Consider the following 144,179-nt stretch of genomic DNA (forward strand, 5'->3'; position numbering starts at 1 on the left):
TATTTTCTCTTTTTATCATAATATTTCTTGTTAGAACTATTGTGAGGATATGTATTTTCTTCTTTAAAATCATTTTATTGGGGGCTCATACAACTCTTATCACAATCCATACATCCACCCATTGTATGTCAAGCACATTTGTACATTTGTTGACCTCGTCATTCTCAATACATTTGCCATTTTCCCCTCCCTCCCTGATCCCAGTCTCCTTCATTAACCTTGGATAATTTATAAATTATTATTATTTTGTCATATCTTAAACTTTATGATGTCTCCCTTCACCCACTTCCATGTTGTTTGTTATATGTAATATATAAATGCATATAAGGAGCTGATGATATTTTCTTTAAATGTAATTTTGTGCAAGCAAGATTTTGTCATCTATATATCACAGGTATTTACTTAAACTTTATGCAGTCTGGATACTGCATTCTTATTTGAACAGTTCATTGCTATTTAGATGGTGCTGACTCATAATGACCCTTGCCACATAAATATAAATGGGTGAACTTTGCAAAGGGTAAATTCCCAAATGGTGTACATTTAAAGAACTGTGTGCAAGCATGTAAACCAGAAAATAATCTATTTTGCCTAGATCTTTGTCTTTTACATCAATAATTGGACAAAATCCCTCTAGCTTGTGAAATGTATAATATAATTTGGCTCAAAATTCTAACTGCATCTCATTCCTAAGTGGGTGTGTTAGACTGGGTTCTCCCAAGAAACAAACCAGTGACATTTACATGTGTATATCAAAAGAGCAGCCCACGGCCCACAGGGCATGGAAGCCCACCCTGAGTCAAGATTGTGAGTCAGAGGCTAAGCTGCGGACCTTTCTTAACTCACCCAGCTACTGAGGCTAGGGAATAAAGAAGCAAGAGACAAAATACTATAGCAGGCTGTTGGCTCAAGACAGAAAATCTTAATAGATGTGGCAGAGGCAGAAAACACATCAACAAGCAGGGAGAGGGGCAAACTTTCCACAGCAGCAGCAGACGGCACCCTGTCTAAGAGTTGTCTAGCTACACACAAGACTATTCGCATTATGTTAAACATAAGCAACTGAGGATCCTGGCCCAACCAAGTTGACACAAAATCCTAACCATCACAGTAGAGGACATGGCTCCTTTGGTTGTTACAATTGTTAAAATGTTAAAAAAAAAAAGATTTATTCAATATTGCTGATGACTTTACATTTAAAACTGGGAAACATATTTCATTTCACTCACAATCACGCTCATGGAGTCGAATACAGCTCATAGAAACCCTGTAGGTAAGAGTAGAGTTGCCCCTGTGGGTTTCTGAGACCGTAACTCTTTTGGGAGTAGAAAGGTTTGTCTTTCTCCCATGGAGCACAGAGTGATTTCAAACTGCTGAACTTGTGGTTAGCTTAGCACCCCAAATGTCTTTCACTGTTATAAAATATACATGTATAAGATATTAAATTGTAAATATAACCTACATAGTGTGTTCTTTTTTTTCATACTGTATTCTCAAATTGGGAAAATATTTGTCAGATTCAGAATTAAGGGATTTCATTTTATTGAAGACATTCTAATGCCTGTTTGGATAAAATCAATTTAAATGTAATTGCTTTGAATGCTTTTCCTAGTGTATTTCCAGGAGCTTAACCCTCTTACTCATTGGACACATTCCAGATCTTTTTATTGAAGGATGAAATCATAGAGGTGCTCTACACTAGTACTTTTGAATTAGACTTGATTTCCTTCCTCTGAGTTTTGTGATTGTACTCAAGTGGTTTCTCCTCTGAAAGGAAACGTGTCAATGAAAGAATTACCAGAGAACGGGACTCCTGATGACAATGGAAAACCGAGCCACATTCATCACAGAGGAGTCCGTTCTAAACTAGACGGGCTAGCTAATTGGATCGAGTTGAACTGCACTGGAAGGTTCTGAATCTGTGTATCTTTACAGGAGTATAACGCTGCATCTTTCTCCCACAGAGCAAGATTCGTGCTTTCAAAATGCTGACCTAGGGTTTAAAAACCCAATCAGAAGCCCACTAAAACATGAAGGTTCTCCTACATACCCTCCAAATCTAAAATAGCAGTATTATAAAACAGGGATCCAGAATAAGCTTGTTCTAAATAATTAGTACTGCTATAGCTTAACATTAGCTCGTGTAAGGGCATTGATGTGGCCAATGTTTAAATATAACAAACGTTAAACTGTGTTAAAGACTCTACTGACAACTGACTTTCAATGGATTAGTTTATTCACAAATATGCTGTTTCCCCACCCTCTTTCTGTAATATCTGATACATGGTTTTCTGAGCATTATTGCTCCAACATATACATAAAACACTAACGAATTTAAATTCTTTGTGCTAAAGCAAATTCTGACACGCAGTGCTCTTTGTGCTGACCTTACAGGGCAGAGTCGACATACTGCATGTGGTTTACAGGCTGTAGACATTAGGGAGGCAGACGGACACACCTTTCAGCAGCTGCTGGTGAACTCCAATAGTTTATTTTCCAGTTATCACCGTATATTTCACTACTTTCGCACCCGGCTACTCATGTATGCATAGTAACAGAAATGCACATTCTTAAACCTAGATACAAATGTATTTAATCATTACTAACCGTTTAACATTTCTGAGATTAGACTTTTACTTGCAAGCGACATGAAATGAGTTCCCTATTTCATGTAGTTCACAGAGCAGCTCCACACATTGCATGAATACATATTCAGCAGCGGTCGGGCAATAATCCAGGATTTGTGGTGCTGCAAGGTAAAAACACTCAGAGACTAGCCCCGAAGGTCTGCCACTCGAATCCACTAGCTGCTGTCCAGGAGAAACATATGTCAAACTGCTTCTTTGAAGATTACAGCTTTGGAGACTCCATCAGATAGTTCTCTCCGTCCTTTAGGGCTATTATAACCCTAATGAACTCTATGACAACAGCTATGTTTTTTTGGGGGAAGGGTTATAGACCGAAATTATAACATACAATAAATCTATATTTTAAAGCAAAGGTAATGGCTAGCTAAATGGAATGTGGCCTGAACGATTATGTAGACATAGGGACATTCAGAGGCAGAGCAGCATGGGTGGTTGGTTTACCGGGCAAATAAGTGACAAAACAGGACGCTCAGGTAAAAGAAACAGAATCTGTCAGTGTTCAGAGTAAGAAGGTGTATGCTATATTTGAGGGAAAAGAAAAGATCAACTTTCCAAAGGTGACACAGACGTCAAGAAGCAAAAACTCTATATTATTTGAGGTCCCACGTCATGTAAACTCTTCAACATGTGGAGCTGAACAGTATTGAAGGCTTTTACACAGGAGGGAGAAGTGATCATTTCAATTGTTATAACCTGAAGAAGTGATCGATTCATGTTACAACATGACATGGTATGTGTGCATTTGTGGGAGGGCAGGGAATCATTAAGAATAGGAATGGAGTCTTCAAACAGGAAATTACTTGTAGTAAATGATGTAGGGGAGCCATCTTGGATCTGCTCTGGTTTCCCAATGACCACTAGGCAGGGGATAGACATACCTACCTTCCGCCCTTTTTATACCCTATTTTGACACCAACCACTCCTTCCGAGGCATTCTGCTTCTATGCTGCTTCACTAATTCACTGTAATGGTCTAACTCATCGACAATACTCACAAGTATAGGGGTTCATAGGGGGTTAATAAGTTATGACAAGTCAGAATCAGTAAACAAGGATATAGTCATTGGTCCACGGCAACACCTCTCCTCAGCCAGCAACCAAGCCTTTCTCTAGGCCTTAGCTTCTCATGCATGTCATGTGGTGCCTTGGTCTTCCCATCCGGGACCAGGAAGCCCGCCTAGCCTCTGTCTCACAGGCCCACGCGCTCAGCGCTGTTCTGTCCTCTGTTCTCACTTACGCTTTCCCGGCATCAGCCTTTGACCTTCGACCAGCACCTTTGCTCTGAACACACTGAAATAAAGCATGGCACGTTTCTGGAACTGCAGTGAATTAGGTGAACAGAATGTATCTGATTTGTTCGATTTTAAACTGATAATCATCTCTGTAAACTTTCACTCAATTTCATGAAAATTACCTCAGAACAATAATTATTGATATATATTATAAGACTTAAAACATAAGGTATAACTAAAATAGTGGGCAACAATAACATGTCGGTTGAGAGAGTATCTTATGTCAAATATTTTAGGGATGGTATTTCTTGGTGTAAAAGAAGACACATATTGATTTATGTTAGATTATTAGGGGACTAGGTAATCATTACATATTTAATTGAAGTTTTTAAAGAATATCAGTAGTAAATGGGAAACAATAACTTACTTTTAGAAGATAATTAAATAAACTGGTAATTTAATTGAAATATATTTATATTTTTTAAAAAATGAGTAAGTTACATTTTCCACTTCAAGTAGATTGTCTAAAGTTGGAGTAACATAAAATAAAGAATATGCTACTTAGACATATAAGCAGACTGGGTTTAAAAGGCAGAAAATTGAAAAAGATGTAGCACTGAACGGTATGGAAAATACAACATACTAAATCTTGAGGCAGAGACTGAAGCTCTATTTAGAAAGAAATCGATAGTCTAATTATTTTTTTAAGAAATGTAAAGAATGTTAATTGGTGATAAACTTTAATTTTAAGATGTCAGACAAAGAATAGCAAAATAAATAAATAAATAAATACAGAGGAAAAACTCCAGGGAAATAGACAAATAGAAAACAGAATCAAAATGATTTAAAGGAAACGTACCTAAAAATAAAATGACTATATTCATACAAAATTAGATTACCAGAAAGAGCCAGGAGTAGACCCCAGGCCCCTCAGTGAAGCACTTTGATCCCGATGACAGCTATACCATTGGAGAAGCAGTACAGGCCAGGAGCCAGATCAGGGAGCAGAGTGATGGACGTCCCAATCCATGGGGCAAATTAAGATAAGTGCTTTTGTTGAGGAGGATGGCTTGGGGATTGGGGTGACCCTTACTTGAGGAAATGAGACATGGAAGTGGAGCTGAGTATCTTGGGTTGAGGCTTACTGGAGCGGGGTAGCTCTGGGTCCTCCATTCAGGGAGTTAGGTTTTCTGATCATAGAATTTGAGCTGAGTGCCTTGGGATTGAGTCTTATCGCACAGTGGTATGCCCCTTTGGACATTAATTGGCAGATCTGAAACTTGGTAAGATGCCCTAGTAAACAATTACTCTGGGCATTATAACTTGATACCTTCCTTAATAAATCCTTAAATCATGAATTCTGACTGCGAGTTTCGATGTCATCATTGCAATGGGTATTAGAACCCAAAGAGGCAAAGTACAGAACATTAATTAAGGCAGCACAAAGATATAGATGAGAGGAATTGAATAAATTTAACATGTTCCTGAGATACTAGATCAATATATGAAATGTAATATATTAATAATTAGAGGTTAAAAATATAAATCAACTTTAATAAATTACCATATGCCATAGTAATTTATAATTGAAAATAAATCTAATAGAAGATTTATAATATTCCATAATGAAATACATGCATAGCCAGGAGAAATTAAAGAATAAGTAACTTAATGAAGCGCTAAGATATGTTTATAGCTTGAAGACACTTAAGGGGTAAGTTTTTTCATAATGTGAATGTGCTAATATTTAAATCCATGAAGATTTTGTTTTCTGTTAAATTTGACAAGTTGATTTTCTAATTTATACGGAAAGAAGATGGGCTAAAAACAGGCAAGAGAAGCTTAAATAAACTTGAAGCCAGAAAGCATACATGATCTTATTTCAAGATTCTAATAATAATTTCATATTACACTCCTAATTTCAAGAATTAAAGTTAACTCATATATGATGATAATATATGCTCAGTGACTGAGTAAATACAGAGAACATGTATTCTTTAATAACTTATAAGGTCTATGAGGTAAGAGAATTTTACTCTCTTCATTATTAATGAATGTAACAGTAACTAAAATGTAAGCATTTGATTAATGTTACCTGGTGTGATTCCTTCTGATTTAGACCCATAGGATCTTAGAATGCCAAGGTAGTAGAAATGGCCCTTAGAGGATAGACTTTATTTGAAATGAATGCTCACCCACCCAAGAGCCTGAATAATATATATTTTGATCTGATTCAACCCCCCTCCTTCAATAAAACAGGGTTGCAGTGCTCTTAAAAGTGTCACCTGGCAAAAAAAAAACCTCAACAACAATATAATGTAGTGGAATTGTGAGGTTATTAACTCATGAAACAGAAAGCATCAGTTAAAATAATAAGTTATTCAAAATTCAAACCACTACCAGCTGCCACTGGGTTGATTCAACTCATGGCAGTCCTATAGAAATGACTAGAATTTGGGCCTCCCCTTTCCAAGGTTGTTATAGTTGTGGAGGGAAAATACCATGTCCTTCTTCTGCAGAATGGCTGGAGGATTCAAACGACCTGCCTTTAATTCAGCAGCCAAGTGATAAATCTAGTCCATCACTGGGCTTCTTACATAAACCTCGCTTACCAGCAGAATAATAGCTTGATGCTTGAATTTTCTTTGTCACATTTGAAATAAACTAACAATATCCACGTCATGGATTTGTCTTAAGGTTGTAGGAAATAATATATGAGGCATGAAATCCTCCTCTATAATAAACAGTACACACATTTTTCTTTCCTGAGTATGGAAAATAAGTATAATTTCCCTTTAAATAAAACCAGAGGGCGATTCTTCTAAAACATTTTTAAAGTTTAAAGAATCAAGGGGTGACTTTTAACTATGGTTTTGGAAAAATATGGTGTGGCCAAGTGATGAAAGCAGACATTTAGAGAGAATGTGGAGAGTAATACCTGATATTCTTATTGTAATTAACTTGATATACTATTTTAACTATGAAATATATTGGACACACTAAAGACACTCACTGTGGAGGAGGCCCAGTCATGATGACATATCTCTACTTATATCTGTGTTTTATACACTCAGTTCTAATATCAACAGAGTACAATTTATTTTAAGTAATTTCTTGAAATGGCAGAGAACTTTAGCAAAAAATACGGGCTTCATTTGGACAATTGAAATTTAGCTAATATAGACCATTGTCTGACACATGATGGATTATTAAGATACTTGCCTGTTATGTTTGTTTTTCTATTAGAAAATACTACCTTTGCCTATGAACTAATATAGTCTCTCCTAATATTTTTTATTGAACTTCATATGACTCAAGTGAATATAATCTTGTCATCATTTATATTTTAATATGTTTGCTCAATTATTATCAAAGATATGATTAGTTGTCTTATATTTATGACTTTGCTCATGAAAAGAAAATAAAAATTACTGGAAACGATCATTGGTTGCTTTGGAATGGGCTCTGGGTCTGTTCCCCGTAGGTCTGACAGAACCGCACATGGCCCAGTCTTTGCCACCCTTACCAATTTAGTTTTGAACCTATTGTTGCAGCTGTTATTTCAGTTAATCACATGAAGGGTTGTCCTTGTTTTCCATGACCTTCTACTTCACCAAGCGTGATGTCATCTTATAATGATTCCTCTTACCTGATGGCATATCCAAAATAAGCAAGGCAAAGTCATCATTTTTTGTCTAAGGAGTATTCTGCATGTACACTAGGGAATGCACAGTGGTACCTACATAAAATTTTATTTTTCTATGTATAATAATTGAAAAATATGCAAATATATAGTCACTGGATTCATTGCAACTCATAATAATCACAGCGGACTTAGAAGAATTGTTCCATAAGGTTTCCAAGTCATAAAGCTATGCAGAAAGACACTACTTCAGCTTTCTCCTTTGAATTGCTGGGTTTTTATTAGCAGCCTACCACTTAACACACTTGAGGACTGAAAGATCTTTTGTTAGATCGAATTGATGAAGGCTATTTGGTTAAAATTTGATTCATGCTACAAATTGGTTTTTACTGTGAATTTCAGAAGTTTAAATTTTATTCTTGTGCAACACCACTTTTCATAGGCAAGTGAAAAGGAAACTGATGTAGTTGGTTTATTGTGCCAACCTGGCCGATAAACACATGTGGGGTTAATTGAAGGGCAGAGGCAAAAATGACTCAGGGAGCCTCGCCTTTCTAGTTCTCAGGTCTTTTGCTTTCTGATGGTCGAACCAGGGTGCAGCTGCCCTATCCAGTTCCCTGCTTCAGCTTGCAAGGCTCACTTCCTGCAAGACACCCTTGAGGAGAAGCCACATGGAACTACCCCGATGCAGCCCTGGGTGCTGGAGCACCTGTGTGGAGACCCCTGCCAGCGCTGAGATGTTTACACCTTCACTTTCCTCCTTCAGTCGGCCTCATTGTGTCTGTTTTGTGAGATGGAGGAGGACTTTGTTGATTGTTGTTGAACATATGGGTTAATGGGCTAATGTTGGACTTGTGGGCTTGGGCAGCACTGGGTTGGGATGTTTTCTTGATACACACTTAACCTTTATACAAAACTCTCTCCTATACACGAGTTTCTGTGGATTTGTTTCTTTAAAGTACCTAGACTATTATAGAAACAGTGTATTTTTAATATATTAGTACTGAAATTCTACTTAATATTTTATCTAGGAAACCAGGAAAAATAATGTCATCCACTTGATCTAAATATTAATGACAGTATGCTGAAATTCTCCACTGCTTGGTAGAGTTGTGATTTTTTAATATAAACTCCAATCACTGGGGGTGCAGAGAACCATGGAAGTTTTCCAATCAACACCTTACCGTGTGTTGCGTTTTATGTAACAATTCAGCAAAGATGAGGTTTCTCATCACTCGTTTCTCTCTATTTGGTTTGGTTCTTGTATTAAATATTCCCCTTTTTTAACTATTATGACTCTCTTCAGATATTCCAACACCTTTTACTTCTTTTAGTTTGATGTTTAAATTTTGCCATCACTGGAGCGATCCTGCAATTAGCACCTCTCCAGGGAAGCATTTTTCTCTGTGTGTATTTATTTGCTGACCTTGTTCTTTGTTAAAAACAGAATTAATTAATGGCCTCTGAGATATCTCATATGGACAATTATTTTTATCTCAGTTCATATATATCTGACATGTGATGATGTCAATCAGGAAATTATGTGAGTGCTAAACTAAGATGAATTTAAAAGACTGTCAAAAATCAATAACTTCAGATGAAAGATTAATGTTTTAATGCACATGTCAAATCTTCATTAACAGTACTCTCCTATTTTAGCAAACATTTTAATAGGGCAGAAGGAATAATAAAGTTAGAACAACAAATGTCATTTTTGATTAAATTGATGAAGGCTATTAAAAAATTGTATGAGAAATATAAACGGGTTTAAAGAGTAGTTGAACAAAAATAAATTTTATTAAAATGGTTTTGGAGGGTCTCTGGGTGAGCTTATATGGTTAATTACTGGATGAATAGTCAAAATGTTGATGAATTGAATCCACATAAACGTGTCTCAGAAGATAAGCCTGGTGTTCTGATTTCCATAAAGTTACTGCCTTGAAAACCCTGTGTAATAATTGCACTCAATAAAATATGGGGTCAGGGTATGTACGGATGTGCTTTATACAATTGATGTATGTATATGTATGGATTGTGATAAGAGGTGTATGAGTCCCTAATAAAATGTAAAAAAAGAAAAGGGAAAAAAAAGAAAGAAAGAAAAGAAAATGATTAGGGCAAAGAATGTACAGATGTGCTTTATACAATTGATGTATTATATGTATGAACTGTGATAAGAGTTGTATGAGCCCCTAATAAAATGTTTTAAAAAAAAAGAAAAGAAAGCACTCCTAAAGGTCAACAAACAGACCTTTAACTATTTACAGGCTTTTCTTTTATGTTGGTTTTGTTGTTCTTTTGTTGCTTTGTTTTGCTCTGTTTTGTTTTTGTGCATATTGTTATCTCTGCAGGTCTACCTAGATAAGATTGGTTGAATAAACAATCTGGAGGAGAAAACAAAAAAAATATATGGGGCAGTCATGGGTCAGAATTGACTCTGCTGGTTACCCGCACTACCAACCTGTTGATTTTAGAGATGTTTCTTCATATTCCTCATTGCAATGTTACTAATCAAGTTGGTAAAGGATATTTAAATTACTAAGGTCTTCTAAGGATGATGAAACATCGTTTCACTTTCTCTAGGTATGTTACTAGGAGGGATCATTTCCTGGAAACATACATTATGCTTGGTAAAATAGAGGGTCATAGTATAAGAGAAAGGCCTTTAATGAGATGGGCTGACATATGTTGCAATAACGTAACCTCTCCAACTCAGAAATCTCATAACCCATCAGATTCCTCCATCTCAAAGAGACCTTATAGGACAGGAGAGCCCTGTGCCACAGTGTTTTTGAGACTTTAAGTCTTCATGGATGCAGACATCAGGATCTATCTACTGCTGAGTGCCAGATGAGTTTTAACTGACTATATGATGGCTAACCTATAGTTAGCCATGACACAAGGTCTTATTCATGGCCACACCAATGAGCTTGACTATAGCAACAATTGTGAGATGGTGAGTGTGTTAAAATGGGAATACTAGAGAAAAAAATCCAGTGACACTCATGTGTGAAAGATAGAGCTTTATATCAAGAAGTAATTATATATTTAAAAGGAATCTCATCCGGTCCAACTCAAGTCCATAAGTCCCTCTTCAGGCTCATGCAGCCACCTACAATGATGCAGAATGCAGGAAGATCACAGGTTGGGGTGGGCAGAGTCCTGTCGATCCAAATGGTGGATGCATCACAGGGCTCTGGCAGAAATCAAGGTCAGCCAGCAGGACGCTGAAAGAAAGCAGATAGAGGAAAGGGGAGGTTCCCAGGTCTCTTCTTACTTTTTTTGGCAACGAACACAAGGAGGCACCATCAGTCTGTGACCTGATTCACAGGATGAATACCATGCCTACTTTTTATATACCTCAAGTTCACATGAAATTATGTTAATTACAACACAGAGAGAATATTTTGTGATTGTGTTTTGTCCCGCTGTGTAAAGGGTCGCTATGAGTTGTAACTGACTCAAGGGCATCTAACAACAACAACAACATCAAAAACAATCAAGTTTATATTATTACTGTAATGTACATAAATAGATACATCCAGTTATATGTCACTGATAGATCTAGTTATTTTTTGAATAACATGTCAATACAAATATAAACTGTGTAATCATTGATCATATTAAAAATCTTAATATTTAATATACCTCATTTAGGTTAATAAATCGCTTTAAAATTTATTGAAAATTAAATTTCCCTTTTTGAGAGACAAAATCATTATTATTAAATCCATTATTTAACTTTATGAATGGATACACACTGTCATAGCTGTATAATGCTAATGAATGAATACATCAGGATTTGACTGACAATCTGTGCCGATCAGATCATATATAAAAAGAAGAGAAAGTGCTTTCTTTTAACTGTAAAAAGTACTTGCCGTTTAAGTGATTTCATCTGAGAAGATGAAAGAATTATTTGTCGAGAAAATTAATCATTGCCGAAAAAAGTAAAGAAATAACTTGAATGGCTTTTATGATGAAAGACAAGACACTCGTGTACTATCTTCATTAGAGTTATTTACTTAAGGAGTTATTAAATTATTCAAAAAGTTCTAACTGAGATGTATATAAAGTATATACTGTAGGCATTTGGGGGAGAATGGAGATTGATGAAATGACACTGGGTCGGACAAGGAGTGTGGCAGGGCAGTCATATTGGGTGATTGAACTTTTTAGATTCTGCCAGGCCACTGCCATTATAACTTTAGAAACAATGACACAAATATTTTAATTTGGAATTATATCCTGCTTAATAATGCATTCTTTTAGTGATCGTCAATAATAATCTCTTATATGCCATAATTGTCAGTAAAACATTAGTCAATAAAGGAAGCAAAAAGGTGAACCAAGGGTTTTATTGATGTTCAGCAACAATATGAGAAAACAGCCTAATATTAATACCAGGTTTATGCTTGAATAATGGCAGCTATTGGAAAATATGTATATGCCTCACCTGTCCCAAAATCAATGAATCTTTTAGGTCAAAAACATATAGGAAAAAATGACAAGTAAAAAAAATGCTAACGTAGCTGCAATTTGGATTATAAATGCTAATCCTTCTTGATTACTTACTATTATTACTTCAGAAAACCAACTTTTCCTGTTTTGGGATTTTCTAATCAGAGAATATTTAGAGGATAGGTCTGCTGAGATTGAAATTGATATGATAGATGATGATGATGATGATAGATAGATAGAAAGAGATAGATAGATAGATAGATAGATAGTTGATTTATTGATACATGTTTCAAATAAAATATACTTCCTACACATTGGGCTTTGAATTATCAATGCATTTGAATTATAGCTCTGGCAAAGATCTTAAAAATACCATGGACTACTAAAAGAACCAATTAATCTGTCTTGAAAGAAATACAACCAGAAGTCTCCGCAGAGACCAGTATGACAAGACTTCATCTCATGTACTCGAGACATGCTTTCAGGAAAGACATCATGCTTGGTAACCTAAAGGGGCACTGTGAAAAAGGAAGGCCATTGATGAGAAGGAAGAATGCAGTGACCGCAATAATGGCCTCAAATACAAGAACAATTGTGAAGATAGCACAGAACCAAGCGGGTTTCTTTCCTGTGTGCATGGGGTCGCTATGCCTCAGAGCCAACTCAATGGCACCTAACAATAGCACCACACAGTGGGTTGTTAACCACAGGACAGCAATTCAAAACCACCAATTAGTCCAGCAAAGAAAGACCCAGCTCTCTATTATAAAGAGTTCCAGCCTTGAAAACCCTTAGGCGCAGGTGTAGCCTACACTATGGGGTTACATGTTGTAATTGATAGAATTGATAGCTGCAAGTGAGATGATGCATGGGAAAAAAGGTAGTGAAATTATATATAAGCATATTACAAGACAAAAAAACACAAAATGAATAATTGAGTTAATTCTGATTTATAGTGAAACTACAGAAGAGAGTAAAATTGTCCCTTTCAATTTCTCGTTGCTGTAAATCTTTACAGGAGCATAAAGCTTCATTATTTTCCCAACAAGTGCTGGTGGGTTTGACATTGAGGTCTGTAGCCACAATTTGTAAGCCATTATAACACCGGGGTTCCTTACTTATACATATAGCTCCTAATGATTTGAAAGAAACATAGCCATAATTTTGAATAGACAATGGATACAATCATGAAACTCTAGTTTCAAAACTCTAGGTCAGTTATTGTCTGAAACCATGTCATACACTTTCAATTTAAGTTTCAGAAAATTAATCATTTTTAAAAGATTTATGTGCAAAAATAATATTTTATAGCTAATTTTTGGGGATCACATAGCAAAGTTGTTTCAGCAATTTCAGGACTTTTAAATGCTGTACCACTTTATATAGCTGCTCTGACTAGAAAGCACTGACGGAATCCATCTTGTCAGCATAAGTTTTCATTACATAAAGCCTACAGAATCTAAGAAAGCTTTGCCCAAAATATAAAGTTTTAATAGTTAAAAATGTATTTATCTGTGACTAAAATAAGCATAATCAAAAAACCAAGATTTTGAATGTCCAGATTTTAAAGTTGTTTTTGTTGTTGCTGGATGCTATCACGTGGATTCAGCCACACAGCGACCTCTGTGTCAGAGTAACACCCTACTTCCCAACACTTGAAAGAGGTCTTGTGCCGCATATGCCCCAATGCAATGTGTCCTTTGCTCTCTTGACTGCTTTTTCCATGAGCATTCGCTGTGGATGCAGGTAAGACAACTCCAGTCTTCTCTCTGTTTATCATGATGCAACCTGTTGGTCCAGATGGGAGGATTTCGGTTTTCTTCACACGGAATCATAATCCATACTGAAGGCTGGCTTCCTCAGCAAGTGCTTCCAGTCCTCATCCTGTTCAGCAAGCAAGGTTGTGTCATCTGAATATGTTGCTGTTGCTAGGTGCCATCCAGTCCATTTGGATCCATAGTCACTCTATGCACAGCAGAAAGAAATGCTGCTCTTCCCCTTGCCATCCTCAGGATTGTTACTATGCCCGAGCCATTGCTGCAGCCACACTGTCAATCCATCTTCATGAGGAGCTTCCTCTGTTTCACTTTCTCTTGCCACTGTACTAAGCATGAGGTCCCTCTCCAGGGACTGATCTCTCTTGACAAGAAGTCCAAAGTAAATAAGATGAATCTTGCCATCCTTGTCTCTGAGAAGTACACTGGCTATACTTCTTTCAAGACTGATTTTCATGTTCTTGGTAGTTCATAGTATTCCAATATTCTTCTCCAATTGCCAACACTGAAATTCATAGCAATGTTTCTTCTGTGGTATTCCCTATGCAGTGTCCAACTCTCACATTTATAGGAGACAATGGAAAACACCATGGCTTCGGTCAAAAGCACCTTAGCCCTCAAAATAACATCTGGGCTTTTCAATACCCCAAAGAGGACTTGGACAGCAGATTTACACAATGCAACTCGTCTTTTGATCTCTTGACCACTACTTCCATGAGCATTGATTGTGATTCAAGCAAGACGCAATCCTTGACAATGTCAGTCTTTTCTCCATTTATCAGATGTTACATATTGATTGGAATAGAGAAGGTTGTTAGTAAGCCTTCCTCCAATACTGATGCCACATTCTTCTTTATATAATCCAACTTCTTTGATTATTTTTCCAGAATATAGTTTGAATTACTATGGTAAGTGAATACAACTCTGACATACACCTTTCCTGATTTTGATTTTAAATTGTGCAGTATTCCCTTGATATGTTTGCATAACTGTTTCTTGATCCATGTGCAACTTCCAAATAATCACAATAAAGTGTTCTATAATTTCCTTTCTTCTCAGAGCTATGCATAATTTGTTATAATCCACAAAGTGGAATAACTTTGCATAGGCAATAATACACAAGCAAACATCTGTGTTAGTCTGGGTCGATGAGAGAAATAAATCCAGAAACATTCTTCTGTGTGTATTGGAAAGCTTTATATCAAAGAGCAATTTTATATTGAGAAAACATCCCAGCCAAATCCAGATCAAGACTACAATTCTGATAGTAGCCCATATGTCCACTACTAGTCCATACATTCCTCTATAGACTCACACAGCACATGCAATGATGTCAAGTGCAGGAAGATCACAGGCTGATGGGTGGATAGTGGATCCAATGATGATGGACTATCTCCAGAGCTCTGACTGCCATCAGCATGGCCCCCCCTTGCCTTATTAACAAGAATGTGAAGGAGAAATGGGGGGGATGGGGGAGAGAGACACAATCCCGCCTCTTCTGATGGCAGAATTAAGAGAGAGGAAGTTCCCAGAGAAGGCCAGGAACACAAGGAGGGTCCATCAGGCTGTAGCCTAATTGGCAGGCTAGACTCCACATCAACCTTCTGTCTTCAAGTTGACATGAAATTATGCAATTACCATATCTTTCTGGTATTCTCTACTTTAAGTCAGGAGCCATCTGCCTTCTGAAATGCTATGCCTTTTCTCTCGAACCTTGTTTGAATCTGGCCTTGACCTCTGTCAGCCCTGTCTCACTGCACAGCTGCAACAGTTGTTGGATGAGTTTCAGCATGTTTTATTTGCATGTGATATTAATGATATTGTTCTATAATTTGAGCATCCTGTTGGTTCACTAATTTTGAAATGAGTACAAATATGGATCTCTTCTCTGATTAGTTGGCCTAGTAACTGTTTCCATATTTCCTCGCATGCACTCAGTGCTTCATTAGCTTGTTGAAACATTTCAATTGGCATTCCATCAATTTGTAGACTCTTGTTTTGGGCTAATGATTTCAATGCAGGTTGAAAAGTCGTCTCTAGTACCATTGGTTCTTGGTCATAGGCTACCTGTTGAAATATTTGAATGCCACCTGGTTCTTTTTGATACAGTAGTTCTGTGTATTCTTTCCATTTAGATTCTTCCTACACCATTCAATATTTGCCCGCAGAATCTTAAAATATTGTAAACTTGAGGTTTTAATTTTTTCTTGAGTTCTTTTAGTTTTCTAACACTATATCTTTGGACATTTCACTATAATATTTTACTGTGTCTTCTCCAATTGACCTTTGAAATTTTATATTCAGCTTTTCACTCCATAATTTCTCCCAATAATCTTAGCTATTCTCCCATTAAGAGCAAGTTTTGGAGTCTCTTGTGATCTCCACTTTAATCTTTCTTTCCTCTTTTGTAGTGACATCTTGGTTTTTTCATATAGGATGACCTTATTGTGATTCCACAGATCACCTCTTATTAACATTCAATGCATCAAAACTGTTCTGGAAATGTTATCTAAATTTAGGAGGAATATACTCAATTTTTTTCCTCTGGTGGACTTGTTTTAATTTTCTTCAGCTTCAGCCTGAACTCACAGAAGAACAATCTGTAGCCTGTTCCACAGTCAGCGCCTGGCCTCATTTTCCCTGTTGGGATTGAGCTTCTCCATGGTCTCTTTCCCACAGCTGTAGTCACATTGATTTCTGTGTGTTCCATATGAAGCACTCCACATGTAGGGCTTGTCCTGCAGTTGTCATATCGTTCCATAGTTCAGTCACATCAGGCAGCATTCCAGGGCACCAGGACTAGGTGCCCAGGATTAGCCCAGAAGCCCGGGTCAATGAAGGGCCTTTTGTGCATACCACCAGGGACACCCCCCCCCCAACTAGGGTCCCCCAAAGCATTTTCAGTCATTCTTCCCTCCACCTGGTGGTCAGTCCTCCTGCTAACAAGATTGAATTAGAGAGATGACTTTAGAAGATCAAAACGAGTAAACTGAATTGAATGGAGAAAACTTTCTCCGTTGACCCGCCTCTGATCCACAGTAGGCTGATTCAGTTTTCAACACTTTCTATAATTTGTTTGCATGTTGTTTGTTTGTATTAGGGTTTATCTCAGGTGTTTTGCAACATGGGGGTCACATCCTTGAATTTTTGTTTTATGTTTTTTTCTGTTTTTCAGTATACTAACCACAAGTTTGGTAAACCTATAAAGATAACAAGTGAAATAAGGATTTCTGGTGAGTACTGTGGTGGTGGTGGTGGTGGTGGTGGTGGTGTGTGTGTGTGTGTGTGTGTGTGTGTGTGTGTGTAGTGGGGAGGGAGTGTAAAAGGGAGCTGATGACAAGGAGTTTAAGAAAGGAAAAAGTGTTCTAAAACTGATTCTGGAAGCAACTGTACAATACTGCTTAATGTGATCGAACTATGGAAATATATGACAATTTCAATAAAATGGCTTTGGGAAAAAATTAAATAGTTTATTAAAGTAATAATAGCTAGAGAGATTAATTCTGAAATAAAATAGCATGATCATGTGTAGAAATCTAGCTTTCCGGACTTCTAGTTTATCAGGATCCTACTATATCATAAAAGAGAGTTGAGAATCCTTCCCTACAGCTATTTATCAATAGTAAATTATATTAAACCAAGAGAGATTTGGTACAGGAGTTGAAGGCACAGTCTCATGGCTAAATTCATGAAGGACAAGAATGCAGTAAGCAAAATCAGGAAAAAGTGGTAAGGTCATCAAAGGTGGCTTTGTGTGCAGCAGAGTGTATAGAAAAGAAATAGGTAAATATGAAAGAGAAGATCAAGGACAAGATGTTTAAAGTGTACTGACAAGAAAACATTAGTGGTTAATGGGTAATAAAATTTTAAGATGGGGTCTCCCAATCATAAGAGCATTGATTTTTGTATTTTTATTACAGGACGAAGATACCAAAGTTATATTACCAGCACTTAAGTCATTTAAATATCCCTGCTTTACTTGAGAAAAATTTTTTTTAAGTTGGACATTGTTCTCCCTGGTGCTTAATTCATTCTTTAATGAAAATATATGTGATTAATACTTTCAGATTATTTTTCTAGCTATGACCTTGATGTATAAATACATTTCGATATTTCTATTTGATATGACTATTCCTTTATTTCTAAGATCTAAATGCATTTTTCTGAAGCCATAAAATGGTGCTTTTATTTTCTTGTTTATTTTGTGTTAAATTTGTTTCCTTGCTTTAGATTTCAACAATTGAATAGTTTTAACTTTTTAATGTTTTTATCAACCCCACTTCTCCCACTACTCAAAATGCAAGCATCACATTATAGTAGTTTATGTAATATAGTTTCATTACAATAAACATAATCATCTTTAGTAATGTTTACTCTTAGACTAATGTCAATTCTGCATATTTTATAATATCACAAATGTGAACACCACAATTGTGAGGCATAGCATTGGATAGTGTTTCTTTATGTTGTGCATAGGGTTACTATTAGTTGAAACTGTTATCAGTACATAAAGAAAACTAGTGTTGTTAACAGGTTGCAAAGTAACGAGGGCACAGTTTGTGGTTTTAATTGTCCGCATTGCTTCTCAGCCATCAGCTAGCTACTTCTTTCTTTGGTCCTCAGCTTCTCAGTCCTCAGTCTTTGCCTTGTGCTGTTGGCCAGCAAGTCAGCCAGCTTCTCAACCTCAAGGTCTTGGAGCTGATCCTCAACTCCACCTTCTGGCTTCAGTTTCCTGGCTTTGTCTAATGATGTCCGTCCCTTGGACGCTGGTGCTTCTGCTGCCTCTACCTCTTCAGAAAGGGTGTCACACACACTCAATGGGGAACTCTTCTTTCTTGTTTGTTCTTAGGTTCCTGCTTCTTAGATGCTCGTCTTACGCACAAAGAAATGATCAAACTAACCACTCCCTGAGTTAGAGTCTCAGACACTCCATATCCCACCCGAGCTTTGGATGGAAGTTGCAGAAACTATGCATGTTAAGGAATTTCACTGAACCACAGGTATCTCTTATGGGATATTTCTAACATGTGTCTGAATTACGGGCTCTCACTGCCATCCAGTTGGTTCCAACTCACAGAAACCCTTTAGAATAGAGTAGAAGTGCTACTTGGAGTTTCTACTAAGTCTGTAAATCTTTATGGCAGCAAACAGCCTCATCTTGTTCCCAAAGACCAACTGGTCACTTCTGTGAATTCACGCTGAGTACAGCTCAATGCATAGCCCACTGTGCCTCCCGGGTTCCATACCCAAGTTACAGCTAGGAGAGAATGTTTCCCTTTCTTTTTGAACACTTCTCTGCAAATTTCCAACTAAAAAATGATCAATTTTCTCAATATCCACTCCTCCTCCTACTGTGGAAACTATGTTTTCCCTTAGTAACTTTGTTTTGCAAGTACAATATAAATATATCTAATTTTCTTTATTTTTCCTTTTTAAAAAAAAAAAGCTGTTGTTATTAGCTGCTACAAAGTCCATGCTGACTCACAGCACCCCTGTGCACAACTGAGAGAATCACTACCAAGTCTTATTCCAGGCTCACGTCTCTTCCTATGTTTGAGCCCATTGTTGTAACCAGTTTGTCAATCCATCTTGCCAAGGGCTGAGGAAGTTAAATAATCTTTGGTCAATTTGAGGCATATGAGTGAAGGGGTGGAGTTAAGCTTGTCAATCAGGTCGGGGCTTGATGGCCTCATGTGGAGACACTGAGGATATGAATAGCTCACTGAAGGCAAGACACATGCTGTGAGACATTATTGATAGCAGGCCTGACAGAGCTAGGCCAATGTAGCCGGAGCTTTGGAGCGAAGGAACCACATGGAGACCCCTGTCGGTGCTAAGAGGCTTCCACGGCCACGGGATCCATAAGATTTTCCACCCACTGGCCTGTGATCTTCCTGCGGTCAACTTCATTACATGTGTTACATGTGCCTGAAGAGGAATTTCTAGATTGGTGTTGAGCTAACATTGGAGTTAGGGACTTGATCTGGGCTGGGCTGTGATGTTTACTCAATATTCAATTGCTCTTGTAGATAAGGCTACTTATTTTTTTAATCGTTTTATTAGGGCCTCATACAACTCTTATCATAATCCATACATATATCAACTATATAAAGCACATTTATACATTCATTGCCCATAAAGTTCTTTCTTCTACACATATGAGTGTCTATGAATTTGTTTCTCTAGTCTACCGGGACTAACACAAGGGTCTTCCTCTTTTGCATTACTCTACTTTGCCAAGCATTATGTCCTTATCCATGAACTGGTCTCTCCTGATAATACGCCCACAGCATGTCTCACTGTCGTTGCTTTTAAGGAGCATTCTGGTTGTACTTCTTCTGAGACAGTTGTTCTGATTCAATAGGGCTCATCCTAGTCCATTTCCGCTTACTAACACCTTGACTATTGAACTTTATGCACCCCATTTCATTTATGAGGACTTCCTATTTACTCGATTTGTATTTAATACATTCCAGGTTCCAGTTACTAGTAGATGTTTGCAGCAGTTTCTCCCCAATTCGAGTGGTGGCCCATAAGCAAATGAAGAGTGAGAAGGCTTTGCTCCTGAAGACTTTACTCCATCCTGACCCTGCTGCTCGACTACCTTGAGAAGGCAGCTCTGCCTAAGTTATATTATGACTGCCTTCTGACCTGAGGGGAGGCCTTGAGCCCAATGACTTTCAATATTTTTGAGTTATGATCAATTATTATGGCCCCTCTAGCCATGGTTCCTTATAAGATATATTATGGTTCTTGACTGTATATGCCTGTGATGCTAATGCCATTTTGAAAGGAATTTTCTACTATGTGATGGACAGGAGTGGGGTGGGATTGAGACCTGATCTTAGTGAAGGGTGACCTCACTTTCGGATTTGGTGGGAGGCAGGCCACACACACTGTTTCCTTTAGATCTAGACTAGTGAGCGCCCTTACACAGTTCATACACGTTGCCTTACCTGGAAAGCCAGAGCTCTGTTTCCTGACTAAGCTTTGGGAGAAGCAAGAAATCTGCAGTGGCTTTTAGACATTTTGATTTCTGACTCTGAACCCTGTATTTGGAAAGCCTTTGCCTAACCCTCACATTTTGAACTGAAAAGCCTCCACCACCACATGAGACATTTCTTCAAAATGTCCGGAGTTTCTTTGGGATGTTTCAGTGAATTACAGAACCAAGGGAGGAGTGAGGAAAACATGGAACAGAGTAATATCTTGAAAGAGTTGTGCATTTGCAACATCTTCAATTTTCAACTCCTTGATATAGTCTGGTATTAACTTTTTCAAAAGAAATTATTATCACAGTTCCACACTATCCACAAGGTTGTCAGTGGCTAATTCCTCTGGAGTAGGCAGTCTATTCCTTTTTCACACTTAGTAATCGAAACCCCAGGCATGTAGTTTCCTGCATCTAAGCTACCATATCTAATGGGGAAAGTTCCTAGATATGGATTCCTTTATTCACATAGAATCTGAATATTTCCTATTTCAATAATTTCTCATAAAAACAATGTTCCCAGATGTAAGTGAACTTCAAAATATTCATGGAAAATTCTGTTAAATTTTAATTCATATAGCTCCAAGAAATTTTTGAATCCCTTCATATGTATCCTGATTTTCTAATTGTATTAAACAGGTTATAATGTTTGGGCAGTTCCGTGGTGTGAAATTCAGGGTAAAGAAGCAATTATTGAGTTTCTGTCATGAAAACCAGTTACATGGTATTACACATATTGACTTAATGTGAAACTGTAAAAGGGCTGTCCTTCATAACACTTAGAGTGTCAGAGGACACACTATACCCCTTTGTAAATATTCACTTTCCTATCAGTACAGCAACACATAAATGTCAGGGAATTATAAAAATAAAAAATGAATAACAAACATGCCTTTCAATGAATTTCAACGTTATGCATTCCTAGTCTAAAAATTTTTGTTGCATAACATTGTTTTACATTATCATATTTATAAGTGCTGACGGAAATTTAAAAACCTATTTCTTTGTTTCTTTGCATCTGTATATTTAAGAACTCATAAATTATTAATATTTAGGAGATATCAGGGTTTTTTTAAAACATTTTATTAGGGGCTCATACAACTCTTATCACAATCCATACATATACATACATCAATTGTATAATGCACATCCGTGCATTCTTTGCCCCAATCATTTTCAAAGTATTTGCTCTCCACTTAAGCCCTTTGCATCAGGTCCTCTTTTTTTCCCTTCCCTCCCTGGTCCCCCTTCCCTCATGATTCCTTGATAATTTATAGATTATTACTTTGTCATATCTTTCCCTATCAGGCGTCTCCATTCACCCCCTTCTCTGTTGTCCATCCCCCAGGGAGGAGGTCACATGTAGGTCCTTATAATTGGCTCCCCTTTCCAACCCACTCACCCTCTACTCTCCCAGTATCACCCTTCACACTCTTGGTCCTGAAGGTATCATCTACCCTGGATTCCCTGTGCCTCCAGCTCCTATATGCACCAGTGTACAACCTCTGCTCTATCCAGTCTTGCAAGGTAGAATTCGGATCATGGTAGTTGGGGGTGAGGAAGCATCCAGGATCTGGGGGAAGTAAAATTTCTATCTGTGGAGATCATGACTTATTTTATACATTTAAAATCAATTTCTAAAGAGTTAAATTTAGGCTAAATAGAAGAGCATAAAATTAGGAAATGCGCTTTTTAGAACTTAAAGAAATTAATGTTTCATGAGTGATTGTCAGCTAGTTAATGCATTAAAGGATTATCCCTCATGGATAGTTACTTAAACACTTTATTTTAATTTAGTTTCACTCCTGAAGAAGATTATTTCCACATGAGATGTGCATATTTTATCCTCGGCCTGCATGAAATTAGAGCTAACATTAGAGCTGACATGGGTGAACTACTTTCAAGAAAATTAACTTAAAGCTAACCTTTCTTCCACAAGAAGCAAAGAAATCTTAAATATTTTATGAAATAGCAGGAAAATAAATTAATATAGCAATGTTCATTTTTGTAACACACTATACAGATTCAGCCAGAGAAGAAAATTAGGTTTATCTATCGAGGGAAGATACACAACACCCCTTCCATAACTATCTGTGAAGAGAGTTTTGCTTGTCTCCTTGACAGGTAGGAGGAGCAGGAAAGACCTGTCACCTTTTGTTCAAGTATGATTCATGCATGTAAAGAACTGGTAGAAGGGAATTGAAGCCTTGCTAGGAGTGGCAATGAGGCTTCTAAGCAAGAGAAGTCTGGAATTGAAAGCCAGTGTTAGCTTCAGACAGTTAAAGTGTGCGAAGTCAACTCTATGAATGGGTTTACCATATGGGTGTTGCTTGACCAGAAGTACATGAATATCCAAAACAAAGGTTAGTATTGATATGAAAAATGAAATGTGGGGTTTGTGTTGTTGTTTTTTAATATCACAAGCTCTGGGCAAAAATGATCATCTGCCATGAGTCCTTAGGTTGACTCTATCATTTCATCTTGCTGTTAAGTAGAACACTGAACTGCTCTTCACTTATAAGAGCATTGTTACCATGGCATCAGGAACCTCCACCTTGCTGCCTCTTGTCTAATGTGACGTTCAACCCAATTTCAGTGAAGTCAAGGACGCCACAGCTGAGTTAGCAGGCCTGTCTGGAGATTCCATGCATGGTGCATAATATGGAGAATAAAAGGTCAGCAGAAATACAAAATGGAAGTCAAGTGAAGTGGTGTGAAAATGAGTAACATTTAATTTGGGTAGCACCAGTCTGACATGGAAATGGGAAAGTTAGCAAAATTCTGATATAAGCATCATTAATGTGAGAAGCGGCGATAGAAGAATTTGTTCAGTTGTATCAGTATGACCACATTTATATTTGAAGGATCCTAACGCCTCAGCCATTAGAAACCATTTTAATATCTGCTTTTATGCTTATAAATATTTTCACTATCCATATTACAAAATTGAAATTTATAATAAATGCGATAATATGATCTCCTGTGTAATATAGAGACATTCCATCATCTCATTTTTTGTATTATAAACTCATTTTGAAAAATGTAAATGCTAAGTAAAGATGAACATGTTAGTATTTTGCTAAATGAAGAGTAATTCTTTGAAATTTTTACAAATGTATTCACGAAGAACATATTAAATCCTGTAGCCAACAAAATCCCTCGTTTCAACTATTTTATGCTGTTTATGTCTTTCTCACATTAAGTCAAACATTCATGACTGGAATATATCTTTCTACAATCCTCTCTATCACAAAGGAGAAGGACTAAGAAATAATTAAATAGGTACACAGATTTATGAAGGTTCACAGTGAAGTTCGACATACTACATCATTCACATGCTATTAACCAAACCCTCTAAATGTAAAAGAGCTATACATGGAAGTTCTGGCTAAAAGTAAAACAATTCTATATAGTGAGATTGAGAACATAATATGTGCGGATGGATAGGAATTTTTAGAACAATTATAGAGTCTATGACATCACCACATATATTACTTTATTTAATCCTTAGAGTAGCATTGGTACATATATATTTTGAAATTTAACACACATATACCTAGTAATTAGTGGAAATTATTTTAAAATTTAATTATATTAAGCAGCATAGTAGTGTTTTTGTATCACAACTGTGTTAAACCAGATTGACTAGAGAAACAAATTCATTGACACTCACATATGTGTAAGAGAGAGCTTTACATCAGGAAGTAATTATACATCAATAAAACATCCCAGCCCAGTCCAGATCAAGTGCCTAAGTTTGATATTAGCCCATATGTTTGATACCAGTCCAAAGATTTCTCTTCAGACTCACACAGCACGTGCAATGATGCTGAATGCAGAAATATTACAGGCTGGTGGGTGGAAATTCCTGTGGGTCCAGTGGCAGTGAAAGCTCTCCAGGGCTCTGGCTGCCATCAGCATAGCTCCATGTGGTTTGGCAACAGAAATGTGAAGCAGAGAGTGTGTTCAGCCCACAGGGAGGTAAAGAGGAAATTCCCAGAATCCTCAGGAGAAGGCCAAACCCACAAGGAGGCATCAATCAGGCTGTGACCTGATTGGCAGCCTAGACCCGACCCCTTAACCTATTTATCAAGTTGACATGCAATTATGTTACTACAACAACTGTATACATAAATTAATTAATCGATATGAAGGGGAGTTGAGACTCAAAGTCCACTAGTAAAACAATTGGACAGTCCCTTTTAGAAGGGCCTCACGGAACAGAGGAACAGAGGATAAATGCAGATTGAGGTATGGCACTGATGAACCCCTTACCTATCCTCTACTTCTTTAAGAGGTCCTCCCCTTACTATTAAGGCCTTTATGTGATATAACTCACTAATTGTGATAGATTTGCATGTGTTCATTTGTACATTCAATATGACTTGGTACATGGAAGTCGAGATAGATGAACTCTCAGCGAGAATGGCAGGAGTAAGGGTGAGGGTATGGGAAGTGGTGAGTAGGAGGGGGCTGGGAAAGGAGGAGAGAGGAGATTTGTTAGCATTGATGATTTTATAACCCCACCCAATGGGACTGAACAACAGAACTGTATGGGAAGAGAAGGGATATATTAGAATGAGTAAGATATATCAATAAAAATATCATTTAATTCTTTTAAAAAGTAGAGGTGATCTCAATAGCTTGGGAAAATCTAATCTTAGAGCTATAGACATCAGGCCTCTAGGCTGATTCTAGACTCCAAGGTCATTAAACCTAATACTCTCCTGACCTTTGGGTGCATATACTTCCTTGTGTATGTCCAGACAAGACCCAGCTGAGCGGGGAGTGTCATCAGGTTTATGACTGGATCGAGGAAATAGGACCAGTTCTGGGTTTGGTCCATTCATAATCCAGGGATGCAGACAGGCCAATTCCCCACACCTGATGAAAACCCCCTAGAAACTCAGCTACAACACCCTCGGGTCTCCAGATTTTCAAATTAACTTTTCAGTTCATGAGACCAAAAGCCCCTGGACACATCAGAGTGGTTTCAGCAATAACTTGATTTTTTCCCATTGCTTATCTATTCATGACAGAAGCTTCAGTTTATTGCATTCAGCACCCAAATTTCCAGTATTTACTAGTCTGATTTTGAATCAATGCTTCTGGTTTAAAATCTAGATTATACTAAGTGAAACAAGTCAGGCCCAAGAGGAAAAAGATTGTATGACCTCCTTTATATAAAAAGACAATAGTAGGCAAATGTATGGAGACCAAGTGTCTTCATAGTTACCCAGGTTAGGATACAGTGAGGAAAGTAGAATCATTGCTAATGGAACAACATGCTTTTATTTATTATAAAAGGTTTTATGTGTAGTTAAAAGTTAGAATTGTACCACTGATCAATTTAATCAGTGCTTATAAATTGTACATCTATAAATATTTGAATTGGAAAAACTTGTGTGATAGTATGTACAACAATGACAACAAACAAATGCTCTGCCTGCTTACGTACAGAGCAACGCCTCCTGAGACTGAATTCTTTCTTTGTTTTGGAGCGCTAGGGTTCTGGTTTCCTAAGGCATGCCAGGTCATGGGACTAATGGCCTTTTCAGTGCTACCAACATTCTTCATAATCCATTGGCAAACAGAACAGGCAGACTTGTGAAGTTGGAAGCAGCCACTTACATTCCACCAATTGTTCTCTACTCACCTGAGGTACCCAAAGTAGAACTGGAGAAGAAGGGGGAGAATCATGTATGGTTGAGGTGGAGTAAGATGACTTGTCAAGTCCCCTTCACAGTCCTTGAAACTGCAACCAAATGACTTGAACAGATGAAGGCTTCAGATCCAGCAGAAGTGAGCCGGCGCATGCCAAGTGTCCTTAGATAGTAAATCCAGGCCCAGCCCTGAATGCCCTCTCCCTCGATTGTATTGAAGCTACGATCAGATCAAGGAGGTGGCACTCTTCTGCTTCCCACAACTGCTTGGCTGCTTCACAAAAGATCTCATCCTGGAGTTGATCCACTGTTAGATCGGGTCATAGGGAAATCCTCACCCAGGCCGGTTAACACAAAGCCTCACTGTCCGAGGTGCAGAGGTCTCTAGCTCACAGCTTGATCATTGGTGTCATCGCACTGGTTATAAATGATCCGTTGGAAGCAGGAGCAGAGAATCCAGTGATAGGCGAGAAAGAAGATCCAAGAGTGAGGTGTGTTTGATATTCCTTGATGGAGAGGGAGCAGCGGGGCAATTCTGCGATCAGGGTAGGAAGTCGAAAAGCCACACTGAAACTCTGAGGCTGCGTGGCAGGCTTCTCACTGCACAGAAAGGCTGAGTGTTGGGGGCAAGCAGCTGGGTTGTAGAGCAGGTCCCCCTTTGGTTATTTGTCAGCGCTCAAGGCCTTAGCAGCACTTTCTCACAGGGATGGAGGCCACGGGATCGTGTGGCTGAGACGCAGTGGGAGACAGAGATAAGGCTGCCAGCGTAGCTGAAAAGAGGTACATTTAGACGAAATAACTATGTCTTTAACATGTGTTAACCTCTTTGCTTTCTATTGTAACAGCTAAATTGCGACTTAGGAATGACCAAGTGGCACTCTTGGCGAACTTGATAGAGGGGAAATTTATTAGCCAGCGACCCAGAGGAACTCACGTTCTGGAAGATCTGGACTCTGAATATCAGGTAGGCATAGCTTTTATACTTTATCTAAAAAAGTAAGATCACAGGAGCAGGCAAGGTCACCGAAGCGTGATAGGCAGGGATTTCTAGTGCAGAAGTGGTCTATAGTTAAGTTGTTCAGGCATGAGGGCATTCCAAGATGAGAAAGTACATGAGTGCGGCAGTGCGTTGGATTTCTTTTTCCAAAGGTTAAAATCTCCTATTAAGATTTTCCACACTACTAAATCTCATAATCATGAGTGTTATCTGTCAATTGTCTACCAAATCCAGTAGCCGTGTAGAGTACAATGTACAGGGTATAGGGTGTCAGACTAAGGCAAACAAAGTTGACAAGTAGTCATGTCTGACCTCAGCCTCATAGACATCATTCTTGAATTGATAGTTGGATTCTCTTTCTCCCTTCTATAGCCAGAGGAGGCAACATCTAATCTAATGGAATTTCTTCAGTGGCTAATGTGTCCCATGAATATTTTCCTTCTTTGTCACAAGACCAGAAGAAATAGAGGTTCCCTCTATTCTGTAATACTTTATTGAAGAATTCTACAAAAGAATTGTGATCAAATGGTGAAAAATGCAGAACAGAATTTCAGACTTTCTGGGGTCATTTAGATAAATGCTCCAAAATATATACCTGAGAAAATCTTTAAAACTTAAAGAAAAATAACCCTGAGAAATTTACATATATTTATAAATTAAAGAATGTCTACCTTGAATAGTTACTTCTCAAAGATTTATATGTAATTGAGTTGATCAGAGTAACACAAAATATTATTGATGAATTTAGGGGTAAAATGGCTGGTTTTGTTTATATATTTTTACTCTAGTGATTTGTTGAAGGGTGAAGGGGCTAGAACTAAGTAACCCTTCACCAAAATTACCAAGAGAGCATCTAATTCTAGTGTTGGTTGAGGAGATTTCATGCAGTTGTCTAATGTAAAGACAGTACAGCAGGTTGTTTGTTTACACAAAGGCATTTGTTTCTAGGTCAACCCATGCCTAAATGTAACATATAAACCCCTCAAAAAAAAACAGAAAACATCATTCAGTGGGTATCTATGACTCATAGTGATCCTATGGAATAAACTGAAACTGTAATAATGCATAGCTTAAATGTTTATGCAAACTGTATGGTTTACAAGTAGATCTATTGATCTGTTTCAGGCATACCCACAGTCAAAAGTGCCCACTCTCCTGAATTTTATTAAATCATATCATGTGGCTGGTGATGTGAGAAAATAGAAATACAAAACTACTCTGAAAACCACAGAATGCTGTTCATTCACCACCAAAATTGGAGGCTTATTAAAATTAGATCTGAAGCCTAATGACTACTTTCAGCATGAAAGCACTTACCGTATTTTTACAAATAATATGCACCTTCTACTTTTGTTTGCCAACCACTCTCTCCCTGTGGGAGATAATTTTGTAAAGGCTAATATCGCTTTTATTTAGCAAAAAAAAAAGCCCTCTGCCAATACTGTATCTTATTCTCTAGTTGTCCGTGGAAGTCCCTGCTACTGTTATTATAAACACTTCACAGGCACTGTCAATTATCCTTAATCTGTCATCTATTATTAGTCACTGCAAGACTTCCAATCCCAGCGGATTTCTTTCTCATCTCTCCTGTTGCCATGCACTTCAAAAATCTTTCCTTATAAGAAGAACAATTCTTATCATCAAATTCAAGATAAAGGTATGAAAAACATCAAAAAATAGCTATCCCAGATTATAAATTTAAATAAGGATTTAGATTTTTAAAAGAGATCTTTCAGTTACCAAGTATTTAACCAATCATGAGATCACTACTAAGTGATTTCATTAGTGAGAAACTTAGATAAGAATGTGCTTATTCAAGTGAATTGAAGACATGATCATTGGACTATGGTTTAAAACACAAACCAATGGCCCTTGAAGAATTTTGATTCATTGCAAAACAGACAAAGGAGGATTGCCACAATGGGTTTCCAAATCTGTAAATCTTCATGAAAGCCAACTCCACATGTATTTCTCTCAGAGTGACGGGTCATTTATAGATGAGTACTTAACCACTGAGCCATCAGGGTTCATTAGAGTGTAGGTTTAGGCCAAGACTATTCCATCCACGGACTCAGACTCATAGCAACCATGCAGTGTTCTCAAGGCTGTAAGTCTTTATGGGAACACAGAGCCCTAGCTTTCTCCAGCAGAGCCGCTGTTGGGTATGAACCCCAGAATCACTGGCTAATTGTCCAGTGCTTATCTAATAGGACCCTCAGAGTGGGGAATATCAAACTTTAAAAAAAATCACTGCTATTGAATCATTTCTGGACTCATAGCGGCCCTCTAAACAGAGTAGACCTGCCCCTGTGGGTTGTCAAGACTGTAGTTCTTCAAAGGAGGAAAAGCTGCATCTTTCTCATACAGAGAGGCTGTTAGTTTTGAACTGCTGGCCTTGCATTTAGCAGCCTACTCACCACCATTACATCTATCCTTGACCAAACTTCTTGTTGAGATAACTTGGTTACTGGTGACTTTTTGTGTATATCTTTTGTGCTGTGGCCAATTGCATCCTCCCGCAGGCCTTTTATGATACAACACATCCTGAATCAACCAGAAATTTCCACTAATTAACTTTTACCTACAATATAGTGGCACACATTGGTCTGTGATCTGATTGGTCAGCAGCTCCTCAGGAGAAAGACTGTGTTTTCTACTCACATAGTCACAGTCTCAGAAAACCATAGGGGGAAGGGGAGAGGGGGCTGACCTCGAATCAGCATTGGCAGGGGAGCAGTGTGAATTTTGAGAGTATCTACTCGTGGTTTTCTTAGAAGAAACTTAGGACTTGCACATACTCATATTTCACTTACATTATTTCCCCATATCTGCCTCTTCTCTCATTGCAAAACTAAAAAGAGAAACTATTTTTATGTTCCATTATAATTAAACAAATAATGTGATTTTTAATGTAAAGGACACCTGCCCTTTGCTCACAGTTAGCCATTCTTCTATCAGGGTAGCAAAACAGAACCGAACCAAACAGAACAGAACCAGCAGAAGATTCTCTACAATTCACCTTCATAACAATGAAATAAAATACCGTTAGGGACTGTATAATCTTAGAGGCGTAGACTCATGTATTCATGAGTTAAGCAATGGTCTAGGGTGCTTTTAATGATAAACGTTATGGTTTCCATGATTTATATTACAACTGTGTTATCTGTCTGCCCTCTCCCAAATCTACTCTGTAAGAGTCTATGAATTTCAATCACTACTGTTTTGGTAAGTAAAATTGCTTCCATATGGATCTCTTACTTATATTTCTGTAACTCTCACCTAATGTTTGGGTAGGACCGTGCGAACTGTGGGAAACAGTAAGGGTCAGGATGGCTCAATTTTGCTATCCCTTTGTCTATAAGGGAGCCATCTCAAAGGCAGAGACGGAGAATTCTGGGACCAATGGAAAAGAAAAGCAACATTACTGTGCATGTGAGATTCCTGGGTTAAGATGTGAGGCTGTAGAGGCCATGGCACAGAGGCCATGAGACATAGCAGAGCAGCCATGCCAAGACTGCCACCATGAGGGTAAGGCAGTGAAGTAGATTGGCAGGCAGGCTTCCTGGCTCATGGAGGTGGAGGCCAAGGGGCCGTCTCAGAGGTGAAGGCCAGACAGAGACTTGGCTGTTTACAAAGGATACAGATTAGATCAAAGACTTTTTCCTTAATGTTTTATGATCATGACTGGTGTTAAACTGTTAACTTCCCAAACAAACCTCCATCATTGTGATTGTTTGGGGATTCTGTGTGGGTTACAAGGTCTGATCCAACCCAGATAAAGTAGAATTTCATGGAAATATATATTATCCTATGTGGGAAACAGAGCTGGGAAAGGAGTATATGCACTCAAAATCTCAACAGTCACACTTGAAGGGATCCAGGAGGCTGGGGCTCCCATCGAGGGAGACCTTCAGCTTCACAGGTAGAAATGTGTTCCTGTCACATTATCCTAAGTAGGTTATTCTCCATGACCACCATGCCCCACTTTAATAATGCCAATCTTAAGGTGCTTGCACATATATGATTGCTACCATAGAAGATTAAATGTCACCTGCTTGAAGGCTACTTGCCTTAAGGTTGTCTGCCATCAAGAACAATGACCATATTGTCTGTCCCACTCTAAGTAGGACCCACTCCCTTCTTTTAAGGATCATAGATTAGTCCCCTGGAGAAGAGCTCAGAGACACCCAAGGTCAAGCCAGCTCAGAGATGATGAAGGTTATTTCACTATCTTAACTCTAGAGTCCGCCCACCTTGTTGTGTATATACCTTCTGTCACAGGTATGCCTTTACTGGCTCTCCTTCCTATTGAGTGTTACCCATAGCTCACTTCCTTCATGCTACATGCATTCCTCTAATACAACCCTTCTTGTTACACATGCGCCTACTGTGGCTTGCATGCCCAACATTAGACAAGCTCATGAGAAAATCCATTACTGTCACATTCTGGTTCAGGTTGCCATGAAAGAGGTGAACCTTTGCTTGTCTTGCCTGATGTCTTTTTAATTTACCCCTCAATTACACAGTTCTCTCTCTCCGGGCTAAATTCCAACCTCGGTCCTTGGCTCCGCACGAGAAAGATTTCACGCCGAAGCAGGGCTCGTGATTCAAGTGAATTTAATGAGAGTTAAAAGAAGCCTCAGGCTTTACGCGGCACCCATAGGATTCCTTTGACCATGCGGCCCAGCAGAAGACTTCTCAAGGTCACGCAAAGATCTCTCTCCCAAGTTTCCTCCCATGAAGACGACCAGACAAGCCCCTCTCCCTTCCTGTCCCTGCCTTTTCAAGGGTTCCTGAGGGAGGCGTGGTGAATGACCCCAGGTCAATCCCATTGGCTGAATTGCAATCACCTGACCCAAGTGGGCTGCTCTAGTTGTAACACCCATCCGCGCGCACTGGTGGGAAAATTCAGCTTTGTCCTATGTGGGCTCTCCTGGGCATGCATAAATGGACTTCCCAATTCCCTAGGCTAAGCTGCCTAACAGACCCATTTGCTTGTGGGGAGGCTGGTCCCTCATAATCTTCTAGTTGTATAGTTAAGGAATCTGTAATAGACCTCATTAGGCTAAGACCCAGGTGTTAGCAGTACTGTGTTGATTTTTAGAGTTACAAGTGGAGAAATCAGTGTAGTGGTGCTAAATCATATGAGACTAGCACCTTTTGCTGTCTGAAAAGAGTAAGAAGCCAAGAACCAAGGCTTGCAGATAGTCTTCTGAAGTTGATAATAGCAATAGAATTGGGCCCAGTTCTCTTCTCTAGAAAGCCCAATCTGAACCTAGAATAGGTTTTAGAGAAACCTCTGCTTTATGGCAGCGGGCCCTGAGTTAGTGTGCCGTTAGATATTCCTTCACCTTTGGTAGCTAGGGGAGGTCAGATATGGTCTCCACACTTTATTCAGTTTGTGCCTGAATTGAGATCTTTTGTTGTGGCTCTAGCCTCATGGAAGCATGGAGTCTTAGAAGAAACAGTAATTAGGGGAATGGAAAGTGAAATTTTAATTTTTAGATGGTTTCCTTGTTGGTTCCTGTTTGTAATGGTTGAATAGAATAAAAGAGTTGTTAAATCACATTGGTGGGAGAAAAGTAACTTCTGAAGTTATCTGGGATAAAAGTCAAGCTGGTTAAGCAAAATGGTTAATAGAGCTTGGGCCTTCTTTTTCACCCTATGCTTATGACCAAGGCCATAAGCATACAGATTGTGTAGTTTGGGGTAAAGAAGAGAAGGTTAAACTAGAGTGTTTTAAGAGTATTTTGAGTGTAATGTGTTTAGCTGACTGTGTCATAGATTTTGGTTTCTCCTACCTTGAGTTATAAAAGATGTACACAGGTGGAAAAAGTGAATATTGCAAATTATGATTAGAGAGAGTTTGAAAGCCCATGCTGAGCCTATACTTGACTAGAGTTGGTAAAACCATAGTTAGAAATCACCCAGAAGAAACAAGGTTTTGTTTTAAGTTAAGATAGAGTAAGATGGGGAAGGTGAAATGGCTGAGATGAGAAAGATGAGCCCCTCCCAGAACCTGAATGTCAGGATATTTGGAAGTGAAAATACATGCACCCCCACCTAAACTGCTGAGAGAAGGGATTTATTTAGCTTGGGAAGAGGGTGAAATTTGGGGGGGAAATGATTTTGAAGTTTTAAATTTGAGCAAGCAGCTTGCCTCTGGATTCACCAACGTTGGAAAAGTCTGTCCTCACCAGAGAAAACTCATTTCTAGGGCTTAAAGTCAGCTAGAAAGCACCCTGATATATTTACTGAGGTGACCACCTAGCTACAATTGTTGAGTGGAATTGAGAGAATGCAGCAATAAAGAGGTAGCCTGAGTTTGGACAGGCTCCATGGAGACCTGTTGAACTCGTGCCTTGGGATAGGCAAATTAGAGATTAAACATCTAAAAAACACAGAGTGATAAAGGCATGAAGCAACTGGCATTCAAGATTGCAATGGGTATGTTTAGTTTAAAAATAAGTCAGACAAAAGAGAATCTCAACTGAATAGTTTCTGAATTCCCTGGTGAGTCTGGGAATTCTAACTCATAGCGACCTTCTGTACAGCTGATGGAAACAGTAATTGGTCCTAGAGAGGACCATCTTGTTAGGGACCATCAAGTCAGCTATCCTTCATAGCAACCATATGCATAACACTGTCCAGTCCTGTTGCATACCCATACTTTTTCCTCATGAATCCTGCTTAGAGAGAGCTTCCTTTGTCTTCACTGCCCCTCTACTTTACCAAGGATGACCCCCTTCTCTAAGGACCGGTCTCCCCTTGGGACATGTCCAAGGTATATAAGATGGAGCTTCCTCATTGTTGCCTGTATGGTGCTCTATGGGAGTACCTGTTCTGAAACAGATGGGTTTGTCCATTTGTCAGTCCATGGCAATATTCTTTGCCAACATCACCATTCAATTGCATCGGGTTTTCTTTAGTCATCCTTATTCAATGTCCAACTTTTACAGGTATATGAGGTGATTCAAAATGTGATGGCTTTGATCAGTGGCACGTTAGTGCTCAAAACAACACCCTGGCTTTGAAACACATTAGAGAGGCCTTGCGCAACTGATGTACTCAACCCAACACACATTTTCACCTCCGGATTGTGGTTTCTATTAATATTAATTTTGGATCCAAGCAAGAAAAAATCCTTGACAACTTCAATCTTTCTCTCATTTATCATGAGGTTAACAACTGGTCCAGTTGTGAGGATCTTGGTCTTCATTAGTTTAAGTTGTAATTCACACTGAAGGCTGCAGTCTGTGGTCTTCATCATCAAGTGCCTCAATTCCGTCTCTTAGCAAGTGAGGTTGTATTATCTGCAGATCCCTGGTTGTTAGTCTTCCTCCAATCCTGATACTGAACTCTTCTTCATAAAAGCCTGCTTCTCTGATTATCTGTGCACAAAACTCCTGGATCCATGGACAATTTCCACAGGAGCACAATGAAGTGTTCTGAAATTCTCATTCTTCCCAAAGCTATCCACAGTGTGTTATAATTGTGCACAGTTTAATGCTGTTGCACACTCAATGAAACACAAGTAAACATGTTTCTGATAGTCTATCCAGGATTCATCTGACATCAGTAATATCCCTTGTTCCACATTCTTTTGCAATATGACCTGAACCCTGGCAGCTTCCTGTAAATATACTGCTGCGATATTTGTTGGATGACCTTCAACTAAATTTTACTTTCATGTGATAGAAGTGATTTTGATCAATAATTTGAGCATACTGTTGGGTTAGCCTTTTTTGGAATGGATACAAATATGGATCTCTTCCAGTCAGATGGCCAAGTAGCTGCCATCCGAGTTTCCTGTATAGAAAACAACAGGCTTTCAGTGCTACACCACTTGTTGAAACATGGACATTTTTATGGCATCAATTCTTAGAGACTTGTTTTGGGTAATGTTTTTGGTGCCACTAGAACTTCCTTCAGTACCATTGGTTGTTGTTCATCTGCTGTCTCCTGAAAGGACAGAATGTTGACTCGGTTTTATGGTACAATGATATTTTGTGTTCTTTAGGCCTTTTTCAGGCTTCCTGCTTCATTCGATATTTTGCCCAAGGAATATTACATTATAGCAACATAGGTTTTGATTTTTTCTGAAATTCTTTCAGTTTAAGATATATTATGTTCTTCTTTTTCATTTTTTTTCTAATTCCAGGTCTTTGCACATTTCATTATAAAATTTACTTTGCCTTCTGGAGGTTTCTTTTGAATGTTCTTTTCAGCTCTTTTACTTCATTTTTCCTTCCATTTGCCTTAGCTTCTCTATGATTGAGAGTAAAATTTCAGTTTGTTCCACCATACACTTTAATCTTTTTTTCTTTCCTTACTTTTAAAAACAAATTTTAGCAGCTTTATTAACATATAATTCATTCATATTTTAGGCAATTCAATTTTTAAAAACTCATTTTTGGGGGGCTCTCCCAATTCTTATCACAATCTATACATACATCTATTGTGTCAAGCACATTTGAATATTTGTGGTTGTCATCATCTGAAAATATTTGCTTTCTACTTGAGCCCTTGATACAAACTCCTCATTTTTCCCCTTCCTCTCCGCTCCCCCTCCCTCATGAAACATTGGTAATTTATAAATTAGTATTATTTTGCCGTATCTTACACTGTCTGAAATCTCCTTTTACCCACTTTTCTGTGTCCACCCTCCAGGGAGGAGGTTATATGTAGATCCTTGTAATCAGTTCCCCTTTTCTACCTCAACCTCCCTCCACCCTCCCAGTATTGCCACTCTCACCAGTAGTCCTGAAGGGATCATCTATTCTGGATTCCCTGTGTTTCCAGTTGCTATCTGTACCAGTGTACATCCTCCGGTCTAGCCAGATTTGTAAGGTAGAATTGGGATCAGGATAGTGGGGGAGGAAGCATTTAAGAACTAGAGGAAAGTTGTATGTTTCATCTTTGCTACCCTGCACCCTGACTAGCTCTTCTCCTCTCAGTGACCCTGCTGTGATGGGGTGGGTGTCCAATTGCCTAAAGATTAATTTGGGGTCTCCACTCCACACTCACCCTCATTTACAATTATATGATTTTTTTTCTTTGATGGCTGGTACCTGGTCCCTTCTATATCTCTGTGGTCACACAGAGATATCCTCTCTGATAAACTAGATCTCCTGGTTTGGGTGTCAGCATGACAGCCCTGAAATCAGGCACCCCATAAACCCAATATAAAAAAGAGAAAAATATATTTTCTCAATTAAAACTGCAAATCAAGTCCTTAACATACATTAGCATAATAAGGGAGCCTAGGCTAAGGAATGCCTGAAGATAGCTACAGAGTCCAGAGAGTTTTGACATATCAAAGAACCCCCATGGAGCAAGCCTCAGTTGTAGAATAACTTAATTCAATTCCAGCTGCCCTGCGTGAGGAGGGGGGACAAACATACAAACTCTGAGCTATTAGGATATAATCGAGTTTGGGCACAAGCTAGGACAATTACCCAAGCCCAATGGGGGAGCTACTATCTGCCCTCAGTGGTCCTACCAGCAAAGCTAACCAAAGAAAGGAAGGAACAAATTTGAATAGCAAGGATGCAGGCTGAAGCAGGGTGCATGCAATACATTGAACCCTAATGAAATCTAACGGATAATTACACAGTACTATGAAGGCCTGTACTCTAATGAATTCAACAACTTGGAAGACATGGACAAATACTTGGAAAACAATCCCTCTCTAGATTATACCAGATGAATATCAAGAACCTTAACAGACCCATAGCAATAGAAGAAATAGAAAAGATTATCAAGGGATTACCAACAAAAAAGTCACTCATGCCCAAAGGTTTTACAGGAGAATTCGACTGCGCAGTCAGGGAAGAACTGACACCAATCCTACACAAACTCTTCTAGAACATAGAAAAAGACGGAAAACCATCAAACTCTTTCTATGAAGTTAATATAAATCTGATACCGAACGTGGGCAAGGATCACATAAGAATTGAGAAGTATAGACCAATATCCTTAATGAATACCGATGCAAAAATCCTTAACAAAATTCTGGCCAATAGAATACAAAGGCATATACAGCAAATAACTCACCATGACCAGGTGGGATTCATTCCAGGGATGCTTCAACATACAAAAGACAATTAGTATTATTTGCCACATTGGTATAAAAAAATTATAAGAAGCATGTACACATGAAAATATATTTAGATATGAGGATAGGGAAATAGCTCTATGTGCATATATTTATAGGTTTAGTATCAAGGTAGCAGATGGACATTGGGCCCCCACTCAAGTACTTCCTCAATGCAAGAATACTTGCTTCTATTAAATTGGCATTCTATGGCCTTCTCAACACAACCGCTAATGACAAAGTGGATGAATAAGCAAATGTGGTGATAAAGGCTGATGGTGTCCAGCTATCAAAAGATATAGTGTCTGGGGTCTTAAAGGCTTGAAGGTAAACAAGTGGCCATCTAGCCCAGAAGCAACAAAGCCCACATGGAAGAAGCACACCAGCCTGTGTGATCATGAGGTGCTGAAGGGATCGGTTATTAGACATCAAAGAACAAAAAAATCATATCATTGTGTACTCACCGCCATGATATGATTACTGAAGACAAAGTGGATGAATAAGCAAATGTGGTGAAAAAGGCTGATGGTGTCCAGCTATCAAAAGATATAGCATCTGGGGTCTTACAATCTTGAAGGTAAAAAAGTGGCCATCTAGCTCAGAAGTAACAAAGCTCACATGGAAGTAGTACACTAGCTTGGGCAATCACGAGGTGTCGATGGGATGAGGTATCAGGCATCATCAGAACCAAAAATCTAACCATAGTGAATGAGGTGGGGAGTGTGGAGTGGAGACCCAAAGCCCATTTCTAGGCCACTGGACACCCCCTTAGGGGAAGGGTCTGGGGGAGGAGACGAGCCAGTCAGGGTGCAATGCAACAATGATGAAAAATACAACTTTCCTCTACTTCCTGAACACTTCCCCCATCCCCACTAGCATGATCCCAGTTCTACCTTGCAAGTCTGGCTAGACCAGAGGATGTACACTGGTACAGATAGGAATTGGAAACACAGGGAATCCAGGGTGGATGATCCCTTAAGGACCAGTGGTGTGAGTGGTGAGACTGGGAGGGTAGATGGAAGATGAGTTGGAAAGGGGGAACTGATTACAAGGATCTAAGGTGACCTCCTCCCTGGGGGATGGACAAAAGAAAAGGGGTGAAGGGAGATGTCAGACAGAGAAGGATATGACAAAATTATAATTTATAAATTATCAACGATTCATGAGGAAGGAGGGAGGAGGGATGTAGAAAAAAAATGAGGACCTGATGCCAGGGGCTTAAGTGGAGAAAAACTGTTTTGAGAATGATGAGGGCAATGAATGTACAAGTATGCTTTACACAATTGATGTATGTATGGATTGTGAATAAGAGTTGTATGAGCTCCTAATAAAACAATTAAAAATAAAAGAACCACATGGTTTCCTCCAGATTCCTTAGCCCTCAAAGCTACAGAGTGGTCTGAGCAGCTTAAAGACAAAAGGAGGAAAGTGAAAATGAAATGGACTTGGAGTCTTGTGACAAACAAGTTGACTTCAACCAATAACATGCACACACACACACAAAAGAACCACATGATAATATCAATCCCACACCCATTCCTATTTCAGACACTCAAGAGTATAGAAATGGAAGGAAAATTCCTCAATATTATACAAGCTGTACATCAGAAACCAACAGTCAACATGGTAGTCAATAGAGAAAAAACAAAAACAATGTCACTGAAAAAGTGGACCAGATAAGGATGCCCCTTGTCCCCACTCCTATTTAACATCGTACTGTAGGGCCTAGCTAACAACATAAGGCAAAGAAAAGATATCAATGTGTTCACCTGGGGAAGGAAGAGGCAAAACTATCATTGTTCACAGACAAAAAGATTTTATTCATTAAAAATCGCCTAAACTCCACAGTGGAGTATTGGAAGTAATAGCGGAATATGTTAGAGTGGCAGCAAACATGATCATTAAGCAGAAGTCAATCGGCCAGCTATCAGTGGCAGACAATGTCACAGAAGAGGCCATTAAAAAGGTTGTACCCTTTAAAATACACAAGCACAAGGTGAAATATATAGGGATATACCTGACTGATAAAACAAAACATTTGTTTGAGGAAAACTACAGAACACGATTACAAGAAACCAAGAGTGACCTCAACAAATGGAAGAATATCCCATACTCATGGATGGGAAGACTCAATAAAGTAAAGATGTCAGTTGTGCCCAAGGAACTACGTAAGTTTAATGCTATCTTATATGACTATTTGATAATCATTCTTCTTCAAAGAATTGGAAGCATTGTTTACCAACTTCATATGGAAAGGGAAGAAGCTCAGAATTAGCAGAGAACATCTCAAGAAGAAGGACAAAGTGGGAGGGCTTGCTCTCCCTGACTTTAGCACGTATTATATGGACACAGTGGTCAAAACAATGTGGTACTAGTATAACGACAGATATTCAGACCAATCAAAAAGAGCTGAAATAAAAACACCAGCATACAGAAAACTGATTTTTTATAAGGGCCCCAAAAGTATCAAATGGGAAGCCTATGCCCTCTTTAATAAGTGGCACTGGAAAAAATGGATATCTATCTGCAGAAAAATGAAGCAAGCCCATTACCTCACTTCATGCACAAGAATAAACTCAAGGTGGATCACAGACCTTCAGGTAAAACATCAAATTATTAGGGCCATTAGGAGGGAATTGGGACAAACCTGAGGATGTTGGCACAGGGAATCCACAGGCTATTAGAAATAGAGAAAGATACAAATACAGAGTGTTGGATCAGGGAGAGGCTGTCAAGGCCTCAACCCTCTACCTGCACGTACCAGGAAATGAAACTGATGAACAATTCTTGGGAACTGGCTTCAAGAATAACCATCTTTCCTCCCCACCTGCAATGGCTGGACAATTAGACTAAGGAAAAACATGACAGCAGTGGAAAACCCCCAGCAGCTGCAGCCCAACTCCTTCCCAAAGGGACCCGCCTCAGCCCCTCCTATAAAAACCCACCATTCTCCTCACTGGGCGTGACTTCCCTGGACTACTTGCTAGACCATGGAACCTCCTCCAGGAGCTTCTTTTGTAATAAAGAGCTGCTACAGCCTCTAACTTTTTCTCTGTTTGTCTTTGTGGCTCAGTTTACCTCTCCCAGAGGAGCCACAAATTGACAAGTGGGATATACTGAAGATAAATCACCTGTGTACATTGAAAGAATTTACTGAGAGTAATGAGAGAGCCCACAGACTGGTAAAACAATCTTTCACAAGGACACATCAGAACAAAGGCCTTATTACTAAAATCTACAATACTTTGCAATCTTACTATAAGAAAAAAAAACTAATTGCCTATTAAGAAAGTGGGCAAAGAACCTGAACAGAAGTTTCACAGGGGCAGAAATCTGAATGGCCAATAAACATATGAGAAAATGTTCCCAATCATTAGCCATAAGAGAAATGCAAATTAAAACAACAATGAGATATCACCTAACACCCTCAAAGATAGCCCAATTCAAAAAAATCAGAAAATAACAAGTGTTGGAGGGGATGTAGGGAGATAGGAACTCTTGTCCACTGTTGGTGGACCTGTCGGTATGTACAGCCATTATGGAAATTGATCTGGAGATATCTAAAACAGATGGAGCTTGAGCTACCATATGACCCAGCAATCCCCCTACTGGGTATATACCCAGAAGAGGCAAGAAACAAACCACAGCCAGACATCTGTGCTCCAATGTTCATTGCGGCACAGTTTAAAATTGCAAGGAGTTGGAAACAACCCACATTTCCATCAACGGAAGAAGGAAGAAAACTGTGGTACTTACACACGATGGAGTGTTACACAACCTTAAAAAGCAGCGATGAGCTCATGAAGTACATTGCTGCATGGGAAGAACAGTAGGAAATCATGATAAGTGAAGTAAGCCAAGTAAAACATGAGTACAGCCTCAGTACAATCACTGAGAAAAGCTGGGGAAAAAAGGGTCATAGGAGAGAAAGCTACTATATATATTCATAATTTGCATGAGGTCCAACAACTATCTCAGGGGCCAGGCTCAATCCAGGGATACCTACGGTAGCCAACTAAATAAGAGGGGGAAAGAAAGAGAGAGAGGAAAAATACATGAATAGTGGGGGAGTAAGGGACTAACCCACCAAAGAGGAGGGTATTGTTTATATCTCCACAGTAGAGGGAGAGAGAGACCTGGCTTCAACCTGATCCATCAAGAAGTGAATACAACATACTGGCATGCACCAGGGAACCAACAGAGAGGTCTGTGGGCTCCAATCCCAACTATGTGGACACACCGCTCCCTCAGAAGAATGCACTTCAGAGGACAGCACTGGGAATACAGCTTGGGGGGAGGGGCACATCAGAGTAGAGCACACAGGAGAAATGAAAATGGATGGAGATGGAGGAGAGTACATCCTAGACCACCAATCCCTGAGGATGATATTCCTGCTCAGAGCAGACAATGCATGAGGAGGATTGTAGGGCTGGCCTCACCATGGGGCATGGAGTCCCTCACTGAACCATGTCACTATGGGGACATGGCACTGGAAACACAGTGCAGGAAAATTTCACAGTCTGGCCCCATCACCCTAGGGCGAGGCACTGAGGGCATGCAGCAGAGCAGCAGGGGGAGCAGAGTGATGAAACCCCCAGGGAATTAAAAAATAGCCTTTGGAGACAGAGTGTGGTACCCCACCAGACTCAAATGGGAAACACTCATGATGGCCTACAATCAGACCTTGAACTATTTATAGGCTTTTCCATTTTTGTCATTGGCTTTCTTTTTGTTATTTTTATTTCATTTTTGTTTTGTTGGTTTTGAATTCCTTTGCTGTTTTATTTGTATTTTTCTGTTTTTAGGGCTTATTAATGTATCTACATGTCTATCTAGATAATATAGGTGGGATAAATAATTCAGAAATTAAAATAATGGGACCAATGATTCTGAGGGATAAGGGAGAAGGGGAGGTGGGAGAAAGGAAGGGGGGGGGGGCAGGCAACCCAGGGACAACGGAACAACAAGTGAACTAAAGTAAATGGAAGGAAAGTTGTAGGATGACTGGTGGTGCTTAATCAAAGGCAATGTAGCAGTGCGGAATTACTAAACCCAAATGAAGCCCAAACATGATGGTTGGACAAGAGAGAAGTAAATGGAAACAGATGACAGAACAAGAGGCAAAGGAAATTTATAAAGGCCTAAATATAGGCATGTACATGTATATATATGAGAGGAAAATATAACTATGTATTCATATCTATGTGTTAAGCATTAAGGCTTCAGATGTACATTGGGCCTCAACTTAAGTACTCCCTTAACACAAGAGCACTTTATTCTAACAATCCGGAATTCTGCGATGCTCACTTTCCCAAAACAATCACTGAAGACCGAATGGTGCATAAGCAAATGTGGTGAAGAAAGATGATTGTGCCTTTCTATCACAAATTACAGTGTCTGGGTCTTAAAGGCTTAAAGATAAAGAAGCAGTCATCTAGCTAACAAGCAACAAAGCTCACATGGAAGAAGCACACCGGCCTGTGTGATCATATGGTGTCAATGTGATCAGGTATCAGGCATCTAAGACTCAGAACAAAATCATACACAATGTGAAAGGGGGAGCATGGAGTGAAGACCCAATGCTCATCTGTAGACAGTTGGACATCCCCTCACAGAGGGGTCACAGGGAAGAGATGAGCCAGTCTGGGTGCAGTACAGCACTGATGAAACACATCTTTCCCCTAGTTATTTTGGTGCCTCCTTCACCCCACTACCTTCACAATTCTACCTTACAAATCAGATTAGACCAGAGCATGTGCACTGCTATAGTTAAGAGCCTACAACACAGAGAATCCAGGATAGATATACCCCTCAGGGCCAATAATAAAGGTAGAGATACCAGGAGGATTAGGGGAGGATGGAGAATCGATCACAAGGCTCAAACTAGAACCCCCTTCCAGGGGGGGCAAATAATGGAAAAGTGGGTGAGGGGCGATGGAAGATGATGTAAGATGAAAATAATAATCTATAACTTGGGGCTCAAGTAGGAAGAGAATGCTTTGAAAATGATGATGGTGGTATAATGGCAAATGTGCTTGACACACTGGATGAATGTATGGATTGTGATAAGAGATGTAAGTGTCCCCAATAATAGTATTTTTAAAAAAAATAAAACATTTCTGAACAAGTTTGTCTCCATTCTTAAACATTATTCTCCCAACTTGGGATGTTGGGGAGGAAAGAAAAACAAAAACCCAGCGAGCTATTTATCTCCTTAGATCCTTCAAATGAGAACATCAAGCTATGACCTTTTTGACAGGCTAGACACCATCCCTGCACTCTTAATCCTCTCAAATTGACAACAGATTATGTAACTACCACATGGGAGGAAAGTCCTATGGATCCAGTCTCCACAGGAATCCTCTCCAGGGCTCTGGCTGCCATCAACTGTGGCTCCATGTGGCTTTTCTATAGGAATTTGTAGCAGAGAGTGTGGGTCTGGTCCCAGGGAACTGTTTATTTTCCATTGCACCTCCAAATGATGTCATCAGGCTGCAACCTAATTAACTAGCTAAACTCCAACCCTTCACTCTTAATATCTTCCAGTAGACATAATATTATATAACTACCACAGTGGATTTTTGCTCCTGTAGACATGTTTCAATTTTCTTCATTTTCAATATGCACTTATGGTTTGTTCCAGTCAGTTTCTGGCCTGATTAGCTGATATTGAGCTTCTCCATTGTCTCTTCAGATGCATGTGGTCAATTTGATGTCTGTATATTCCATCTTGATAAGTCCATGTAGAATTACCATTTGTGTTATTGGAAAAACATTTTCTATGAAATGTCATTGGTCTTACAAAATTCTATCATGTGATTTCTGGCTCTGTTTCTATCACCACGACCATATTTTCCTTTTCCTCTCCCACTCCCTTCATTGTTTCCAATTTGCCACTCTGATTGCCAATAATTATCAATACATCTTAATTACCTGAATGATATGTCATTCCTCTTGATTTATAATTCAAAATGGCAAATACCTGTCAATCTATGCTCACTAATATGTAGGATATTAATCTTTATGTATTCCATTTTATTGTTGATGACTTCCAATTTTTTCTAGATTCATACTTCATGCATTTCAAGTTCTGATTATTAGTAGATTTTTATAACGGTTTCTTTTCTATTTGAATGTGGCTTATTGTCAAATTAAGGTCTGGAAGACTTTATTCCATAAGCTTTACTCCATTCATGTCATTTTCATGGACTGTACTTTGACAAAGCAGCTCTCTTCAGTCACTTTATGGGATTAGGACACACTTTTCTTGTCTCCCACAGAGGGACTGGTGGTTTTGAATAGTTGACTGTTCAGTTAATAGCCCAACATGTGATCACAGTGCCAAGACACTTACCCCTCATTTATTCAGTATAGTATTGTCCTACATTTTGGCTTTACACCAATATTAAACAATTTATTGCCTATTTTATTCATTAATGACATAGTCAGGTATTAACATATTAGATGAGGCATTAGAGAAAGTTGTGAGATATATATCCCAGGTTAAATCTCATTTTGACTGCATCATGATTCTTAGTGGTTTGGGCAACATATAATTTTATAATCTGGCAGTTATGTGATGTATTAAGGGCAGTAATGTAATGATGTAGTCATTCTCCAATTATGATCTGATCTGCTTATCTTCCATTTTTGTATAGCAACGATTTTGCATGAAGACCTGGCTTATGGAACTAATAATATCATAAATTGAAGAATGGGTGTGTATTAATAGTAACAAGTTTGTGAGTGTGCCCTTTAAACCAATTCAGTTTTATTTCATACATTATTTAGTTATATCGGCAATTTAATTTTAAATAATCCTTTTAAGACTTAAAGGAGCCCTGGTGGAATAATGAGTTTCTTATTGAGTTGTTCACTGAAAGTTCAGTGGTTTTAATGCACCACTTGTTCCTCAATAGAAACATGAGGTTGTCCGCACCTATGAATATTTAAAGTGTCGGAGAAACCCAAAGGGTGGTCCGACTCAGTCCTTTAGGGTGGCCAGGAGTCAGAAGCAAATTAGTTGCAATGGGTGGACATTAAAGATACACTAACATAGTGCAAAATCACACTGAGTTCGTTAGAAGTCCTGGTGGCATAGGGACTATGGTGGGCTGCTAACCACAAAGTCAACAGTTCAAAATCACCAACCCCTCCACAGGAGAAGGATGCGGCTTTCCCGGGATCAGTAAACTCTTGAGACAAAAGAAGCAATCTTGTCCTTTAAAAGATTTTAAAAATTAACTCAAGGGCTGTAAATGTATTTCACCTAATAAATGAAATCACCATTATCAGAAAAATTTCCCTTAAAAAGTCTTAATTTTACTTTAGAGCCACATGTAGGTAGTGAAAGACTTGCATGTGCCTCTTGAGATTTTCTACTCTGATAAAGACCTGCAAGCTCAAGAACTCACAGGGCAGTGCTACCCTGCCCAGTCAGGTCACTATCAGCCAGCTTGACTTGATGGCACTGAGTTTTCAGTTTTTGAAGTAATAGTTCCTGAGTCAGAGTCAACTAACTAGCAGTGAGTTAGAGTTTTGAAGTAAAACTATGTTATTAGTTCTGTTTCTTGTTGCTTTGTTTCTATATTTTACTATACATGATGGTCCTTTCGGTTTTACTTTCTAGCAATCACATTTTAATATGTTTATTGGTAATTCATTATACTTTTTATCTTCAACAATGAATATATTTTCTGTTTTAATAACTTTGTTGAAACACTTAATTTTGATTTGCAATGCTTCGCATTTTGCTAAATAAAAATAAATCATCATAATATTGTATTTAATTATATAATCACCATAATTATTGCATTAAAAAGCATTCTAAAGTGACTAAGAAGATTATTTATAACAACTTCTATCTGTAACAAAGAGGCTTAAATTTAGCTGAAGTCACCGTGCACTGATTTGCCAAAGGAAACTGAAAATGTTACTAAGTCAATCTTCTTATCTTGGAATAAATTTGATCTTGGTTCATTTTATTGAAATTAATATTTTAGTGAGGTTATTAGGGGTAAATATGCTTTAATTAACCAGCACACAGAATTTATACAACCTTTGAATATGTCATTTCTTTTTAGGGTAGTACTGGGAACAGCTTTTATAGGTCAGTCATCTTTTCCAGAACTATTTTTGAAAAATCATGCTACACATTTATTTTAATTTACATTTTATGCAGTTTTTGTCTCCTGGAAATTTTCATAATTTAAGTTTTCATTTTAAGAGCCTGCTCAGGTAAACAGTTAATAAATATGAAATATTAGTTAAATACCAAATCTCTTATATGGTTCATTTCACTTTGGTGTCTGCCTATAAGAAGAGATGCAAGAATGGTGTGAAGGTGATGTATGACCTCTCCTGATTTTACAAGGGGGGAAGAAGAGAATTACCACCCACAGAGTGATTTCTATGCGGCAGGGGTCAGATAGGCCTCCACCCTCCAAGCTTCTTTAACCTATCTTGACACCACCCCTTCCTTCTGAATTACATTCTTTTTCTGTTGGATTAGATAATCCATTGTGATGACTCTATAGAACTCATGAACATAAACCATGATTATGAGTATTAAAAGGAAAGTTAATTGGTTAAAGCAGATATCCATTCAATATAACCTTTTTTCAATTATGCAGTTAGGTAACTCTTTCTGGTCCTACACCCTCAACTACATGGCACCTTGCTAGGGCGAAGATTTCAAGATATTTTATGGTTGACACATACTCAAAGGACACTCCTCTCTGCAAATCAACTTTCTTTTAGAAGGCACTCAACAACTCTTGGTGCCACCTACTCTGCTGCTGCAACATTCCGGCACAAGGATCTTTAGTTCGGAAGGACATTCTCTGTGCACGAGTTTTCTTTTCTGACACTTGTGATAGTCCCCATTCCTGCCTCTGAGGTGGCTAATCCTATACCTCTCAGGATGGCAACACTGACCAATCCTCTCATTTGATCCCATATACCCTAACAGAATGCTTCCGTATGTCAAATGATGGGAGTATTAAGATGATGGATAGAAGAGTTATGCCAAGGGATTCAATGGTACTACAGATGAAATTAACTTATGATGGGTATTATGGAGAATTCTCTTGATGAGCAAAACCAGTGATTCTTCCCTATGTATACAAGGGGGTACCCCCCCCACTAAATCCCAGAATTTTTGTTTTCAAAGATATGTATATATATATATATATATATATATATATATATATATATATATATATATATATATATATATATATATATACATACATATAATTTATTTAGAGTGCACATGATGGGGAGAGGAAATAAAGATGAGCTGACATCCAGGGACTCAATTAGAAAATGTTTTTAAAATGATGATGGCAGCATATGTAAAATTTTCCTGATATAATTGATTCATGGATTGTTATAATATCTTTAAAAACCCCCAATAAAATGAGCAAGGATAAAGAAAAAAGAAAGCTTGGTTAGCACTCTGATCTCATGGAACAAACTCCAAATGCACTATGACTTGACATTTTTGTCCATTCAAGTCGACAGACATCCAAAACAAGGTTTGTCATCGATCATTGTTCAAATCAATGGGTCGGTGTGAAGCTGGATGGAGGCTGATGAACCATGAAGGCCACAGGTTAGTGGAGGCAGAGATGAATTTATCCATGGTCAGGCTTGTGGCTGCAGAGTCAAATGAAAGCAGGGCCCCAGACAATATGGCAATATGCCATGCTCCCCATGGTCTGTAGGCTATATGACCAACCATTGGATCAAGTCCAAAGAACCAGAAGTCAATGTGACAGATGCAGGATACAGGCTAGTAAGGGAGAGAGAATTGCTCCCACATCTTTTTATATAGTAGTAGGCCACACCCCTGAGGAAAATTCCTTTTAATTGTACCAGGGCTATGACCTGCAAAGAGAGGCTGTACTCCACCCTAATCTTTGTGTAACTGCTTTCCAGATCACAGCAGATTCTATCATTAGGTTGTTTAAATTCTATTAAATACCATCAAGGGAGATACTTCAACTGTCAAACTTCTAAGAATCCTGATCCAGCCAAATTGACTCAAAGCCTAATCATCACATAATGTGATTATAATTAAACACAATGTTAATTTATTCTCAGGCTTCAAACCTACCAATTGGTTTTCAAAATTACCATTTCAGAATAAATATCTACATGTAAAGTGTCACATTTGCAGACCATGAACAAACAAACAAACATTGCTGTTGAGTCTGACTCACAATGACTTTATAGAAAAGAACTGTCCTTTAGGGTTTCCATTGATGGCAAACTTTATGGAAACAACTTTCTGTCACGAAAGCAGTTGTGGATTTGAACTACTGTCCTTTCACTTAGCAGCAGAGTATTTAATAACTGCACTATTAAAGTTCATACCACAAGTGTTGATAATTTTCTACTGCTGTAGGTAGGAACTAGTTATTTTTTACTACTTTATTTCAATTTCTATTTTAAATTATGTATCCTTATACAATAATTTTAAAAGATTTTATTGAATTATTGAACAAGTAATTACTAATAAAGACACATGAGTTGTAACTAAGGTAGATGCTTGAAATATCCATTGGAGAAATCTTCATTGCAAGAATATAAATGAGATTGAGAAGAATACTAAAATAGAACTATACCTGAACTCGTAAACACCTTAACAAAATACTTAAGAACAGTGAGTATTATTTTCTTTCATTAAAAACAAATAACCTAGATCCATAAAAGTTCAGAGAAAAATTGGAAGGAAGACAAGAAAAGTCTATCTAATAGGTTTTGTCTTTTAACTTCAATAAAGAAATGTTCTGTGCTCCATTGCCTTAAGAATAACCTTGGGGATAGACAAACAGTGTGAGTCAGTAGATCAGAGACTATGGAGGGTGAATGTGGTCATATGAGATAGCTAGGGCCTCACCTTTTTAGGACCTTGAAGATAAAAGTGAGGAGTTTTAAATTGAATTTAAAATTGTATTGCATTATTTGGTATAGGCATGGGAAACATGAAGTTATTTTTTCCCGTTTTCTTCTTTTCTGCTCTTCTCACCTCAGCACTCTCTGGATGGTCACAGAAATATAAAAATACCAGGAATCATTCATCTGTCTTCATGCTTCTGGGTTACCACATCAAGAAAGAAAAAATCAATAAAGGTGCTGTCCACTTCTTGCAAGAATACTTTGTGCTTTCTTAGTGCTTTTTGTTTTAAGTCACTAGGAAGCTTCTAGAACTTGAAAATAGTTATTGGCCATTTAGTCCAAATTACTTCTAAACTAATCTCTTTTATATTTAACACCTCCTATTTTTGATTTTAGATACTTAAGTATCATCTTTTACAGAAATTTATATGTGATCTTTATAAAAATCATCCACAAAATTTATACTTTCAGAAGTAGAGTTATGGATGCTACATAGCAAATGAGCAAGACAAAAGAAAAGTGCTGAATTTCAAACATTTAACTTATTTGGATTTAGTTACATGCTAAAAATGGCTACTGCATTTTGTTATTCAAAATTAACATGTATACATTACTCCTTTTATTATTTTTATTTATGATTTAAAATATTATTACCACATATTTTGTGATTTTCATGAGTGAAAGAAATATTTTTTTGTTTTCAATTGACATTTAACCAGGACTGGGTCTTCTACAACTATCCAATTAACAATGTGTCAGTTATTCTTTTTTTGTGGTCCTCTCTCACAATTATATTCTATTCCACAGTATCTGTAAGCAATGCAATTTTAATCAATAATTTGTGAAAAAAATTGATGCAATTCTCTTATGAAATTAGAGCATGTTAGATTATATTCACATTTCATTTTCTTATTCTATCAAACTAGAAATCAGAGTGTTTGAATCATCTTCCAGTTGTTGTTATATGCCATTAAATTATTTTTGACTCATAGTGATCCTATGTACAAAAGTAACAAGCTGTTCAGTTCTAAGTGATCCCCAGAGCCATTGCTATCATTGTGCCAATTTTTACAGCAGTTTGCCCATTCATTAAATTGAGAGTCTTCTTGTTTTTTACTTACCTTCTACTTTACCAAGCATGATGTCTTCTTCAGGAACTGATCCATACTACTAGCATGTCCAAAACACATAAGAAGATTAATTGCTACTCTTGCTTCTCAGGAACCTTCTGGCTATACATAATTCAATACAGGTTTGTTTGTTCTAAAAATTCATGGTACTTTCAGTAGTCTTTGCCGACACAACAGTAAAAGTGAAGGAATGATTTTCTGGGCTTCGTTATTCAGATTTCATATGCATATGAGTTGAGTTAAATTATCATGGCTTGGTACAAGAACAAAGAAATTTCTTTGCTCATTAATACTTTTGAGAGGCTTTGTGCTACAGATTTTCCTAATGACATATAGCATTCAAATTATTGACTACTGTTTCCATACACATTGATTATTATATCACATACAAGGCAATTCTTAATTTTATTTGAAAAACAATCACTTTGATTATTAAATTGCTGTTTATTGGTTCACTAGTGAGGATTATTATTTTATTTTGAGTTGTAATCCCGATTGAAGGCAGTTTTGATCTTTATCATCAAGTACCTTAAGCCTCCTCACTAACAGCTGCACCTTGCAGATTGTAATCGAGACTTCCTTCAGTCTTGATGCCATATTCTTCTTCATAGAGTGTAGTTTCCCAGAAGAAATAGGCAAAATAAAAAGATGCAGGCCTAATATAAACCTTTTTTAAATTTTAAACCACAAAGTATTCCATTATATTTTTCTTTGTAAATGTTTCACAAGAGCACAATTACGTGGTCAGGAATTATCATTCTTAATGTTTAGCATAGTTTGCTATGATCTACACAGAACATACTATTTTCTACAAACCACAAATAAGCATTTTCTGGTAACAGTCTTTCATCAGCATTGACACCCCAACTTCCGTGTCCTCTTTTGAATCAGACTTGAGTTTCCAGCAGATCCACATTGATATATCAGTTTTTGAATTATTTTCAGCAAAATTTTAATTCCATGTGATATTGACTATAGGTGGGGATATTTTCTGATTTCTCTTGGGTCAATGCTTCTTTGAAGTGGCCATAAATATGGATCCCTCCCAGTTGATTGGCCAACTAGCTGTCTTCCAAATCACTTGCATAAATAAGCAAGTGATTATAGCACACCATGTTTGTCTGTTTTTTAATTTTACAGGAATTTTGTCAATTCTTAATTCTCACAGATGTCCTTAGTGAAGCTTGGACCGCTTCTTTTAATAGCATCTTTTTTGTGGTCGTGTGCTAAATCTTGAAATGGTTGAGTGTTGACTGATTCTTTTTCATTTGATACTTTTTACATTACTCAATGTTTTCTCAAGGATTCTTCAACATTGCAACCAATCCAAGGTTAAAATTTTTCCTTAATTACTCCATCTTGAAAAATCTGAAGTTCCTCTTTCATTTTGGCCTTTCAACTCCAGGTATTTGTACATTTCATGACAATACTTAAATTTCTCTTTTCCAGTTGTTCTTTGAAATTTTCTGTTTAGCGGTTTAATTTAATTTTTTTCACTAATTTCAGTTACTCTATGATCCAGGTCAAGTTTCAAATTTATTGTGATATCCACTTTGACCTTTTCACTTTCATTTTAATGAACTTTTTCTTTCTTCTTTTTGATATTCTTTATATAATCAGTTTTCAGTGAATCAAATCTACTCTTGAGATGGTCTCTAAAGCCAGGTTGGGTACACATAGATCATGTTCTGGTTCACCTAGACTTATTTTAGCTTCTGACAATCTCAGTCTGGTTTATTACACAATAAGCCTGTGAATTTTTTTTCTCCCCTTCATATTGATCTCCATCATTTCTTTCCACAGAGTAGTAAATATTATTCCTGGGTATTCTATCTGTCAAGGTTCACATACATGATAGTTGTTTTTGTAGGAAATTGATATTTGCTAAGTCATTGGATTTATCAAATTCTATTTTGCCATCTTATGCTTCAGTCCAATCACTAAAGCCATATTCACCAATCATTTATCATTCCTCTTGGTTTAATATTTCTGCAGTCTAATAACCAAGAATTATACACGTTTCTTGATTGAAAGTTGGATTAATTTCATACTGAATACTTTGATAGAATTCTTTTGTTTTCTTTATATTTTCATCATTGGCTATGTTGGTTGCTGCATACATTTAAAAAGTAATTTTATTCATTGGGATTCCTTGTAGGTATATAGCTATTATTTTATCACAGATAGATTAATCTTGAAATAGTCTTTTGACTGATGAATGTAACACAATTTTTCTTGAGTTTGTTATTCCCAACATAGTAAAACGTACTCAAACTGGCCAATGCCAGTTCTCCATTTCAGCTCACTAATGTATAGGATATTGATATTAATGCATCCTATCTCATTCTTCTTGACTCCCCAAACTTCTATAGTCATACTTTTCACATTACATGTTCTAATTTTTTTTGGATGTTTGCAGTTTCTCTTCTCATTTTGACTTGTGGACCATCTGCAAATGAATGTTCCAAAAGTTTTATCCCCAGCCCTACAGTTAACTCTACATTCAAGATCCAGTATTAGAGACAGCCATATTTTATTTACACCCAAGCTGAAGGGCTCCTCTTTTAGCACTGTATCAGATAATGTTTCCCTGCTAATCCTGAGGATTTTAGTTACTAATTCCTCCATGGTGAACTACTTTTCCCACTATCCTTATATTATATTATGATGTTACAACATTTGACTTTAAGATATATCTTGAAATATTCTTTCTTACAACAAAAGCAATATGATTCTTCAATTTGCCATTTCTCACACAGTAGATCATATTTAAATGGTGAATAGCAGTCCATTTCAGTTCATTAATGCTCAGGGGATAGATTGTTATGCGATCCATCTAAGTTTTGAAGACTTCGGTTTCGCAACATTTATTCCTCATACATTCTACATTCCAATTATTAAAAAGATGAAGTTTGCCGTTTCTTCCCATTTTCAGTAATGCCACATCAGCAAGTTTGGATTCTGGTAGATTCTCTCCTTCCACAAGATTAAGGCCCCCTCTGCTTTAGGGAAATAGCACTTCCACATTCATATTTTGAGTACCTTCCAACCTGGGGGGAGGGGGCTCTTCTTCCCATATTGTATTTGAAAGTATTCTATTGTTATTAGTATTATTTTTACTGAATTTTGGGGGCAAGAAGTTGATTGCCATGTCCTTCTTCCTTGACTGTTTTGATCTAGAAGTCCTGTGAATACTGTCTACCCGGGTTGGAATTTCCAATACTGGGTCCATACTTCCAGCACAAGCCATGATGGTACAACCAAGAGATCTTCTTTCTAGACCCTTAGAATGTTAACGTCCTCTAGGCTTTTTTCTAAAACCATCAAAGCTATTTTTTATTATTAATTGAATTTTACTCCTATCAAAAACAGCTTTGTTAAAGTAACTAAAAATGAAAACTGGTTCTGGCTATATGTATTTCCTCATTCTTAACCAGCCAACAGTTATTTCTCAAACATTTCTCGAAATACTATTTCCTTAGTGTATTCTTTGGAGCTCCTATTTGAGTTACTACAATAGCCTCAAGTTCTGCCTTGTACACCACATCTTTTTCAACTTCAATAATCCTATCGCTGAACAACTTGGATTTTGGATTTTTTTCAGAAGATCTTAAATGCGTTATTAAAGTCAGCAGGAAAATCTCAAACCTTTCACTATGGAACTGAAATCCCTTTATAATGTGAGCTAAAAAACTTCCCGCCACTCTGAGACATATGTTTATCACAACTACTTTAAGGGCTCTATCATTCTTACATTGCTATGGTTCTTATTTTGAATTTGAATAAGCAATATTATTCTTTTTAAAATTTCCTTTTATTGATTAATGAGATTGCTTATTTTAAAATGTACATCAAATGTTAATTTGTATCTGAAACCAGTTATCAATCATCCAGGAAGATCTGGTGACTCCTTCAATTACTCTCCATCGTGCTTTAAACAGCTTTCAATTACATTTCCATCACATTCAATCATGATATTTATCTGACTAGTTGTGTCAACTACTAGATTGTGAACTCTTAGATTGTAGAATTTTTCATATACACAATTATAATATTTTGTGATAATAAAGGATGCAAGCAAATGATAAGCAGTAACAGCAGGTTTCATGATCAAATAGAATTATAACTCTGTAATCTGATCAAGAAATGACATTTGCCTACACTAGAACTGATGGGGCCCCATGGTAGTAGAGGGAAGATGTCAGCACTGAATCAACAGAGACAGGGTGGATGTGGTTATTGTAATAGACAGCAAGGTTTCCGTAATAATCAAAGCAATCAGTCTCATGTGGGCTTAAGGCACTGGCTACTAAGCTATGGTGTCCCTAGAACTGAAATTGATGGGAAACCTGCTAAATAGTTACATGATCTATATAGGCAGAAGACTGCCAGATCAGGTGAACAGAAGAATGGAGTCATGACCACTCAATCAATTCCCAGACCTGAGTCAGTCTACAGACCTATAACCTCTTGAATGAGGGGAGGACCAGGTCCCTTTGAAGGAGGACCCCGCTACATCACCGAAGTTTTATACTGTTAGTCTTTCTTCTAGCCTTCCCCAAAGGGACCTGCGGCCTTTCACAAGAGTGACTGTTCATTGGGGGAAAGGAAATAATCAAACTTTTTGGGGATTACTCGACATTGGCTCAGAATTGACACTAGTTCCAGGAGATCCAAAGTGTTTAGACAGCCACCTATCAGAACGGGGGTTTATTGGGATCAAGTTATCAATGGAGTTTTAGCTCAGGTACGCCTCACTGTGGGTCCAGTGGGCTCCCAGACCCATCCTGTGGTTATTTCCCCAGGTCCAGAATGCATCATTGGAATAGACATACTCAGTAACTGACAGAACCCCAATATTGGATCCCTGAAATGTGGAATTAGGGCCATTGTGGCAGGAAAGGCAAAGTAGACACCAGTAGAACTGCCATTGCCTAGGAAAATAGTAAACCAAAAGAAATACCACATTCCTGGAGGGATTGCAGAGATCAGTGCCACCATCAAAGACTTGAAGGATGCAGGGGTGATGATGCCTACCACATACCCATTTAACTCACCTATTTGGCCTTTAAAGAAAACAGATGGATCCTGGAGAATGATAGTGAATTATCATAAACTTAACCAATTGCAGCGGCCAATATGGTGCTTGGTCTCCAACAGCCAGAATTAATAGTTCCAGGAACGACGTGGTGGAAGCTGGAGCGGCACCACTCACTAAAACTCCTAGTGATCCACTTGCAGCATTTTTGCTTCCTGTCCCAGCAACCCTGTGTTCCTCAGGCCTTGAGGTCCTGGTTCCAAAGGAAGGAACTCTCCCACCTGGGAACACAGCATGGATTCCACTGAACTGGCAGCTGAGAATGCCCCCTGGTCACTTTGGGCTTCTCATGCCTTTGGAGCAACAGGTCAGGAAGGGTGTCACTGTACTAAGTGGTGTGATTGATCCTGATTGCCAAGGAGAAATTAGACTGGTGTTACATATTGGAGGTAAAGAAGAATATGTCTGGGATCCAGGAGATCCTATTGGCCGACTCTTTGAGCTACCATGCCCTGTTATTAAAGTAAAAGGTAAATCACAGCAGGAATAGATGCATTTAAATTATGGTCCTAGCAAAGAATATTGGAAGTTAACATGGACAATGAAGTCTTCTTGGAAGTAGTACAGCTTTGAGAGTGCTCCTTAGAGGCACAGATTTTAAGACTTGTCTCATAGGTATTTTGGCCATGTTGTCCAGAGGGACTGGTCCCTGGAAAAGGACATTATTGTTGGCAAAACAGAGGGGCAGCCAAGGAGGTAAAGGCCCTCAGAGATTTATTGACACTATGGCGACAACAAGAGGCTCAAGCATCAATACCGTGTGATGATGACCCAGGACTGGACAGGGTTTGCTTCTGTTGTGCACAGGGTCATATGGGTTGGAACATACTCAATGTCACCTAACAACAACAGCATAATCTGATCCTCAGATTGTATCTTTCACTTAATTTCCAGACATATTTCCCCCTGGATTTTTCTTGAACAATGACTTTACTCAAAGTTCTACCCTTTATTCTTTTCTGGGCCTTGAATATTTATCCTACAGATTCTTAACTGAGTGGCTCATCATTTCCTTAGCATCTTTAATCGACTGCCACCTTCACGGGAGGTTTGAAAAAGTACATCTCCACTGAGCTTATCACAACTTATCCCCATTTCCCTGATGTAGCGGGGTAAGTATAAAATGTTACTAAGTTTATTCCAAAGGAGACATGTTTAAATATGCCTCCATGGTCAGTGCCTGCAGACAAGATCTATCAATAGTACACTTGATGTTCTGACATTAGAAGCTTAAGAAAAGAAAAAAAATTCCAAAAGAGTGGGCCCTAGGAGATTCTGTTCGGCAAGAAAAATCCAAACCAGAGAGTTTAGTTCCTAAGGTTAAGGTGATTGTGTTTTAGAGAATCAAAAGTTAAATTTTCTCTAAGGACATAGAATGGCGATGTGAGTTTATTAAGAAGTTTTATTAAAATTGAAACAGCATTGCTAAGAAAAAGAGCAGAAAATTGGTACATGTAAGCCCCCTCCCCTACTCCCATGACAATTGAAAACAGCATGAGCTGTCCTACTGGAAGAGTTTTGCTGAGAAACTTTATCCCATGCACCACACAGCCCTGATCTTGCCTTTTTCAAATTTCTTTTCTGTTCCCAAATTTTAAAAAACATTTAGGTAACATGATATGTGTCTTTGGAGAATGCCAAAACTGCTATTTTGTGTGCTGTAAAGTGAAGAGTTTAGCATTTTTCAGGAAGTCTCAGAGAGATGGAAATACTTCCTTCTGAAGTTTATAGACCTAGATGGGGGAAGTTTCAAGAAACAACAACTTCCTGCTTTTACATTTTTAAGAAAAGTTTATATGTATACTTATTTAACAATACTCTGGTTTGTCCTATACTTTCTGCAAATAAATTTTATGTACAATCTATTTATTTGTTCATATGTATATTAATCATCTGATTCCATTAAAATGCAAATTTAATGGAGGTTTTGCTTTGTTATTTTCATACCCATTAAATAAAACAATGTCTAGGGCACAATAAAACCTCTCAATAGCAGTTTTACAAATTAATTAATAAATTAATAAACATGAATCATCTCATTATTGTTTTTCCTGTTACTCATTATTAAAATAACATTTATCCCTCATTATCAACAAGCAATAACACATTCTTTTCAATGTCAGGTTCATTTCATAGCTTATTCATATTGTGTTTGACAGCATACTTCCAAGAGATTTGGTCAGAAAACTACCATAATAAATCCCCTGTGGTCTTTCATCAAGCCTTAAAAAATCATTTTAATGCTCTTATTAATCAACAGAAAATAAACGGAAGGAAGATCATTTACATATATTTTTATAAGTTAAAAATAATTCACCAATATATTATCACTTTAAATAACACAATTTTGAGAAGCAGAAGCAATTTTATTATTCAAATTCATAGGTAAGTAAATAGACTCAGTATGAATAAGAAACTTAAATAAAGATATTTATTACCTTAATACTCATAGCTAATAAGTGTTAGAAATGCGATTTACTTTCATTCTTTCTTCAAAGCCCTTTCCATAATTTTGCAACTATCCTTACATGTTTGTTTATATTATTGGGGTGAAGTGAAATTATTTGCTACACCTTGTCTATCCATAGTCTTTTCTACTCCGACGCAGTGACTGGATAGGAGAATACATTTAAGTTATGGAGTATTCTAACTCAGAGATTGTTCAGTTTTCATATTTCCACTGGGTATAAAAATTAGCCATCTCAAAAGCAGGGACAGAAAATCTGCTGACAACCAAGAGAGGAGAACCAACATTAATTTCTTTGCATGAAGTGGCAATGGAAACTCAGGCAAGAGCGAGTACAGCGCCAAGACTATGCATAAGATAGAATGGCGGGCTTCTTAAAAACCACACAACAAATAATGCTGAGTGCCTTGGGCCAGGAGACTGTTTTGCAGAATGGGAGGCTCTTTGGGTTTTTATCAGTACTGAAAGCTCTTTGTAATACTGAGCAGTGTAGAGCAGAGACTTTACCATGGGACCACGTGGCTGAGAGGATGCAGACTTGATAGAGAAATGCCTGCTAAAATGTTCAAGTGGATGTGCTATAACCTACCAAAGAACTGCATCCTTATAATGATTTCTGATCCTGATTCTGTAAACTATTACCATCTCTAGCAAACTCCCATAATCCTAAATTCTACCTGAGTTCTCTGGAGCCATTGTAATTGACTATCTAATTAATAATCAAGTAGAGTGTTGTGGGAGGAATGGTTAGTTTCAGACTAGGATAAAAAGGATGGAGGATATAAGTATGTCTTCTCTGCTTTATAGAAATTATCTTTAGGCTGGTGAGGAATTGGATTATTTTTTTCTTAGTGAAATTGGAGGATGTCAGAAAATCCCTCATGCCATTTCCTCAATTTATTATATATATTTTAAAAATCTAATATATGTGCATAATCATCTTTTTACAATCAATGACCCTTGACTATATTACATTGGTGAATGGTGTTAGCAGCAAAAAGTCATAAAGCAATATGCAATTTAACATTTGTCACCATCTTTTCTTGTTTCTTTTATTTGCTTTGTTTTTCTTGAGTTTAGTGTCATGTGTGAATATCTGTATTAGTGAAATTCTACTGTAGGACAAATCTGGCATAGGTCATTATTTTGTTATCTGTGTATCTTTTAGCATTTAAATAAATACACGATTAAATGAAAATGCATCCAGTAGGACCAAAAAGTTATTCATCAAGACATGTTACAAAGTTCTTTTAGGGATGCTAATAAATGTTATTGCCCTTACATGTTCTGTATAGATCAGCTATATTTCTTGTAAAACACCAAAACCCACTGTGGTTGAGTCAGTTCCAACTCCCAGCTACCCTCCAGGTCAAGGTAGAACTGCAGTATGCTCCATAGGTCCATAGTTCAGTATGCTTTCTTTACGGAAACAGCCTGTCACCTTTTACCTTTCACATGCAGAGAAGTTGACAGGTATAAACTGTGTACTTTTCAGTACAGTTTGCATCCTCACCCCTGCATCTGGACTTCAGTATAATGTATACTTCTTGATTTGATGAGGTAAAAATGATGTTGTGGGAAAAGAGAAAGGGAAAACCAACATATTTTAAATATTTTCTATCATCTTACTTTGAAATCTGTAGCTTCCTTTTGATTGGAGATTTTTCTTCTCTTGAATAATTATATTTCCACTACTAATCCTCTTCGACCATTTAATCATGTGTTATTTATTACTGTTGTTATTGTGAGTTGTCATCAAGCTCCAACCCATGTTGACCTTGCATGTGGCAGAAACAAACCCTGTCCCATCCTGTGGAATCTCTTGATTGCTATTGTGTGCTTATTGATATGCCTACTGTGCCGATTCATCTCCAGGATGATTTCAGATATATATATATATATTTGCTGACTCTCTATGTTACCCAACAAGACATTCTGCTTTACTAGCAATTGATCCCTTCAGATGACCTGACCAAAGATAATTATTTATTTTAAAGTTACTTGGTTTGACTAGGAATGATAAAGATATATATCTTTCTTCTGAATTACCTTGATAAATGCCCTTGAAATATAAATCTGCTGACATCAAATCTATTTTGACTCTTTACTAGTGAACTGGAGAAGAACTACTCATGAGTGTTTCCTTGACCACCGATTGGGAAGAAGGCATCCTCCTCTTTCTTCGATGTAGTGTCTGATGCTTGAATCAGTGTGACTTTGCATTAGCAGTCCAACACTAAATCCTCTGTACCACCAAGGAGCTTTGTAATGAAAAGAGTAGTATAAAATAATATAATGTAAAAGCCAGTGAAATCTTAGTTATATAACACCTACTGGATCCTTTTAAGGAACCCAAACTCATTGCCAATGAGCTAGTTCTGACTCATTGCGGCCATATAGGACGGAGAAGAATTGTCCCTGTGGGTTTCCCAGACTATAACTTTCAACGGAGGAAAAGGTCCTGTCTTTCTCCCACGGAGTGGCTGGTGGTTTCAAATTGCTGACCTGGCTTTAGCAGGCCAGCACCTCACCACTATGCCTTCTGGGATATTGGAGCACTAAGAAAATCTCCAGAGTTCAGACTCCAAGGAAACTGATGTATATGCATTATATCAAGAGTTTCCTTGATTTTTAAGTGAAATTGGGATTCACTTAAACAACTAGGTGAGCAGCTCTAACAGAAAATAAACAGAGTGACATGGATGAGCTTAGTTTTTATTTTTCCCTCCTTCCTCCGTTGGGTATCCTGTAGATTTGCTCCCTAATGTGACCACTGTTATAGTGGTTGCTGAGGAGCCTTTTCAAAAGTCTCTCTACCATCTTCAGTATTTGTAGCTGTTTCTCCCCTTCAACACTATGGGCAGAGACATTTAAGTTCTAGTCCACTGTTAGTGGCTTTGGGGTTCCCTAGAAACTACGTGACCCTTTGCGAATAGTCCCTGCATTAACTCCTCTCAAATTACATGGCCTAAGATTTCCATCTGTTTGTTTTGTAGAGAACTAACAATTCTATTACAATGTTCTTTATTTGTTCCTCTATTCTTACCTTTGTTATTTAATTTGAATTTTGAATATTTTATTTATATGACTTTGGCATTCCTTTAAAAAGTTTCCAAATTCGAAGAGGCCAGATTTAATGATCCTATGGAGACTGAGGGGCCTTCAAGGCTATGGTCCTTAGATACTCTTCAGGTCTTAGATACTCTTCTTGGACCCCCTCTGTGCTACAATATTCAACAGTTTCACATTAAAGGGCCGCAATTGCCTAAAGACAAAGTTGAAAGGCTTAAGAAAGAAGGAAATGGGAACAGCAGACACAGGGAGGAAGTGAGATAAGGAATATTACATTGTGGGGATTGTAATCAATAAAATAAACAAGGTGTATTAATTGATGGATTAAAAATTGATGATGTGCTCTATAAACATTTTCCCAATTCATAGATTAAAAGTTTAAAAACAAAGATGTGTATTCTCATGATATGGACACATGGCCATTATACTGTCATTTACAATGCTAACATTGATTACTACTCAAATATGTGCTTGACGCTCTTCTAAAATATTTTTGTGTGTTTACTCTTTATTTTATAAATGAGGAATCCAAAGCAGGGGAAGTTACATAGCATGCCTAAAGTTGTTTCCTTAGTACTGATGATGTGAAAGTATGCATTTTTATAAAATAAGAAAAGACATAATCATGTGTCTAATGTAGAGTAAAACAACTTTCTACATTGGTTTGCATTCTAATGATGCATTATTATACACACAAATATATCATATATTTCCTATACTTAAGAATCTTGCTATATATATAAATGTTTATATATATATACCAACTTTTATTAACGAAAATAGCTCAAGGCATTGAAGGGCAACATTTTTTAATGCACTGTTTCAGTTCTAAGTAAACTCTGTTTCATTCAAATTACATTATGAATATCATTTCCAATATAATTCTATATAGCTTCCTAAAGTATTTGCTAGTTCAAATAAATTCCTGCTGGAGAGTTGTTTTAACTGTGGAAATGTTACCCATAGGAAAATTTTTAATTAACATTGTTGTAATATCACAAGATAAAGATCATATCTATCCAAGTTTACCTTCTATCAACATCAACTTATCACAAAATCCTTGTTAACAAGCATATCTTTAGTCATCTGAATTAATACTATTGAAATTTCTTTATTTCTACCTCTGGCTTATTTTAGAAAACAAAATTGTCTCACAAACATCCCTCTACTCCCAGGAGAACAACTGTAGAACAACACAACTGCCTCAACTGGCTAGGCTGTAGTAAGCACAGCACAAACACCAACCCCCCCCCAAAATAACTTGCTGTGATCAATTCAATTCTGACTCATCATGATTTTACTGGACAGAGGAGAGCTATGCCTTTGGATGGCTGAGACTTGTTAATATTTATGGGACCAAGTGACTTTGAACTGCTAACTTTAAGGTGGGCAGCTTACAAAGAGGTCACCTGCTTGTTCAGGTCATCACAGAGCACAACCACAAACTCCTCCTCAAATTGTTTGCTCTTTGTAAAGATTCAATAGATAATTGTGAAAAGACAAAACAAAAATTGATGCACACTGTGTTATGTTGGGTTGCCTGGAGAAACAAACCAGCGATACGCATCTATGTACAAAAAGAACTTTATATTAAGGAGCAAATTTACATCATGAATGTACCCAACCCAGTTCAACTCAATCAAGTCCATAGGTCCCATGCTCGCTGGGGCCCTCTTCAAACTCACAAAACAGCTGATAATTGCTCAAGCTGAAGCAGGAAGCAGGGAGATTGCAGGGCAAGTGAGTGCAATGTTCTATGGACCCAGGGTTAGTTGAAGCATGGAGGTAGGGGGGGCACCCTCGCCTTTCAGAGTTCTGTGGTCAGATGGTGCCCCAACTGGAGGCACAGGCAGAGTCCTAGTGAAGTCCCTGTGAGGAATAAGGTGAAATGTTCTCTGCTGCTTTTATACAAAATGCCACACTTTTAAGGATTTGTCATTAAGATATCATGTGATTGAGAAGACGGGTCGAAACCCTCCCTTCATCGGGAGTGTCTAGTTGACATAATATCTAACTACTCCACACATTTTTCTTGATTGTAAACTGCACAGTATCCCCTTATTTCCATGTACCAATTCTGCCTGAGTACCGATTTTGAATTTCCATTTTTGAAATACTGTCCATTGTATCCGTGTCCTATCATACTGATTATCATTCTGTGGTGGCCTTTTGTTGCTATGATGCTGGAAGCTGTATCACTGGTATTTCAAATACAAGAAGGGTCGCCCAAAATGATTGGGTTACAGCAGAACTCCCTGAGTAAGATGATATTATGAAGGATGTCCATTGGAATATGCTGGCCAGTTCTGAGGAATTGAACCATGAAACCCTAGTGGATAGCAGTGGAATATTGTTGGAAACCGAAGGCTTACTGAATAGAAGAACATTGAGACACTCGGGTTGAAAGACACTCAAAATGTAACTCAGAAAGGCTTGCTTTCTCAAAGTAGAGCTGGCCGTAAAGATGTGGATTGAGCAAAGCCTCAGGAATCTCAGTTACTGATGACACATGACTCAAAATGAGAATAAACAGCTGACATGTCAATTAATAATTGTAACATTGAATAAGTACGAATCTAGGAAAATTGGAAGTCATTTTAAAATAGAATATTTAAAGATTAATATTCTAGACATTATTGAGCTGAGGTGTACTGGTATTGGCCATTTGAGTCATATGGCTGTCTATTTCATAAATGACACATCAAGAACGACACGTGGATAGAATGGCCTTCTATTCATCTTCAAAAGGATATTTTAAGATCTCTTTTGAAATATAATAGTGCCTATGAGAGGATAATATTTTGCCTACAAGAAAATATAATACATTTCAACACAAACAACTAACTAAATCTAATATTGCTACTACTGCTACTGCTTGCTACTCCTACTCCTACTATTACTTCTACTCACTTCTATTATCTATGCTGATTCACAGTGAACCCAGAGGACAGAGTAAAACTGCTCCTATGAGTTTCCAAGACTGTAGCAAGTGAGGCAGAAATTGAAGAATCTTACCAACATATGCAGGCTGAAATTGATCAAACATGAAACTAAGAGGCTTTGATATATATTGTAAATTTGAATGCAATGGTTAGAAACAAAAAGGAAAGCAGTAGTGGACAACATGGACTTTGTTGTAGAAACAAAACTTGAGATGAAATAAGAGAATTTCGCAAGACCGATGACTTATTCATAGCAAGTATCATTTTTCAACACTATAAAAAGCAATTATACTTGTTGACTTTTTTTCCAGACAGAACACCAAGTAGTATGGCAGGGGCCAGACCAAATCCAGGGATACATATAGTAGTCAACTAAAATGGGGGTGGAAGGGGGGAAAGGGAAAGGAAAAAAAAAGATGTGTAATGGGGGAATAGGGTACTGACCCACTCAAGGGGAGGGTATTTGTGTCTCAAGAGGGAAAGTGGGACCAGATATAAAGCCAGTGCCAGACGAATGCAGTGTGCCCACAAGGAATGGGGAGGCAGTGGAGAGACCCGAGGGCTCGGCACCCATACCAGCTATGTGGACAACTGCCCCTGCCCCCAGAAGAATTTACTTGAGAGGACAGCCCTGAAGCTGCAGCTAGGGGAGGGGGGCATATTTGATCAGAGAAAATGGGAGCAAAGAAGGGGGAGGAAGAGAGAGTGGAGCACATTGTGGTCCATCAGGCCTGGAGAATGATATCCCCGCTCTGAACTGCCAATGGACAGAGTGGACAATATAACTGATCCTACTATGAGACACACCATCCCTTGATGGCCCAGGGCCCAAAGGGGCACAACACTGGAGGCTCAGTGTTCTGACTGGCCAGACTGACCCTGTAACACTTAGGCAAACCACTAAAACATGTGGCAGAGCACCCATGGGAGCAGAGAAGGGAGCCTCCGAGGGAGTACAAAGGACAGATTCTGGGGCCAAAGCATGATACCCCATTGGACTTGACTGAAGGACACGCCTAGAGATAAAAAATCAGACCTTGATCTATTTACAGGTTTTTAAAATTGTTTTTCTTTTAATAAATTTATTCTTCTATGGGTAATTGGTTTCCTTTTTTGTTGTCAAAGCTGTGTTCTCACTCATCGCCTCTCTTGATATGACTTTATTTTTGGTGCATATTATTATCACTACAGATCTATCTAGATAAGAGACTGGATGAATAGTCTGGAGGAGAAAACAAAGGGACCAATGGTTCCAAGGGAAAAATGGGAGAGGGGGAGGAGGGGACAAGGAAGTGGTGCTGACCTACCCAAGGACATGGGAGTGATAAGTGATCCAAAATCAGTGGCAAGAAGTGTGTGAGTGGCATGGTAGGGATTCAGCAAGGGCAAGGTAACCGAAAGAAATTACTGAAACCTAAATGAAGGCTGAGCATGCTAGTGGGACAAGAGGAAATTAAAAGGAAATAGAGGAAAGAACTAGGTGACAAAGCGTACTTATAGAGGTCCAAAGACTGGAATGTACATATGTAAATATATTTATATGAGTGTGGGGAAACAGATCAATGTGCACATATTTATAGGTTTAGTATTAAGGCAGCATATGGACGTTGGGCCTCCACTCAAGCACTTACTCAATGCAAGAACACTTTGTTCCATTGCATTCCAAGATGCACACCTTCCCAGCATGATTGCTGAAGAAAAATGTGTGCATAAGCAAATGTGGTGAAGAAAGATGATGGTGCCCGGCTATCAGAAGATTTAGATTCTGGGGTCTTAAAGGCTTGAAGATAAACAAGCAGCCATATAGCTGAGAAGCATCAAAGCCCACATGGAAGAAGCATACCAGCTTGGCTGACCACGAGGTGCAGAAGGGACCAGTTATTAGACATCAAAGAACTAAAAATCGCATCAGTGGGTGCCCACCTTCCAGATACTATCAATGAAGACAAATGGGTGCATAAGCAAATGTGGTGAAGAAAGCTAATGGTTCCCAGCTATCAAAAGATATAGCGAGAGAGGGGGAAGATGGCCGACAGGGACACCCGCATACTCTGAGAGCTCCTCCAAACAAAGCGGGATTGGCGACCAGGTAGCTGAATAGTAAGAGTCTGGTGAGTGAAATATCCCCCTGGGTCAGCACCCCAGTCCTACCCCACGTATTTGTCCGGAGCAGGGGTCTAGGTGAAAGAGGACCGGACTAGTGGGACATCTCTGGCCACTAAGCTGCCGTGAGCTCACTGGCGACCGGCTTAGGCTCCATCCCCAAACCCGGCGCCTAGGCCAGAGCCACTTGCCTGCCCTGCCTACTCCAGCGGCCCACTCCCCACTCCCTATCGCGGATCCCCACTGGGAGAGAAGCTTTCCTCTCCCGCAGTTCCCCTCTCCCCACAGGGCAGCGATCTGCCCTCGGGCCCACGTCCCTCCCTCCATTCATCCAAGCTCAGGGGAGCGGACCCGCGGGTTGTCTGGCGACCCCCACGGGGGACCATCCACCCGCACCGCTGCCGCGGACCTCTCCACCTGCCCTCCGTGCGCTGGCCTCCCACCCCCGCCCGCCCCCGCCAGCCCCTGGCAGCCTAGCGCCAGCTCCACTCCTGGCGGGGACCCTGCACTGAGCACTTCCCGCCAACAGGAGCCATAGCCCAACCCGCGCCTGTCCCGGACCCTGAGCTTCCGCGGAGCGCCTCGCCCGGCGCTGCTGAGTCTGCCCACCAAGGGCCCCCCCCCTGCGCAAGGCACAAGAGTAGGTGCCCTCCCCAGGGTGCTGCGGGGACCCCGGAGGCCGCGACTCTGAGCCTGAGCAGAGGAAGGGCACCATTGCCCCCTGCGGTTTCGCGCCAAGCCTCCTTTGCCAGCGCCATTACCCCCTGCGGTTTCGCGCCAAAAGGGCGGAGAGCGAACACCATTGTTCCCTGCAGTGTCCCGCAGCTGCCTGCGCAGCTATCCAAGGGGCCGGGCAGATCAAACACTCCACCTGCAGTCTCGGCTTTGCAGTCCCTGAGGAGCCGTCAGTGAGCTCCAGCCAGCTCTCACCATCTGGGGCCCTGTTGGGTCCCCAGTGCCAGCCCTAAGCCTGCCGCAGCCCGCCCCAGCCACCCCAGGAGACAGCACAGTGGCCTGAGCCTCCACACAATAAGGTTACTCCTGTCTCCCAGAAGCATGGGGCCTATTAAAGGATCAAGGAAAAATCAACAGACCACATCACTCCCAACAAAAAAATCAGAAAAACGAGGCACTTTAACAGACCTAACGTCACTCATAGAAGAAACAGATATAGATCAGCCACAAAAGGAAATCTTCAGAACTCTGCTTGAAGTAATACAGGAGCTAAGAGAAGCAAACCAAAATAAGGATGCAACGATAGAAGGGATGAAATGCACAATAGAGGGGATGAAGTCCACAATAGAGGGGATGAATACTATCCACCAAAAGGAACTGCAGAAACTAACAGAGGAGGTAGCAGAGGCCACACAAAAGGTCACAGAAGCTATATCTAGGCTTGAGGAGGCTGAGAACCGTATCAGTGAACTCGAGGACGCTCAAACCAAACGAAGCAAGCGAGAAAAACAATCAGATAGGAAAATTAAAGAAACAGAAGACAGCCTGAGATCAATGACAGATGCTATGAGGAGGAATAATATTCGAATAATCGGTCTACCGGAACACAACATAACACACAAATCGACCGCCAAGATAGCAAAGGAATTCCTGGAAGAAAATTTCCCCAACCTAACAAAGGAGAATCCGACTCTCATACAGGAAGCAGAGAGGACGCCGGCTAAGCTAAACACCAAGAAGAACACGCCAAGGCATATAATTGTAAAATTATCCAACTTAGAGGAAAAAGAGAAAATTCTACGAGCATCAAGAGAAAGGAAGACAGTCACATACAAAGGAGCGCAGGTAAGGGTATGCTCAGACTTATCAGCTGAAACCATGAAGAGGAGGAGAGAATGGAGCAGCATCTTCCAAATTCTGAAAGATAAAAATGCCTCCCCCAGAATCCTATACCCTGCCAAGTTATCCATTAAGATAGAGGGTAAGATAAGGGTCTTCCAGGACAAGGAAGAACTCAAAAAATATACTGCAAGTCACCCGACCCTACAGAACATACTGGCTGACTCACTATGGCCAGAAGATCAAGCTCCAACTAGAACCTCCAGGAGACCACCATATAGCCCATCTCCATCTAGAAGCCAACATGCCAGCAACACGCACCAGGACAACACGGTCTCAGATGGAAAAGAGGACAGGATAGAAACCCTCCACTCAAACGCAGTACACTGATATGAAGGAAGATAGGCAAAGACCCAAAACACAAAACAGAATATGGCAACCATGAAGCCAGAGATTGTAATAATCACTTTGAATACAAATGGGCTCAATTCATATGTTAAAAGAAAGAGGCTGGAGGATTGGATTAGAAAACATAACCCATCAATCTGCTGCCTGCAAGAGACACACCTTAAGCAAGCAGACAAGCATATGCTGAGAATAAAGGGCTGGAAGAAAGTTTACCAAGCAAATGGTAACTCCAAGAAGGCAGGAGTGGCTATCTTAATCTCCGACAAAATGGATCTCAAGATCCAAAACATAAAAAGAGACAAAGAGGGACATTACATAATGCTCAAAGGCTCAGTAAACCAGGAAGCAATAAGCATACTGAATATTTACGCACCTAATAATGGTGCGGCAAATTTCGTCAAACAAACTATTAAAAAAATGACAGAAGAAATCACGGAAACAACAATAATAGTGGGGGACTTCAACACTCCACTATCAGAGAAAGACAGGTCACAGGGAAAGAAGCTCAGCAAAGAGGCCAGAGAGCTAAACAATGTAATTAGGCAACAGGGCCTGATAGACATCTATAGAGCCTTTCATCCAAAAGCAAAAGGTTTCACATTCTTCTCCAATCCACACGGATCTTTCTCAAGAATAGATCACATGCTGGGGCACAAGGACAGCCTGAGTAAATTCAAACACATAGATATTATCCAGACGTCTTTCTCAGACCACCATGCCATAAAGCTGGAGATTAATAGGAGGGCACCCAGAAAAGCAAGGGTCACCAATTGGAGAATAAACAACGATCTCCTGCGACATGAATGGGTTAAGGTCCAGATCAGAGAGGATATCAGGAAATTTCTAGAAACTAATGAGAACGAGCATACAACATATCAAAACTTATGGGACACTGCAAAGGCAGTCATCAGAGGTAGCTTGATATCACTGAATGCATACATGAAAAAAGAAGAAAGGCGTATGACAGATATGTTAACACAAAACCTCCAACAACTAGAACAGAGTCAACAGAACTACCCCTCCAATAGCAAGAGAAAAGAAATAATAAAAATCAGGGCGGAGTTAAACCAGTGGGAAGACAAAAGAACAATGCAAAGGATTAACGCAACTAGAAGCTGGTTTTATGAACGAATTAATAAAATTGACACTCCCCTGGCAAAGCTTACCAAAGATAGAAAGGAACAATCATCAATAGCCAGGATAAGAGATGAATCGGGGGAAATAACAACAGACCCCAATGAGATAAGAAGGATAATCACAAAGTACTATGAAGGTTTGTATTCTAATGAATTCAGAAACCTGGAAGACATGGATAAATATTTAGAAAAACAATCTATCCCTAGATTATCTGAGACAGAGATCAAGAACCTCAACAAACCCATAGCGAAGGAAGAAATAGAGAGTGTCATCAAAAACCTACCAAGGAAAAAGGCCCCAGGGCCAGATGGCTACACAGCAGAATTTTACCAAACATTCAGGGAAGAGCTGACACCGATCCTCCACAAAGTATTCCAGAACATAGAAAAGAACGGCAAGCTCCCAAACTCATTTTACGAAGCCAGCATTACTTTGATACCCAAACAGGGAAAAGACCCCACAAGTGTAGAGAATTATAGACCAATATCTCTAATGAACATAGATGCAAAAATCCTTAACAAAATATTGGCCAATAGAATACAAAGGAACATCAAACATATCATTCACCACGACCAAGTAGGATTCATCCCAGCGATGCAGGGATGGTTTAACACCCGAAAATCCATCAATATCATACACCACATCGAGAAGAAAAAGGATAAAAACCATATGATAATATCCATAGATGCAGAAAAAGCATTTGACAACATCCAGCATCCATTCCTAATCAAAACACTCATGAAGATAGGATTGGAAGGTAAGTTCCTCAAGCTCATACAAGCTATCTATGAAAGACCAACAGCCAACATCATAGTCAATGGAGAAAAGACAAGAACAATACCACTGAAAAAGGGTACAAGACAAGGATGCCCCCTGTCCCCTCTTCTATTCAATATCGTTTTGGAGGTTCTGGCTAACAACATAAGACAGCGGAAGGACATCAAAGGGATCCAGTTGGGAGAGGAGGAGGTGAAACTATCGTTATTTGCAGATGACATGATCCTATACATTGAAGACCCCCAAAACTCCACAGTTGGAATACTTACAGCAATAGAGGAATACGGAAGGGTAGCAGGATACAAGATCAATAAACAGAAGTCGGTAGGGTTTCTATACACATCGGACAGGGCCATGGAAGAGGCGATTAAGAGGGAAGTACCCTTCACAGTAGCCAAGAACAAACTGAAATACCTAGGAATATACTTAACAAAAAATACTAAAGACCTATATAAGCATAATTATAAAACCCTATTACAGGAAACCAAAAGTGACCTTCACAAATGGATGAAGCTCCCCTGCTCATGGTTAGGTAGGCTGAACATAGTAAAGATGACAGTTCTTCCTAAAGCACTCTACAAGTTCAATGCTATACCAATCCAATTACCATCAACCTTCTTCAAAGAATTGGAAAAACTGACCACCAACTTCATATGGAGAGGGAAGAAACCCAGAATTAGCAGAGAACTCCTCAAGAAGAAGGACACAATTGGAGGACTCGCCCTGCCTGATTTTAATGCCTACTACACAGCTACAGTGGTCAAAACAGCATGGTACTGGCACAATGATAGACACTCAGACCAGTGGAAAAGAATAGAAAGCCCAGGAGTAAAATCATCAGCATATAGACAACTGATCTTCGACAAGGGTCCCAAAAACGTCAAGTGGGAAGCAGATGCCCTCTTTAATAAGTGGTGCTGGAAACAATGGATATCCACATGTAGAAAGTTGAAACAAGACGTCTACCTCACCCCATGCACAAGAATACACTCAAGGTGGATCACAGATCTAGAAGTCAAACCCCAAACCATCAGGACCATTAAGGAAGGAATCGGGACTAATCTCAGAGCACTGGCCCAGGGAGCACATAGGCTCACTGCAACAGGGAAGGGGACACACACAGGTGATCTGGAAATCGACAAATGGGATCTAATAAGAATAAAACACCTGTGCACCTCAAAAGACTTTGCCAAGAGGGTGACAAGGCAACCCACAGACTGGGAGAAGATTTTTAGTAATGACACGTCAGACAAAGGGCTCATTACTAAAATCTACAACACCATCATGACCTGCAAAAAGAGGAAAACAGTTAACCCCCTAAGGAAGTGGGCAAAAGAAATGAGAAGAACTTTCACTAGAGAGGAGATCAATATGGCCAATAAATATATGAGAAAGTGCTCGAAGTCCCTTGCCATAAGAGAAATGCAAATCAAAACAACCATGAGATACCACCTAACACCCCTGAGGCTAGCCCAGATCAGTAAATCAGAGAGCAACAAGTGTTGGAGGGGCTGTGGTGAAATAGGAACCCTCCTCCACTGCTGGTGGTCGTGCAGATTTGTACAGACACTGTGGAAAGCAATCTGGCGATACCTAAAGAAAATGGAAATTGATCTACCTTACGACCCAGCCATCCCTCTACTGGGCATATACCCGGTTGAAGCAGCAAATAAAACACGACCAGTCATATGCGCTCCAATGTTTATTGCGGCACAATTCACAATAGCAAAGACTTGGAAACAGCCTAAGTTTCCATCGATAGACGAGTGGATTAGCAAACTTTGGCACATACACACAATGGAGTATTATGCAGCACTGAAAAGCACCGATGAGCACATGAAACACGTTATTTCATGGGAAGAGCTGGAAGGAATTATGCTAAGCGAGGTAAGCCAGTCCCAAAGGGACAGGTACAACATGAGTCCCCTGAGGTAAGTACAATCAGCATGACAGAAATGGGGCATTAATCCACCCAAGGGGAGGGTATTGTTTATATCTCCACAGGGAAAGTGGGACCAGACTTCAACCCAGTGTCGCAAGGTGTGAATGCATTATCCCGGCGTGGAGGACGGAACCGGTGGAGAGGTCTGGGAGGCAGGCCCCAGCACCATAAATTAAGTGGATTCCTGCCCCTCCCCCGAAAAGAACTTGTTCCAAAGGACGACATTGACCCTGCAGCTATGGGAGATGGACATATTTGATCAGAGCACACGGGAGCAGATGAAGGGGCAGGAGGAGAGAGTGGAGCACAGCCTGGCCCACCAGGCCGTGAGGATGATGTTCCTGAGTAGAGCAGCCAGTCCACAGAGAGAACAACATGGCTGGCCCTACTATGAGACATGATGCCCCTCAGTGACTAAGGGCGATACAGGGGACAGAACCGGAGACACAGTGTGGGAATTGCACCTGACCTGATCCCACCACACCGAGGCAATGCACTGGGGGAGTGCAGCGGAACAGCAAGGGAATGGAGTGGCAAGGTCCCCAGGGAATGCTGAAAGTGGACTTTGGGGCCAGGGCGTGGTGCCCCAACAGACTGGACTGGAAAACGCTCCTAAGGGCCAGCAAAGATCCCTGAACTAACTACAAGCTTTTCTCTTGCGAACTGTTTTGTTCTGTTCTTTTTCAGTGGTTTGTTTTGGTTGTTTTGTTGTCTGGTTATATACTGTTGCTTTGTGTTCCTCTGTCTAGTTTTCGTGCATGTTAGTGACTCCACAGGTCTGTCTGAATAGGACAGGCTGGATGAACTATCTGGAGGAAAAACAACGGGACCGACAGTTCCGGGGGGACTTGGGGTGGGGGGTAGGGGGGGTAAGGAAGTGGTGTTAACAAACCCAGGGACAAGTGAAAAACATGGGACCCCAAAGGGTAGAGAAGGGGGAGTGGCAGGCCTGGTGGGAAATGATCAAGGGTAAGGTTGCTTAGAGAAGAGGTATACTCTAGCCCAGGTGGCAATGAAGCATGGTAGTAGGGCAGGAGGAAGGTCAAGGGAGATGGAGGAAAGAGCTAGAAGTCAAAGGGCATTCATGGAGGTCTAGACAACGACATGTACATGCAAATATATATAGGAGGTTGGGGAAATAGATCTTTGTGTCTATATTTATAGGTCAAGTATTAAGGTGGCAGAAGGACCTTGGGCCTCTACTCAAACACTCCCTCTATGCATGAATACCTTCTTTTATTAAATTGGAACTCTATGATGCTCACTCTCCCGACACAACAGCTGGAGCCAACATGGGTGAACAAGTAAATGTGGTGAAGAAAGCTGATGGTGCCCGGCTATCAAAAGAGATAGTGACTGGGGTCTTAAAGGCTTGAAGATAAACAAGCGGCCATCTAGCTCAGAAGCAACAAAGTCCACATGGAAGAACACACCAGCCTGTGTGATCGAGTGGTCCCAAAGGGATCAGTTACCAGGCATCAAAGAACAAAAAATCATATCATTGACTGCACACCTCCATGATAGGATCGCTGAAGACAAATGGGTGCATAAGCGAATGTGGTGAAGAAAGCTGATGGTGCCCGGCTATGAAAAGAGATAGTGTCTGGGGTCTTAAAGGCTTGAAGGTGAACAAGCGGCCATCTCGCTCAGAAACAAATAAGCCCACATGGAAGAAGCACACCGGCCAGTGCGATCACGAGGTGCCCAAGGGACCAGATATAAGGCATCATGCAAAAAAAAAAAAAAAAGATATAAGTGTGTGTATTTATGTGTATTTATGTGTATATGTATATATGTATGTGTATATATATATTATATTAAATGAAGGGGGAAGTGCAGAGTGGAGACCCAAGGCCCAAGTGTCAGCCAATGGAGATCCCCTCACAGAGGGGCTTAGGAGAGGAGATGGGTTAATTAGGGCGTGAGGTAGTATCGATGAAGAACACAGCTTTCCCCCAGATCCTGGATGCTTCCTCCCCCCAACTACCATGATCCGAATTCTACCTTGCAGGGTTGGATAGGACAGAGGCTGTACACTGGTACATAGGAGGGTTGGAGATACAGGGAATCCAGGGTGGATGATACCTCCAGGACCAAGGGCGTGAGGGACGATGCTGGGAGAGTGGAGGGTGAGTGGGTTGGAAAGGGGGAACTGATTACAAGGAGCCACATGTGACCTCTTCCCTGGGAGAGGGACAGCAGAGAAGGGGGGAAGGGAGACCCCGAATAGGGCAAGATATGACAAAATAACGAGGTATAAATTACCAAGGGCATATGAGGGAGGGGGGAAAAGGGAGGGAGGGGGGGAAAAAAAGGAGGACCTGATGCAAGGGGCTTAGGTGAAGAGCAAATGCCTTGAGAGTGATTGGGACAGGGAGTGTATGGATGTGCTTTGTACAATTGATGTATGTATATGTATGGATTGTGGTAAGAGTTGTTGGAGTCCCTAATAAAATGTAAAAGAAGAAAAAAAAATGTAAAAAAAAAAAAAGAAAAAGAAAAGAGGAGAAAACAAGAGAAAATGATTAGGGCAAAGAATGTACAGATGTGCTTTATACAATTGATGTATGTATATGCATGGACTGTGATAAGAGTTGTATGAGCCCCTAATAAATTGTTTAAAAAAAAAAAAAAAAAGAAATAATCAGAAACAGTTTATGAACAGAAAAAAAAAAAAAAAAAAAAAAAAAGATATAGCATCTGGGTCTTAAAGGCTCAAAGATAAACAAGTGGCCACCTAGCTCAGAAGCAACAAAGCCCACATGAAAGAAACACACCAGCCTGTGTGACCATGAGCTGTCGAAGGGATCAGGTATCAAGCATCAAGGAACAAAAAATCATATCATTGAAAATGTGGGGGGGGGATGCAGAGTGGAGACTCAAAGCTCATTGGCAGCTAACGGGACACTCCTTACTGAAGGGTTGTGGGGAGGAGATGAAGCAGTCAAGGTGCAGGGTAGCAACGACGAAACATTTAACTTTCCTCTAGTTCTTAAATGCTTCCTCCCTCCAACTCTCATGATCCCAATTCTACCTTACAAATCTGGCTAGATTCATAGGGAAGGGGAAAAAACTAGAAATATTATAACTCGGAGGATTTTCCCAAAATGACAATCCACCTGCTTATTCTATGAGCATAGCTAGGGCTATCCGACAAGAATTTCATTGAGAAAACTTATTCAATCCACCCTATCACGCTAGTTTTGCATCTTCAGATTTCTTCTGTTGCCCATCTCCTATTTTTTTTTTAATTGAAGAAACATTATTTGTGCTCCCCGAGGATATTGAAAACTGTTGTTTTGGAGGGTGTAAGTGGAAGGGCACACACTTCTTCAGAAAACCTTTATGACAAGAAGAAATAGCTTTATATTTTTGCATTTTAAAAATATTCTATGGTTTCGCAATTCTTTTTTTTACTGGATATCTTATAATGTGCAATTTGTGTAAAAACATGGTATATAAAATTAATAATTTTTCCTGTTGTTATATTGAAGGTGGGATTTAAATATGTAGAGATAGAACAAGTTATGTGTGTTTAGTATTGTGATCATTTATTGTGCCAGCCTGGCCGATAAACACAAGTAGGATTAATTGAAGGGCGGAGAGATAAATGGCTCAGTGAGCCACGCCTTGCTTGTTCTGTGCCTCAATTTAAAGGGGTACACTACCTGTCGGATACCTAGCCTGTGGACTGTGTCACTGTAAGTTAAGGTCCCTTTAAGGCCACACGATTGGAATGTTCATCTCTGGAGCTGGGGACCGAGAGTTGATGACAGTTGGTGACCTGCATTGGTGTTTGCTGCCTGGGTATGTAAAGCCCAGCTCTCGCTACAGAAAGGGACTGGCAACTGGCAGCTCTCAAAACTTAAAGGACTGTTAGAGTCTCACTGCTTTATAATTTAACTGTTAATTTCTTGGATTATTTATCTGTATATAACGGTCCATTTCTTGTGTTATATATCTATCTTTATAAATATATATATATATATATATATATATATATATATATATATATATATATATATATATAATTACTAGCAATCTGGTTTTGTCTCTCTAGAGAAACCTGTTCAACACAATTATGTACAACTGTTCCCCCACCTCTATCATGGGTCCTGGTAAAATTCAGAGGGCACTGAATAAAGCATAACTTAGAAAAATATTTGGAGGCAATAGACCAACCTATCTGAGATTCTCCATGGTGGATATTCCTGTAAGTCTACATATGACAGTGGGATACTCTACTATAAAATGAGTCTTTATAACCATATTAAAAATTATGAAATTCCATGTAGTAGAGGAAGAAACATATATGTTATCAATTGTTGATATTGTCTATTTTCTCTAAAGAATTTTTTACCTTTCTGAAATCTTTTTACTTCAAGTATTGTGAAAATAGCATGGTGAGTGTGGGGAGTGTGGGGTTAGAGGCAGGCGGCAAAGATAACCTTCTCTGGATTCCCTGTTGCCAAAGGCAGTGGTCCGTCATGATTTTACCATGTTCCCTTCTTTACCCAATCCTTACATGAAACGGTCTTTCCAAGGCACTCCACTATGCGGGGCTCGATAATTCATTGCAATGACCACAGAGACACAACTCACAATTAAGGGGGGTTACTATAGAAGCTAATACGTTAACATGAGTCAGTGTTCAAAAACCTTAAGGATACCATCATTGGTCCACATCAGCATCTCTTTTTAGGCAGCAGTCAAGTCTCTGAGCCACATGCTCCCTTGGCGTCTACCTCTGTAGAATAAAAATCCTGCCCGCTGATCTGCCTTGGATGCCATAGATTCAATGCTTCTCCTCTATTCTGTTTCATGGCTTCCTTGTTTTGACCTCTGGTCTCCTCTGACTCTGCTACTCCAGATAGAGATCTGGAATGTGCTATTCTTCTCTTAGTCCTAGGATTTCGCTTACAGGCAGAAGAATGGCTTGTATGGAGGTGCGTTTTTTGCCTTTTAGCTGACACACCCACAAGGAAACAAAGGGAGGATTTGTTGATATACTTTACTATGGTCAGTACTTAACCTCACCTTCATCCTGACCATTAGTGTAGCAGAGAACTACCTTCAAAATGGGATTATAGCCAGATCCATAGAGTCTACAGGTGTAATACGCCACATAAGGAAGGATGGAGGGTAGGGCCATATTCATTGACATCTCAGCTATGGGATTTCTGAGTAGCTATTGCCATGTTAGTCTGGCAACCATCATATCTGCAGCCAAAAATAGAATCACCTTGCCCTATCTGTAGCTCTCTGAGCATGATAATAAACAGATACTATGTTCAATGACAGAACTGCTCTTGTGAGCTTTCAAGACTGTAACTCTGTACAGGAATAGAAAAAATGAGTCTTTCTCTCTGGGAGTAGCTCGTGGTTTCTAACTGGACCTTGACATTCACATTCCAAGGTGAAATCACTACACCAGCAAGGCTGCTAGTAAAGGTTTTTCATCTAAAAAAAAGAAAGAAAAGAAAGTCACAGAAACTTGATCAGCAGGTATGAAAAGGATACAGAATCTCACACCAATACTTCCAGTATAACTGAGGATCATTAGGTGGGTAACCTCGTTATACATTTTAGTTTGCAAAGCAACATCTTGAAACAAATAGAAACTCAGAAAAAGCAGAAACTTAAGGACTCATAAAAGTAAAAATCTTGAGTGGAAGAAATAGGGTATGGTAAAACATGGGAAAATCACAAACCATGTAAGGTTGAGACCTGTCAGAGGAGGAATACTTAAATAGTTTTCCCTTTAACAAAATTTTAGTTTAATAAATATTCTCTGAAAGGTAAAACCTTTGTGATGCATATTAAATTAGAAGAAGATTGGCATGGCATCTCCAATAGGAGAAAGTGCAGATGCAGAAGTAAGACAGTGTCAGACTTTTTTTCCTTATTGTACATCATTCAATACATGTGTGTCTTAGACATGAGTCAGTGATGCAAGCTCAGTGAACCACTACTTTTGTATTGTCTGTAGGTGTGCTGGGGTTTACGACTCTTCTATGAGTATGTGTGCATTGTACTTAAGTTCATTTTTCTGTCAAGTTTTTCTAGCAAAGAATAATATTCATATTTTAGAATATAGAACATAGTAATAAATTTCTTAATTTTCATTAAATCTAGGGAAGCACTTATATTTTCCTTCTTGTTAATATTTTATTTTATTTCTTTCCTTTAATTTTTAGATTTTGCCTAAGTTGAAAATTTGATACACATGTAATTTCAATTTTCAACTCATTTTTCTTGAAATTCTTTCTTTTAAAATGTCTTCTTTTGCGCCCCACCCCCCAAAAGAGGGAAGCATTTCCTTATATAATATAATTGCAAGCATTCTACTGATCTGCTTTTGCTTATTTTACAGAAGTACGATCATTTATCAAGCAATGATTTTGAAAATTTTCATTTTATCCTATTTTGTTGGGGTGCTAATGCTCCCCAAAAGGTATAAATTTTCCGGAAATTATTTCACTTTTTGTTACCTTAAAAATGATATTTTAAAAGCATAATCCTTCACAACCATTGACAGAAGAGTGATAAATGTATCTCTGAAAGGAAAGTTTGGTGTTGTCAAAATGATAACAAAAGAGAAAAAGTTCTTCAAGGAACTGAATTTAAATTCAAGTATGGAAAAATGAATGCATTAAATTGTGGATGTAAATGATGTAATAATTAAAAATGATTGAGCAGTAATAGCATACATTTTTAAAAAACGGAAAGACATTAGGCAGAAATCAACTATTCTGTTTTTAAATGGGTTTCTCAAGCCTCCTCCAAAGTTGTTCCCATTTGAGCATACATCCTTCAAGCAAATTTGAAGACAGCAGCAAGATTTTACAAGTTAAGGGATTTTCTATACATAAACTGCTAGCTTCAGAACGAAGGGGAGAGGGAAGCGGGGTGAAGGCATTAATGGCAATGTAGCATGTGGTAAGTGAAATGAGGTTGAAAACTGTTAAAGAAAATTAAAGAGATCATAAGAGAATTTGAATATAAATATTTTACAATGCCCAATAAGACTGAACATGAAGGGGGAGGTGCTCTCAATGTCAATTTTTAAAAGAGCAGCTTACCGTTCTCTTAATCACATTTATGAATGGGACATTTGTGAAGCCATGGGTAACTGAAAAGAGCAAGGAACTTCAAGAATGCCATACATTCATCAGTTTACAGTAGAATGGAAATGTATATATTATACACAATTTATATATAATGACAGAGAAACATAAATATATAAATTAAATATATTTATATGACAGGAAAGTTTAATAAGACATTTCAACTAAACTGAGCATTAGCGTCTAAAAACCAAATTTAAACACATTTTGATTATTTATAATGTTATTTGTTATCTGTCATTGAGTAATACACAGTTAATTCCAGTTCATAAAAACTCAAGGTAAAGTAGAATGAAACATTCCCAGGTCTACATCATCTTCACAATAATAGACTTGTTTGAGCCCAAAGTTGTTTCCATGGTAATAATCAATCTTATTTAGAAGGTCTTTTTCAATAACCTTCTATTTACCAAACATGATGTCATTTTTTAGAGACTCATATATCCTGATAAAATATCCACAGTACATGAAATGAAGCCTCACTTAATTTACTTCTAAGGAATATTCTGGGTGTTCTACTTCCAAGCAATATATGTTGGTTCTTCTGAGACCATAGTATACTCATTATTCTTGGCTAAAGCAGAATTTGAAAACATAATTCCTTCATTATCTTCTATTCACTATCCAACTTTGGAATGATGAGGGAATTGAATATATTATGACTTTGCTCAGGCACACTTAAGTCCCTAACATGACACTTAAAAAAAAATCATTTTATTAGTGGCTCATGCAACCCTGATCACAATCCATACATATATCAATGGTGTAAAGCACATTTATACATTTATTGGCCTCATCATTCTCAAAACATTTGCTCTCCACCTAAGTCCCTGGCATCAACTCCTCGTTTTTCCCCTCCCTTCCACTCTCCACTTCCTCATGAACCCTTGATAATTTATAAATTATTATTTTGTCATATCTTGCACTGTCCAACACTCCCCCCAACTTTTTTTGTTGTCCATCCCCCAGGGAGGAGGTTATATGTAGATCCTTTTAATCAGTTCCACCTCTCTACCCCACCCTCCCACGACCCTCCTGGTATCTCCACTCTCACCACTAGGTCTGAAGGGATCATCTACCATGGATTCCCTGTATTTCCAGTTCCTATCTGTTCCTGTGTACATCCTCTGGTCTAGCCAGATTTGTAAGGTAGAATAGGGATCATGATAGTGGGAGGGTAGAAGCATTTTAGAGCTGGTGGAAAGTTGTATGTTTCATTGTTGCTACACTGCACCCTGATTGGCTCCTCTCTTCCTTGTGACCCTTCCATAAAGGGATGTCCAATTGCCTACAGATAGACTTTGAGTCTCCACTCCGCACTGCGCCCCCTCATACACTATGATAAGATATTTTGTTCTGATGTTCTCTGATACCTGATCCCTTGGACACTTCGTGATCACACAGGCTGGTGTGCTTCTTCCATGTGGGCTTTGTTGCTTCTGAGCTAGATGGCCACTTGTTTACCTTCAAGATTTAAGACACCAGATGCTATATCTTTTGGTACCTGGGCACCATCAGCTTTCTTCGCCACATTTGCTTATGCATCCATTTGTCCTCAGCAATCATATCAGGGAGATGAGCACACAATAGTATGATTTTTTTTTGTTCTTAGATGCCTGATAACTGATTCCCTTCGGCACCTCCTGATCACGCAGGTTGGTGTGCTTCTTCCATGTGGGCTTTGTTGCTTCTGAGCAAGATGGCTGCTTGTTTACATTCAAGCCTTTAAGACCTCAGATGTTATATCTTTTGATACCGGGTATCATCAGCTTTCTTCAACACATTTGCTTATTCACCTGCTTTGTCTTCAGTGATTGTGTAGGGAAGGTGAGCATCATGGAATGCCAGTTTAATAGAACAAAGTATTCTTGCATTGAAGGAGTACTTGGGTGGAGGTTCAATGTCTATCTGCTATCTTAATACTAAATCTATACGTAAATGCACATCGATCTATTTCCCCATCCTCATATAATAAATATATTTGCATATATACATGGCTTTATTTAGACTTCTGTAAATGCCCTTTACCTCCTAGCTCTTTCCTCTACTTCCTTTGACTTTCTTCTTGTTCCACTATCTTGCTCAGTCTTCATTTGGGTTTTAGTAATTCTTCCTTACATTACCCTTGATCATGCCCTACCAGTGCTCCTACACTCTCCTCACCACCGATTTGGATCACTTGTTTTTCTCTTCTCCCTGGGTTTGTTAAGATCACTACCTTAACCTCCACCTTCCCTTCTCCCATGTCCCCCCAGAACTGCCAGTCCCGTTTTTTCTCCTCCAGATTGTTCATCCAGCCTATCTTAATTAGACAAACCTGCGGAGATAATAACATAACATGAAGGATCCACATGTGACCTCCTCCCTGGGAGACAGACGGCAGAGACGTGGGGGAAGGGAGACTCCGGATAGGGCAAGATATGACAAAATAACAATCTATAAATTATCAAGGGCTCATGAGGGAAGGGGGAGCAGGGAGGGAGGGGGAAAAAAAAGAGGACCTGATGAAAAGGGCTTAAGTGGAGAGCAAATGCTTTGAAAATGATTAGAGCAAAGAATGTACAGATGTGCTTTATACAATTGATGTATGCATATGTATGGATTGTGATAAGAGTTGTATGAGCCCCTAATAAAATGTAAAAAAAATAACATAACATGACACTTTTGCTATTTAAGTTTCTAAAGATGTTTTTACATCAGATCTGCCTAATATGCTAGCCCCTTTTGGTTACTCAAAGTAAAATTAAATCCTCAAAAGAACAATTATTGCTTCCCTTCTTAGATGTTAGTTCAGTATGAGATATATTATTTTTTATGCTGATATTTAATCCATAATGAAATTAGTCTTTGATCTTCATTAGTAAATAATTTAAGTCTTTTTCACTTTCAGCAAGCAAAATTGTTTTATCTGCATACGGATCAGAAGGTATTAAAGAGTCTTCCACTAATCCCAATACCATATTATTTCCTGATAGTTCACTTTCTCAACTATTTGTTGAGCATGCAGATTGGATAAATTTAGTGAAAGAATGCAACCCTGATGCACTTTTCCTGAATGTAAATTATGGAGTATTCCATTGTTCTGCTTGAAGGCCTGCTTCTTGGGCTATACACAAATTATGCAAGAGCACAGTAACTATTTGGGGATTCCCATTCTTCAGAATATTATCCATAGTTTATTATAATTTGCATTGTTTATTATGCCTTTGAATAGTCATTAAGGTACAATAAACATCTTTCTGGTATTTCCAGCTCAGATATTCATCTCATATCAGCAATGAGCTTCCTTATGACACTCGTTTCATATAACTTAAATTTCTTGAATTTCCTGTTGATTAATTGCTACAACATATTTTGTAATGAAGCAAGATGTTACTTGCATGAAAAATACTTACTTGTACATAAAACAATGATATTGTTTGAGAACATCCACTTTTTTTGTCTTACCTTTCTTTGACGTAGTCACAAATATGGATATGTTTCAGTCAGTTGCCCATACCGCTGTTTTCTAAATATGATGGAACAGATGTTTGAGTGCTTACAGCATTGCAAATATTATTCTGTCAATTCCTGAATCAGTTTTTCAACAGTATTTTCAATTCAGCATGAAAATATCTCTTAATATCATCAGTTCTTAAATATGGACCAGTTATTTTGATACAGTGATTCTGAGTTTTCCTTTCATTTTCCTTTGATGCTACCAGCATCTTACAATATTTGACCATGGAAATTTTAAATACTATAACTTACATTTATTTTCCTTAGTTCTCTTTCTTTGAAAAATGTGAAGTTTGCTATTTTCTTTTGATTATCTAAATTTAGTCTTTGCACATTTTATTGTAGTATTTTACTTTGTCTTTTTGAGTTTCCCTTGGATGGCTGCTCTACAATGTGTTTACTTTTTCATTTCTTCTGTTTGCTTTACTTACTTATGTTTAAGAACTACTTTCAGAATTTCTTTTGAACATGGAATGATTTGAGACCATTCAATTGTCTAAATCAAAATGGTGCATAAGAAGTACATTTCAGTCCACATTAAGAAAAAAAATCAATGCAAAATAGGACAAAAACTCCTTTTTGATTCTACTTAGAGTAAGAGCAGGCTTTATAATTTCAGAAATTGAAAAGTGCATCAAAATCTGTGGCTTCAACTTGGCAAACAGTTTAGTTGGCAAAATTTTATCCTTCTTTAAAATATAAACCCTTAAAAAGATTGTGTGTGTGTGTCCAAATACGTATTTTAAAGAAGTGTTTCCTTTAAACTTGTCTTGGAATCTTTAGCTTCATAGAAACAGCAGAACCAAGAGACCAGCATGGGGAAGAACCATGAGACCAGCATAAGAAAGCTGAGTGAATTCAAGCAGGAGTTTTGTTGATGCAGTGGGATACTTCTGGGCACTTATAAGGGGAGCTCAATCAATAGCAACCCATAAGGACCCGATAGGCCAGAGGGTAACTGCCCCCATGGGTTTCCAAGACTAAATCTTTACAAGAACAGAAAAATCACACCTTTTACCTGTGGAGCTGCTGGTGGTTTAAGCTGCCAACCTTACATAACCAGCCAAATGCATAATCCACTGCACTCCTAGAGGTCCTCATCAGTGGAGGTAGGTTTGCCTAATTATGGAAATAGAACTAAATGGCTTTTTAAAAAACATTTTATTAGGGACTCGTACAACTCTTATCACAATCCATACATATGCATACATCAATTGTATAAAGCACATCTGTACATTCTTTGCCCTCATCATTTTCAAAGCATTTGCTCTCCACTTAAGCCCTTTGCATCAGGTCCTCTTTTTTCCCCTCCCTTGCCGCTCCCCTTCCCTCATGAGCCCTTGATAATTTATAGATTGTTATTTTGTCATATCTTGCCCTATCCGACATCTCCCTTCATCCCCTTTTCTGTTGTCCATCCCCCAGGGAGGAGGTCACATGTAGATCCTTGTATTCGGTTCTCCCTTTCCAACCCACTCACAATCTACCCTCCCAGTATCGCCCCTCACACCCCTGGTCCTGAAGGTATCTTCCACCCTGGATTCCCTGTGCTGAGGTTTATTGGTGGAATAAAGGAATTCTATCAGCAGAGCTAAAAGATTTAGTAACAGTTGCCCAAGCAGGACAAAAACCAGGCTCAGAGGGAGGTCTGCTGCAGACTTGGCTGAGAAGAAACTGCCCCGTTAGAAGAACTGTTCCTGAGCCATTTCTAATCCTGAATTATAACTAGTTAATTCTCTAGTAAATTCCAAATTGTGAGTTTTGTCTGTAAGTCCTGTTTGGTCATTTTAATGAATTATCAAACAGCAGGGAAATAAAGAGTCCTGTGCTAGAGATGGTTGGTGTCAGAATTGGTAAAAATTTGGATGGTGAAGGTATGTGTGAGACTTTCCTAATAGGAATTCCCCTTGAGTTATATATGAGTTCTGATTGTTTTTCCACGTTTTGAAATTGAAGATGTCAGATAGAACACACATCATGTTTATTACTATCTACCAGTGGTGACACAGCTGGAATAAAGTGGCATTGGGATCGTTTCCAGCATGAGAGCAATACGCATATCACCATAGTATAAGTAACTTGGATGCATGATGGATTTGTCACTGTTGTGGGCTAATATTTAATTTTTCACCATTCATAATGCAACCTCTGTATGTATAAAGGCATTATCCAAATCATTACAGTAAACTACAGGAAGCTGTTGTTTTAAAAGCCTTTATAAATATTGGGATGAGCAAGATGGTACTGGATTAAAAAAAATAATTTTGGGGGGCTCTTACAGCTCTTATCACAATCCATACATACTTTCATTGTATCAACCACATCTTCACATATATTGCCCATCTGTGCATATATAGTCATCATCATTTTCTAAACATTTTCTTTCTGCTTGAGCCCTTGATAATAGCTCGTTTCCCTCCTCCACCTCCCCCCTCCCTCATGAACCCTTGATCATTTATATAAAAAAAATCCCCCCATCACTGGGGACATAGTGTGGGAGATGTGCCCAATCTGACCCCACTGCACTGAGGTGAACATTAAGGGTGTACATTGGAGCAGGAAGGGGAACAAATCAACAAAGTCTCCGAGGAATGCCAAAGGTGGACTTGGGGATCAGGGCATGACACAACAAGGGACTCAAATGCAAAACACTCATAAAGGTCCATGGACAGACCTGCAACTGTTTGAGGCCTTTTCAGTTTTTCCTGAGGTTTTTTTCTTTTTTGTATTAGCTATTGTTGATTTATTTTTAGTTTTCATGTTATGCTCTGCTTTGTTTTTACGCATATTAGTATCTATATAGGTCTATCTGGACAAGATAGGCAGGAGAGAACAATGGGACCAATGGTTCCGGGGGACACAGGAGAGGAGAGATGGAGGGAAAGGAGGGGGTGGCAACAAACCCAGGACAAGGTAAGAATAAGTGATCTAATTGATAGCAAGGAGGGCATAGGATGCTTGGGGGAGGGCTCCATGAAGGGCAATGTAGCCGAGAGGAATTACCAAACCCTGAATGAAAGCCAAACATGATAGTGGGAAGGGAGGATAGTAAAAGGAAATAGATGAAAGAACTAGGAGGCAAAGGACACTTATAGAAGTCTAAATACAGCCATGTCTATATGTAAATAAATTTGTATACAATGAAAGGGGAATAGATTTACATATGTATATTTATTTATATAGTATTATGGTAGTGAATGGACATTGGGCCTCCACTCAAATACACCCTCAACACAACAATTTGCACATTCCTGACACAATCACTGAAGACAAAATGGGTGCATAGGCAAATGTGGGGAAGAAAGCTGATGATGCCTGGCTATCAAAAGATATAGCGTCTGGGGTCTTAAAGGCTTGAAGATAAACAAGCTGCTATTTAGCTAAGAAGCAACAAAGCCCACGGGGAAAAAGCACACCAGCCTGTGTGATCATGAGGTGTCGATGGGTTCATGTATCAGGCATCAAAGACCTAAAACAAAACAAACAAGCAAAAATCATATCAATGGGAATTAGGGGGTGGGCAGAGTGGATACCCAAGACTCATTAGTAATTAATTGGACATGCCCTGTCAGAAAGGCCACAAGGAGTCAGTCAGGGTGTAGTGTAGCATCGATGAAACACACAACTTTTCTCTAGTTATTTAATGCTTCCTCACCCATCCCCATCCCACTACCATGACCCCAATACTATCTTACAAATCTGGTTATACCAGAACATGTAGATTTGTATAGATGAGAGCTTGTAACACAGAGAATCCAGAACAGATAAACCCCTTAGGGCCAATAAGGGGAGCTGCGATACTAGGGAACTGATCACAATGATAAACGTATGACCCCCCAGCCCAGGGAGACAGACAGCAAAAAGGTGGGTGAAATAAGACAGCAGTCCATGTAAGACATGAAAAATAGAGAATGATTTATAAATTAACAAGGGGCCTGGGGGAGGGAGGAAGTGAGGTGACAGAAATGAGGAGTTGATACCAGGAACTCAAGTAGAAAGAAAATGTTTTGAAAAATATACTGGACATTGGACCTTGACTCAAGTACTCCCTCAACCCAAGAACACTTTGTTCTAACAATCTGGCATTCTGTGATGCTCACCTTCCCAACACGATCCCTGAAGACAAAATGAGTGCATAAGCAAAAGTGTTAAAGAAAGCTGATGGTGCCGGGCTATCAAAAGACATAGCATCTGGGGTCTTAAAGGCTTGAAGATAAACAAGTGACCATCTAGCTGAGAAGCAACATAGCTCACATGGTAGATGCACACCAGCCTATGTAATCATGACGTGTTGATGAGCCAGTCAGGGTGCAGTATAGCATTGATGAAACACACAACTTTCCTCTAGTTCTTTGGTGCTTCCTTTCCCCCACTATCATGACTTCAATTCTACCTTACAAATAGAATTACACCAGACATGCACACTGCTACAGATAAGAGGCCACAGCACAGGGAATCCAGGATATCTAAATCCCTCAGGACCAACAATGCGGGTAGAGATATCAGGAGGATTGGCGGAGTGGGAGGGGAGAAAGGGAGAATTGATCACAAAGTTCAACCTATAACCTCCTCCCAAGGGGACGAACAAGAGAACAGTGGGTGAGGTATGACAGAGAATGATGTAAGATATTAAAATAATAATCTATAACTTATCAAGGGTTTGTGAAGGAGGGCAAGTGGAGGAGGGAGGGGGAAGAAATAGGGAGCTGATATCAGGGACTCAAGTGGGAAGAGAATGCTTTGAAAGTGGTGATGGCAGCATATGTGCAAATATCCTTGACACACTGGATGAATGTATGGATTGTGATAAGAGCTGAAAGAGCCCTCAATAAAATAAAATTAATTTTTTTCCATGTTGTACACCAACCACTGTCTCCCTTCACTCACTTTTCTGTTTTCCATCCCCCTAGGAAGGTGTTATATGTAGATGATTGTGATCGGTTCCTCCTTTCTCCCCTCACCTTTCCCTTACCCTCTTGCTTTTGTATTGGATTTTTTAATGAAAATAAATATCCTTGATTCAATCTCATTTCTTAAGTTAACAATCACAATTTTAAGGAAAAAAATTTATTATTTCAGAACTGAGATTTGTTATTTAGTGGTGATGATAGCATATAAACCAAAACTCTTATCAAGACTGATGACATCATAAAGATTCCAGTTGGTGATCTCTGAGGTGTCTTAAAAAAATAGCTCAGTGTAGTATCTTACATGGATATTGATATTGACAAGGAGATTACCACAGGAATGGTAAACCTGCAAGCAATAAAGAATTCATATCTAAGTATACTGATGATGAAGATGGTGACCTATATTTAGGAGTCTGCAAATTGGTGGATTCCAGTTGTGGTGCTGTTGACCTATTACAGTTACTTTGTGGCTCTATTTTCTACTTCTTCACTATAATATGCTGAGAAAATTATACTTTTCTATTATAATATCTGTTCCTCACATGTCTCTAAATTGCATAAATTAAACCTAAGAATGTGTACTCTTTCATTCACATTAAAATATTCAATTGATAGAAAACTCATTTTCTAAACTTAGATGCCTACAGGCAAGCTATAAAAAACTTAAAAGCAGAACAAATGCTAAAACATATAATTTTAATCTGATTCAAGTTTATTCCATAAATTTATATTTATAGAAAGTTAAATGTTATGAGTAATAACAGAGCTATTATTTATGTTCTCATCCTACTCTTAGCCCTGACTCACTTCCTAGATGTAATCTGCTGCTTTATTTAGGAGATTAAAAAGATAACAAAGTTTACGATTCACAATCCAAATGTGTCTAGAGTGCAAACACTTGCAGCTGTGTTTTTTAAGCTATGCAAAAAAAACCCAACAAACCCACAGCTTTTAATTTTTTAGAGTTGAAAAAACAAAACTGTGATTCACAAATTTATGTTTTGCCACTCACATGAAATTAAGATGGGTACAAGGAAAAAATAATCTGAGAGATATTAAACAGCAACATCTTCCTGTATTTTTACATTAATTTTCCCTGTTTGGGAAGCTATTTAATTTTAGCTAGTCAAAAGAGAGAACTGATGTTATTGCTGAAAATGTAAAATCTATATACACAATATCATATTTATAATATTGCTTATAAAGTTGTCATTTATTTATTCACTCTTTTACTAAGTAACAGGATGCACAAAAGTTGGAAAGAGTGCTACTGATAATATAACAAATAAAATAAGCTACTATTCTTCATGAAATTTTGCATTCACATAGAAGAAAAATGCCACGAAAAACTTAAAAAAGTAAAAATAACATATAAGTTCATATGTGCTCTTAGTTTTAGGAAGAAATATTTAGGCAATAAAAAGCTTTTATGAGCATGGACATTTAAACTGAAAATGAAGTGGAAAGGCTATGTATACTGCTATTTAGACTGAAGTAAAGAAACCATGCATGCAATTAATTATACATATTTTCATTTTATTAATATTACCATGCAAGCATTCAAATTTATAGGTGATGGCACAAAGTAATCAGAGAGATGCTGGAATCAAGTAGTTAATCATAATTATGTTGCTTAGGCTTAAAAGCTTTATTTACATAGATAATATAAAAGTTTAGCATGAACAGTCTGGAGGAGGAAATAACGGGACTGGTGGTTCTGGAGGGACACAGGAGAGGGGGGGCAAAGGTAAGGTGGTGGTGTTGACCAATCCAGGGACAAGGGAACAATAAGTGATCCAAAATTAGTGGCAAGTAGGGTGTGAGAGGCCTGGTAGGGATTCAGCAAGGGCAATGTAACTGAGAAATAACTGAAACCCAAATGAAGGCTGAGCAAGATGGTGGGACAAGAGGAAAGGAAATAGAAGAAAGAACTAGGCAGCAAAGGAAATTTATAGAGGTCTAAATACAGGCATGTACATATGTAAATATATTTATATATGACAATAGAGAAATAGATCTATGTACATGTATTTATAGGTTTAGTATTAAGGTATCAGATGGACATTGGGCCTCTACTCAAGTACTTCCTCAACACAAGAAAAATTTGTTTTATTAACCTGGCATTGCCTGATGCTCACCTTCCCGACACAATCGCTGTAGACAAAGAGGGTGCATAAGCAAACATGGTGATGGAAGCTGATGGTGCTTGGCTATCAAATGATATAGCATCTGGGGTCTTAAAGTCTTCAAGATAAACAAGCAGCAATCTAGCTGAGAAAAAAACAAAGACTACATGGAAGAAGCATATTAGCCTGTGTGATCATGAAGTGTCGACACGATCAGGTATCAGGCATCAAAGACCTAGAAGAAAAAGTCATTTCATTGTGAATGATGAGGAAAGCAAAGCGGCAACCCAAAGCCCATCTGTCGGCAATTGGACATCCCCTTACAGAATGGTCTCAGGGAAGAGATGAGCCAGTCAGGGTGCAGAAAAACACCACTGAAACATACACCTTTCCTCTAGTTCTTTAATGCCCCCCTCCCCCTGCCACTATCATGACCCTAATTCTTCCTTACAAATCTGACTAGACCAGAGCATGTACATGGAAAGAGATAAGAGCTGGAAACACAGGAAATTCAGGACAGATAAACCCCTCAGGATCAATATTGATAGCAACCATACCGGGAGGGGAAGGGGAAGGGGAAGGTAGAGGGAGAAAGGTGGCACAGATCACAATGATCTACATATAACCCCTTCACAGGGGGATGGACAACAGAAAAGTTGGTCAAGGGAGACATCAGTCAGTGTACAACATGAAAAAATAATAATAATTTATAAATTACCAAGTTTTTTATTTATAAAGTTCATGAGGGAGGAAATATGGGGGAGGGAGGGGAAAATGAGGAGCTGATACCAAGGTCTCAAGTAGAAACAAAATGTTTTGAAATGATAATGGCAAAAAATGTACAAACGTGCTTGACACAATGAATGGATGGATGGATTGTGATAACTGTTGTATGAGCCCCCAATTAAATGATTAAGAGAGAGAGATGTAAGAGCCCCCAATAACAGTATTTAATTAAAATTTTTCTTCCTGTAAATTCTTTATGTATATGCCTCTCTTTAATATATCCTTCACAAAATAGAATACTACAACTTAGGGATGCAAATTCTACATTATTTACCTTAGATGTCTCAATAATATATTCTGTTTACACATTCTGTTTACACAAGCTAGTAATGAAATGCATCTGCATGAAAGCATGAATTCAAATGTGTTCATCTGTATAAATTTTCTAAGATATTATCACCAGTATTATCATCACATTTCATTATTTATTTTCTTATTACTAATTATTGACTTAAACCAATTAAGTAAATGACCCTTTCAAACAAACATACACACTATAATATTATTTTATAGTAACAAGTTATGTTAACATAGCACACACTGTATTTTCATTGATTTGACCAAACAAAATTGTATTTCTCAATCAGTGTATGTCTCACTAATGGATCTTCTTCTGGCCAACTGTGTTAGTTTATTGTGCCAGCCTGGCCGATAAACACAAGTAAAATTAATTGAAGGGCGGAGAGATAAATGGCTCAGTGAGCCTCACCTTGTTAGTTCTGTGCCTCAATTTAAAGGGTACACTACCTGTGGGATGCCTACCCTGTAGACTGTGTTCCTGTAAGTTAAGGTCCCTTTAAGCCCACATGATTGGAATGGTCTTCTCTGGAGCTGGGGACCAACAGTTGGTGACAGTTGGTGACCTGCCTTAATGTTTGCTGCCTGGGTGTATATATAGCCCAGCTCTCTCTACAGAAAAAGAACTGGCAGCTCTCAAGACTAAAAGGACTGCTAGTGTCTCACTGCTTTATAATTTAACTCTTAATTTCTTGTATTATCTATCTATCTATGTATAATGTAATGGTTTATTTCTTGTATCATAGATCTATCTTTATATATATATATATATATATATATATATATATATATATATATATATATATATATATATATATATAATTACTCGCAATCTGGTTTGTCTCTCTAGAGAACCCTGTCTAACACAGCAACCATTCAAAATGTGATTCAGTCATTTAAATGGAATTTTTGACTTCTTGGAGCACTGTTGGTACAGTGGTTATGTGTTGGGATGCTAACCACCAGTTCACAGTTCAAAAACACCAGCCTGTTCCCTGGTGAAAGACAGCCTTTCTACACCTTTTAAGAGCTACAGCTTTGGATATGTAAGGCTGTAGTTCTGTCTCTCCTGTATGGACATAACGGATGCGATGACAGTGGACTTGGTTTTGGTTTGGGGGTATTATTATCAGGAAAAGAGACAACTCATATTCTTGTATATACACTATTTGTTTGGTCCTTGTTGGGTGGCACCAAGCCAGTGCCCACACGCAGTGACTTTATATAATATAATAAAACACTACTCATACCTGCACCACCCAAACAATGGGTGCAGGCAATTTGTCCATCCATCATGTTGAGGATTTCCCTCTTTTCACGGCTCTTCTACTTTCCCAAACATGATTCTACCTCCGGGGACTGGTGTCTCCTGACAACATAACTCTAGTACATGAGATGAACTTTGTCCATCCTTGCCTCTAAGGAGCGTTCTGGCTGTACTTCTTCCAAGATAGATTTGTTTGCGGCTTTCTTTGGCAGTCCAAAATACTTTCAATATTCTTTACCAGCACCATGTTTCAAATGAATCAATTGCTCTTCAGTTTTCCTTATTCCAAGTCCTACTTTTACATGCTTCTTGGGCAATTGAAAATATTATGGCTCTCTTTTTTTAAAATCTTGTTTACATTGAGTTGTAATTCATACTGAAGGCTGAACTCCTTGAACTCCATCAGCAAGAGTTTCAAGTCCTCCCTTTCAGCGAACAAGGCTATGTCATCTGCACATCACAGGTAATTAATAAGCCTTCCTCTAATCTGGATGCCCAAGCCATCAGTGACTATAATCCAAATATCAGAATAAGTCAATGGAAGCTAGCTGTCACTATCAATTGCTCTGAAAGGGATGATATAGAAAGTCCTGGGTAGAGTGGGAAAAAATTTGGAAAATAATGAACAATCAGAAAAATACCAGGGTAACTGGTTGCAGAAAGACTGGTAGATCCCCTAAGACTGATTATTATACTGGTCCCAGTTCTACTATTATCATGATCCCATTTTCTCATTTGTAAAAGTGTCATTGCAATGTCTTATCTATGTCACTTTTGTTTATCTTCATTAATCTTTACAACATAGTCACTCAGAGAGCCTTCAAAAACTGAAAATGCATTTTTATATATTCCTGACTGAGTTAGTTAGTTTATTGTGCCAACCTGACTGATAAAAAACATGTGGGGATAATTGAAGGACAGAGGGATAAATGGCTCAGGTAGCCTTGCCTTTCTACTTCTCAGGTCTCTTGCTTTGTGATGGTCGCACCAGGGTGTAGCTGCCTAAGTCAGTTCCCTGCTTCAGCTTGCAAGGCTCACTTCCTGCAAGACATCCCCAAGGAGAAGCCACATGGATCTACCCCGATGCAGCCCTGGGTGCTGGAGCACCTGTGTGGAGACCCCTGCCAGCACTGAGATGCTTACACATTCACTGACTCGGCTTTCCTCCTTCAGTTGGCATCATTGTGTCTGTTTTGTGAGATGGAGGACGACTTTGTGAACTAGTGTTAGACATATGGGTTAATGGGTTAATGTTTGAATTGTGGGTTTGGGCAGCACTGGGTTGGGATGTTTTCTTGATGCACACTAACCTATATATAAAACTCTCTCTTATACTTGCGTTTCTGTGGATTTCTTTCCCTAAAGTACCCAGACTAACACATTATTATGTTACCTGGGGAGTGGGGTACTGGATAGAGAGTAGATGTTTCTTTGACCTCTCCCTCATGGAAGTCTTTTTTTTTTCTCCCCTGCCCCCGCCCTCACTTTACTTTCATTTTCGACCAAAAGCTTCGCTTTCTTACATCCTATGTTCTCTTTTTGCTTCATAGCTTTTTGTAAGGGTGTTCGAAAGCGTTCAACTCAAACAAGAGTACTTTCTTCCCTGAGAGCATACTTTTAAGAAAAAAAAAGCCACTCCCTTGGCGTGTTTCCCAGCCCAAGCGAGCTGCGCACACTCCGGACAGAGGTCACTGGAAGTCCTTCCGGAACTCCCTCCGCCCTCCTCAGGTGGCTTCTCCGCCTCCAGCCACGCCGACCAGGCCGCGAAGGAGACAGCCTGAGTTCAGCCCCACTTCCAAGGTTGCCCCCTTTTTTTTACGGCCCGGCCCGGCCCGGCCCAGCCCCAAACTAACAACAACCAGCAGCGGCCGTCCCCATTTTCACTGCGGGTTAGTTACATCCACCCTCCTAGCTTTTAAAACCCTTCTTCACAGAAGCCACCGGCTTCTTTGTTTCCCAAGATGCTTCTGTCATGGAAGTTTTTCTTTGTCTAACCAGAGGTCAGATGAACACACATTATTTACTCAGTTGTTTTTCTGGGGGAAAATATGGCAGGTAAAAAAATAGAAAGTGTATAAGCCCACTTGATTTAAGCCATTATAATTTGATTTTTTGATGAGTTTAGGGAACTTCTGCAAAGAAAGATATGCCCCACCCAGTGCTTTGGAGTACTCAGGAACCAGTAGTCTTTGTCAGAAACTGGAAAAAGTCGGAAACCATGAGGAAAACTCCTCTCTGGGACTGAATATTAAAGGGAACCTGTGAGCAGGCTGAAATGCTTGCTAGGTGACCGCCTGGATCTACTTGTTGAGTGGAAGTGGGAGAAATGCAGCAATAAAGAGACTGGTTGAGTTTGGCCACTGACACCTGTGGACTTGGTTTACAGAAAAAAAAAAAAAAGGAGAAAATGAGAGCAGGCAGACTGGTCTAAGGTTCATGACCAAGCAAGAGGGGCCTAGCCGTGTTGAATATTGGTGAGAGCCCATGATGCAAAGGCAAGGCAACCAATGGCACCCTGAGGAGGCTGAGTGATGAAGCCCACATTGAATTGACCAGAACCTGACCAGCTGGAGATTTTTGAGCCTGTGAACTGGTGCATATTGTTGCTGACTTTATGGATGGCCTGTCCGGATTTGACTTTGCTTATGGATGCAGACTTCACAAGGTTTCAACTGGAATGAATACTCTTCATGTTGAAAAATATGATTGTCTTCTCAGAGAACTGGGTTGATGTAAGTGGGCAGTATATAAATCAGATACCCAAAATCACGGGTAGAAAGGCATGATGTGGTTGGCTTACAAACTTTCATAGGTGGGGGAACATATTCACAGGATTATAGGATTAAGGTGTAGATGTTACTTAATTGTAATCATGAAGCTAAAGAATGATGTACAGGTGCCAGGTTGGCAAGGGGTGGATTGAGTTAGTTTATTTTGCCAACCAGTCCGATACACATGTGGGATTAATTGAAGGGCGGAGGGATAAATGGCTCAGGGAGCCTCGCCTTTCTAGGTCTCTCGTCTCTTGCTTTGTGATGGTCGCACCAGGGTGCAGCTGCTTTAGCAGTTCCCTGCTTCAGCTGGCAAGGCTCACTTCCTGCAAGACATCCCCAAGGAGAAGCCACATGGACCTACCCCAATGTAGCCCTGGGTGCTGGAGCACCTGTGTGGAGACCCCTGCCAGCACTGAGATGCTTACACATTCACTGACTCAGCTTTCCTCCTTCAGTTGGCATCATAATGTCTGTTTTGTGAGATGGGGGTGGACTTTGTTGACTGGTGTTAGACATATGGGTTAATGGGTTAATGTTTGAATTGTGGGTTTGGGCAGCACTAGGTTGGGATGTTTTCAGGATGCACACTTAACCTTTATATAAAACTCTCTCTTATACATTTGTTTCTATGGATTTGTTTCTCTAAAGTACCCAGACTAACACACCAACTTTTGTTTATTATTTATTTGTTTTTCTCCATAATTAGAAACCAATTTGTTGTTGCTATTATAGAACTTTGAGAATCACATATATTTAAAATAGAGTGTCAAAGTTCTATACATCAAATTTATTTATCTTTAAGCCCCAAATCATGGTAGACTCTCAGGATAAAAGAGATGAATAAGAATGTTTTCCATTCCATGTAGTATAATATGATGAATGAATATGTTATAAACTTAGTGACACAGACTAGAAAGTAGTCATTTTATCTATCAGGTAGAGAGGATACTAGAAATCTGATTACCTTTTTTATTGTACTGATGTATCTTGTTTCATTTGACTTTTGAGGACAACTTATAAGGTTTAGATTATTATTTTTAGAGTTCTGAGTCATTACAATTTAAAAACCTCAATAAAATATACCTATGTAATGATTTTGTAATTATATCATTAGTATATTCAGCATGCCAGTCATCTGAAACATGGCTTTACATGGAGAGATTTGGCATTTATAGAACATAATTAAAATAATTCATTATATGCTTATATCTTTTGTACAAATGAACAATTTCCATTGCCTATTAACATTTTCTTTGCCTTATTAATATAACAGTAATAAAAATGTCTTCTTAAACCACACTATATGTTTTTCCATTTTATTTTGGTACAGAGGATTTGTTGACAGTCTCAGAAGAGAACCTATTTACGTACATGTGATAGGTAGGTTTATTGTGCCAACCTCATCTATGAACACATGTGGGTTTAATTGTAGGCCGGAGAGATAAATGGTTTAGCAAGCCTCACCTTTCTTGTCTCTTGCTCTTTAATGATCAGACCAGTGTGCGGCTACCTTAGCTGGTTTTCTGCCTCCATTTGTGAGCTACACTATATGTGGGACACCCAACCAGTGGAGTGTGTTGCTGTAGTTGAAGATTTCTTCAAGACCTGGTTCACCACACTACTAGAGTATACATTGCTTGAGCTGGGGACTGTCGGACCTGTCATCTGACTGACTGTTAGTGACCTGCCTTGCTGTTTGCTGCCTGTAGCTGGATTGGCTGAATTGCTCTATAGAGGTCTCAGCTGTCTGCTTCCTTGACTTGCACCTGCTGGCTCTCAATACTTGAAGGTCTGCCAGTGTATTAGAGATCTCATGGAAGTCAGTTGAACTGAGACTTTTGTACTGCTCTATAGAGTAATTAGCTGTTTATTTCATATGATGTACATAGCTATCTATATAAATATATATATAATTATAATTCTCCTGGTTTTGTTTCTCTAGATAACCCTGTCTAACATAATGTATATCTTTATTTTACCTTTAAAGGCAATTATAATTTAATTAATCTTTTAAAATATTACCCCATACATATTTAGTGGTGCATTTATTAACAAAGTATAATTTTTATGTTCTTTTTGTAATATTTATGGAAATTCACCAATTTAAATTACATTTTGCCTTGCAGATCTTTAAGGGCCATTGAGTTTATTCAGAGGAAGTAGACAAATGATGATGCCATAAAATTAACATTTCTAGAGAAAGTGACCAAGTCTTACATGATTTCTTCTGTCATTAGTAATAAATCAGGAATTTAATCGTCCTCAACTTTCAAGTAAGTTTAAAATTTTATCACCTTTATTATAATGGATAAATAAGTAATACCTTAGTAATTGGTGGGTGAATTAAATAAATGAGAATTTTTATATATTTAAAGATTAAGAGGGCTTCTATCTACATGAAAATTTCATCTCATGTATATTGTTAATTTCCCTTAATATGCATTTAATAAATTAGCTGTCTTTCAAATCCTGTGCTTTCATACAATTTCACCATGCAATAAGAAAGAAAAAGTTATGAAAAGATGAAAAATCTCTATAGAAGCCTGGTATAATCCTCATAACACACAATACAAATGATTATAATATTAATAACCTAATTATTTTGAAAATCAAGAGGTTTTAATGAAAAGCAAGATAAATGGCTAACTGTTTAGTGGTTATTTTCATTTTTTAACATTAGGTCCTAGCATGTATTGTTTATAAGGACATTCTCATGAAATCTAGCAGTATAAGACTGAAGAATATGGAACTCGTTTTTGACTCAGCAAGGCAAGTGCCATTATTGACATCTCACAGGTATGAACCTCTTTGCTCAATTTGTAAAGTTAAGCTTCCACTAGACAGCACAGTTGAAATTTTCTTCTAAGTTTTCCTACATTGTACCACAAGATGATAACTTCTGCCATCTCTTTATTCTCAGAATTATATTTGTTCTCTTTCTCTCTCTCTCCTAAATAAGAACCTTAAAAATACTTTGTTCCACTAGTATTTCTGATTTGTTTATCAGGTATTAAACATCACAGTGACTTATTTCATTTAAAATATTCTAGTGCTCACATCTCAACCCCTTGTCACTGATTTTGAGAAAATACCTCTGTTGGAATCGAAGTTTGGCCTTGGCTTCATGGAATGAGAAGTTAATTCACTCTTCCTGCTCTGTCATATGGATATTTTGTCTATTTGTAGTTTTGTGATATGATTCTAAATGATTTCACTGCCTTAAATTTTTTATGCTACATCAAACTTAAAAGATTTTTCCTTCTATAATGTACAAGTCCTATAAACTGCTACATTTAGATTCCTATAGTATTATATTCATATTTTGTATTTACCAAACAGTCTTTATTTATTTTTTTGTCAATGGTCCTGTCTGGTAGTTTTGATAAGTCCTACCAGCGGACATCCAAACAATCTCTAAATGTAATTTGAATATTCCCAATTGATTAACTGTATTTTAAATTAGTGATAATAATCAAAATATACAATTTGATAAAATGTGGACCAAGAAGGTTTTCAAAATAAATATCAGTCAGTAAATATTTGTTTTACTCTTCACTTTTCTTTCACATATATTTAGCTTGATAATTGAATATAGTTGATCATTGAATATATTTAAGTTTAGCAATATTTATATTTAGTACCAGTAAAAGGGCTCAGCTGGTGTAGTGGGTAACACTGTACAAAGTCAGCAGTGTGAAATGACAAGGCTTTCTACTCCTGGTAAGAGTGCTAATCTCAGATATCTACAGGGGGAGTTCCACCCTGTCCTATAGGGTCACCATAAATTGGAATAGAACGGTTGGCAGTGAGAGTTTATACTTATTAAGTATAAAATTCATTTTTTCCTCCCTTGTTTTTCACACTATTCCTGAAGGTAGGTCCAAAACAACAACAATATCAACAGCAAACTCACTCCCAGTGAGTTAATCCTGACTTCTAGCGACAGGGCAGAGTCAAACTACAGGCTAGAGTAGAACCACCCATGCATGTTCTTTTCTTTGAGGGAATACAAAGCATCATCATTTTTCCAAGGAGCAGTTGATTCCAAACTGCTGACTGGCCGGTTAAGAGTCCAATACATAACCACTATGTCCCTAAGGCTTCTTATAGGTCGATCATGCACACTCACTCACTGATATTGAGTCAATGGTAAATCATACACACCCAGGAAAACAGGGAAGAAACCCCTCTATTGGCTTATGAGACTGTAACTCTTTTAAAAATATATATAGTTTTATTAATATATGGTTCACATATCATACACTTCCAAGGTTTATTTGTGTTATTAAAAAGAGTGGTAAAGAATGTACAGATGTGCTTTATACAATTGATGTATGTATATGCCTGGATTGTGATAAGAGTTGTATGAGCCCCTAATAAAATGTTTTTAAAAAAAGAGTGGTACAATTATCACTGCAATCAGTTGCAGAACATTTTCTTTCATATTCTATTGTTATTAGCTCCGTATCCCCAACCACATGTCCCAACAAACCCCAAATCCAGTAACTGTATGTATGGCTCCACTCACTTAACTAGAAAACATACCCCAAAAAAACAACAATGCAATTATATGATAAACAGCAGAGGAAAAATCTCAATCAAATAAATTAGCAGGGATTATTAAAAACTAGAACAAATATAAAATGGGTCAAAGGGATATCAAGTTACTGGGTATCACATTTTAACCTAATTATATTTTCCATGACAAAATTTAGGATATTCTCTGTCTGAAGAAGCATGTGGCATCAGGATATGTGACAGTTACATAATATCCTGTCCACTTGAGGGAAGGGGTGAAGTCCAGCCTGTCAATTAGGTCATAGCCAATAATAATTTTGTGTGGGCATGGTCTTCTCCTGAGGATTCTGGGAACTCCTGTCTTCTTCCCCAGAGGTGGAACAAACACATTTTCTGCTTTGTCTTCCTGCTGAAAAGACACATGGAGCCATGCTGAGGTAGTTAGTTTATTGTGCCAACCTGATCGATAAACACACTTGGGGTTAATTGAAGGGCAGGGAGATAAATGGCTCAGTGAGCCTCGCCTTTGAGTTCTTGGGTTTCTTGCTTTGTGATTATCGGACCAGCGTGCAGCTGCCTCAGCCAGTTCTCTGCTCCAGTTGGCAAGGCTCACTTCCTGTAAGACATCCCTGAGAAGAAGCCACATGGACGTACCCCAGTGCAGCCCTGGGTGCGGGAGCAGCTGTGTGGAGACCCTGGCAGCGCTGAGATGCTTACACATTCACTGATTCAGCTTTCTTGTTGCAGTCAGCGTTATTCCGTCTATTTTGTGAGATGGAGGAGGACTTTGTGGATTAGTGTCAGACATATGGGTTAATGTTGGACTTGTGGGTTTGGGCAGCACTGGGTTGGGACATTTTCTTTTTTTTTTACATAGCTTTATTAGGGCTCATATAACTCTTATCACAATCCATATATACATCAATTGTATGAAACACATTTTTATATTCATTGCCTTCATCATTCTCAAAATATTTGCTCTCCACTTAAATCCCTGGCATCAGGTTCTCATCCCCCCCTTCACTGTTCCCCCCTACCTCACAAACCCTTGATAATTTATAAATTATTATTTTGTTATCTCTTGCCCTGACTGGCGACTCCCTTCACCCACTCTTCTGTTGTCTGTCCCCCAGGGACGAGGTCACATGTAGATCCTTCTAATTGGTTCCCCCTTTCCAACCCACTCTCCCTCTACCTTCCCAGTGTCAACACTCACTTGCAATGTAGAATTGGGATCATGACAGTTGGTGGGGGTAGGAAACATGTAGGAACTAGAGGGAAGTTGTATTTTTCATTGTTGCTACATGGCACCCTTTGACTCATCACCTCCCTGAGACCCTTCTTCAAGGGGATCTCCAGTGGCCTACAAATGGGCTTTGGGTCTCCACTCCACAATCCCCCTCATTCACTATAGTAAGAATTTTGGTTCTGATGATGCCTGATACCTGATCCATTAGACATCAAGCCTTTAAGACCCTAGATGCTATATCTTTTGATAGCCGGGCACTATCAGCTTTCTTCACCACATTTGCTTATTCGCCCGCTTTGTCTTCAGCAGTTGGGTCGGGAAGGTGAACATCATAGAATGTCAATTCAATAGAAGAAAGTATTCTTGCATTGAGGGTGTACTTGAGTGGAGGCCCAATGTGGGATGTTTTCTTGATGCGCACTTACCCTTTATATAAAGCTCTTTCTTGTACATGAGTTTCTGTGGATTTGTTTCTTTAAAGTACCCAGACTAACACACATGATGATGGAACCAGAACTTTGGAGCTGGAGTAGCCGTATGGAGACCCACACCAGTGCAGAAATGCTTACACCACCACTGGATCCATATGACTTTCCACCCACTGGCCTGCTGTGAAAGTCACCAACCTTGGTGTCAATTTAAGGATTAAGAGTGTAGGGGTGGAGTCTAGGCTGTCAATCTGGAAATAGCCAATGCGACTTGTGTGTGGTCATGGTCTTCTCCTGAGAATTCTGGGAAATCTGGTACTTACTCCTTGAAGGCGGAAGACACTTCTCTCTGCTACTCCCTGAAAGACATTGCAGAAGACAAGCCACATGGATGCAACCAGAACTTGGCAGCTAGAGAATTCACAGAGAGACCCCTGCCAGCACTGAGATGCTGACAACGCCACTGGACCCAAGTATTTTCTACCCACTGACTTGTGATCATCCTGCATTTGGTTTTATTGCATGTGTTTCTTCAGTCTAAAGAGTATTTTATAAATTGGTATTGGACATATGGGCTAATATCAGACTTTTTGCCTTCGAGTGGACTGGGTTAGGATGTTTTCTCAATGTTCAATTCCTCTTGTATATAAACCTCTCCCTTTATAAATATGCATGTTTATGAATTTGTTTCTCTAGTCTACCCAGACTGATACACCTGTTATCTCCCTGCATTCAGCACCATTCCATGTGTTGTGTAAGTCTGAAGAGGAATTTGTATACTGATATCAGACATATGGGCTAATATCAAACTTATAGTTGATCTGAACTGGGCTGGGATGTTTTCTTAATATCCAATGACTCTTTGATTTAAAGCTCTTTCTTATACACATATGAGTGTCTCTGGATTTCTTGATGAATGTCTCTTCATCAACCCAGACTCCGACAGGATAGGAGGAAGACTTACTAACTACCTGCTATATCGAGGTGACACAACTCGCTTGCTGAAAGTGAGGAAAACTTGAAGCACTTGCTCATGAAGATCAAGGATTGCAGTTCTCAGTATAGATTGCAACTTAATGTCAAGAGGACCAAAATCCTTACAACTGGACCAATAAGTAATATAATGACAAATGGATAAAAGGTAAAAGTTGTCAAGAATTTTGTCTTGCCTGTCTCCATAATCAATGCTCAGTAATGATATGTATTGACCCAGTTGTCAGAATCTTTGCTCTTTCTCTCTCTCTGTCAAGGTGTAATCTAGGACATAGTTTTGTTCTTCAGCAGAGGTTGTAAATTTCCTTTGAGTCAGTTTTGAGGGACAATGAACCCACGTACAAAAGAACTTCTCAGTCCTTTGGGATTCTCACAATTGTTCTTATTGTTTGAACCCATAAATGTAGCCACTTTGTCAATACATCTGAGATAGTTAGTTTATTGTGCCAGCCTGGCTGATAAACACATTTGGGATTAATTGAAGGGCAGAGAGAGAAATGTCTCCGTGAGCCTTTCCTTTCTTATCTCTCACTCTTTGATCATCAGACCAATGTGTGGCTGCCTTGCTTGTTCTTTGCCTCAATTTGCAAGCTACACTACCTGTGGGACACCTAACCTGTGGATTGTATCGCTGTAATTTGAAGTTCCTTCAAGACATGAGTCACCACACAATTGGAATTTACATCTCTTGAGCTGAGGACTGTTGGTAACCTAGCTGACTGTTGGTGATCTACCTTGCTGTGTGCTGTCTCTGCCAGGATAGCCTGAATCTCTACAGAGGACTACCTGGTGGCCCTCAAGACTTGAAGGACTGCCAGTGTCTCACATCTCTCTCATGGGAGTGAGTTGCATAGAGCCATTTGTACTGCTTTATAATTTAACTGTTAATTTCTTGTACTATCTATCTGTATATAATTTAACTGTTCATTTCTTGTGATATATATATAATTATTAGCAATCTTGTTTTGGTCTCTCTAGAGAACCCTGTCTAACACAGCATCTCATCAATGATCTTTATCTTTTTTGGCGCCCTGCTACTTTATGAAGCATGTGGTCCTTTTCTAGGGACTGGTATTTCTAGGGATTGCATGTCAAAAGTACATGAGATCAAGTCACACCATCCTTACTTTCTAAAAAAAAATTATTTTACTGGGGACTCATCACAATCCATACATACATCCATTGTTTCAAGCACATTTGTACATTTGTGGCCTCATCATTCTCAAAACATTTGCTTTCTATTTGAGCCATTGGTATAAGTTCCTCCTTCTCCCCCTCCTTTTCTACCCCTCCTTCCACACAAACCCTTCATATTTATAAATTATTATCATGTCTTACACTGTCCAATATATCCCTTCACCCAATTTTCTGTTTTTTGTCTCCCAGGGAGGGGGTAATATGTGGATCCTTGTGATGGGTTCCTCCTTTCTACTCCACCTCTCTCCACCCTCCTGGTATCGCTACTCTCACCACTGGTCCTGAGAGGTTCGTCTGTCCTGGATTCCCTGTTTCCAGTTTCTGTCTGTACTAGTGTACATCCTCTGTTCTAGCTGGATTTGTAAGGTAGAATTGGGATCATGATAGTCAGGGGGAGGAAGCATTAATGAACTAGAGGAAAGTTGTATGTTTCATCATTGCTACACAGCACACTGACTGGCTGATCTTCTCCCCACGACCCTTCTGTAAGGGGATGTCCAGTTTCCTATAAATGGGCTTTGGGTACCCATTCTGCCCTCCCTCTTATTCACAATGACATGATATTTTTTTGTTCTTTGATGCCTGATACCTGATCCCATTGACACTTCATTATCACACAGGCTGGTGTGCTTCATCCATGTGGGCTTTGCTGCTTCTCAGCTAGGTAGCCACTTGTTTACCTTCAAGCCTGTAATACCCCAGATGCTATATCTTTTGTTAGCCAGGCACCATTTGCTTCTGCACCCTTTTTGTCTTCAGTGATCTTGTCAGGAAGGTGAGCATTATGGAATGCCAGTTTAATATAACAAAGTGTTATTGAATTGAGGGAGTTCTTGAGTGCAGGCCCAATGTCCATCTGCTACCTTAATACTAAACCTATAAATATATGTACATATATCTATTTCCCCATCATCATATGTAAATGTTTACATATGTACATATCTGTATTTAGACCTCTATAAATGCCCTTTGCCTCCTAGTTCTTTCTTCTAGTTCCTGTTACTTCCTCTTGTCCCACTATCATGCTCAGCCTTCATTTGGGTTTCAGTAATTCCTCTCAGTTACATTCCCCTTGATCAAGCACTACCAGGCCTCCTACACCCTCCTCGCCACCAATTTTGGATCACTTGTTGTTCCCTTGTCCCTGGGTTTGTTAAAACCCACTTCCTTTCCCCCGTCTCCCCCTCTCCCATGTCCTCCTTTAACTGTTGGTCCTGTTGCTTTCTCCACCCGATTGGATTGTTTATTCAGCCTATCTTATCTAGATAGACCTGCAGAGATAATGATATGCCCCAAAAACAAGACAGAGCAAAACAAAGTAACAAAAGAAAATAAAACAGCAACAATAAAAAACCAATGACATAAAAAAAAAGAAAAGCCTGTAACTAGTTCAAGGTCTGTTTGTTGACTTTAAGAGTGTTTTCTGGTTGAGTGTGATGGGGTTCCAGGCCCTGGCCCCAAAGTCTGCTTTTGCTATTCCTTCAGGACTCCCTTGCTCTTCTGTTCTGTTTCATGCCCTTAGTGCTTTGCCACGGTGTGGTGGGGTCATAATGGGCGTAATTCCAAGTATTGTTCCCAGTAGGGCTATGAGTCAGTGGGGGACCATCCTTACCTCTAAGGAGTATTCTGAGAATAAGTCTATCAGGACAGAAATTTTTCTTCTTTTGGCAGTCCATTGTATTTTTTCATATTATTCACTATAATGCAGATACATTGGTTCTTCTTCAGTCTTCCTTTTTCAGTGTCCAAATTTTATGTGCATATGAAGCCATTGAAAATATCATGGCTTGGGACAGGTTCATCTTAGTTCTCAAAGTAATGTAATTGCTTTTCAACACCTTAAAAAAGTCCTGTGCAACAGATTTGCCCAATGCCATGGATCTTGATCGCTTAACTGCTGTTTCCATAGGCACTTATTGTAGATCCAGGCAAGATAAAAATCTTGACAACTTCAATCTTTCTCCATTTATCATGTGACCTATCGTCTAGTTAAGATTCTGTTAAGTATTTTAATACAATTTTCAATCATTGAGCTACTGGACTTGAACAAGGGACTGGTGACATTGATGTGTCAAAAGGGTCAGAAAAGGGTGACAAAGTCACAGGCAAGGGGTGACTTTTAAATTGGAGGTCAGTATTTTGGATGTACTGAGTTTACATGAGGCTGGAATAAAAAACAAATACTAAAGCAAGATTGATCACACATTTAATTTAAAATAAAATTAATATTCTTTCCAAAAAAGGAAATTGAGGCATTTGTAGTTTCTTTATCTAATTTTCTCTCTCTCTGTTTTCTTTCCTGTTTCTTGCATAAGTAGAGAAAATTAATTCCATGCTTGGATCATGATTATTTAAGGACTTTGTGTGTGTGTGTGTGTGTGTGTGTTGGTAAGATATTTAGAACGTTTTGCCGCATATTATATAAGACTGGTGATATTAAATAACTTAATGGTTAAAGGTTAATGAACCGTTTATGTACCGATTAACTTTCATTTAAAAATGCATATATCTTTCTTTTGTTAATCTCCGCATATAACAAAAAGCCATCATATTTTCCTAAGATATTTGTTTCTAAAATCAACGTTCCATTTTCTTCTTAAATCAACATTTTTATTTTCCCTGGAAAATACAGCAAGCAAAAAAGAGAAAATAGTAATATTTATTATTCTACATATTTTTATGCTAATATTCTTGTGCTTTGTTATTGACTATTACTATTCATATTGATAGGATTGCTCGGGAAATTTGTAATTTATCAATTTTCCTCAACATATTGGGTTCCATTTTCAAAGTTATCAGTTACTCCTAATATTTCAAACGAAGAGAAAATATAGTTAAGATGCTAAGATTCAGGTATTGTGTAATTTTAGCCTTACATTGTAAGATAAACAGTAACATTAGAATAAGTATAATATTAAGAGAGAAGTATATGCTGGCTCTCTATTTTTTCTGACACAATGGTACTTAGATTTAACTAGAATTAAGGCGGTGTGTGCACGCGTGTGTGTGTGTGTGTGTTTAAAGAATGTACAGGCTTAAGGGACTTTTCTGCAGTGTAATCCTGAGTGTGGCTCAGGCCTACCGCTTCTGACAGTTAGCATTTACCCCAAGCCACACTCAGGATAACCGCCAGGGAGGTTAATGGAAGGATGGGGAGGAGGCCAGATTTAGAATTTGGCCACACTGAAAGGAATTTCAAAGAATGCAGGAGTCTCTATGGCTTACTATTGATCTTATTTTTAATCTAATTGAATTCAGGCAATTTCATTTGCAGTGTGGTTTTATTTTAAAACTTACAAATATTTGCACCCCTAGGTTTCAATTAACCCATTACTCTTTCTTAGCTGAGAGAGCCTGAGTGTTGTCTGTGCATTTTCTTTTGCCTATGTTTATTTATTATGTTCTTATCTGCTTATTTAGAACCTTCTGCAATTTAAGCTATCTTATTTAATATTGGTGCTACAAATTCTTTACTATCATTACTTGTGTGAATACTTAGCACACATAGTATAACTAAGTATTTTGTAACAGTAACTATATTCAATAAAAGAGTATGTGCTTACCTATACACTATTTAATTGTAGGGGTGAGCACCGTATTTCAGGAAAACCAAGACTTTCTTGGATGGCTTACAATTTCATAATCTTCATGTATAAACTAAAAAGTGTTCACTAACAGGGAAAAATTCATCTCACCACCTTTTCCTTCCTACCCTTGTTTTGTAGTGAACCATATCATACATTAAGCCAGGATTGGGGAATGAAATGGCTTATAGTTCTAGGTTTCGCTCATCCATTTATATCACAATGCTAGCTAAACCAAGCAATTGAAGACTATAGAGGATCATTCACAAATTGTGGCAGGTATTCAACCTGCAAATTTCAGTGCTGTCAAGGTTGAGTGTTTCAATCAATTTTGACATCTGGTGGCATTTCCTTTCATATTCCAGTTTCTATAAATAATATCCCTCCTAGGGTGTCATTTTGGGTTCATAGGCTTGTTTCTCTCCCTAACATAAAGACAAGTTATACTTTATCTCTTACCACCTTTTGTCTTGTCTATGCTTAGTCTAAAAACTAAACAAAGCAAAACAAAACAAAAATCATGACAATATAGCACAATTAAGGAACTACTTAATCCTAGCATTTTGTATTGAGAAAAGTTTTAATTAGTGATCCATTAATAACCATACATTATTCAACTCATAAAAATGTATTTTATGAAGATTATAAGATATTTTAAAATATTTTAAGAATGTTATAATAAAATGTACAATAAAGGAACATACCTGCTATTTGAAAGACAACCTTCCTAAAGGTTATCAATTCTTTTCTCATTCATACATACCCAAGAACAACTCTTGAAATAGCTTTATAGTTGCATTATTTATCACAGAACTGTAATTGTAAACAAGTATGTCCATCTGGGATCTCACCCTGATCTGGAATTAATTTTCAGAGTATCACTATGGCCTCATTAAAAGATGCTTTCATTAGAAACATGTCACATAAAACACATCCCAAGGGAATCTTACAGAGTAATCTTCCCAATATTTCAAGTTTTACTTATTTTAAGCACCAATTTGATTAGCCATGTTTTCTTCCTTAGAAATTGAACAACTTAATTTAAATTTTAAAATTGATCATGCTGTGCATAGCATGATTAAGCTTACAAAACAAGCAAACTTTGATAATCCCTTTATTGAGAAATCCTTAAAGAAACTGTGATCTAGAAATTTAAGTCTTTCTGATCTCCCTGGAATTATTTTTAAAAAGACTTCATGGCAGAGCTAGAAAAGTGAACACAACAGGCCCCCTCCCAGTGCGATATAACCTCTGTGTGCCAACCTACCCTGAAACTCATGTGGTGGTGCTTCAAGGGCCACAGCCTTCCAGGGGAAACAATGGAGAAACACTACTGCTATGAACTGACACTTTTGTGGTCAGAGATAAATATACTTAGGTGATCGTTCTCAATTATGTCAACAATGGTTTGTGCCAACAATGTCTTTTTGTTTATTTGTTATTTGTTTATTTCTCTGTTTTTTAACATTCAACAGTGAAACCCCAAACTTTCAGATCTTTCACACACTTGATATTAAGTACACCTACCATTCACATTTAATAAGGAAGACACGTACAAAATTTGAGCATTTGAATTATAGTGTTGGACTAGAATACTGAAAGTGCCATGAATTGTCAGAAGAACCAATTCAGCTATCTTGAGCAAACTATAGCTAAAATGCTTCTTAGTAGCAAGGATGGCGAGACTTCATCTTACATACTTTTAATATGTTGTAAGTCAACATCTTTCTTGATACATAGAAGGTCAACAACAATAGAAATACTCACAATAAGATGAACTGTGGCTACAGATATGGGCTCAGCCATCACAATTGTAAGGAGAGGGTAGAACGGGAAAATGTTTCACCACTCTGAGCTGGAACTAGCAGCACCTAACAAAATCAGCAGTCATTCCCATTACCTTTTCCAAGTATATTTATCAAGAGAGGAAAGTGTGGTCTGTGGTAGACTTTATGCTCACTCTCTGCCATAAAGTCAATGCCAACCAACGTGACCCTATAGGGGAGGGTGGGTTTCTAAGACTGAAACTCTTTAAGGAAGCAGAAAGGCCCACCTTCCTCCTATGAAGCAGTTGGTGGTTTTGAACTGCTGATCTTTGGGTTAGCAGCCCATAGGATGGTCACAATAGCACCTGCGTTCCTGCACATTTCTAGTTCATCAGCCACTTGACTTTCATTTCTTTATAGCCGACCCACATGGGCAGCAAGAGTAGTGTCTATTCTCACAATATTTCTGATGCACACGCCTGTATGTTATGTTTTTATTATTTAATTTTTATTTGTACTTTTTCATTATTTATTTATATGTAAGTCTGTGAGGGGGTTGTTTTCTTTTTTTCTTTCCTTTTTTGTTTGTTTGGTTTGCATTATTTGTTAAAATTTTTAGCATTTAACTCAAAGGCCTTCTTTTCTCTGAAAATCTCCTATCTTCTCTTCTGCCTGCTTATTTTATACATGCTACCTTTAGAATATGTTATATTTTCCCCTTGTGTTATAACAATCATATTTCTCTCTTTTTTATTTCACTGTAAATTTTGAAAGAAAGAACTATACCATATACCAGCTAAGATTTGTTTTGAATGGTTGAACATTTAGTCTGACTACTTAGTAAGCCAATAAGTTGTGTTTTATACCAAGCATGTCTGAGGATCATGAAATGTGTCTAATTATAATTGGTGCTCAAAATATATTCTTAAACACAGAAGATATGAGTACTACAGCAGAGCTTGGTGAGGAGACTAGATAGTGCCCAGCTAGCAGACACAATAGTATCTGGCATCTGAAAGGCTCATTTCCAAACAAGCAGCCATCTAATTGAGATGTCGACTAAATCCACAAGGAAGAAACACACCAACATCTGTGGCCTGAGGATTTTACATTATATAATCCAAATCCAAGGGAGGGAATAATATCAGAGCTTAAACCTGGTTTGAAAAAGGCTATGGATGGCAGTGGAAGCCCAAAATATATTTGCAGAAGCTACACAGTGAACAAGCCTCCAGGGATTTCCTTCTAACCATCATTGAGGCATGGGCATGGGATTGGTTACCAGACAGACAGTATTAGAGAGACGACCATAATAGATTAAAATGATCAGCCTGACTTGAACAGCTGAACCTTGTCACTTTATGTCTCCTCTGATATACTGTGGACTTGATCTGGTTTTTAATATTTTTTGCATTTATTTCATTCATGTTGGGTTTATCTCTATTGCATTTCATCATTGTGGCTAACCTTGGATATTTGCTATGTATTTTCCTATGTTTTTTGGCATATGGACCGCAGGATTGATGAACCTAGATACAACTAGAATAAGGGTCCCTGGTGGGGTGCACTGGAGAAGGTCGGAGGGTGAAGGGGAGCTGGGAGCAAGGAGGTCAAGAAAGAAGGACAGGTTTTGAAACTGGTTTGGGTAACAACTGTACAACACGGATTGATGGAATTGCACTATGGAATGGTATTATGTCTAGATCAGCGTCTGCAAAAATGGTTTGGAAATATGTGTATATGTTCTTAGAACTAAATGAATGGATAGCATTTCTCTTTAGAGATATGGCAAGGGTAGAGTTTGCACAACATATGGTAGAATAACTTTCCATTGAAAGCTAAAATAAACTATAGCTGCCCAAATATGTGGTTACTATAAGAGGGGGTAAATGGAAAAAAAAAAGCTATACTGGGCAGAGCTTTAATAGTACACATTTTCATTCCATGATGCTCATCTTCCTGACATGATCGCTGAAGACAAATGGGTGCATAAGCAAAGGTGGGGAAGAAAGCTGATGGTGGCTGGCTATCAAAAGATATAGCGTCTGGGGTCTTAAAGGCTTGAAGGTAAACAAGCGGGCTTCTAGCTCAGAAGCATCAAAGCCCACATAGAAGAAGCACACCAGCCTGTGTGATCATTAAGTGTTGAAGGGATAAGACATAGGCATCAAAGAACAAAAAAATCATATCACTGTGAATGAGGGACAGTGCAGATTGGGGACCCAAAGCCCATCTAAAGCAACTGGACATTCCCTTACAGAAGGGTCACAGGGAGATGAGCCAGTATGGGGGCAGTGCAGCAACAATGAAATATACAACTTTCCTCTAGTAGTTCTTAATTGCTCCCTACCTTCCCCTACCCACCACACACTATCATGATCCCAATTCTACCTTAAAAATCCGGCTAGACCAGAGGATGTACACTGGTACAGATAGGAACTGGAAATGCAGGGAATCCAGGACAAATGATCCCTTCAGGACCAGTGGTGAGATTGGCAATACCGGAAGGGTGGAGGGAAGGTGGGATAGAGAGGGGAAACCAACTACAAGGATCACCATGTAACCTCCTCCCTGGGGGACAGGCAACAAAAAAGTGGGTGAAGGAAGACATCAGACAGTGTAAGATATAACAAGATAATAATAATTTATAAATTATCAAGGGTTCATGAGGGCAGGGGTTGTGGGGAAGGAGGGGGAAAATGAGCTGATACCAAGGACTCAAGTAGAAAGTAAATATTTTGAGAATGATGAGGGAAACAAATGTATACATGTGCTTGGCACACAATGGTTGTTATGTATGGCTTTTGAAAGGAGTTGTATGAGCCCCCACTAAAATGATTTTTAAAAAAAGAGTGAGATTGGTGGGGCGGGACTGACATCAAGGGTCCAATAGAAAATGCATGTCTAGAAAATATTGATGGCAACTTATGCACAAATGTACTGGATACAATTGATGTATGGATTGTTACAAGAGCTGTAAGAGCCCTCAATAAAATGCTCAAAAAAAGAAAAATTAAAATATGCATTTTTTTCCCAGTAGGCAAGCATCCAGCAACTTGCTCTGTCTGAGCTATTACACTCACCTAGGAAGGTTCTCTCTGATCACAGTGCATTCTTTTGTGAAAGCAGTTTTGTTCAAGCCTCCTTTTTATGATGACCAATTTAAGAGAACAGTGTGTGGCTGTGAAATTTAGTTTCCTGCTCAGGAAAATTGCTGCAGGAATTGTTGTGATGGTGAGCACAGCTTCCAAGGGCAGCGTTGTGGGAAAAACTGAAGCGTATGATTGATGTTCTCATTTAAAAAGTGGGGAATGTGGATTGATAACAAACCTCATCCTGGATATCCATAAACTTCCTCCTGAACGGATGAAAATGTTGACTCATAGTGCATTTGGAGTTCATTCCACTAGGTCAGACTGTTAATCAAGCTTTCTGTTTAGAGGTTCTGAAAATATTGCACAGTAGTGTGTGACAAAAAAAGGCCTGATTTGTAGCAGACAGGGGACTGGGTTTGCCACCATGACAATATACCTACTCCTGCAGCTGTCACGGTGTGCCTGTTTTTGACAAAAAAATAATGCCTGTTTCCCCATGTACCTTATTCACCCGAGCTTGTTCCATGGGACTTCATTTTGTTTCCAGGAACATAGAGAGACATGAAAAGACAACAATTTCACAATGTAGAAGAGGTGAAGAAAAAAAATGAGGGAGGTGCTGCCAGCTATCCAAACAAATGAGTTCGAAATTTTTTTTCAAGAATAGAATCACAGGTTTGACAAATGTATTAAGTATAACGGGGAGTACTTTGAAGGTGGTAGGTTTGTTTTGAAAAAAGATACATAGCTTTGAAAAAAAATTCTGTTGTTTGGGGGTAAACCTTCACATATTCCAATCCTTTCTCTGTTCATGAACTGGAGTAGAAACTATCAATGCTTATGAGGAAAGACAAACAACAACAAAGCAAACACCACAAACATGTCATTAAAAAGGCAACTAAGAAAGAAAAAGAAATGCTTTATTTCCTGGAACAATTCACCTGGTCTTGCCTACGCTGCAAACACTCGCTTGTCAAGCAATCCAAGTAACGTTCTAAGAGGAGATTTCAACACGTGGCCATGCATGTGGCAGACCGATGAGCCCAAACATTTAGATAAATTAATTATCGGCTAAGAAACTGAGTTTTCCTCTTTGGGGGACACATTTATTTTAATTCAACATTGTTAAAAATCAGGATTTCTTGAGATAGAATTGGATATGAATTTACAACTTTAGAGTTTTAAAATTTAAAAATACATGATTTCCAATAGATTTAAAGTAATTTATTTTCTTTATATAGTATAGATAATTAGCTGCAGGATTTGTTTTTGGTTTTTTGTTGGTTGGTCGGTTTGATTTATTCTTCAAAAATGTGAGCTAAACATGTAACTTGGCAAACAATTTGCTTCAAAACTTTTCCGTTTTCTTCCCCCTATTAAGGTTTTTACTCTTCTCCCCTCACAAATAGTCTCTTCCGCTCTCCTCCTCCTTTGTATGTGTGCCTCTTCCTCTGGGAACTCTGTCCCTCTTTGAGGGAAGTTGCTAATTCCCATTCTTTAGTAATATCCTCTGCTAGTGTTTTTGTTTTATTCTTTTCTTTTAAGTTTCACAGACACTTATTATTCATTGACAATAAGTTGAATTGTTTATTTAAACATATTCACACCCCATTAGAATGATGCCTAAGGGGTGGATCGATGCAGTTTAGTTGTCATCGTTTCCCTTTATTAAAAATATATTTGATTATATTTTTTCATGGCTAGAAACTCAATGAAACCTTTTGGAAAGAGAAAAACATGTTACCAAATATAGACCAGGAAGAGGAATGCATTAAAGGAATTAAACCTATCACTAGCTGGTTGTACTATTCCTCGTATTTCCTTACCAGAGTTACATTTAGGAAAGACCTTTTTGGTCATATAAAGAATCTGTACTAACCTTTCTTAGTGTAACTGTTGAGACAAACAGCTTTGCTCTCTGTACTTCGTGTGTTCTAGGGTATAGCTAATGGGTTTTGATCCATAAATTGTTTCACTTTAATAGCCTAAGGAAGAAGAGAGGCTAAGGTCTAAAAAGACAATGAGATTGATTTGTAAATGACTACAAACCGATGATATTAACATGCTTAAGTTACATTTTGTTTCCTTGAAACAGATTCAAAAACATTCATGATTGTTACATGCATTGCTAGTTTTAAACCTGTGTATTGTTAAGGATGAAAACAATGTTTTGTTTTCCCCTATATAGTTGCCAAGATTATAGGCTTTTTGATGATGAATTTCATACATTGTGCTACATTACCAAGTTACTTTTGATGAATAATTTTACCTTATTTCCATACCAATTTTATTCTGATAATCCTTTGAACAAGGGGTTACTACTGCTCTTCCCATGTCACAAATGTAATAATTGAGAAGGTAAGCTTTTGCCTAAAATGCTCTTGCTGATAAATTGTACAGGAGGGTTTGAAAGAAACCATGTACCTACGTGTGCCTTCTTACCCAGCCTTCTCCATTACCTCAATCTTTGTAATTATAAAGACCAAAAAGGGTACGGAAATAAAGGTATAGTTTGATGGTTTAATTATGTATTAAATTAAGACACACTTTATTTATACTACATGTGAAGTAAAATTCCTAAAGTGTAACTTTATTTTAGAAATCTTGAACATTTCAGTTATAAGAAGATAAGTGTTATAATTTCAATGATATTTCCTTTAATACCTTACAAATTCCCCTTTATTTCTTGCATATTTGTGTATCTCAAGGGAAGAGCAAAAATTCTGGTGGTACACACTTTTATTACTAGTACACCAATTCTTTTTTGATTTCAGAAAATAGTAAACATATTACAGTTTTCTAACCTGGATGTACTCGCTACCACCAAGTCACTCCTGACTTGTAGTGAGCCCAGAGAACAGAGCAGGGCTGCTTCTTCGGATTTCAAATACTTTCAATCTTTACAGGAGTAGAACCCAAAGCCAAACTTACTGCCATTGAAGCAATTCTGTTTCATGACAGCCTGACAGGACAGGGTAGAAGTATTCCTGTGGGTTTCTGAGACGATGACTCTCTTTATTTTTAATCACTTCATCGGCCTATGCTTCACACATCACACAACTCAATCATCCCATCATATTGAGAAGACTTGTGCAATAGTCACCACAAACAATTTCAGAACAGTTTCTTCCCATCGGGAGCTCCCCCACCCCGCTGCCAGGCCCATGGGTAATTCTTAATCTAGTTACAGCATTGATAGTTACACCTCTCCTGGATTTCTTATACGGAAAAGCATGCAAAACAAAACACAAACAAGAAGCAAGAAAACAAAGAGCCAACAGCAACAATTAGACAAAACATTGAAAAACTTCAATTGAGCAAAAGCAGAAAATATGTAACAATTCTCTATGGGCCCATGAAGGCCTCATCTTTCTGCTGTAGAGCAGCTAGTCCCCTGGGCCTTGCATTTAGTAGCTCAACCTGTAACCAGGGTTAAACCCCCACTCCACTGGCGCTCCTTGACAGGAATGTAGAAATAGGTATTTCTCTATAGTCCAACCTCATGTTGCTTTCATAACGAAGAAGTAATCGTTGGCTCTTGTGGTCTATAGAGAAATGCTTCCTTCCTCCACGAAGTCCACATCTTAATCTATGACTAGATTGGACTACATGGAAAAATAATATTAGTGTTCCTAGTTAGAAAATCTCAATTATAGAAGATCCCAATTATTGAGTGGGCTCACACAAGTAGATCAGGCAGATGAGGAGACTCAGAGGGAGTTGGGACGACAGAAGGAAAGTTCAGTGAGATACAACATTCTGTCTTTGAAGCTGCAGCGAGGCAACCAGAAACTAAGGTATGCGGATGGTTTCCAAATCGCTGGTGATGGAGTGCACTTTGTGGCTAGTGGTGACCGTGTGTGAGTCCATCACTGTCCCACAGGGTTTTTGATGGCTGCATTTTTTGGAAGAGGTTTGCCAAACCTTTCTTTCAAGTTGCCACTGGGTCCATTCAAGCAGTCTTATAAGTAACATCCAAGTTTGTTCACCATGCACGCCATCGCGGCATCCCTGTGCTGCGCTGCATGGTGGAAAAGATAAGGACATGGATTCTACCAAGGGCCACATAAAAAAATATTAAGAAGTCTTTGGATGCTTTACTTTTAGTTCAGTAAGATCTATGTTATACTTCTAATCCACTGAATTGTAAAACAGTAAATTTGTTCTGTTTAAGCTCTCTAAGTGCATGGTGATTTGTTACGGGCGCAAGGAAACATGCATACAGCTTTACATTCATCGACTTGACTTTTTAAATGTCAAGATGGGGAAATGTTGAGTATTTTTATCATTTTGTTTACAACTTCGCACAGTAAGACACATAAAAAGAATCCTTTGTGCTGCATTCTTGACAAGATTTCTTTTAGAGAACCTCATCAAGGTAAACATTCACATGTTGTAGTTCATATCTAAAACCGGTGTTGATGTGTATTTTACAGTCAATTTCACCTGAAAGTGGGGCCGTGTCAGAGAGAACCCTGATTTATGGGGCATTCTGAACCGCAATCTTTACTGGAGCGGATTCTGCGATCTTTTCTCCCAGGGAGAATTGGTGGGATTTTAACCACCAACCTCCTGGTCAGCAATCAGCGCTTAAAAAATCCGCTGTGTCGAATCCATTTAGATTCACAGAGTCTCTATAAGACATAGTACAACTGTTCATGCTTTCACTAGCTGCCCTTTTTACGGAGTTACATTGCCACATTTGTTTCCCCCTGGAAGGTCTGGCAAGTTGGAATTCTCCACCTTTTGGTTAGGAGCTGCGTACTTAACTACAGTCCCACTAGAGCCCCTGCCAAGTGTTTAACATAGGGGGTAGTTAGAATCAATGATCAGCATTCCTGATTTTATTGTGTTTCAGTTTATTGCTGAAAATGTAGATGTCTATTACATTCCCCCCCCCCCCAAATTGTAGATTTGTGGCAACTGTGTTTTGAGTAAGTCTATTGGTGCCAAAAGTCTATCAGTCATTTTTTTCTACAGTGTGTGCTCACTTTATGTCTCTATGTCACATTTTGGTACGAAAATATTTCAAGGATTTTCATAATGTCATTACACGCCTAATAGACCTCAATATAATGTAAACATAAATTTAATGTGCACTGGGAAACCAAAAATAATTGTGTGACTTGCTTTATTGTGATAGGTGATTTATTGCTATGATCTAGAATAAAAATTTTTGTGTGTTCCAGGCATGCTTGTATTCTGAAGAGAGTTGGTGCAGGTCTCCAGAAGGTGCCAGCAGGGGGTGCTAGAGCATAGGGCAACACTGTTATTGTCCCGCAGTATCTTACCCTGAGGCAAAGGCATAGGACTAACTAGTATTAACTCTGGGAATACACATTTGAAGAAAAATTCAGTGTCTATGATTCAAGCTCTGTGACCCAGAAAAATCAATATTTTAAAGTTTATTCTTATATATTTATTTCATATAAGAATAATTGAATATTGAAAATAGGGAAAATTCCACTTTCACTTATGAAATTCATTTATGTCATATTTTCTTTATAATGTTTAGTGCAATGTCAACATTCCTATGTTATCTATTTTTGAGGTATAAAAAAGTAGGTTAAATATTACAAATATAGCCAAGGATTTGAGATAATTATTTGTTATCTCTATATTATATTCACCATATTTTATGTTGTATACTATTTGACCAAAAGAATTTTAAGTTTCTGTTTTAAAACTGTCATAGGAATGATTCGTTAATATTACCAGAATGCAAATTACATGTTATTATTTACCTATCTTCGACTTTTTTCCAATTCTGTGTTTTGATTGAGTCATAGAGAGCCCAAACCAAACAGAAACCAATACTAGTTCTTGAGTAAATTCTGACTCAAGATAACCATGTAAAACCTAGTAGAACTACTTCATTTAGTTTCTAAAGCTGTAAACCTTACAGGGGAAGACAGCATCATCTTTCTCCTGTGCAACAGCTGCTGAGTTTGAACAGGCAACCTTGGCACTGTGAGCAAAACACTTATCCCATTGTTTCATGCTTAACCCACAGGGGTTATGTTGACTTTATTATACACATTGTTGAGGAATTTAATTGGTTTCAGAAATTATTCTTATATTCAAAAAATAAATTTCAGAGAAAATGCAGACATAATTTTAAAAAGAGAAAGAAACATTGTGCAAAAATAAAAAATGGAAGAAATGTAATTTTTGTACTAGAGCCTCATCTTGATTCCTGCCACAAGCTCTACAAGCTGCATGAGTGAGGCTGCATACGCTACATCAAAGACCCAAACCTAACTAACCCCCAGGAACCAAGTAAATCAATTGGTTTATTTGTCTGCTGCTTTTGCCACTGATTTAACATTGCTTCTCAAGTCTCCGAAAATGAGAAATATCTTTATTCCTTGTAACTGACTCTCTGAGTTACGCTCATGGTTTAGTAACCTGTTATTGACTTTTTCCAACATTTCAGTTAGTCTGTCTTATCTCCCTGTGAAAACGCTCTGGTGGTCTACAGCGTGGTTGTTGTCTATTTAAATGAAGCCCTCCTGATTAAGCAAGTCATGTCATTTAATCATCACACACTTTCATAAATGTAAGTGGCACTAACTTTTCCATCATCCAGAAAATTCCTAGCAGCTGTGAATAGAACTGTGCTATTGGTAGCACTGTAGGGTACAAAGAATGTTCTACTTGTGAATGTGTTCCTTTCAAAGAGCTTATCTGATCCACATCAGACATGTCTCTCTGTAAACTGAATCCCAATGAAAGTATTAGAGAAATCCTCTCTTTTGACAGAATGATGATTCTTAAACAAATGAGTACATGCAAATAGTATCTGTGTACATGCAAGATGGAGTCAATGGAGGTTCTAAGCAAAGAATATTTCTAGAAAACATCCATTTGCCCAGGAGTGTATCAGCTCATTAAAAATAATCTAAGCATTGGCTAAAATCAAGATAAGTACCGAAACAAATGAATTCTGTTATGTTTCAGACATGAGGAACTTGTTTTTAATGAGGTAACAATGGAATATCTTCCAAATACTTAGCAATAAGTGACTTTACAAAATTGTTCTGCGTATCACAAATGTGTATATCTTCGTAGTTGCTTCATGATGGACTTCTCTCACAGTATCTTGACCTTCTAGTCAATTTGGAATGCTTTTAACTGCTTTTCCACAGTCAGGGAGGATTGATCAGTGGCTATATAAAGACCCTACATTCTAGGAGAATGCTTTATACATCTGGGTCAAGGCAGTTCACAAACAGCTGAACATATTTTATTGGTTTAATATTGCAGGTGGTTATATCACTTTCATAAAAGGGCTTTTACTTTCTTTAATTTCAATGTAGAGTCTGGCAAGTGAACTGATAATCAATCACATTTGTTCTGTTCCTTTTTCAAAGCTTAAATGTTTCACTGTGAAAAGCTGCTACTGAACAGGCACAGTAGGATTTCATAAGCGTTTTTTCTTTTTATTAGGCAAACCCTATGCTAGCTTTAAAAAAATGATTTAATTTGCAATGGGCTTTTAGTACAGATATTACCACTGCATAAGAACCTATGGGGTATGAAATATCAATTTACATTTTTTTCAAGATCCAATCACTTTAAATAGGTGTTGTGTCTGTGGGCCAATTCACAAGAGAGATAGGAAATGGAATGATAAAACAACAAGCAGGTGCAGCCAGTGAATTCATCTTTACTCGATATTTGCAATCATGAAATTCAAGTAGCATTTACTGTTCTCTTTTATTCCTACAGCTGCAAGATGTAATGGAAAGTGCACCTCTCTGGGGCTCCGGAGTCTTGGATTCTATACATGTTTCTGTGCCTAAGTCATTGGAAACTAAATTAGGTTCCCAAATACTAAAGTAGTATAAATGAGGTGAGTCCAATGAAAATGACTCTGCTCGCTAAAGGCCATTTGGCATGAGTTTTTGGTTCCCCCAAGAAAGTCTTAAGCCAATCCCGTCTATAATTGATAAGACCTGACAATAGCCTCTCTTTCTAACTCAAGCTTTTGTTAACTTCTTGGTTGACTCTCAGCAAATGACCTGGTCTATAAAGCAGGCATTCAGGGAATCCCAATCACTTTGCATATCTTCACACATTTTGTTGTTCATTAATGCGTGGGTTGTCGGTTTAGATTCCCATCTAGGAATACCTCCTCAAACCTCTCTAGTTTTCTGCATTAAGGCAGAATCGTGCATGGTGTATAGGAGGTGTTCTCTAGCTCTGTTTAGGGAGCTCATCATTATTCTACCGAGACATATTAAAAGAGTTCATATTTATTTAGTAACTACTTTCTTCTGAGAAGTGTACTTTATGCATGGTTTTATTTTAAGCCTCAAAATCACTCTGATATGCAGCTATTACTGTTTTTATAAACAAAGAGCTGAAACTTAAGGGAGTTCAGGTGGTCTCACCAAATTCATGTAAACACTCATGGAGGGAGCCTGAATTAAAATAAATGTCCACTTTCAATGTAAATTGAATGAAACAAATCAATTCAAACTTCAATCCTGAACTAAAATTGCTCAGATTTTTTTTCATTCTTACTATTTGTAGGAGCCTAGTAGAATTAATTTTCAATTAATATGTTAATACTCTACACATGACATAATTTGATTACATTTTGAAATATCAACAAATTTAGTATTTAACTGAATATTTAATGTATTTAATACTCTAACATAGATATACTATTTAAATCCAAACCAAATCCATTAATGGTGAGTTAAGTTTACTCATAGTGACTCTATAGGATAGTATTAAACTTCCCCATATAGTTTTCAAGGCTCTAAATCTTTATGAAAGCAGACTGCTGCATCTTTCACCCTATAGTTCATGTATTTGAAGCACTGACTTTGCAGTTAATAGCGAAGTTTTAAACCATTGGTCTAGTAGAACTCCTTGGTATTTATTATGCATTAATTTAAATATGTCATTATTGTATCTGATAATTGATATAGGTTCATGCTTATATTTCCACTTACAACCTGAGGAGAATTTTTTTTTATCTTTCCCTAAAAAATAAGGAAGACTGGAGAAGAATTGATGCACTCAAATTATAGTAGGCAAAGCACACTGAAAGCGCCAAGGCTGCCAGAAGAGCAAACAAACCTGTCTTGGGGGAAGTGCCGCCAGGATGTTCCTGAGAAACATAGATGGTGAGAGTTTGTCTTACATGATCTGCACATGTTGTGAGGAGAGATTAATACTTGGAAAAGGACCTGCCGCTTCTTAGAGGATTAGTGAAAAAGGAAAGACACTCAATGAAGCAGTCTGACATCCGTTACTGCAACAAGGATCATAAGCCCAGCTACAATTGTGAGGATGGTTCAGCGCTGGACAATATTTTGCTTTTTATGCACAGGATCACTGAATCAGGCTGACTCAATATCATCTATCAACAACAACAATCATACTTTTCAAAATATAACTGGAATCATCTACTTATAGAAATGGCTAATATTTTTAACAAATTTTCAAATTAACAAAATAAGTTCCAAGAACACATGAAAAGGATATGAAAAATAATCCCCGAGGTTAAAATATAAAGTCAGGGACTCATACATCATGCATATGTTCAATAATATCTTTACATTCCAATTTCATAGCAGTTCTTTGTGGCAAAAATGAGGCTGAAATCTCTTGAAAAGATTTGCAGCCTCAGAAATGCTAGGGAAGGGTTCCACTCTCTCCAAAGGGTCATTATGAGTCAGAATAGACTGCATGGCAAGTTTTTTTTTAACCTTGATGTATTGCCCATTTGGATATATGGAGACAGGCAGAAAGGATGATTCATATAAAAACAATCATGATGTGGTGACACTTTAATCAAGTGTCATGTGGAATGGATGCATATGGTAATTGATGTTGGCTTATAGTCATGTCCCCATTGACAACTTGAAAAAATCTATCTCTTTCTCTGTAATAAAAGGAAGTCCAAACAAGAATTGATATACCTGACTGATAGAATTGACTATGAATATGACCATGTTCTGAATGTCTAACACTCATTATCCCTTAATCTGAAAGTCTCGTTCTATTGAAACACTCAGTTCCAGACATGAGGGTAAAATGAGTTGATATTTAAAAATAAATAGATGAAGGTTAATTAGAAGCAGAACTGGGGTTGAAGTAACACCAACTACATTGTTCTCAAATCTGATTCACTCTTAAAATCAGCCTGGGAGCTTTTAAAAATAGTAATACTATGGTGTCAGCCCAGAAAATTTAATTTGCCTACTGTGCTCTCAAGATTTCTACAATTTTTATAACTCTCCAACTGATTCAAAGGCTCAGCCAGTAAAAAGAATGATTTCATTTATATGCCATTAAAAAAGTCCACCCCTAATTGTAATGTCTTAAAATAAATATCATTGTTAATTTCTCACCCTTATATATAAAGTGAAGTGACATTGTGTTTGGTACTCCATTAATTTCCGGAGCCTTGCTTTTAGCTAATTTCTTCAGGGCAGCTCGGACTTCTGCCTTCACGCTCATTATTTTTGACCCTATGCTACTTCTTGCAATGATTGAGCATCGACTACTGCTTTCTGGTCCAGTGGCTCTGCATTCTCTCCGTCTTCTTCTGATGCTTCCTGCATCATTCAATATTTGCCCATAGACTCTTTCAAGATTGCAACTTTAAAATTGAAATTGTTCTTGAGTTCTTTAGTAAAAGACATGCCGCGCATGTTCTTCCTTTATGGTAAGAAAAAGATCTAGGTCTTTGCACATTTCATTATAATATTTTATTTTCTTAAACTGCCCTTTGAAGTTTTCCAGTCAGCTTTTGACTTGATAATGTCTTCCATTGATTTTAGCTCCTCTGTGATTAAGAGTAGCCTATGAGCAAGTTGAGAGTAGCTACTCCACAATTAAGAGCAAGTTTCATAATCTCTTTCAGAATCCATTCTAATATTTTCTTTCTTTTCTAGTTTTTTAAAAATCATTTTATTGGGGCCTCTTAGAGCTCTTATAACATTCCATACATCAATTATATTTAACATGTTTGTACATATGTTGCCATCGTCATTTCCAAAACATTTTCTACTTGAGCCCTTGGTATAAGCTCCTCTTCCCGTTCCCCCACCCTTCCAACCTTGGGAGTTCTTAATCAATTATATAGTGGTATTATTATTTCACATCTTACACTGTCCATTTCCCCCTTTTTTTCTTTTCTAGTTTTTGAATAATCTTTTGCTTTCTTAATGAATGATGCTCTAGATATCCTCTCACAGCTCAAGTCTTCTGTCATTAGTGTTTAATGAGTCAAATCTACTCTTGAGATGTTCTTGAAGTTCAGCTGGGGTAGACTCAAGGTGGTACTTTGGATCTCCTGGACTTGTTTTTATTGTCTTCAACTACAACCTGAGTGTATATTTGGTCAAATGATGGTCTGTTCCACAGTCGACCCCTAGCCTGGTTTTAGCCGCTGATACTGGGCTTCTCCATCGTCTCTTTCCACAAGTGTCATCGATTTGATTTCTGTGTGTTTCATCTAGAAGAGTTACATGTGCACAGTCCCATTTTTGTTGTTGTAAAAAGTTGTATGCTATGAACAATGTCTTGTTCTATCATGCAATCTCTAGCTTCATTTCTATCATGAAGACTACATTTTCCTACTACTGTTCCTTAGTCTTTGTTTCCCACTTTTGCATTCCAATTGTCAATAAATATCAACGAGTCTTGATTTCATGTGTCATCAATTTCAAATTGAAGATGTTAGTAGAGTTCTTCAATTTCTTCACCACTAGTTTTACTGGTTGATACATAAATTTGAAAAAGAGTTATGAAGACTGGACTTCTTTGTATACACATAGATGTTGTCCTATCACAGACAGCATTGGTCTTCAAGATAGATCTTGAAATGCCCTTTTTGATGATGAATGGGACACCATTCCTCTCAAATCTGTCATTCTCAGCATAGTAAACCCATAGGATTTTTGGCTCAAAATTGATAATACCACTCCATATCTCCTCACTAATGCCTAGGATATTGATATTTATGTGTTCTTTTTTGAAGACTTCTTATTTCTAGATTTATACTTCATACATTCCAATTTCCAATTAGTAATAGATATTTGTCACTTTCTCTCTTTTTTTGCAATAAATATTTTCAGGTTTATTTGATACATTGACAGAAATATTTGATTCATGCCCTCTGAAAAACATTTTCAAGTTTATAATTAATCAAACTTATTAGGTATTTCTTTTCATGTAATGTAACAACTTTTTCTATAACATGATAGTGGTGCACATAGGAAAGTTAAGGTTTTCTGAGTACTTTTTTTTTTGTTTTCACTTTCATTCTGATTTTAAAGTCATGCCCCAGCAGCAAATGAAGGTCCCCAAGTCTTTTCCCCTCCAACTTTACTAAATCCATGTGATTCTGGTCAACTCTACTTTTAGAAGACAGGCAGCTCTTCCTCAGTCATATTTTGAATGCTTTCTGATCTGGGGGCCTCATCTTCTGGTATTATATCTGACAATAGTCTGCTGTTATCCATAAGGCATTCAATGGCTAATTCTTCTGAAGTAGACAGGCTTTTCCCTAATCCCAGTCTGGAAGTTTTGCTGAAACCTCTTCACTCTTATTGCTCTGTTGCTATTTGAGAATGCCAGTGCCATCGTTTCCAGCATGATAGCACTACATGAGCCTCCAGAGTACAGCAAGGTAGCAGACAGGTGATGCCCTACAGAAGATGCGCTTCCCTATTTCCATGATATGTGTGGGACATTAAATTGTGAGTTAGTGAGACTTAAAATGTAACAATTTATCAACATTTGAAGATAATAGAACTTAATAATCTCTTTTAAAATTTGTTTCCAAATTGCAAATGGGCAACTTACTGGAATTTAGAAAATAACTGTACCTACATCCCATTTGAGGATTTGGGCATGTGGATTAAGAATTGTTTGCAAATTGTTCAAAATGTCTCTGTAATGAACTCAAGACAACCAATAAAATGTCAGTTACCAAAGAAATTTTTAAATGAACATGTGATTCTTTTAATGTGTCTGTTTTATGAATCTTTAGCTAGTGTTAGAATCTGCGTTAGACTGAGTCCAGGGATTTGTATCCTTAATTGGTTTCTTAAATATCCAAATAAATATGATAGATAGGTTTCATATTGCTAATGTACCTATACCAATTAGCAAGCTACATTTGTGAACACTTTATTGACTGTAAAAACTCTACTGCCTCCATTGCGGCAATACTTCCAGACATGCGTTTCTGCAGCTCTGCATTGTGATAGCTCATAAGAAAATATTATTCTCCATTTTTAATGTAGTATTCCTTGATGAATTAACACGCTGTTTATTAGTAAATGAAGTGTAGAACAGAATGCCTTTAAATAAGGCAAATTCAGCTATCATTTATTTACTTGCAGTAAACATCATTTTCTTTAATGAGAAAAATATCCATCTTTAATATATACAATTGACTCCACCCTTCTTTTATTTTCTCAGGAGTTAAAAGAAACCATAATGATTCTTAAAATGTCACATAGAAAAAATTTTCCCCTGAAATTGAAAAACCATTAGGAATAAAATGAAATTTATAAATGTCCTTAGTACCATGTTTGGCATATAATGGGCCTGTAAGTGTGTGTGAATGGAAATACTTGTCAGAAGTATAGAATTTTATTTATTTAATAGGATACTGAAAGTCAGGTTCCCATTCTTTCTTCTCCTGGGAAGTGCTTTATTGTTTTTGTCCTTTCTCTTGCAAGCTTTCTGTGTAATTGAAGACTGATGCCTCCCGGTGGGAAACAAAACTTGATCAGAGAGCAGGCCGTCTAAGGAAATGATGATTTAGTCAATGGCAATGTTGTCTCTGTCATAATGTAAATGTATAATTAATGCATTTGATTCAAAAGTTTTGCAAACAGACTCTCTTGAAACTCATTCAGAATGAAGGATTTAATATTGAATTCTCTCTGTGCCTAACAGTTAATGCCATGGATTGCAGAGACCACGGTTTACTGAAAGTGAATGACTGAATTTTTCATAACTTGAATCGTCATTACATGTGTAGTTCAAATACTAAATAATGTAAATTTGTTATGAAAAATCAAAGAGAATAAAAAGTTAATTTTATACAGGTGTTCTGGTGAATGAAAAGGCAAATACAATGTATTGGAAACATCAGTGTGCTGTGGGAAAAGCAGTGAACAGAACTAAGAGGTACAAAGAAGAAAGGAAACTTCAGTAAAGGCTGAAAATATATAACCTTGCAGCAACCAGAGTAACAAACATCAATTTATTAGTAGCTATTTAGGCAGATATGTATCCTAAATAAGTATGGGAATATGAGTATACACACGTATGCCTATAGTTATGGTGGTGTGTGTGTCAAAATTTTATTTTTGTTGCTATGTGTCATCTGCAGTGTGTCATCAGTTCCGACTTACAGCGACCCTGTGTGCAACAGATTGAAACATGGCCTGGCCCTGTGCCCGTCTCACAATGTTCTTATATTTGAGTCCATCGTTGCAGCCACTGTGTCAATTCATCAGGTCCAGGGCATTCTTGCTTTTCCCTACCCCTCTGCTTTACCAAGTACGATGTCCTCTTTCAGGGACTGGTCTCTCCTGATAAATCCAAAGTACATCAGAAGTCTTGCCACCCTAGCCTCTAAGGAGAATTCTGGCCACATGTCTTTGAAGACAAACTTGTTTGCTCTTTTGACAGACCTTAATGGTTTCAATATTCTTCTCCAGAACCATCATTCAAGTGCACCAATTCTTCTTCAGTCTTCCTTATTCCATGTCTAACTTTCACATGCATATGAAGTAATTGAAAATATCATGGCTTGGATCAGGCACATCTTAGTCCTCCATGTCACATTCCTGTTTTTCAACACTTTAAGGACATCTTGTGCATCAGAATTACTCAATGCAACATGTTTTTTGTACTCTTGACTGCTGCTTCCATGAGCATTGTCTGTTGATCCATGAAATCCTTTGCAACTTCAATCTTTTCTTATATTTCTTATGTTCTTGTGCTCTACAATCTTTTCTTATGTTTCTACATACATACATGTATAATAGAACATATAGGGGACACAGTTGTAGAAAATACTTATACTATTAACTTGAAAGTTATCCATAGTCCCAAGGGATATATAGGTTCATTGGAAAACCATAGTTCATAGAGATAATGTTTTGCATTTTAGTTCCATGAGGGTTGTGTCTATCTTCCTAAAAATGTGTGAGTTGCCATCTAAGAAATGACTAATTGTGTTTTCCTGGCTCGAGCAAAAGATAAAGAAGAAAAGAAGGGGCTGTGGTTCAAATGACCATTGGCTCATAAGAACCACATGGTTTTCTAACCTGAGACCATTGAAGTAGATGGTGCCGGGCTACTTCTCGAAGCTACTCTACCCAAGTGCACAATATAAAATCACATTTAGAATGGGCAAGACAGGTAGAACAAAACACAGGCACGAAAAGAAAGAGTACATTTACTGGGCTGTAAAAAGCTGGAGGCTTATCTGAGACAACCTGTCCTAACACACTGATACTTTGTTGACAGCCTATTTCAAGCCAAAATTATTCCATGCAGTTGGTTCCTATAAAGAGAAAGGTAAGGCCATGAAAGCACCAGCATGCCCATAACTGGTCAGCAACATTCAATATGAATCTGAAGACCTTTCTGGGAGTCACATATAATAGGTCTGTAGATAAATAATGCCAGTGGAGACTGCTCTTTAGAACAATCAACTAAATGAGACAAAGGGCCAATACGTGCCCCAAGCCAAAGATGAGAAGGCAGGGAGTTCAGCGGAATGGAAATGGGGAACATAAGGAAGAAATGGGGAGATTGCTGGCACATTTCGGAGATTGAAAACAATGTTATGAAGTAATTTATGTGTTAAAAATGAATTGGAAAATTAACGTAAACCTTCACCTGAAGCACAATAATATTTGCAAAAAACAAAGTACCTGGTATACATGTTAGATATCTTTAATTATGAAAAATCAAAGTCTTTGTATATTTACTAGTTTATATTTCATATCTAATAACAGAATTGCATTTCCTTATGAGATGAAGTTCTGAATTGTGCTTTTAAAAGTGGGATGAACTAACATGTTTGAAATTAACAGCATTCTTTCTCACTTTTTAATTCGCAAGAGGGGTTGAACATCTGGTAAGAGGAATCAAATGTCCTCCATCTTCTCACTCTTTAGATACAGTTTGATTATCTGCTATTGATATTTTGCTTCAAGTTTTCAAGTGGCTCCTTGTTCTGCTGCAACATGTACTAAGGTATTTAAAATAACTGAATACAGTACATCATTCAAGATAGACCGTCCTCCTAAAGCTCAAAATATTTGGGCAAGAGCTAAACAGTGCAACATCTTACCCCCACTAACCACTAGATCAGTGGTTCAAACCAATCAAGTTGATCTAAAGGAGAAAGACAAAGCTGTCTGATCACGTAAAGATTTATAATAAGCCTTGGACACCTAAAAAAGCACTTCTACTGTGTCCTAAAGCGTTCTATGAGTCAGAACCTGTTTGATTGCATTGTGCTTAAGAAGAAAAGGGGCATTTCTAACTTAACATTGTTGAAATGTATAGGCAAGTAGGTTCAAATAAAGTATTACAAATTAAATAGGGGCTCCTACATTAGAAACTACATTAACCAGTGATATTAAGTTGTTAAAAAGTAACGTATTGTGAATGGAAATCCATAATAATAACAGCATTCAATTGATTGCTCCACTTCGGATGTTATTCAAATTCCTCACAAGGCCTGGGAGGAAACACAATGAGTTGGAATTGACTACGGAGCACCTAACAAGAGCTGTTTATGGAAGCACTGGTTGAAGGAACACACCAGCCAATCCACATGAGAAAACTCTGATGGGTTCCTCCCATCAAGGTTAGAAGTCTGATGAGTGGGTCAGAGTAGAGCTGTGGACTATTCTTTATCGAGTAAGGGTGCTACCAGTCAACATTGTCTTGACGGTTCACCATAACGACAACAATGCAGGTGCTATGTAAAACACAGCTGCATCATCTATCTCAAAGATGTCGAAGGAACTCGTGGTTTACTTTACAAATAAAGTATGTCTTAGTTTAGACCTTTGGTTTAAATCAGTGGGAAAAACAAACAAATATCCTTCTCCTCTGGAAACTGGCTTTCCAATCTAGGGAGTCATAGACAAGCCAATGTACTCGAGAAATTAGTACGCAAAAGATGCCACTTGTTAATTTAAAAGAAAAAAAGAGAGATTTGAAACAAAAGGATACAGGGTAAGCATCAAGTAAAGATTACACAAATTAATTATGAAATAAACGTGTATGTCAAGAGCCTTCATAGAGCAACAAATTTTTCATTTTCCCCCAAAGTGTGGATATATACATATATGTAGTATATCTACATATATCTATATATAATCATTTTTAACTTTACATCTAAGGCCTCAGAGTAAACCAGTTTTCCCCATATCCTTCTCTGCTAAGCCACATTGTGCTATTCTATGTTTTTGGTGGGGGGGCAAAGTTCTCAAGAAGAGTTCTAAGGCCTATAGGACTTCACTAAAGAATTAAATCATCTACATGATGTTAAACTCATGAATGACCAGTTAGTTGAATTTTCACAGAATATTTGTACTTGGCCAGTAGGAAGCGCACTGTGACAATGAATAATTCTTTGGATGCTGAATTGGGGTCCAGGGGAAACTGTAATGAGTCCAAGGGACTTTGCTATCTTCCTCCTGATGAACTATTTTCATTTTATTGTTAGCTAGTAGTAACTTGCAATGGTACAATGGTAGGACAAGTTATCATTGGATAAAAATTCTCAGTAAGATATGCCCTTTCTTCCTTTCTGTCTAAGCCAAGACAAGCTCTATTAAATCACGTTTTCTGAAAAAAAAAAAAAAAACAATGAACTTATTTTTTCTATGATGCTGATCAATGGAAGGAAGTACAATAAAAAAGAACAAATATTAATTTAAAAGACATGAAGTTGAAATAGAAATATCCATAGATTTCTTATTGTTTCTAAAATTTCCCATGAAATAATTGGCTTCTAATTTTAATGGGGGAATTAAGTCATGCAAAGAATAGTGAATTATTTCTAAGTCATAGGAAAGAATTATAGTGAGAAACTCCTTAACACTACATTCTTTTAGGATTGGAAACTCTCGGGGTACACACCATGGGTCACTGCTTTAATTTTACTTCTCTACTTCTAAAAAGAAGTTAAAACTTTGAAAACTTTTTATTTACTTATTTATTTAGCATTTTTATCTGCAATATATGCTTAACTATGGAAGTGCCACTTAATAAAATGATTTGGAATCAAGGTATTACCTATTTTTAATGTTCCCATAAAATGAATAATATAATAATTAAAACATAGTACTTATATGAGTGCAAATTACATGAATATAAGAAATAAGCATGGCTTTTCTCCAAATGGCCTTTGAGTGTCGTCATGAAAAGGGGAAACGTGTTTTCATTTATATTAATTTCATATATTTTCATTTATGTGAAGACACTGCATAGCACTTATTCCTTACTAAATCTGATTCCTTAAGAGACAGACTTTCTATTGTCTAAAAAATGTATTTTTATAGCCATAGAGTTCACAAAAATATCAACTATATATTGAAAGCAAACAGTAAACTGTATGTTTGGGTGTTGTGTGTTAGTATCTGTTAGATGGAATATTAAAGATAGGCAATTAGTTTTGTTGGAAAGTTCTTTGCATAAATGTAAAATATACAATATACATTTTGATGACTTTCATTCTTAGTAAAAATGGTTATAAGTTAACACTTAAAATAATAGTACTTAACTAAGATTTTGCCTAAGTTCTTATGAGATATGTTTAACTAATTAATTGTACTTTTAATATCACTGAGAATGACCTTACATGATAGGGTTTTGGGTAATAAAGGAAGAATTCATTTTATTTTTTATTGTATTCTTGTATTTGCAGTTTCTGGAAAGATCTTAAGACCGTGGATAAATTTTAATAATTAATTTATTTTCTTAACTAATATTATTTGTTCAATATTAGATGGTGTAATTCTAATTACACACACATCAAATTAGGATCCCACAGTTAATCTGGGCATTTTCTGGATTAAAAATTATTCCAATACTAGAAGTTGTAAAACATATTTTTAGTGAACGTTATCTTCAGGGATCTAGATATGATATGAATACTGGTCCACAAGTCAAAAGGAGCTTGACATACATGGACCTGGACAAATGTATGAGTGAGTTGTTGTTGCTGCTGCTGTATACTACTGAGTAAGTGATGACTCAGAGTGGCCCCATGTAATAGAGGAGAACTGCTTCCATGGGGTTCTTGGCTTTAATCTTTACAAGAGCACCTGATCCCATATATTGTTTGCCTTTAGCATCGTCAGTAACCATAGTATTTTTACCTAAAATATACCCCAATACACTCAAGATAAATGGGGAAAGCAACTGTTTTCTGGCTATGTGCTAATCTAAATACGCCTGGGTACCTACATTTCTTTAACATCTTTTTATAACAATTTTTGTTCGCTAATCTAAACTAAGGAGACTGCAATGAGTCCCTGAAACACATCACTTCAGGCACAGAGCATGCAAGAAGTCCTTGGGGGTTCTGTGGTGCAGTAAACAGATTTCCCCATATTAACTTGCCTCACAAACAGCTATTTTTAATCATCTCCTTCATTTTAAGGCACAGAGGGAATAATTTAATTTTAATTGTTTTGTTTTCAGGTCTGATGAGTGCAGATTTAAAGCCAGCACTCTTTCATGCTTGTGTACATGAAAAGTATTCTAAAATGATACAGAGCTCCGTGAAATGTAACAAAAGAATTCTGAGATAAACAGAAAATAAGTCACTTAACATGCTCTGCACTGAACAAACTCAAAAACATAGTTCAATAAGTCACAAAATATAAAAGTACCAAATCAGACATGCTAGCAGCATCAAAATAGGGTCCTATAATCATATAAATGTACACACATCTATTTATATCAAAAAGCATAAGGTGCTGGAAACATTAGAAGGAAACATTATGGTACATTTATCATTTATCATTTATACTGCATTGGAAGTATGCGAGGTTAGGACCCTGAGCTTTCTTAGAATGTTTCCACTTGAGTGGTGTAGGAATAAATGGAGCTCAGTGCTCCTTTGCCTTCACAGTTGTGCTATAGTATAACAGATTTTCCAACAAAAGACACTCTTTATACCAGCAGAAATGAAATATATGGGACATAGTAACACTGTGCCTTTTATATCATGTACTTCTTTAGACTATGCACAGTGTGCAGGTGATCTTTCATGTAATATCAAAACAAAAATTGCATTTGCTTTCAGAGGTCCATCTGGTCATATTAATATTTGTAGAAATCCTCAAGTCGACTTCACCGAATGCATCAAACTGAACTCAGGAAGCGTTCAGTGTGACTGCTGGATTGGGGGATTATTATGTACTATTAGCAATGTTTCAGAAACCTCAAATGTGGCAAAGAAAGCATAGCAGTCAAGTAATTATTTTTTCCTGGAGGACCGTGGCTAGAAACCAGTTTCATTTCCTTTTACCTTTGATGTTTGCTACCGAAGCCTCCAGGTCTTCCCCAGTGATTGCGTGTTTTCCACTGAGGCCCCTGGAGTCACGGGGAATCCTTGCACAGAGAACACGCACTCAGTTGCTAAGGGAACTTTCCATCTCACTATTCCCCTAAGAAGGGAGTCCCCACACTAAAGTTTGTTAGGGAGTTTCCCTGCACTAGGTGTTTCCTCATTAAATACGCAATGTCTTGGTACATGTGGTATGTTTTCCACTAATTCATAAATGGGGAAAATGTGTATGCCATTTCTATATTTGCTGTGGGAGTTATAGGACTATTTTTACATTATTTGAAATATTTTCCACATTTAATTGTATTAGTGAATCTCTTAAAGATGTACAGTGTAGTATTTGTTTCTACAGGATAACATCTATATCCTGTAAAATTTGGGCAGTACCACTGATCTCTTTAAACTGCATCATGCTTGTGACTGCTTACCTGGCACAGAATCTTAACCATGCAGATACTACTTACTCTTTTGGCATCAAGGCATAGCATGTTTTATTTATCCTCTTTTTTCAATAATTTTATTGTTATATAATTCACACATTATACAATTCAATAGTTCAATCATATTACAAAGTGTAGGACAGTTGTCTCCATAATCAATTTTAGAACATGCTATTGTTTTCTTGTACTCATTATAATTATTTCCTAAATCCCCCTGTAATTTCCCCCAAGAAACCATCAATACAGTAATGATCTCTATAGCTTTACCAATCCTGTATTTCACAGACGGACAAACATGCCAACACACACACACACACACACACACACACACACACACACACACACACACATGAACACACACACAGAAAAGGGGAAAAAAGCCAGAACACTGCATTCTGCATACATTTGCTCACGCCCTTGATCTGTGGTCAGAGTGGATTCACTGGAGGTTTCAGCCCTGTGTGGACACCACAAATGGATTTTGGGTTCCCACTCTTATCCATAGCCTTCTACAAACCGGATCTTCACAATTTAAGTTCTGAAGCAATTTTCTTCTTTGGATTTCGGTTTTATTATTTATAGGCCTTGCATGACACGGGCTGGTATACTTCTTCCATATGGCCCTACTTAATGCCTCATTTACATGGCTGCTTATTTGAAGACAAGCCTTTAGACTCCAGACATGATCCTTTGCAATAGCCAGCCACCATCCCATTACTTAGCCACGTTTTGCTCTAGTGCACATATCTTCAGTGATGTCTTCAGGAGGATGAGCACTACTCGGGGGTCATGTGCTGAGAACTAACTGTTCTTATATTAGAACTAGAATGAAATGTGTGACCACCATCCATTCATATACCTGTGGTTTGCATAAGTCTCTGGCTCATGTTCGTGTATGTTTTATTTTTTACATGTGCCCATAAATAAAAGCATAAAACAATTTAACTACACAGTATGTAGCAGTGAAAATTCAGTGAGTATAAAAATTAAACACAACTTTATTTCAGATGATTTTTCTTTATAATGAAGAGAGAAACATTAAATGGTTTCACTTGTGTCATTGTTGAAACCTGAGCTATAACTGACCCTTTAGGAATTTGATTTCTTAAGAGAGAGAGATTTACATCTTCTTTTATCTAGTTTCATAAATTTTGAATATTTTTTCTGTCTACATTGTAGACATTTATTTTATTAGATTTAAAAGATTTAACTTACTTCAGTTTTCTCATTTATATAAGAGATCAATGAAATAGATCAAGAAATATTGTTTCAGTTTGGTATATTCTCCATAATTTCAGTATACTCCACAGAATCTAACAAAGTAGTATATTGATGATACTGAGAAAGCCTCTGTATTTGAAAATAGCAGAAACTTGTTACCTTCCACTATTTATTTTACATTGAAACAAATTTCCAATAACATTTATATATTTTTATTTGAAGTTTTGCATATTCATGTTAAAGTACAATATATTATATATACTACTTTTGGGAAAGTTGCTTATCAAACAAAGTTTATAGCCATTAAATAAGCCACCTTAGAGAGAAGCTTAAGTGAAAAATGTCTGGTATTAATTGACACAAATGAATACATTTAACTTAGACTTTCTGTCTTTTCAATCCACTATTTAACATCATCTTTTAATGCACCAAGATATGTCAATTTATATATTCTTACCATTTTAAAAGATACTTAATAATCACCCATATTCCAAAAGTGAGTTATGATAATTTAAGTATTATGAGCAATCTTGAAAATTTCTAAGTATGTGGGGGTACCCCTAAAAGATTTTTTTTTTCAAAGCTATGTATTTAATTTTTTTTTTACCAAACAACCTTATTACCTTCAAAGTACTCTCCATTACACTCGATATATTTGTCAACTCTGCAATACCATTATTGGAAACATTTTTTCAACTTATTTATTTGAACAGATGACTGACAACACCTCCCTCACATTTTTATTCACCCTCTTCTACTTTTATGCCCCACTTCCTTTGGGGAAACAAAAAAAATCGAATGAATTGAAGGCAGGTGAGTAAGGGACATGAAGCAAGAGAGGTAGGGTATTTTTTGCCAAAACCTGGTGCACTGAGATGGCTGCATGAGCAGGTACATTGTCTTGGTGGCAAAACCAGTCCCCAATAGGCTGCAAATGAGGCCTTTTTTGTCACACCCTTTTTTTCTTTACAGTTTCTTTTATTATTTTTTTAAAATCATTTTATTGGGGGTTCATACAATTCTTATCACAATCCATCCATCCATCCATTGTGTCAGGTACATTTGTACATTTGCTGCCATCATCATTCTCAAAATACTTGCTTTCCACTTCTGCCCTTAGTATCAGCTCCTCATTTTTGTCTGACCTGATGGAATGAACTCTGAATACACTATGAGCTGACATTTTCTTCCATTCGCAAAGTTGACGGACTTTAACAGAACAAGGTTTGTCATCAATCAACATTTCCCCTTTTTTGAAATGGGAAAACCACGCATACACTTTAGTTTTTCCCACAGACTCTCCAAGTAAGCTGTATTCAAAATCACAACAGTTTCTGCAGCATTTTTCCCAAAGCCAGAAGCCAACTTTCACAGCTGCTTATTGTTCTCTTAAATCGGCCATCTTAAAAAACAAACAAACAAACAATAAAATGAGGTTTGAGTGAAACTGCTTTTACAAAAAATTCAATGTGACCAAGAGAACCTTCCCAGGTGACACCACTGGGTACACTAACTCAGAGGGGAGTTCTATGATGCTCCCTTAGCAAGGAAAAAGCTATACTATGAAATCTCCACCCAGTGGAAATTGTTTTCCAGTTTTGGGGGGATACTCCCTTCTATACATAATAGTAGCCACCAATGTGTGTTTTTCCATAATAATTTTCTAAACACTATGTGCAAGTTTTGTGTACTTTTCAACATGTGTTTATAAATAGTATTTTAAAATTCTAGGTTAGAGTTATTAAAATCATGTCTCCCCTTCAAATTTGTCCATGGTATCCTCATTTTAACATCCTCAATTTATTGTATGCTATCTTCCCTCCATCATAATGAACTGATTGGACAGGGTAGAACTATCACTGTGCCTCATCTTTGCCCTGTGGAGCAGCTGGTGGATTTGAACAGCTAACTTTGAGGTGGAGAGTTAAATGCACACAAACCAACTCAATGGCAGAAAGTTTGTAGTTTTGGCTAGCCCGACAAACAGCACATCTATGGGTTAATGTCAAAAGTATTATTGAGTATTTTCTTTATAGCAGGCGCTGAAGCCAAATAGAGACAGTGATGATCAATATTGATATGGACCTGCCCAAATAAGCTTCAGTCTGTTCCATTTGTGAAATCTCTCATGAAAACCATTTTAAAATTTTTCTTATAGACAATAGAATTAAAAAATGGGTGTGTCTGGGAACCTACTACTGAAGTCTAATCATTTTAAAATTTATTTCCAGTTCATGTTAAAACCTTTACAGAAATCCCACATGACAAACAACTAACTATATAATAATTATGTAGTCGTGAATATCATTGCACCCTAACAGCAACACTTTGTCTCAATGACATAATTTCTTCCTTATTATTTGGCGTAGTAATGTGACTTCTGTCGTTTAGTTTCCAGTTAGACTGCTCTGACTCATTACCTTAGAGGGCCTCCCCAGATCCCCAAAGCTGTGCCTTCTTCATTCTGCGTCTGCACCGGTCTATGAGTGACTATAAGTTCCTTGAGATGTCACAGTGGATTATGTTATGACCGCTGAAGCATTTATCCCAAACAATTGCACATTGCATCTTTTACCACAGTCCTAATAGTACCCTGCATGATCTAATAATTTCAAGTAAAGTTAAACTATTATTAAAATACTTATCATAAATTTTTAGCATCCTCGTTTCAGTGGTGATATAATTTGATGCTATTTGAAATATGTTCACTGGGAAAGAAGCCCAAGAGGGGTTGTGGTTCCAGGTTAGGCTGAGAACCAAATGGTCTGCAGTTTGAAAACATCAGTCACTCCCAGAGAAAAGACGGGGCTTCTACTCCTGGAAATGCAAACAGTCTCCAAAACTCAAAAGGTCAGCTCTAGCCTGTCCTTTAGGGTCGCTATGAGTGGCATCAATTTGGTAGCAGTGACATATGTTCACGGATGCTAAACATAGCTTATTCTCTATCTGATAATTCTATCTCTTGATTAAAACCTGGTGGTGACAGTTTCCTTATTTTCTTTATTTCATATGTGGCATTAAATAATATAAAATATATATTTCTAAATGTTATTTTTTATTTCAGGGGGAAAGGTAATTATTCCTCAAAGTAAAGTATTTGAGAAGTTAATTCCTCATTTGCATGGTTAATGTCTGACATTTATAGAGAAGGAAGAAATGGCCGTGGAGATATGTAGGTCATTTGCAAGGGAAACATTAGCAAGCCAGCACTTCAGAGAGAGGTAATATGACATCAGTACACGTCGAGCAAGAATTTAGAAAATAAGCAATCTTGACTGACTCAAAGAAAAATGCATTTTAATGTATCAGATCATTTGTGATCATAAAACTAAATCTGGAAATAAAGAAATTTCTGGGAAACTTAGAGATGTATTCTGTATCTCTTCAGCAAGTAGGCCAGTGCTTTATAAATAATATATAATCAACAATGGTTGATTTTTTGTCCCTCTAGAATAATACAAGGCTAAATAGGGCAGTAAAAACTAATGCTAATATAAAAGTCATTAAAAGAAAGAGTAGTTATTATATTGAAATACAGCACACAGAAGAAGCAAAGATTATAAGCAGAAAACCATCTTAATGTCATTCATGTATCTGTAATGAGGCAAAGTTAGATTGATATAAAATACAGGGTCAAGTGAATAATAATTGTTATATTTGGCTTATAGAGTATGCCAAATAAAAAAGTTGATCTTACATCAGAGTACTGTATTACAAATATATGGATGGAGTGATTTTGCCATGGGTTAAGAAATAACTTATTAACATTCACACTAATACAATTGAAATTTGTCAAACAATAAAATCTTATACTCTTTAATTGTTTTATTGAGGAATAATACAACTGGAGCTGGGCCACACTAAAGAAAAATAAAAAGGACTTCTCCAGTGGGAATGGGTCCATATTCATGAAGAACAAAGGAGCGTTCTCTGCTTGCATGAGGAGCCTGGCGTGCAGTATCTGATGGGTTCTCCCTTCACTGGGGGCAGGCAAAATAATCCCCATCAGAGTCAGTAGCCCAAAGTTGGTTTCTTTAAGGCAGTGGCCACACCTGCCTCTTTCCTCTTTTGTCAATTCTCACACCAACTATCCCTTCCACAACATTCCCAAATTCTCACCTGGGTTCAAGAATTCAATCCAATAGCCACCGGGAGCTCACAGACCATTTTCCTGATTATGGGATTTCCTAGGAAAGTTAACAGGTTACAATTCAGCTTCAGAAATGGTCAAGACACAGTGCTATCAGCCAGAGCTGCCTCTTTTCTACTGTGCCAAAAGGGAAACCTTTTCCTCCACCCTTTGTCCTGCCATCTGCCCTGCTCAGGCAGTGTTACCACGCCCTGTCAGCACTGCTGATAACTGCCAAGGGAAATCTCACTCCGCCATCAGCCTCAGCCCGGAGGAAAGTGCTCAGCTCTAGCTCCCCAGCAAGCAAAGGAGTGTTCTGCGCAAAGTGACTCAGCTTTCCTCGCTCTGAGGCCTGCTACTCTGTCTTGCACTCGGTGTCTTGTTTCTGCTTCCACCACTCCTCCACACTATTTCTGGTATCACCATGCTTTTGCCCTTCATCAAGGGTGTCAATGCACAGAAACCTTAGTGTCTGAAGAACATAGCCCATTCCTCACTCTTCTGGGTAGTTAGATTTCATTTTTCTGATTCTGAGATGGCTCATTTTATGTCAACCGGAATGTTGTAGAAGGACATTGCGCTTGGTAAAGTGGAGGGGCAGAAATAAAGAAGGCCCTCAATGAGATGGCTCGACAGTGGTTGTAACAACGGGCTCAGGCATAGGACCAACAATGAGAACGATGCAGGACCAGCAGTGTTCGTTCTGTTGTGCATGGGTCACTATGGGTTGGGACAGACTCTGGGGCACCGAATAGTGACAACAGAATGGAAACAGACCAATCCTCACATTAGAGTGCCATGTTTTTACAACCACAATTAACATTATTAACAATAACTCACAGTAGAATTATATCAGTATCTCCCTCTACACTGCCCCTACCTTCTCTTATCTAGACAACTCAGGAGTTTGGTGGGAGTTACAGACTATGAATAGTAGATTCATATTTTGTAATTCATTGCAAAACTGAGGTTAATGATTGATTCTAGGTAAGTTCAGCTTCCACTTAAAGTCATGTGAAATATAAAGTTAGAGTGTTGGGTTAGGAAGGAGTGAGGTAACCCTAGGAGAGTGGCTCCAATTGGGACCAGAGCAAGCTTCTAATTGAGGGTTCTTCTCAGGCTCTTGGGAGCTCTGGTGGCATAGTGGTTATGCACTAGGCTGGCCACCACAGAAGCACCTATGGGATGGTACACACCCACCAGGCACCTGGTTCTTCAGGAAAGCTTCGGCCCAGCTGTCCTTTTGGGTTCAACTTGAGGATACGGGTGTCTGATCTACTCTTGTTCCTGGGTCCAGTGTAAGCTGGCCAAATGCTGCCTGAACATTTCAGGTCAAAGGAGTGGAATTAAAAGAATAAAATAAACACAATGTTCTTACAAGGAGGGGATAAAATTAAATATATATAAAATTTTATTTTATGTTATATTATATATAAGTATATATATATATATATATATATATATATATATATATATATATATATATACTTTTGCAACTGACTGCAGGTGTGGTAAGGCCCATCTATGTCAGCCTATGGAAATTCCTTAGCATCATCTGGACTTGAAGCAGGGCTTAAAGAATCCAACCTCTTTCTTAAGACTCACAGCTGCTACGATTACAGATGATGACAATCATGAACACATCCCCTCCACTCAACAAATCACCTATATCTTCACACATTTCTCTGTGGAACAAATACTTACTTCCACCTTTTCACTTTCTGAGAAGGGTTGTTGTCCCGTCATCACTACAGCTGACACCAGTGTCCCACTTTGACATTCTTCCATTTGTCGTTTGATAAGCACATTTACTAAACTTTAGCTGTGGGATGAGTGTGCATCTCTGTGTGTGTCTAGAAATATTAGCGTGAAGATAGAAGTAAAAATCAAATCTGATAATGTTAAATCTTGACATTAAAAACTAGTCTCTCAAAATCTACATGGTATCCCTCAGAAAGTATTCCTGACTCTATAGTGAAAATGTAGTTTTAGTCTAAATGACTTTATACTACCCTACCTGTTGATTGTGTTCAGAATCATCTTTTCATATCTGTATCCTTTTCCCTTCTAATATGCCTTCTGTTACACCTAGAGCTTGTTTCATAAGTTTTAGGAAATGTAAAATGAAAATAAAAGACTTCACAAACAACAGAAACATGGGTGAAGGGAGATAGAGGACGGTGTAAGATATGAAAATAATAATAATTTATCAAGGGATCACAAGGATGGGAGGACCAGGGAGGGAGGGAAAAAAGAGGAGCTGATACCAAGGGCTCAAGTAGAAAGTGTTTTGAAAATGATTATGACAACATTTGTACAAAAATGCTTCATACAATTGATGTATGGCTTGTTACAAGACCTGTAAGAGCCCCCAGCAAAATGATTTATTAAAAAAGAAAGAAAACACAAGGCTCCTTGTGTAAGAAGAATACTTGAGTGGTGCAAACGATGAATCTACTTGGCGGCTAAGGGAAGCATCAGTCACAGCTTCCAGGCCACTCAGAGATTCCTTAGGAACCAAAGCCTGGTGACGGACTATGCAAACACTGAGGGCAGGTGCTCTGACGCACTGAACACAGACAGAGGGTTCCTTTCCCTGTCCAATAAATGGAGGGGAAGGGGAAGTAGTTCCTTCTGTCCTGCTGCACCAGTCCCCACCCAGGCCCCAGCTGACTGCTGTACCCGCCCCCCCCCCCGCCCCCGGCTGACTGCTGCACCCACTCCACCCAAGCCCCAGCTGACAGTAGCAAGCCAGATCCATGAGGCCAGACCCTACCAACAGATTAGCAGACTATATACATAAAAGTATATCGAATAACATTAGCTTATTATGTTTTACATTTTGTTGTATTATTAATAGAAAATAGAGATAGAAAATTTCCATGTAGAAAAACAATTTTTCCCCCTTAAGAAGATTTGTTTGAATCTCTTTCCTTGAAAGCGATTTTCTTCCTATATCACTTGAATTTTTATTTTATTACCACACTGTTTGGAACCAAATAGCAATAAATTACTACAAAATAGGAAGAGAAATTAGAGAATAGTTGTGTTAGTCTGGGTAAACTGGAGAAACAAATGCACAGACGCTCATATGTATGAGAGTTTTATATAAAGCGTAAGTGTGCATTAAGAAAGCATCCCAACCCAGTGCTGTCCAAGCCCATAAGTCCAACACCAACATTAGCCCATATGTCCAACACCGATCTACAAAGTCCTCCACAATCTCACCAAACACACACAATGACACCGACTGCAGGAGGAAAGCTGAATCGGTGAAAGTGTAAGCATCTCAGCACTGGCAGGGGTCTCCACACATGTGCTCCATCACCCAGGGCTGCATGAGGGTAGGTCTGTATGGTTTCTAAGGGATGTCTTGCAGGAAGTGAGCCTTGTCAGCTGAAGCAGGAAACTGCTAAGGCAACTGAACCCTGGTCCAACCATCAGAAAGCAAGAGACCCAGGAACTAGAAAGGCAAGGCTCACTGGAGCCATTTATCTCTCTGCCCTTCAGTTAATCTAATGCGCTTATCGGCCAGATTGCCACAATAAACCTTAACTATCTCAATAGCTATGTGCATAAAAGTTCATGTTGTCTCTGTCTTCTTTTTCCTGGCAGTCTGCCATAAATTTCACAGCAGTTTCTCTCCTTCCTTTTGATCATCACTAGCTAGCTTTATTAAGAGCTGAAATTTGAATTCAGTTGTTCCATTAGCAATGAAAGTATTCATAATCTGCTTCAGAAAAATAGGTTTTAGTTAGAAAGTTCTGAGCCTATTTGAAAAATAGATTTTCACAAAGGATTTGTAACTCTTCTAAAGCAAACAATGTGATCAACATTTAAAGAGAAAAAAAGTTTTCAAGCAGTATTAAAGTGATTTTATTGCAAACATTTTTTTAATTTGAAAGACAATTAATTGGTAATTGTTATGATCTATCCCACACAAAACTATTTTTGTTCCCTAATCTCCCTGTAAGTGGACAGGTTGATAAATTGTTTATTAAAATGTCACTTCAAATGTGTTGAATAAATTGTGTGTGTGTGTTTATGTGTATTGGGGGAGGGGGCATGATGGTATTTGCTCTTAACTAAATATAAACATCAGATAGGATATATTGGAACATTTAGGTTACTTTAATTTGATTTTAAAAGTAAAGTAAAACCTTATAAAAATAAGGGAGACAACAAAAACATCTTGAATATGTAACAGGCGTTTGGTTCTTGTCTTTTACCAAGAGAAAATTTACTCTGGTCGGACATAGAGACAATACTGGAGAATTTTATTAGAGGCTCCTAGGGAAGAGAAGTCATGAGAATTAGCTTCTTTTTCCATGAGCACAAGTATTCAAGGATTTTTAAGTGTCACAGGGAAGCATGAAAGGTTTGGGGAACATAAGTCCATGCATGCTGTATTCCCACTAGAGGGCCTTCGAGACAAATGGAAAATATGGTCCCAAGGTCAAAATGTAACTCACAAGATGGTGCTAGTTTGGTCTCAGGGAAATACTCTGTATAAAATAGTTTAAAGATTTCATAAAGAAGTAAAAAGTCGGACTCTAGGACCTTCTCTGAGCTCTAGTCCCACAAGGAAACCACTCTCCTCTGTCTTTGTTCAATCTATCTCTACTTTTGTCCCCCTGGACAATTTCCAATATGTTACAAATGCGTCTAATGTTAAATTTATTTTATGCTGTACATTTGTACCTGTCAGTCAAATGTTACACCTATTTCACTTAGGACACAATGAGCCGTGAGTTGATACTGAAAAACCTGTCCAGATTATACCTTTGCCAAGATAGATGCTCTATAAACGTGGATAAAACAAATCACTTTAATTAAATGTGCATATAAATGTATAAGCTATTTAAATATTGTTAACATAGGTGGAGTACACATTCTATTACTTATATGCTTGATGGGCTAAAGAAAAAGAATAAGACTTATTCCAGAAAACTTGCCTTACAAAGCTGGCTCTCCTATTAGCTTATTTTACAATATTATTTTAAAATCTATATAATCAGTTTTTTGGAGATAATTTTAATTAAATTTTGTTAAAAAAATTATTAGAGAATGAATAGAAGGCAAATGAATTTTCCCACAAGATCACTTTTCTTTCTTCTGAGGTGGTTCTGGGTGGACGTAAACTTCTAATATTTTGTTTATATCAAAGAGCAAACTGGAACTTCTTTTAAAGATGTAAGATTTTAATGAGGGCACTATGCAACATAAGACTGGACAGTAATTTGCAAAGTTTTTCAAGAGTATGGCAGTGGAAAGAAATTTCCACAGTGCTTAAATACAACAAACCTAAGAACTTGGAAAAATATTGATTTGGTTGACATTTAGAAAATAAAACTTAACATGCCCAAGACAATGGAAAGCTCTCTCACACATTATTTTGCTCACCTTAAAATTTGAGTTATTTAACAGCTTTTTCTATGTATATTTCCATAGTCCACCCGAATAAACGCTCTTCCAGGGAGCTTGCTGAGAGACCTATTGGGACACAAGAAGGATGGGGTTCCAAGCTTCCTGAGACGTGCCCACAGCCAGCTCAGAAGAAGGAAACAGAAATAAAATGCAGTCTGGAGCTCATCTTTGGCAGAAGCATAACCTATGCAAAGCACTAGGTTTGTTTGTTTGTTTATTTGTTTGTTTAACTCCTTCACATTTAGTAGCCCAGTAGGTTAGCTGTTTCCTCTTCCCAGGAAGTTTCACTCGCCTAACTCCTGTTTAAAGAAGGTGCTGTCTGGTACATATGAGGGCTGGAGGCACAGGGAATCCAGGGTGGATGATACCTTCAGGACCAAGGGTGTGAGGGGCGATTCTGGGAGAGTGGAGGGTGAGTGGGTTGGAAAGGGGGAATTGATTACAGGGATCCACATGTGACCTCCTCCCTGGGAGA

The sequence above is a fragment of the Tenrec ecaudatus genome, chromosome 3, assembly GCF_050624435.1.
Source record: "Tenrec ecaudatus isolate mTenEca1 chromosome 3, mTenEca1.hap1, whole genome shotgun sequence".
NCBI lineage: Eukaryota > Metazoa > Chordata > Mammalia > Afrosoricida > Tenrecidae > Tenrec > Tenrec ecaudatus.